A 118,214-nucleotide genomic window follows, 5' to 3' on the forward strand; every position below is an offset into this window, starting at 1 on the left:
TTGTACAATAGCATTCAGAGTAAAGGTTTCTTAGGGGTTTTCAGTGAGGCAGCATTTTACCTAGAACCTTTTAAAACATTATTTTATTTTTGATTTATTTTTCCTCCTCCATGGTAACTGGTTGGTGTGGCTTCATGACTGGACCCCACTTCTCTGAGTTCCCCAATATATACAATACATTCAGCAGATACCCAATGAAGGTCAGTTGACCGAAACTCTTATGCACCTGTCCTACTAAGTAAGTATATGCAAAAGGACTTCCTTATACAAACACAGTGAGTTTAAAATAATGACAGCTCGATTACAAGAACAGTCCACCTCAAAGACATACAGACAGGACATGCTTAAACATAAATAATGATGAGTCTATGTTGTTGAGGATGATAGGTAAGCATAAGGTGCTAGCACAGATATATTATATTCAGTATCTACAATACCAGTCACAGGTCCAGAGGTCGATTCTGGTTCCCCACAGAGATAGCTAATTCTTTGTCCTACGACTGCGTCGCTACAATTAAAAATTCAGATTTTCAACTGAAAACGTTTTCAACTGTACATTTTATTACTGCGCACAATTTTTTATTTAATTTTAAATTAAGTAAAGTTAGGCCTATATATTATTTTATATTATGTATTGGATCTTATTTCAATGTTTGTTCATTGTTTGTCTTTGTTTTATTGTAGTACTCCCTGCAACCCCCCCATGTACATTCATGCATGCTCAAAAATTTAGGCTTACGGCTATCCTCCTCTGATGCTAATATACTCTCACACTATAGTATACAAGCTACACTGCCACTATACACTTGGATTTACAGTAAGTAACAGTAGCCCATAACATTAGCTACATAAATTATAGATGAGTAACAGATGTGTTGACCACCTCAGCTTAAATGGCCCACTAATACTAGAAAGAAAAGACTTAACTAAGGAAAAAGTGTTCCAGCAGCAACAGACATGTGCTATATGTACAGGCATACCTACATATTACAGAAAATATAATCAAATATAGAATCCATTTATATAACGACAGATTTCCTTTTTAATTATTATTAGCTGTTCTTTGCAAGTGCTTTTAAATCCGTCTTTATGAGCTAAAGTAAGCTTGATCATTAGTTCCTCACTTCCTGACTAACAAATTGTGGATGTGGCTTAACTGGCTTCAAATCCATAGTATCAAACATCTAATATGCTTTATCGTCTTTGAGTTCAGCCTAGCCTCTTCCTTTCTTACCTCGAACATCTTACCTTACTTAAGTTTGGACATCAATCATCTTCTGTCAGGACTCTAAGAAGCTGGCCGCTTACATTTCCCAATCTCTAGCCTCCCCTAGCTGCCCTTATGTGTGCCTACTTCCTTAGTAATGGTTCCCTGTCTCCCTCTTGATTGCTACTACTTTGCACTTACCTGGTTATGCTGCCAAGTGTATCAACTTTAGAAAAAACTGACTTTGGAATCTGACAGATTTCAGGAAGTGTTGCTGTGACTAAGACATAGTTATAATATCGGTCTAAGCACAGTGCGACCGTATGTGGAGTTAACATCTACAGTATATTTATATAATATTAAATGAAATACATATAGATTCCTATTCTACTATTCCTTAAGTTTCTACCTCTCTACTTTAGTCATCGTCCCAGTTATCAAAGAAGCGGGTTTTGTTCAACCAGGAACCTGTTTACTGTAGTGTTATGTTGTACTTCTTAGCAATGATTTGAAAGCATATGCTTTTATTCATTACATGCAGCAACACATGTATTTACAGAAACATACTGATGTTTTATACAATAGCCAAATATTGTTCTTACAACAGAAGTTATAATGATGGTGGCCTGTGTATCTCAGATACGTGAAACCTGCAGATAGATTGTGATTATAATCAAACATGTTTTGATAATAATAATAATAACGCATGATATTTATATAGTGCTTTTCAAGATACCCAAAGTTGCTTTACAAAACAAAATAAACTAAAACAACTTAATTAAGACAAGAAATAAAAGAAAAGGTTAAAGCTAAGCAAAAATAAACATCTAGTCAAAAAAGATTAACAAAGGGGAATTGAATTACAGTAAGTGGTGAAGGCAAGGCTAAAGAGGTTCCATCAGATTTTGAATTAGTAAAATATAACTACAGAGGTGAAATAAAAAAGGTTCTCATCTCAATCATTCCTATTGGTTATGAATGCTATTCAGGCCTATTATTATGAAAAGCTTATCACCAAAACCCTCAGGGAGCCCTCTTTTCTAAACAGGCTTTTCTGAGGGGAAAGAAAAAACCTGCACGATGATCTACATCCGATAGGTTACCATTTATTACTATTACCATACTATTTTGTGAATTTATATTCTTGAATACAGGACCCTTTGTCCCATGTCTCACCTGTTCTGCATCCTTGTCAACCATGATCTCTATTAAGAGAAATTATGTACAGTATGCTTTGGTGACAACGTTTCATGCAATGCTGTTTGAAAATGAATTAGGCTTAAGTAGACACTGTTTAGTAACACCGTATAATTATGGTCTTGAAATAACATAGATACCTACAACTTCAAACCCAGGAAAAAACATGCTTCACATACCATAAATCAAATACTGAGATTAATTTAGATTTACGTCACAGCAACTGAAGCTATTGTTTGTCTACAGCACAGGTTACCAAACAGATGTGTCCTCATTCCTGACTTAAAGGCTTTATTGGTCTACCATGGCAATGCTTTGAATTGGAGCATGCTGTTTCTCTGATCTAAGCCACTAAAGGGAGGCCAGAAAGTGATAGAATCAGTCTGCTTTAGTTCATTCTACTCCAGATCTCTTGTGTCTGCCACTGCCCGGCCTGGTCTGGCTTAGCCTGGCCTGCGACCTCGCTTAATCAGATAGCCCTGTAAGGCCAGGTGCAGACCATTTCCCTGGGTCTCCACTTTGACTGCTCAGCCAGCTACACTGATTGGTTTTATTCAAAGATAAGAGACAGGCAAGCGAGTACTACAGTACCTACTAGCCTTCAAAGAATGGAAGAGGGAGAGACTTTGTTTCACTCATAAGTTAATATAATAATAATATTTTTGGGGATATATACATTCATTTTCCAAGTTGTACTCCAATAAACCCAACATGACTAGTAATGCTATGAACTTATGATCAATAAGAATTTGAGGACCTTTTCTTCACTTGTTGCATCAATATGTTTTTGTTCTACAAAAAGTAATTCAGGTGCAGCGCAATTAATTGATTGTTCTCCTATATCATATGTAGAAAAAAAACTCCTCTTATGCAGCACATCAACCTATTCATAATTCCTTCAAATGATGTTTTGCTGTTGGCTCAGTTATTATTTGCTGGTCATACACAAGAATGGGCTACAAGCTACATGTTGAACCATTGAAATGTCTCAATCCACAGTGTCAGTAAATGCCCCCTTGTGGCTACTTAGTAACAGCAAATTATGTGTCAGATATGCTCCTAGTTGTGAGTGTTGCTTTGATTATTAGAAACTGAAGGTTTCAATGTACTTTAACTAAATGTTAACTGTCAAGAAGAATTAATTGATTTTCTTTTGGTATTCAGTCAGTTGAATTGACTGATAAATATGATTCAGGCTTCTACAACTTCACCTACCTTTGCTTGGTCAAAAATGTTTAAACCTGTCAAATCCACAGATTTTCATTTGTACAATCTAGCTACATCCACATTTAATACATTTTTGGTTTTAAAACACATAACTTTTGCTCTGTTTGCACCTAGCATCCGCACTGCTCCAGCATGTGATATGAATCATTATAAGCAATGAATAACCACTGGGCCTATAAAAGCAAAATGGCAATTTCATTCCTTGTGCAGTACTCTGACTCTGTATGTAGGCCTATGTCAATCCACTCACCAGCCATCTCTCTCTCTCTCTCTCTCTCTCTCTCTCTCTCTCTCTCTCTCTCTCTCTCTCTCTCTCTCTCTCTGTCTCTCTGTTCTCTCTGTGTAATCTTAGCCAGAGGACTTGTCTCCAAGCAACAGCTGAGGTTTTGATGTCTAAATGTTTGTGCACTAAATGTCTCTTTAATCCAATTCTGTAATGCAGTGTTTGAAGATATGGATCAATGCCCGCTGCCTTTGATGGCCATCCTGGTACTCAGAGGCATGTCACTGTATCAATCCTACACAACACAAGACAAAAAGAACCAGATCACTTGATAATCTTCTCACTGTACCATTGTAAAGACAATCTAATCATACTGATGTGGTACACAATCATTTGAAGGGACATGCCCATTTTCTTTCTGAAAGACCAGTGTTATTCTGTATTTGTCTACCTAGATGTTGTGTTTATGCAAATGTTCAGTCTATCGTCATAATCTGACAAAACACAACAACAGCAACAAAATTACGAGGAAAATATGAATGATCGGTTTATATTAACACATCGCGTGCCAGTCGCGTAGATCTACGCCAAACGATTTAAAGCCGCAGTGTGCCAGTCGCGTAGATCTACGCGACTCGCATTTCCCATGTTAAATCGAAAAAGTGCACATTCCGGAATTTTTTTCGGAAACGGAATAAAACTGGTTCCGGTTTTTTCGCTCGCATCCGTTTCCTGTCTGGGCGTCAGCTTAGAATGGATTTATCTCCCTTGTTGTTTTCCTCACCGCATAGTCCTGTCTAACGTTCTCGCCTGTAACTTCAAAATGGCGGCACGGAACGGCTCGGATTTTTTTGTATTTGTTTTTAACGGATCCCGTGTTTGTGTCGAACCAAATGAACGCGGATTTTAAACGGATTTAGCGGGGGCTATGACGACATGAAAAAAACAAAAAAACAACAAAAAGAGCTTGGCACTGGTAGGTACATTATGAGATTAACCTCTGGCGTCCAATGTTAATATTTAGGTTATGAGAGTAACCAACACAAGTTCCTGTGAGAAATGTTGGCAGCTTCTCTTTCAAAAATGCCACTACTTTGTTTTGACCAGGAACCTTCACCATGAAAATATGTTAAATATATTCTGGATAGAATAAGAATGGAAAGCACTTAATGTTTTCTGTAATAGACAATGGGCAGGTCTGGAAAATCTTAAATTTGGGTCTGCAATGGAGAGATTGGAATGTCTGTATCTGGATTTTCCTACAGATGAGAACTACCTTTTAGTAATTCAATAAAACTATTTTCAAACTAATGTTTAACTATTGTCTTGTTGTTAATTGTGACCAAGTGGAAATATGACTATTGTGTTCATTTCTGATTCCTGATGTCAATTTATTAACAGATTCCATTTGAAAAGAGCAGATCTGCACTGTCTTGCTTATATGGATTAGCCAAACATGCACGTCTGTTCCTGAATGGAGTATCTGCCCTTTCTAATGCTGCTGCTTTAGTCTTGATTTGATCTCCTGAGAAGCTCTTATACAAAAGGTACATTCACAGACTAATTTTACTTAAACTTTTCATGAATTTGCCCCTCGGAGATATATTACGTTTTGTTTTTGTTTGGTTTTCCAATTCAATTCAATTGGATAATACATCTGATGTCCAGAGCTCATCTCCATCCCTTGCCCTCGGACTAATGCTTAAATCATGCTCCGTCATACGACGGTGTCGTGCGACGAAAATAACTGATCTACAAGCTCACAACCCCACTCATGATTTCTGCCACGCAACACAATCATACGCCAAAGTATAAATCGGGCTTAACAGGTGGAGGTTCAATGCCCATGGTTGGAGCTGTGCTTGGCATGCTGAAAATTCTCAATGTTACTTTAAAGCCTCACTAGGCTATGTCACTTTATTTAAATGAATAAAATTTAATTTTGTCCCATATGTAGCGTATGTTAATATAATAGCCACCATATACAATTGGGATGGTTATATTTTGTCTCCCTCTTCTATTGAGGCATTTAGATTGTGTCAAAGGTCATCATGTTTCACCTAGACACTGAATTTTGACCTGATGGTCAAGATTTAATTTGCAGGCTGGCTCTATTAGCTCAATGGTAAAAATCTTGCGCAGGAAACCAGGTTCAAATCCAGGGTAGAAGAGAAAAGTTACATACTGCTGCTTTAACTCCAGAGTGTAAAAATGGACCGAAATAAGCAAATTTCAATATTTTTTTTACATCAAGCTATCCGTCATAATAACCATTCAGAAACAGGAAAATAAATAGCCTCTCCACTTTTATGAGTAAACCTTGTAAGCTGAAGGATGTGAAACTCAGTTCATGAGTCTGCACAATAGACCTACATTGTATGAGAATAGAATGTAAAAATATACACCAGAAGAAGATTGTTCTGTTGAATACTCTGAATGAGAGAGAAGATGATATATGTACAGTAGCCTACATGCTTGAGAATTGTGGAAGAAATGTGGTTGTCTTCACATACAATTAGGGGAAGAAGCGTTGCACATGCAAGCTCTGTGAGTTGAGTCTGTCAGTATTTCACTTGATGAAATAGAAGTCTCACAAAACTATGTTCAAATTCTGATTCAACGCTTCACTATGCTGGTGTAACAATACACCATAGTTTCACTTTCTGCAAGGAGTTTAGATTTTGGGGGCTTTTAGATGCCATTGCATACATTATAGCAGACTTAAACATTTGTATTATGTTGAAGTTTCCTACAAATCTCAACGTGCAGTATTTAATTTCGGTCTGCCAGCTCTATTATCTATTCAGCAAAAGGACTTGCCAATAGGACACAGCCATTAAAAACAGATTATAGCATAACCAATGTTTAAAATGTGATTATAACCAGATGTGGATGCAGATTGTATCTAAGGCAGAGGATTTTCCATATCACACTAAGCATGTTTGTAGAATAGAGCTTCATGTTGTGCCATGAGAAAAATAATCAGCACTCGATCATATCTCTCCCCTCTGGTAAATTTGTAAGACCTATCTAAAAAATATATATCAAAATGGATACTTCATTGACTGGAGTCCCCCAGTGGTCCATACTTGGTCTGCCTTGGTAGCATGTAGATCTGTTATTTTCACAAACGTTCACCCCATAGGCACACCACGGTTCATCTGGTTAAAGCTTGTTACCTCTGACACTATTTGGCCATACTTTTTATATACCGTTGAATACTACCCTAATTCATAGAATAAAAGCGAATTCATTAAAATCAAATTGCATAATAGAAAAACTGAAATTGAAATGATGGAAATAATACCTTTTACTCCACTACAATTATTTAAAAACTTTAGTTCTGCCAAGTACTTTGCAGATTTAAATTACAAGAGGTTTGGGCCACTACACGGCCCTCCCACCTACGTTGCACCGCCGATCCGACTGAGATGTCTGAGCCATAGTGACGGAGGCCTTGTCAGAGCACCCGTCTGCAGGCGTTCAGGTTGGGCAGTGGCTGCCCACCGCCAGTTTGGGGGTTTGAATACACTGTGGTGTATCCGGCTTTATCGAGCGCCGATCTATACGAACACAATTGGCCTGTGTTCGGGGGAGAGAAGCCGGGCGGCGAGGGTGATACTTGTCACCCTCCCCTAGGGGCTGGGGCAGTACCTGTCAGCAGGGAGTGTTGGGCAGGAGGAGTAGGACGGAGGCTCTAAGTCCTCTCGGTGGGGGAACAGAAATGTGTGGGGGGAGGAAATAATTATTGACATAACAAATAAATTGGGGATAAAAACGTAAAAAGCAACAAAAAGAAAGGGGTGGGGGTACCCGTTTGTCTGTGTCTCTTTTGTTCTCACATATGGAGATCGCTGTATCTGTCCGTCTACCTGTGTCCCTTTTATGCCCATATGGAGATCCCTGATGTCATTAGTATATGCCCATACACAGTATATGGGCATATCGGTTGGATCGGCGGTTCTGGACAACTGGATATCCATATATGCCTATGGACATATTGGTCGGTTCGGTGGTTCTGAACATGATTTGTTTTAGTTTGTTTGAGTCTGATGTCATGCTGTCACAGTCAGCATGACACACACCATATGTGTGGGTGTAGCTGCAGTGGGAACTCTATAAGGTTATATCTGAGTCATAGTGAACTCTATATATGGTTATTTCTGAGTCATAGTGAACTCTATATATGGTTATTTCTGAGTCATAGTGAGTCACCTGCAGCCCACCCGCCCATTAGCCAATTTTAATATAGGATAGGATTATTACAAAACATACATTAACCACTTAAGCCCTATTATATATTTCGGCTAGTCGAAAATAGCAGATCTACAAGCTCACACTGCCTGTGATATGATGTGAGCTTGTATCTGCCATTTTGGAAAAAAAAACGTTGACACATTTTGAAAAAGAACTGTGAAATAGGCCATTCATAATGAGTACTGTACATATATTTTGATGTTAATACTTTTTACTCAAGGCATGTTTTGAGTAGTAATAATAAAATAATATACCTAGAGAGAGAGAGAGAGAGAGAGAGAGAGAGAGAGAGAGAGAGAGACAGACAGACATAAGAGGGCCATGCTTGTAGCACCTGTACAGGGAGGCTTATGTGATATGATGAATAGAGTGATAGAGTAAAAGAAATGAGGAGAGGGCGGTAATTACACTTAATGGCTGGAAATGCTCCTCTTCAAGACATCTTTGTGCCTCATGTCTGATTATGGGTGGTCATTTTCTGTTCTCTGATGAAAAACCAGAGCTCTTAGACGCTGGGTTTTAGTGATGATAGCGGGACAGGACAATAGGCTATTGAAAGGCATTGTCACATTCACAACTTAAATGTCAGAGGTTGAGGCTGTTGAAAAGTCCAAGTCTCAATTTAGGGCAATAACACCATGCTGCAAAGGCCCTGCAGCCACAGGCGCACCGTTTCTCCAATCTGCACCAAGGCACAAACACTGTTCAGGGGTCTGTCATGACAATAGTCACACCAGGGGCCCCCGGGGGCCACAGGCACCATTGCTCCAATCCGCACCAAACTTGACACAAGCACTGTTCAGGGGTCTGCCATGACAATAATCAAACCAGGAGCCACGTCAGGGTCCCCCGGGGCCACAGGCACACCATTGCTCCAATCCTCACCAAATCATGACACAAATACTGTTCAGGGATCTGCCATGACAATAGTCACAAGCACACACAAAAATGTGGACACAGATGGGAAGCTACAGCAGTGTTACAGCAGTGTCTAACATTTCAAATGGCCATAACTCATTGACCATGCTCTGATCAGAGCAATATAGGTATGGATTTGAAGGCTGCATAGCGGCCTGAAACTCTAGTCCTTAATAATCCCTGAGGACTGATAATGATGCATGTTTTAAAAATATTACTGAAAGGTAATATAAGGCACTGATGTTCAAAGTGGGAGACCCCATGGGCCAAATGAGGAGTAAAATCACTTGACTAGGCCTGCTATGAGAGGTGTCCAGTCCAGTGAAAATCAAGTAAACTGATGAATAAATCACAGGGTAGGGCTGATACTATGTAATGGAAATGGTACAATATACTGTTAAGCACTTTAGCAGTCGGACACTTCATGATTTTAAGTTACAGTAGCTGTTTTTATTGCTTTGTTTTAATTTACAGTTTTTATGTATTGCACTAAATTATGTTCTTGCTTTTTGTATAACATGTAAATCTATATATATATACATATACATATATATATATATCTTTGCATACAAAAAAATCTCTGACACACACACACACACACACACACACACACACACACACACACACACACACACACACACACACACACACACACACACACACACACACACACACACACACACACACCTACACACACTGAGAGATTACAGAATGGTGGCTGAATGACATTTCATTTTGATGAAAGATGATTGCTGTTTTCAAGTGTTGATTATTATGATGTGTTTTCTCACATCATCAAAATACTCTCCAAGGACAATTGTGATTACCTTTAAATGAAATCCAACAAGGCAGTTCATTCAACTTCCATGTTTGTTCCCTAGAATCTCAATTTGTTTCAACATACAAAGTCACATTGTCACAAAACATTTTCATTTTAATTGCAGATAAGTAATTATGTGTGAAGGAAAATGCCTCATAGAAACAAAGCTGCTTATTAGGATGTTTGCCACAGGCTATGGGATCTGTCAAATCTATACTGTATGGACTAGTAATGTAACTAGTAAAGTACTGACATTAGTTTGCAGTTGCACCCGATCTTTGGTAATGGTTGTATTTGAAGTAATATAAGAAAATAAACAAATATTACAATAAATACCAAAATGTACAAATACAAAATCGCTGCCAGCATGTTCCAGTGGATGTTGAAGATTTTAAAGATGCAAAAACAAAAACAAAAACAAAAAACAATGAGCCCACAAACATAAATAATAATACAGAGCCCACTAACAATCTCCATCAGGAATGAATGCAGAAAAAGGGGCACTCTGTGTGGAGTGCATACAGTATCTCCACCAGGCTGGGTGTGGGCTGCTGCCCTCAGGACCTGTTCAAGCATTTGTGGTGCCTCCTATGGGCAGAAATGAAAATGCTTTTGGAGGTGCGGGTCCTCAACGGGCCCTCAACATGTGATTCCAATTTGGGGCTGATTGTTGTGTTCATGATCTATGGTGTTTTTTGTTTATTGATGTTGTTGAAAGAAGTAGGCCTCTCCCACTAAATTTAGAAACCAACAGGCAAACAATTTTCCAATCAGGAGAGATGAGATAACTCATATGGATACAGGATAAACAAATGCATTTGGAAGTGATGACACAAAGAAATTAGCAGACAAAATTGGAATTGCAACACTATAAAATTTAAGCTGATAAATCGGTACTCTCTCCTGATTGGCTGAAATTGGCCACCCACCTGAAAATGTATTTTCTGTTTATTAAAGAGTTGGAGAGACGGTAACCTTGTTACAGAAAAAACACTCTATAGCAATGATTACTATCAGAATATAGAGCTTTAACCTTTTAACACTTTTTTTCTACTTTTGAGATTATTTAATTTCAATATATGACATATTTCCTTGTGACTATTTTCACTAGTTTGGGTCCCGGGAGACATCAAATGTATCTTTTGGGTCTGGGAACCACTGATCTAGAGCAGTGTTAGTGAATCAGGGCCTTGGTTCATGACAGAAGGAAAGACTTTATGCTCATCAACAGACCAACAGGGTGGCCATAGCGTTAGCTCATGGGTAGAGTGGCAGCTTGTCAGTCCGAAGGTCAATGGTTCCTTTCCTGTCCCTGGCCATGGGGTGTCCATGAGTGGGATTCTTATCCCCTAATTGCTCCCCTAACGTGCTACATATGACCACCTCAGCTGGGTAAAGCTGAAATCTAGTTTCCCCTGTTGGAATCATCTCTCAAGTCTTTATTATTATAAACAGCACCCTGACCTCCAATATTGACCCGTGAAAACAAAATGCTGGTGCTACGTAGCTTATTTCATATTTTAGGGTTAAAGGCAATGGGCATTTTTTCTCTCAAACATCTTACAGTGGTAGAAGGGCACCCCCGACATCCACTGTCGAAATATGAAGCCGACTAACCACATATTGTCGCTATGGTGATAAAACGCTATGAATAAGTCCAATTAGAATACTACAATCCATCTGCGTTGTCTAGATGAAGTACAAAAAATATTTTTTTGTTTGTTTTCAGAATACCTTAATTTTCATCATATTTTGAGAAGACATAAGTTAACATTTTACTATCATGGCTGTTTCTTACATTTTACAGTTTATATAGTCCTTGGTAAAGGCTATATTTCTATAGCGCCTTTCAACCAAAGTGCTTTACAAAGTGCATTACATTCACACATTCACGCACCGACAGCAGAGGCAATCATGCAAGACACCAACTTGCTCACCAGGAGCAGTTAGGGGTTCAGTGTCTTGCTGAAGGACACTTTGACACAATGCTATGAGGAGCCACTGCAACTGCTTTAGTCCTTGTAGTTGTATGTTAAATATGTTAGTAGGATGAGGATTCAAATTGAAACAGAAAACAATGATATGAAGTTATTAATTAGGTACAAATTGATTGACAAATTCATGAAAAATTGGAATGATAGAATAAATCACCTGTGAGATATGACAAAAAGCAGTCTGCAGTCTGCGGGCAACCCAGTCAGTATGGTTAACTGGAATTTCACAACATACCCCACTCTTTAAACTATTTTAAAGTCTACATTTTATACAAGATTGGTAGGATTTCAAGTGCGATGGAATTGCGATGGAATTCAATGGCACAAGTCAAGGTTGGAATTCAAACTTGTTTCTGCACTCTGGTTGATGCACAATGATTTATATAGGGTGCATCTTACAGCAAGCTGCCTTTGTGTTTGTCAAGGCTGGAACGCACAGCAGGGCGTGTGCACACACTGGGCTCCACTTAATGAATGAATGAATGTTTTTTTATTTCTGTATCAAGAATTAAAAAAATTAACACGTAACAATTTAAAATAAAAAATAAAACAGTACTTGTACAGAAAAGGTGTAGGCTGAAGCCGTAGCTTATAACTATCTTTCAACTTTCAACTCAAAAAGAATAATATCTACAAAAAAGACATAATAGTACAAAAGACTCACACACACACACACACACACACACACACACACACACACACACACACACACACACACACACACACACACACACACACACACACACACACACACACACACACACACACACACACACACACACACACACAGATGCACATCTTTTTTAAATATTTGTTCTTGCAGTCATTATTTCAAATACAGGTCCACCCCTCATCTCATACCGGTTTTCTTTTATCTGGAAGAATCTCTGAATGCTGCATAGAAGCGATTTCTGTTGTGCTTTGAAGGCTAACAAAACTGTTTTCTGAGCTACAATATCATGGAATTTTAAAGTATTATATTTAATAAAGATTTTATTTGTTGGCTCACGGTATTCAGATCTATCTATTATTCTTATACCTCTCTTCTGTAGTAGAAAAATAGGGTTTGTATTCGTTTCATAAGCATTCCCCCATACCTAATAGTAGTTAATGTATGGAACTATGAGTGCACAATATAGCAAATAGAGTGACTTCTGACAAAGTTTATATTTAGTTTTATATAATATTGCTATAGTTTTGGATATATTTAATTTTACATTATTTATATGTGATTTCCGGCATAGTTTGTCATCTATTGTTACCCCCAAGAACTTATTTTCGTGAACTCTTTCAATTTCCATACCACTTATTTTAATTGTTGCTTGTTGGTTTATTTCCTAGTGCCAAATATCATGAACTTTGTTTTTGTTAGATTCAATGATAATTTATTAATATCAAACCATGTTTTTTGAATTTTGAATTCCCCTTTCCACTGCATTCAGAAGCTCCTCCAAACGTTTACCAGAGCAATACAGGTTTGTGTCATAAAAAATATTTTAATAGTGTTGATACTTTACAAATGTCATTTATATATAATATGAATAGTTTAGGGCCTAGAACCTTGTGGGACGCCGTAGGTGACTTTTTCTAGTTCCAATTTTTGATTATTTAATTGAACATATTGGTATCTATCATTAAGGTAACTCTTGATCCATGAATTTGCTATTCCTCTAACACCATATCTCTCCAATTTATCAAATAATAAATGGTGGTCTATAGTGTCAAATGCTTTCTTCAAGTCAATGAACACGCCCACAGTATATTCCCCATCTTCTATTGCTGTTGAAATTTCATCCACTAGCTACATCACAGCCATCGAAGTGGACCTATTTCCTCTGAATCCATATTGTTGTTCACTCAGCATATTATGTTTTTCTATAAAATGATCAAGTGTCTTTACAAACAGTTTTTCGATTATTTTTTAGAGAATTGAGACTTTAGAGAGTAGTGAAATTGGTCTGTAATCTCCGTTTTTGAATATTGGAAATACTTTTGCGGTTTTCATTTTATTTGGAAAAATACCAGTTTGGAAGGATTGGTTACATATGTAGGTCAGTGGTTTTACTATATCTACTATTATATTTTTTAACTAAAGACATATCTATGTCTGTCCAGTCAGTAGACTTTTTTTTCTGAAACTTAAACCAAGGTCTGAATCCTTATCCATACTAAATAGCCAAAATAATAATGAATAAAGAGGCAGCAGTGGTCTAAAGGTTAATATTCTATGAAGGTAGAAGATTATTAGTTAAAATTATCAAATAGCATCAGCCATACACAATGCCAACCTTCATGATCTCACCAGTTTGCATTACATGTAGGCTACATAAACAGCAGAGAGAGAGAGAGAGAGAGAGAGAGAGAGAGAGAGAGAGAGAGAGAGAGAGAGAGAGAGAGCAACTCTTTACCTCTCCAAGAGCAGTGTGTTCTCCACTCATTACATCTAATGTACGCAGCACTTTTCCTTCAGATAATCTGTTCTTTAGGTCCGACAGCCAGTGTTGTGGCACTCAAATTGCAGCATCTAATTATGAGCAGTTACCTTCAAACATGCTTACGTTAAGCAGAGGAAAGAGAAGGGAGTTCCTTACATTAAGCTACTATAGCACAATGAGTTTGTATGTAGCGTGTATGGATTCACTCACTCACCTGTTTTTTCAGGTTGTTGTTTTTTCATGTAGGTTGACAGTAGGTCTTTGGTTTCTCTATAGCAGGGGTTCCCAAACTTTTTCAGCTCGAGACCCAAAATATACATTTGGCGTCTTCCCGGGACCCAAACTTAAAAGAAAAAGCTACATTATGAATTAAGCACTTATCCCTATTTCAAAAATATCATTATTAGAAAAAACTGAAAAAAGCAACACTGCTGGTTCTGTTGGATCTTTCTTTCAATTTGCCTATCTCTCCACTGGTGGCGGAGCAAGATATCTAAGCTATAGTATAATGGTGACTTGACTAAATCATGTCTTCTTAAAAAGTTATTTTCAAGTTCTCAGAGGAGTAGAGGCTCTTGTTGTGGAAATGTATCAAAAAAAAGAAATAATTTTGACTGACATCTTGTTGTAACATTTTAGATTATATTATTATTTGTAGGAAAGGTTAAAAAGACATTTACTCATGACCCATAAAAACAATAACACAAACTGGGTTGCAACCCGTTATATGTTTAGAAACACTGCACTATATAGAACCATGAACAATTCTTCAGGTATTATTTGTTATTTTAAGGAGGTTTTTGTTTTATTAAGATGCAGCTGCAGTGGATGGAAGGACAGCATAGAAATACTATGGTTTCTCTGATTTTGGATTTGATTGCCTGTGAGAAAGGTATCGCTGAGAAAATGTCCTGGTAATTTCATTCAATCAAATCAACACATCAATCACATCATACATTAATTAATGTTATTGTCAATGTTATTTTGTTTATGTATATTTATATTCTTTGAATCAGATATTAGACATATACTAACAGTCATGGTTGAGTTATTACATGGAGATCTACAGTAGGCCCTACATTATTAAGCAAGGATTGTGTAATTGTTGGTGATGGTGACATTGATTATTCCAATAGCGTCTATATTTCAATGATAATCAGGAGAATTTCTTGCAAATTCACTGTACTGTAACTACAGATTTTTATTTCCATTTGGAGCAGATAATATGCACCAACATCTAAATTATATTTTACTTAATCAACAGGATATTTTTCATTTTTTACCCCTTTTTCTCTTCAATTTAGTCGTTATGCCAATTAATGGGACATAGATAGAGCTTTCTTCCTCCTCCCGCCCAACACTCCCTGCTGACAGCCACAGCCCCATCCCGTAGGAGTGCAGTGACAATTATCACTGCACTTTATCATGGGGGCCTCCCCCCCAACACGGGCCAATTGTGTTTGTATAGATGCTCGACAAGGCCAGATGCACACGGTGGATTTGAGACCACAACCTCCATGGTGGTGGGCACTGGGCAGGCACTTTACCACTGCACCACAGCGCCCATTAAAAGGAATTCATAATAACATGCACACGCACACGCACACGCACACGCACACACACACACACACACACACACACACACACACACACACACACACACACACACACACACACACACACACACACACACAGGGAGGGTAAACGTATAGCAAATACTGTTTATTAAATAATCCCTAGCAAAAAGCAACTGAACGCAAGCACAGCTACCAGGCGGAAACCCCATTGGACTTAACCAGATTATAAGAAAACAAAAAGAAATCTACCTGACATACTGGAAAGAGACAACCCAAAACCTAAGCAAAATGGAATGCTATCTAGCCCTAAATAGAGAATATACATTGGCAGAATACCTGAGCACCTGAGCACAACCCAAAACAAAGCAAAGCCTTGACTAGGTACAGACTCAGTTAACAGCCTTGCAATAGAGAGTTTTTTTTGTATACTATTTCAATCGTTTTGAGGAAGATGCTGCTATTTTTCCCAAAGTGACAGCAAAATATTGCTGCTATTTGTTTAAAAAAGCTTTATGGCCTGTAGCCATGTTATATAATGACGCAATTTGACATAGCTCTGTTTAACACAATGCTGTACCCACTCCAACTGTATACTTCCCCCATTTTCTTAAACTGTTTTTATTATATTTTGACACTTGACACAAGAGAATGAAATAACAGAATATGATAAGGCTAAGGATCCAATCTGGTGTGGAGTCAGTAAATCAGTAGTTTGTGTAAATGCATGAGTGGAACATGGTGTAATGCAAGGTGTGTTGATGGAAAGTCAAAACCTAAAGTAATGCATGGAGAGCTGAATGGAGGCTGGTGGAAGACAGCAGTCTTTTCTGGATCTCTCTCAAGAGTGCCATGAACATGAACTAAACTTGTAGGCCCTCCATGAGCCCCAAATTATTTTGGGGGGGTCCCCAGATGATTAACTTAATGTCCAACATTGTTTTCTCACTCAATAGTAAACAAACCAACATACAGTATGTGTATACATGGTATCTGCACATTTCTAAATGTACACTTTCATGACTTTTAAGACCTTTGTAATGCCAAATTGGCCAAATTGTCAAATATTACTAAGAAAGAGGAAAACATTGTGAAAATAGCCGATCTACAAGCTCCCACTCCCTCCTCTTACTTTCCACGTGGACGACACAACACAACAGGCCTTTCCCATAGCCCTCTGTGTAAATCAGTGGATCTCAAACATTTTCACTTCAAGGACCCAAAATTCATATCTACAGTAGCCTCTTTGACTGTGGACCCCCACACAAGATTTGTGCTGTTAAAATGTTCAAAACGTTTCAAAGATTTTCAGGATATCTGGAAAATAGCTGATAAGCTCCCAACGCATCACATTGCAACACTTGTAGATCGGCTATTTAGTGTGGTTGCCCAACAGGGCAACCAGACTATAGTACTCTATACACTTTCTATCTTTATTTATTTATAGATAAACTTTATTTCGCTATTTCTCCCACAGTTCATCCCCCAATGTTGTGCCATATGTCAAAATGACCGTCTAAATCGGGAATCGTGTGCTTGTATTTTGCTAAGAGATTGGTTAAATAGTTTAATTGATATTGATTTATTAGTGCATTAAATTTCCCCATCCACTTTAATGTAAAAGTGAAAAAACTCAAATTCAAGTATTTTTTTCTCAGAAACCTTAAGAGCTAGAGTTATCAGATTTGGAGGGAAAATTCATAATTAAGTCCCAAATTATTTTAAAAAAATATCACACCATTCGGCCTCATGGTGGCGCTATAACAGCCCCCTTTACGTTTTGGCCCGTAACTCTTGAACCGTAGGTCCTAAAATCAAAATTTCTTTTCACCTGGATTCCTTGGGTCACGACGCATCTCCCCATATAGGCCACGCCCATTTGCGTCAGGATAGATTTTTTGATATTGATTTATTAGTGCATTAAATTTCCCCATCCACTTTAATGGGAATTGCAAAAACTCCCATTCAAGTACTTTTTTCTCGGAAACCGTAAAGGCTACAGTTACAAAACTTGGAGGGGAGGTTAATAGTTTTGGAAAAATTATTAAGAAAATAGTCACACCAGTCGGCCACATGGTGGCGCTATAACAGCCCCCTTTACCTTTTGGCCTATAACTCTTGAACCGTAGGTCGTAAAATCAAAATTTCTTTTTCCCTGGATTCCTTGGGTCACGACGCATCTTCCCATATAGGCCACGCCCATTTGCGTCAGGATAGATTTTCCGCCATTTTGAATTTTCTTCAAAACACACTTTTTGCTCCTTTTCCTTCAATTTTTTCCAAATCTCACACAAATCGGTACACGTGATCTATGGACCCATGCGATAAACCTATCCAAGCGGAATTTTGATAGTCCGTACCGTCCGTCCGTAAATGGCTTCCAAAGTTAGCGGGAGGGGCCCGTTTGACCAAAAATGCCATAAATCACGAACGAAACGTCCGGTCAATCCCAAATTTGAATCACATGTCGAGGGTGGTATACTAAACCAATCCCCAAAAGCATTTCCACTTTGATCCATAGGGGGCGCCACGAATGCTCGAAATGTAACCGTTTGATGCAAAAACATGATTTTTGGGGGATCAATCCTCTCAAAATGAAACGCAGGCGATCTCAGGAGTGTCGTGACGATGTAATTGGCGCAGTCTCCGACGGTATTCCTCCCGGCGTATTACTGGAGTCCCGACCGCGTCGGCGCAACCACACTTTGCAATTGCCAATTGCGACGCGTCTAGTTTCAAATTGCCGGTATAGGGTTAAAGTGGTTCAACTTGGTTTTGATGCTATACTGTATTAACTAATTTAGCTGGGGAGCCCCTGGAACCCCCTCCATGACCCCTTGGAGTCCCCGGACCCTACTTTGAGAAGCACACTGCTCTAGATCTTATTGTAGGAGACATTTCCCATGTTATTGCTGCCCAGTTGAGGGGGCTGCAACAGGTTCCAGGGGCAGACACAGACACGGAGGAGCCATTATGGCCTACAGCGTTGTCAGACTACAAGCCCCAGCTCTGTTTGAGCTCTTTAAGCAGCAGGCGCTTAATGTATTTCTCCATGGACTGATGTTCTGTTATTTTGCTATTATTCTGTTTATTATTTTGTTATTATCATGTTAAGATCAACTTTGAGTGGTCCTAATCTAAGACTATGGATGTTCCAGAATTGCATTGTCTTCCATTAGTCCCTGGCTTGAATCTATAGCTATAAAACAGAGTTTGCTTATCAGAGGATCAATTCTTTTGTAATGTTTTGTTATTTTGTGTCTATTTCCGCTGGTATTTTCGATGTGCTTCCTGAATGTCATGCAGAGTGACTCTCTTGAATCAATTCAATGCAGCTACCGTAATGCTTGTATTTCAATATGCTTGCAGAAGATAAACATGCATCTTTATAAAAGGCTACCCAAAAAGTTATTTTAATGCTGGAAAGATTGTGATGATTATGGTCAAATATAAATAAATACATAGATAACTATACCAGAAAATGTAGGCTGCTTATTCAAATGACATGTTTTAATTGTCTCTACTCTTTAGAGACATGGAATATATATACATATACATATATATATATATATATATATATATATATATATATATACATATATATATATACATATATATATATACATATATATATATATATATATATATATATATATATATATATATATATATATATATATATATATATATATATATATATATATATATATATATATATATATATAATGTTTTTACGGCACCACTTGGGAGATTTGTATTGTACTGCTACTGAGAATGTGTTTTGGTGTTAGCATGAAAATAATGAAATGTTGTGGTTTAATCTTCTTCCAGGCTTTTTATTTCCATTGCTCCTGTTGAGCTGTAATTTAAATGCAATTTTAACCTCAGATTGCTGTTTTCTTTAATGCTAATCGTTTGCACTGAATACCCTGTTTGCTAGTCCCATTTAAGAGGGTTATTTATAAATGAAATCAGAAAATGCTACAAGGGTCAGTAAGCCATCAGTCACGTTGCAGCCCATCAGGAGAACAAAGTTCAGTGTCCTCTGTAGTGGATTTCATTTGACATTAACAATAACACTCCAAATGTAACTTTCTAAGCCAAAGTGAACTCTGTGAAAGATACAGTAGTGAAGGACAGGACCATGGAAATAGACAAAGCAGCAATGTTTAATACTATCCAGGAATCAAATCTCGTAATAATTAGACATAACTAGGATGGCACCAGCCAATTTGGGGCCATGCATGTCGGGAACGATGCAAGTCGTGATGCGAAGCTCTGCCAATCAGTTAAGCCGACGGGATGAGTTAGCCAATCAGGGATTTATACTGGTTTAGCGACTTTATACTGGCTTAGCGACACAAACGTGACGTGATGCTCTACCAATCTGTGAAGCCGACGGTTTGGATTGGCCAATCAGAGAAGCCGATGCATGCAACCTCCCGAAAACACAGATAATTTGTCTGCCTTTACCTCAGACCCGCGGGCCGACAGATACAGATAGGCTATTCGTGATTTTTGAGTGGTGCCGAAGGCAACCACTCCTATACATGACTTTGTCCGTGTGTCCGTATGTATGTATGTATGTATGTATGTCTGTCCACAAACATTGATGACAACATCAATACGGGGGTCAATACGGGGCTCATCAAAGGCACCACTCACTTCACACAGGGTGTGATTTTTAAAATGGTGAATAGATAAAATGGTGGACATTTGCTAATGACTTGAGAGAAGCGTAACAGGTCTTTCACACATGGCCTTTTCACACAAGAAGTTACTGGCGTAGCTATTTTCAATGAGAGGCGAGCAAGCAGGGACAGTGTGCAGGGATTCTGCCAGGCGTAGCGACAAGCATTCACACTCCCGTAGTTGGACAACTATGCTGATATGCCCATATATGGAGATCTCTGTATCTGTCAGTCCATGTCCCTTTTATGCAGTATGCCCATACTGTATATGGGTATGCCCCCTTTTGTGCCCATATATGGAGCTGACTGATTTGTTTGCGCCTGATGCCATGACGGCACAGAGGTTAGACCTCCATATTTGAGCGTAGCTGCATTGGCAACTCCTTCTATGGTTATGGCTGAGTCATGGTGACCGGCTGGTCCTCCCTTAAGCCAATTTTAATATAGGATGGTACTGTTATAGCGCCACCATGACGACAATTTTTGCAAAACAAATTATTTGCTACTATCCGTACAGATTTTGTCCAAACATCAAGCAATTCGCTACACCTTATCTCTGTAGTCATGTGATCAAGACGTATCTGTCAGATTTCTCATATTCCATTCCAATTGTCTATGATTGCCTTGCAAAATTTGCAGGAGTGGCTCGTTTTGCACAAAATGCCACAAATCATGAACGCAGCTCCCGATTGCTGTGAAACACACACACACACTCACAGTAGGCCAAGAACGAACCTACACCCCATTTTTCACATTGGCCTCATTGTGGCACTACAACAGCACACTTAACGTTTTGGATAATAACTGTAGTTATATCTTGTAGCCTACCGTAGCTCGTAAAATATTTTTTTCCCCTCTCCATATATATAAGGCCCCCGCCCCTTTGCGTTTTCTTCAAAACACACTTTTTGCTATTACTCCTACAGTTGTCCAAAACTCAGACAAACCGGTACACATTATCTCTGCAGGGGTCATGTGATCAAGATGTATGAGTTAGAATAGATGTTTCAGATCCCATTCCAAGTGGCTATGACTGCCTTCCAAAGTTAGCAGGCTCTGGCTAGGCAGCCCGGCCTGGCAGAGACCTGTGCTCTGAGGAGCACACTTTAATTGATATTAACTAACTTAATTGATACATTAAGTGATGATAATGTGTCGTCAAACCCTATAGAATGGAAAACCTATGGCACATGTCCAGAGCTGTGCTACTCTGGATAATGTACTGTATGGTCCTGTCATGGTCAGACAGGAAGGGAGAAGCCAAGAGAGATATGCAGGCCAGGGTAGTGTGAGAGTTGATTGATACTGTATGGCTAGCCCCTCATTTCTGATAAAAATGTCTTTCCCAGGCATGAAACATAAGGCTCTTACATACACATAACTCAATGTAAAACAGATCAAATTTGTAGGTTGATTGGTTAAATGCTTTTAAATGGCATCTCTGCTCTTTTCAGTTGCGTAAGCAAGGGGTACACGCTGGGAGCTAAATGGCTTTGATTTTCTCATGGCCTACAATTGAGTTTAATATACCAAGAGAATTAGACAGATGACTGGTAGGTATGGTATCTGGCACCTCTGCCTGCAGCCTGTAGAACATTTCGAATACACGGCCAAAGTGGGCCATTGAGCCAGTTAAAGGATCACACATTTTCAACCATTCATAATTTCAATAAAGGAGAGATCAAGTTGTTGCAAATAAAACGTTTTATTGAATAAAAGATAAAACATTTTGGCGATTAGACTCTGTTAACATTTAAAGTAAGCTTTTAATAGGGAGAATCTCGAAAACTGTCTGGAATGCCATGGAATTAGCTGAGCACCTTCATGCTCCATTAAAGATTAACCCTACTAATTTGGTGACTCTGGAAAAAAATGTGAACATGCAGAAAATATAATTGACATAAAACTTGATGAGAGAATTCATGCTTCCCGGATGATGAAACCTTACCATTAGTGACCTTTCCTCTATCTCCACTCTCAGGCCACAGTGTCAACTTTGCACCCAAGATCTCAAAATGTAAATGGCAGATTGCCATGAAACTTTCATGCTCCCCAGAAGAAGAACTATTTTGATTTGGGTGACCTATGACCCCAATTCTCAAGCACCACCCTCAGGTCAAACTTTACATTTGTAGACCCCTGGTGGCAAGGCTCTAGAGATGGCGATGTTGATTGTTCAGTTGCCCTTGGGCCCGGAATACAACAGACCAAATGACCAATTACCATGAGTTGGTAATTGGTCAGTTGTAGGTCCTGGGGGTGGTGCTGTGCTCCCATTGGTGAACATCTACTTTCAAACTGTCCTCAGCAACACAACACAACACCAGTATTTAGTTTTAAAGCTACAGTATACAAAAGAAGTTCCTACTGTGCTCTATGTGAACCCGCATTATGAAGTCAAGGACTTTTTCTTTTTTGTTCTCAGCCTAAGGTTGGATATCAATGCTTAACTTGAAAGGCTATTTTGTACTGAGCAATTTGTAAAGAACAACTTTGAAGTCAATGGAGGTACTGGCAATGCTTTCCAAGCTCTAAGAGCATTCCTGGGCAATTTTCTACACAATATAGGAGTCCACTTTGCTCTAAAGTAGACCTCAAAGGAAATTTCAGCGATGTTTATTAACAAGGAGTGCTGTTCAGTAAATAAGCAGATAAGGCAGTGGATGATGCCGGCAACATCTGCATTCTCTATTATATATATACACACACACACACACACACACACACACACACACACACACACACACACACACACACAGATATTCTTTTTCAGGGGGTCTTTGTCAGCTAAATTAGTGTGAGAACCGTTACCATTTGAAATCAATTGCTGCACCATATAAAACCAATGGTATTACAGTGGATTCTTCGTCAGCTCTTTGATATCTCAAATGTTTTAATGATCAAAACATTGCTGTTGTCATGGTAAAAATGAAATGAAAATGACTGATTACTTGTAGGCTGCTGAAGATAAAATTGTTCCAATGTATTACCTATTTTATTCAAAAGTGTCTGTTCTGTTAAAACAGAATAGCAATGAATGAAATCACACTCAATATATGAAAAAAAACACACATCTCTGGGCCTCCATGCCTAGCCTGGTAAACCATTGCACATTATCATGTGTCTTCTGCAGACCGGTCTGGCCCCATCGCTTTGTGGGCATTTTGCAGAAACCAAAAAGTGGAAGAGCCAATCAGCGTCTGTCAATCACAGGGGACAGGCCGATCTGCAGAAGACACATAATGTGAATTCACGTGGCCCGGGGGGGGGGGGGGGGGGGGGGGGTTTACCAGGCTGCTCCATGCCAACCAAGATTGTTGCAAAAGTAAAAGGAATTCAGAAACACTACGTAAATATTTCTCGAGCATAGATATATCATATGTGGATGATTGATATTTGCCCGAGATGGTATGGCAGTCACTTCCACTGAAAAACAGTACAATGTGCTTATGATTTCTGTTGAAATAGTTTAAATATGCCATTATGTCTTCATAGTATGTGGAGTTCAGTGGAGTTAGGCTTTATTGGCTGAAGAAGAGTTGAATAATTAAAAAGATGTTGTAGTATAATGTAACTTAACAATGACAACAATCGCTCAAATGAGTGTTTATTGCTTTAGATTACACAAACCAAAACAGCAAGTCAATAGAATAACAGGAAACCCATGATGATACACTTAAAAACAAAGTAGGCTATGAACAACTTTATACAGTTATATTCAAATAATCCTCAATAGTATAGGGATAACAACTCTGTCTTTGTTTGGCCAAGAGATATGTGTCTTCTGGCAGCTTCTGACTAAAGAAGAGAGAACGGAAAATACAAAGAAACAAAGCTGGAAACTGATAGAGTGGACAAAGCAGTAAGCGAAGTGCTTAGAACAAATAATTCATTTTCAACCAAAGTGGATGTATGTCAGCGTATTAGGTGAGGTATAGTAACTGTGGGCCATATACAGTAAATATTTCAGTTAATTTAACTCTCAGAGTGCAAATGACCCACTGAGGATTTTACTGTGTACTGCACCACTGCAAGATGGCACCATCTGACAAGGAAAAGTCCTATGAACATGCTTCTGGGTTCCCTGAATGTGTCTGCATGGATGACTTGATTTCAACTAGATAAACTCAATGGCAAAACACATACACAATAGCTCGAGTTTGACTCTTAGTATGACGAAAGTAAGGCATTCAACATTTATTTAGACGTTTTAAGAATCAGATGAAAATGATTAAAAATGACCAAAGAAAGTTTAGGAAAATGAATGGGGCCTGAGCCTTAGGATGATTGATTCACTGCATGTAATTATTGGTTTCTGCTGATTAGAAAACTTCACTTCAATGTATAGTCAAATGTGCTGCAAGGAAACAGCTTTGTCTTTGTTTATTACACAGGTAATTGTGTGAAACCTCCCACCTCTTCAGGAAACACTACCCTTCCTCTTTGTCTGGCTTACTTGTAGTTAACTAGTTGTACGAACTCTTGTTTTATTGTTGTACTGTTTTATTGGATCTTGTTTAGTCGATACACTTTTTGTGTATTAGCTCGTGCTCATTTGATTTAGCTATTTTGTCTCATCTGTTTAAGAAAGTAGGTAGCTGATATATAGCACTTTTACCTTAGCGCTAGGTATACTTTTGGTTGCTTGTTTTTGCAGGAAATGCACTTAGGACTTCTGGTGATTAGTAGTTTCGTTCCCTACCTATGTTGAATGCACTTATTGTAAGTCGCTTTGGATAAAAGCATCTGCTAAATGACTGTAATGTAATGTAATGTAATGAAACAAAATCACATTCTCAAATATGAATACTTACATTCGCTATTCTTACATTCGGATTCTTCCCACTGTCACCATCTAGTGGCTTAATTCACTAAATTGGACAACTAAAATGTACTGATTAGCTGCCAGTCAATCTGTTAGCTGATACTCTGTACAGATTTGAAGATTCATATTTTACTTTCTATGGTGGATTTTCTGACCCATTCATTAATTACAGAGAACACAGACATGACAATGTTCCCATTTAGGATACCTGGAGCATAAATGCAAAGAATAGCAACCGTTTCTGGCTAGCCAATGCTGTTATTCTAATCGTAATCACTTAAACCCTACATGCTTAGTTGACTGGAGACCCCCAGGGGTCTACACGAAGCCCTCTCTTTTTCCCCCACTTCCATAAAAATCGTAGCCAAAAAAATAGCAGATCTACCAGCTCATGCAGTGAGCTTGTAGATCTATTTTCGCTGAATGTTCACCCCCAGAACAGGGACACTGGGGTACTCCATCGCACGAGAATGTCACTTGTCAAAAAGAACAGATCTCTAAGCGCCTCACATTAACTGGTAGATCTGTTCTTTTTGCAAAGTGACACCATTGTACAACGGCATATAAATTAGGCTTTAGAAACACCTGGCAGAGGATCAGTGCAACACATAAGTGTAATGCATGCTGATGGCAAGTGTCACTTCAAACACATAGTTTAAATTAATGCATTTAATTAACAGCAAAAACAAGTTTTTGCTCTCCGTTCTTGGCAAGTGTGTTGAGTCAAGTCCAATCATGTAGAGACTTCAGACGTATTTTAAAGTTTGTTATAGTTCTGTCAGTACTATATCAGTTATGGTGAGTAATTAATAATTGTCAGTAACAGTAGCCACACAACATTGTCCACATGAACCATGCCGGTGAGCACCTTCAATATGTCAATTCTCCTTCAATCCATCCAGGTGGTTCATCATCACAATCGTCATAAAAGGCTTCAGGTGAACGAGGGGAAAGAGTTGACAAAAAGAAACACACAACTATCAAGATAAAAGATCTTTAAAAAAAAAAACAGTATGGTTTGTGGTTATGCAATACATGTTAGGTCTCTTAGGTTTGCCATCAGTACTGTAAACAGGAAGACTCAAAAAACTAAAAAACAGCATATTGTAAAAAAAAACTTCCTGAAACACAGTATGATATAGCTTGCCCAAAATATCAATATCATAGTGGGGGGCAAAAAAAACCATCGCCTTAATTTGGGTGAGGAAAATGCTTAGGGTTAAAGATATTCCAACTCCAAAGTGCTCCAAAAATTATCCAATAACATGTACGTGTAAGGAATGACTGAACAAGAGATATGCAGTTGAGCTTTACATTTCAACGGCATGCTTTAAATTTGTGTCAGGGAAACATTCACATGTCACACACGTCAAAAAACATTCAGATGCAAACGCGTAGAGCATTTTATCCAGCACTTAACATAACTAAATCTTCTTATTTTTCTTAAATAAAAGCCTATTTCAGACAAAATCCTGATTAAACTAGAGATATTTCATTTGAGTGATTTTAGTTCACCAGTAATAGCCTTGCATAGTATTCGTTTCAGTATGTTGCCTTAACATGTTTGGCTGATTGTGAACAGTAGATGGCAGCAACATGTAACAAAACAGAACAGAAATCAAATGACCTGTGGGTTCCTACTGTTCTCATAGACAACACAACACTGTGTAGTAGTACACTTAAACATACTGTATAAAACAAAACAAGACTAAAGTGTAGTATTGTAATAATGTTGGGAGTAAACGTTAACTGGACAGAGTATGTCAAAACGATTTCAGACAAGTAAACGTCTTTAAAACAGATACTGAGGTCACATTCCTGACTCAAAGCTAATGCAGACAGTTCAGTCTCAGACTGGGATTAGGCCCTTATTTAATACAACACTTTGCCAACGCAATCATCAGAAATGGTCGCAGAATGTTCCCAAAGATAAAGTGCTTCAAGTTAGTGACATAGATCGCTTTTAACCACGAAAGAAATCAGTCCTAACCTGAGTTAAAACAGTTCAAAAGCAGACTCCATTTTCAAAGCCAGTCTCGAAAAACAGAAGATTCTACAGCAATGGAGATTTGCTAACCTCAGCAGTCTTGATACAGCCCAGATTGCATTGACAATTATAGCCCATCTGTCTTGTAAAATATATTGCTTTTGTTTTCACTAACGCCTGCACAGTAAAACCTCAATTTAATTAAAGTCTGAGAGTGTTATTTCTCTCTCAAGAGGCTTTCACTGTTCTTTTTATTGTATCTTATATTGTAGCCTTTTTCATTTAAATATGATAAAAAAAAACCTGAACACCATAAGTGACATCGTAAAGCCTTTTCAACAAATCCACGGGAATGTTTGGATGCAGCTACAATAGACCTATGTGAAGTATTTCTCTACAATAACCCTGAAAAGAGTTGCAAACAGTTGCAATGCCACATCAATGAAAACAACATACAGTGTTCTTTGGCTTTAGCAGAAGGACATCTAAAACATTTGAGAGCTACATACACATTCAATATCACCGTAATAATGATGTAAGTAAACATTAAAGAAGGTGCATGTGCACAAAGTCAAAAGAGTTGCCCGCCATTTTATGACAAGACACAAAAAACATGCCAGCTCGTTTACGCAGCTAAATCCAGAGTGTTAATTCTGACCAATAAGAGATAAACACTCAGGACTTTAACTGTGCATGCACACTCAGTTTCAGTTGAAACAACGTCAGGCGTTAGGGATTAGTAGACATGGAGCTAGTCATCCCTGTTGAGTGTCTAGATGAGCCTCTGGCCCACATGCTCCTCCAGCCACAACAGTAGAGGCTGTAAGGAGACAGGTCCAGCCTCTACGTACATCTGCAGCAGCACCTCTTGCAACATAAGCAGCAGGGGTACACCCAAGCTCAGCAACTCATACAGGAACGCATAGTCCTGGGCATTGTCCCTCAGGTGGAGGCTTAGCACATGAGCCGTGCCACGCACCCAGTGGGACAGCTGCCGGGGGGCATTACACACAGTGCGAGTCACACTCAGAGGCCAGCTCAAACCCTTCTTCAGGAACGAGCGTAGGGTACCTGCTGCTGACTGGCTCGGCTGGCCATCGGTGGCACTATGCCCAACCATGTCTCCGTTTGGATCCGGGCTGGCAGATTCATCCTGCAGCATGTTTCCACTGTGATTCTGAAGGAGGGAGGGAGAGGTTATAAATATTTGGTCTAATAAATCTAAAGCCCAGTCCATACCAATGATTCGCAACTGCTGCAACTGCAACCACTTGCAACAGAATCCCAAGAATGCACCGACCTGCAACGGGTCGGACCGCTGAAACTGGTTGCAAGTTGCAACAAGTTGCATTGCGAATCTTTGGTGTGGACTGGGCTTTAAGTAATAATGAACTAATAATCTGCCGGACAAGATGCTCCAGAGAACTTACTGAGCGCATGTTGAAATGATTCCGGCGTAGGTTCATTCCACTTTTACGTTGAGCAAAATGAGGTTTGCAATACAGTTTACCTGCAAGATGACAACAAATGATCACGTTTCCTGAAAGATTATCATCCTAGATCTTAAAGTGATACTGTATGTGTTCAGGGTGCAGTGAGCGAATTGATACATAAACAAAAAAACAGAACAGTAAACAAGCTGATATTTGATGACATACCCTGCTCAGAGTCAAAGGCATGTGCTCCTTGACGCAGGGCATTGCCGCATGTATGACACTGAAAACACTTCCTGTGGAAATAGAGTCCCTCGGCACAAATGCGCTCCACTACATACACACGCCTGTCACAGGAGTGACACTTATCACTTGACTGGGGGAAGTCCCTTCGCACAGCACCCTGGGAAAGATAAAGAAGAGACGAGTGCATGTTAGAAATGTAGTCAGAACAAGATATTATAATAATGATAGACTGGACCATCGTCAATGTCATACTTTAATTTTCAGGAAATGGAAATCATAATGTGTTCCAAATCCAGTGGATCCAATGTAGATATTATTTATTTCAGACACAAGCTATTGTTAATACTTTTCATTGGTATTTATTTATAAATGTAAAGACAGACTTCAACCTGCCATCCCTATTTTGGGTATGTCATAGCCTACGGCTCATGTCATGGCCTACGGTTCCCAAGGCTACTTACTAACTTACTTAATAGGTAGTATGTTTATATAGTATCAGTAATAGGTGTGGATATATATACACCTCGGTAATAAGTGTGTATATTTACCTCAGTAATACATGTGGCTATATAGACCTCAGTAATATACCGCTTGTGGATATATATACACCTCAGTAATACATGTGGGTATATAGACCTCATTAATACATATAGACCTCAGTAGTTTGTTTATTAAAGGATCCTCATTGGAGACACACGAATGAGCCTCTAGTCTTCCTGGGGTCCTAGTAGGAAACCCACCAGTGATCTTGCTTCGTCCAGATAATGACATTAATTTCAGGCTCATATCCTGAATATCACCTCGCTCAGACAGACTTGCTTACCGGAGATGATGTCGGTGATATTTGGGGTGATAAAGGAGGTGATGTTGGTGACATTAGGGGTGATAAAGGAGGTGATGTTGGGGGTGAACAGTGGGAGACTCTAGACCTGTGGTCATTTTCTGCTTTAGCTCCTACTGCCATAGACACCTTCCCAACTGTCCGCTAGCATTCAGCACAGAAGAAAAGACAGAACACAGACGGTGAAGACAGCAAGCAGGAAAAACAGGACAGAAAAAGGTGACAGGCATCCTTTTGAATACTATATATAGACACAAGATTAGGTAAGGAAACAGAGGTGTAACAGTAAAGGAAACAGATACTCAATTGTTAATGCCAAACTACATTGTCTCAAGAAGAACACAACAATTAGTGGGCCTTAATTATTTGGTCTGTAATTAGTCTAAATGGAAATTTTCCTACTTTGAGCGCTGATTATTTCCGTGTTGAGTAAAGGGAGAGAAGTTCCTGCCCATCACATTAAAAACATTCCAACTACAACATCTGGCCATTGAGATGGAGCAGATTGTCTGGAATGGGAGGGGCTGAGGAGGCTGCTAAGTGCAGAACCACAAAAATACCCACTTCTATTCTGATGAGGAGCCTTGGCAACTAAAATACAAGGTTATTCAATGGAGCCTAAAAACAAAGTTCACATTCTTAATATGCTACGTATTTTTGTCTATATTTGTATGCTGTCATTACAGTAACAGCCCACATGTGGATAATGTAGAGTTGGGCATACAGTAAGCCACTTGTAGCATACAGTATGCTAATTGTTTGAAACTACGTAAGTATTTATTTATCTGCAGAATTCTGTCTGTTGTTGAAATAGAAACACTATTGTGTCATGGTCACTTAATTTAAGCAATTATCTATAAACCAAAAATCTTTGATGTATCCTAGCTCTCTTTTTAGAAGCAGACTCTATTATGTATAGAAGCTGTGCCAAAATAATTAGCACAAATGTGGAAGTGCGGAAGAAGCCACTCACCACATGGCTATGACTCATAGAGTCGTCGAGTTCCTGTAGTCTACAAGTCTTTGATTGTCCAGGTGGACATAAAAGTAAGATGAAAGAGAGAAGAGAACATTGGGATAATTAAAAGTGGGCATGCCAGGCAGAGCTGGGAAATCAGTGTATTCTAATTTTATGTTTGTTGAGAACATTCAAATACAGGAACACATGCAGCATACATACATACATACATATACTAATGAAGAGACGTGAAAGCCAGAAGGGACTACAGGGAGTTTACCTGTAGCTGTAGAAAGAATGAGGGTATGGCTGATGAGAAGGTTTGAGGAGGTGAAATGGAGATGGAAGTGAAGCCAGGCTGAAGCTGGTGCACAGTGGTTATAGAAACAGGAGGAGGGAGAATGGGATCTGGTATGGCTGATGAGAAGGTTTGAGGAGGTGAAATGGAGATGGAAGTGAAGCCAGGCTGAAGCACAGTGGTTATAGAAACAGGAGGAGGGAGAATGGGATCTGAGAGAAGAGTCTTCCCAGAGAAGATCATTGAACCGTGAGTACACAGACATAATGAGGGTTGATGACTAGGGGAGATCAAGTACAATCAATCATGCCAAGGTCTGTTTTTTTTAAGTTATTTAAAAACTACTACAATTCAGCTATTGTAACTAACACAATACTGAACTTACAGTATCTGTACTGTATATCTCAAACCAAGAGAATTGTGTGTTTTTCATTAAAGCTACAATCCATACGTTTTATGTCCATTGTCTCTCTCAAAGAACAGAGAGAGTTAATTGCAACAATGTCCAAACTGCAATAAAGAAGGTGACATTGTCAACCGGTAAGTGTCCTGCCCAACACCAGGGTAGCATATGTGCTAGTTATATTGTATTACTATACCATAGAGATGGGGTTAGAATAGCATTTTATTCATTACATTTAGATCTGGATTGTTGCTTTAACATCAGTTTCTGGAAATGAACATGCCTGACTTTAACATTTCTAATAATAAAAATGCTTGGATTGATACATCCTAACTGCCACAATGTGGCTGGATGGACCACACACAGTGAAACTTAACTGTGTCAACATAATCTGTGAACGCTCTTTGAACATGACCCGTGATGGCATTAACTCTTTAACAGGCCTGAAGTTCTGTTATTGTATAATCACTCCACACTACAGTACACACAGTGATCCCAAAGGACCACTGCTGTTGATGACGATTTATTTTGTCGTACAATAGCGTTGAGAACCGGAAATAGCCAATCTATAAACTCACAAGCTTCTGAGCTTATAGATCTGCTATTTTGAGCCGTCATATGACAGAGCATAAATTATGCATTATGTCTCTCACATTAGTCTCTCAAGCCAGCCTATCTCTGCCACAACCTTCGAAAGCTCCAGAAACAGCCTGTAATTCCACTTGGTAAAAGTTGAGAAGAGGAAACTGTCATCGGATGACACAGCTTCCTTTTTAGAATTTTGCAAAGTTCAGAAAGAGTTCAATCAAAAACATCAGGACAAAACAACAGTCCAACAAAAACCCAACTAGACAACAGGCTGTTCCGTCGTAACTACCGTCGTTAATGTAGTGATGTGCAGAATGATTTTGTGTGTGTGTGTTCCTGTGTGTTCCTGTGTGTGTGTGTGTGTGTGTGTGCGCACGCGCGTGCGTGCGCGTGTGTGTGTGAGAGCAGCAAATCTCCAGTTTGCACACTTCCAGCAGGCCAAAGAAGAACCTCTGCTCCAAATTTTTCAAATCGGCCTCATGGTGGTGCTATAACAGGCCGCTTCACTTTTTGGTCTATAACTCTTGTCTCCTAAAAATGTTGTCCAAAACGCACACAAATCGGTGCACATTATCTCTGGAGTCATGTGATCAATATCGATATCAGTCAGATTGTTCAGTTTCCAATTGGCTTCCAATTTCCAAAGTTTGCGGATCCTGGGTAGGCCTGCGCTCAGAGTAACGCACTTATTCTAGTTTTACTACTCACTGTCAGAGCCTCTGAGTTACTGTACAGATAGGTAGGAGAAAGCATTTGCAAATGTTTGGAGGGAACGTGTCTCGTCTTGAGAGAGCATTTCCAACATAAAATAGACATGGAAGAAGGGGAAATTATTTTAATTTAATGATGTCAGCTAACAGACAGCCAGGGCAAAGGAATGAAAAAAAAATCATTCAAAATAGTTGTTCCTAAACCTGAAATCACCTATGTCATATTCAAGATGTGATCATGGGTACTGAATAAGAAGCCAGGGAAGGGAATATGAACATGCAATCAGCACACTCAATACTCAGAACTAAACCAGTGGTTCTCAAAGTGGGGTCCATGTACCTCCAGGGGTCCTTGAGGGGGTTCCAGGGGGTCCCCAGCTATGTCACTGAAACAAATGGACCCACGCAGGTCTCTAACTCAGAGAATTACCCCTTATGGGTCCATTTGGCTCCATTTGTACACTCTCATTGTTATGGGGGTCCATGGCCTAATGCATAGCAAACTGGGGGTCCTTGAAATTAAAACGTTTGAGAACCACTGAACTAAACACACAGTGAGTTGTTGGCAGGCAGTGCAAGCAAGGCAGGTCAGGTCAGAGGTCAAACGTCTGATAGTCACCTTGGATAGAGAGGTGTCGTCCCCTGAGACTAACCCACTAAGATGAAGCGCTTTCTCCTTTATACTCTTTTTCTGAAAATCTCTAGCGTGGTTTGTCTGAGCTTTCCTCTGCAGGACGACATGGAAAATGGACACAAAGAACAGGCATCAGATGTCAGGAGAGAGAGACTAACCATCAGTACAGTAATACATTCTCTCACCATTCCATGAACGTGCCATAGTGGAGACATAATTAGGTGGACTAATAACCACATAACAAGGAAAACAATACACACTGTTGAAAGCCCTTTCTGTTCGGCTTTCCCCTGACAAAGGTCAGCTTTGACAGTAAAGTGTGTGTTGTACGGTGGAGAACAATGGTGTTCCTGTGCAAGGTCGAGGCTGCTTTATTGCATTAATTTCACACCTCACTTGATATGACTTGCTCATACTAGGTTCAGTAGACTGAGACAACCACACAGACCTGGCACAGACAGTAGCAGTGGTGGAAGAAGTGCTCTGATTATTTTTGCTTAAAAAGTATAGCACCACAATGTATAAACACTCTGTTACAAGTAAGTAAGTCCTGAATTTGAAATGTTACTTAAGCGAAAGTACAACAAAGTACAGCACTTGAGTGAATGTACTTAGTTACTTTCCTTCACCACTGGATAGAAGAGACCGTAGCAGTCTTCTAGTGAAGTCCACTGGTTGGGTAATCCCAATAAAAAGTTGTTTACTTACAGACACATGGCTCTGTGTGAAGATTGAACATAAGGGAAACTACAGTATGCCTACAGTAAGCTGTTCTTAGACCAGCCATTAATCTGCCTGTATCTGCCTCAGCCTCTCTGCATGGTCTCTAGGCCTGCTCTTGCCATTGTGGTCAGGCAGGATAATTTGGGGCTGACTTCACCATCTGAGTACACATTACACAAGTTTAAATGTATAATCACGACAAAACTATATATAATCAACATTCACTTAACAACTTTAAAACTGCCGTCCCTATTTTGGGATGCACAAATTTTTCAACATTTGTAAAAAAAAAAAGAAAAGTCCAGAAATAGCGAAAATAGCAGATCTATAACCTCACAATGCAAAGTGACACGTTGGGAGTTTATAGATCAACTCTTTCCACTATTAATCATACGACAAAGTATATAGGGTTTAAGTTCATTAGGGTCTTTTTGGAAGTACAGAATACATAATGATCATGAGATTATAATGTGGGAGGATGACAGCCAGAGGAGGGGGAAAAAGATAGAAGCTGGAAGAGAAGAGATAGTGTTCACCTCTGAGATCTGTTCATCCACCTCCTTGAGGCGCTGCAGCATTCTTGTCATGGTCCGGACCGCTGAGTGGCACGAGGGAGACAAGCCCGGAGGATCTGTGCTCTCAGGCTGAGGCTGGGGCCTTGTCTGAGCATGTGTTTGATCAACATGTCTGCATTCCCTAAGAGAATGCCGGGGGCTGGGGGGAGTTCGGGGCTGGGTGTGGAGTTCAGGTTGGGGTTTGGGTGGCGGTCTGTGCTCCACTGCAGAACTGACACAGGCTGCAGACTGGAAGTGTAAACACACAGGGACCGTAACAGCTTCCCATCAAGCAGGAAATATTAATTAATCTGACTAGGGGAGCATAGAGCTGTGATGTTCTGTACTTGGATTTTTTTTTTTAAATCATTTTGTCTCTAAAATTCAACTTACACATAGCGTATTTTGAGTGTGTGTTTATGTCAGTATGTGTATGACATACATACAGTACATACTGTGTCGCTTTTGCTACTATCTGTGTTGTGCATGTACAGTACTGTATCTGTTATCCTGTGATGTCTATGGCTGCTCCAGTGTACCTGTGTCCTGGGGGGAGGTTTAGGTGAAACGGGTGGCCTGAGGTTGAACAGGGGCTCAGTCGTGTCAGCAGAGCGAAACCCAGAGGACATCTCAGAGTCAGACTGATTTTCCACAAAGTAAAGTTAATAGGAAGAAATGAAAGTAGGAAAAGAAGGAAAAACTGGCAAGCTAGTGGCTAAAAGACAAGTGCAGACATCCTGGCATTAAATAAAGGAACACCACAGCTGGTGATTGAAACTACAAACCAGCCTAGGAACGCTGTCTCACAGCAAAGTCTATTTTAATATCTGTGTCAGCAATGAAAAGAAATTAACCATCCTGGTGTGGTAAAACTCTGAGAAGGAGGTCGACTGTTTTGATCAAGTAAAATAAGAAAAGTAGGCCAATGTGAGCCCTTGGGTGGGGTTTGTACAGTACCTGTCTCCGTAAGGTGCAGGTGGAGTTGCTCTCAAACTTGGCCCGCAGCTGGGTTGCCATGGAGCGTACCCTGTTCACCTTGGGTTCCTGCTCCTCACACACAGAGGAGCCATTCTGAGTTGAGAAGTTGGTGGCCTATATGGTGAGATAGGAGAAAAGAGAAGGACTAATGTCACATAAAAAGCTCAACAGTTTAGGAGAAACATCTGTCACTCTTTGAAATGATCTGTCATTTCCATCACGCGTGTCGGTTGGGACCACACACATTACAAATAGTGTCATTTTGTGAGAATGGCAATACATGGTACAGTACAGTATGATGATTTTGAAGTTGAAAGCAATTTAACAAACCTCCTCCAAATAACGCCTCCTTTTGTAAATGGGGTCTGTGGCCTCGATCTTCTTCTCATCCTGCAGGCAAGGGAAGAAGAATTCATTAATTAATGATTCACAATTAATTAGTATAATTGAGTGCAGTTTCACGTGTTGTGTGGAATTAAACTTACACTTTAAGTGGCTATTTGCCAAGTAACTCAAAATTCTAAATTCACACTTCCCTAGTAAAAATGTGGGTTTTCTTGGTACATACAGTACATAACGTATAATTGAAATTGCTATTTAGAAAGAAACTGGTTTCATGACAGTTGTGATGGGATATTTTCATGTCAACAGTTTCCATCGCAAAAAATGTTCTGGAGAGACTGCATAATGGTAAGTCAACTTATTAAAAAATAATAAAGACAATGGGGAGAATACAAATCCTTCATGGCCTACTTTTAAACAACAAGAATGTTTTTTCAGACATATTTGATAACTATGTTTGCACATACAAGGAAATGTATTTGGCTGTTGCCCTCTAGTCAGCCTGGAATTACCTTTGGTATCCTTTTCCTTGGCAGTGTAAGACTGTGGCTCTTATTCATATTCCTAAAATATGACTTCGATGGATTGTTTTCATCTGCCCCTCTGGAACCTGAAACATAATTTGTGAATGCGTTAAATTTTCCACAGTAATTATGAATTAATAATAGGCCTATATGCCAAATAAAGTCAAGGTATACTTTTTTATATGTTATATAACTGCGAGCAGCACTTAACAGGGTACAAGCACAGAAGATGATGACTAAGAGAAGATGATAATACATGTTTATTCATAAAAAATAAAAACAAATTATAACATGTTATAATTTGTCATTTGTTGAGTAGTGAGAAACCTGATTTGGCAAAATGGCAGAGAATCTATCAGGTGCAATGGGTGTGGTTTATAGGAATAGATAAACCTGGACCCACAGAATCCAGGAAAAATGAAATTTTGTTTGTGAGACTTACAGTTCAAACGTTTCTGATACCCAGATACCTTTAGGGTGGAAAAATAATCCTAACCGTACAGTAGGGTTCTGGTTCGCTGGGCCACTAAAATAAATCCCTCCCTATCCGTATTATTGGGACGCTATACACAGTTAGCTAAGGCTAAAAAATAATACATTATATCATGTGTAACAATTTCACCACTTTCAACGTGGCTTTCCTAAATTATAGAGCATATCCTTTATGAAAATAAAAACTTCAATAGCGAAAATAGCTGATCTACAAGCTTGCGTCGTGGACGTGGTGTGAGATGTTGTGATCAACTATTTTTGGCATTGGGCTGAAGTGGTTAAGTGAGGATATGATCTGCTATCCCTGTGACCATGAGGTGACAACCTCTTCATACATGACCATTCCTCTGTAACATGGTGCTGTGAATTCCTCTCATGCCACAATACATGACAGACAGCTTCTGTGCCGCAGAGAAATCTATTGACAGGAAATCATATACATATGAGACCATTTCTTTCAGTGAATAAAAGGGTGTTTTACAGTACATACCTAAACACCATACCATAAATAAGGGTAGGCAACAACCCAGAAACAAAGCAGAAACCAAAAATATTCTAGGTGAAGGCTGATGTGCTTGTAACTATTGAAACCGTACACGCTGAGACTGAGCTCATAATGGAGGATAGTGCAGACATGGTAGAGGGGATGGCTGCGGGCCATGACAGTGATAGCTCGATCTCAGTTTACTCCTGGTATGAACATTTTGTCCGCTATAGGGGGAAATGCTGTTTGGAGAGAACAGGATACCTGAGGCAGGTAGAGGTGTGCCGCGGAACAGCTCGTAGAATTTGGATAGGTACGTGATCATCGTGATTTTATCGAGGTCCTGGCCAGCAGGCATTTCCTCTCCAGAAGTGAATGGCTTGATCCCAAACTCCCGCTCAGCGAGGTCAACGGCGAGCTGGAGATTAGCAACCCAGTCCTCCTCGTTAAGTGAATCAACATCTCTGATGGTGAAATGAGACAGTTGGGTGGCATAAGAAACACATCACAAAAAAGGATACAGACAAGGATGACTTGTTTGCATCATGCACAGTAAAATCCCCAGTCTTTAATTCTGAGAGAGTACAAATGTACCAAATGGCATTTGGTTATATATGTAGACTCTCAGAGTTACAAATAGTGGATACATTAACACTGTGGAGTTTACTGCGTACTGTACCGAGATAATGCTATCGGGGGGAAAACAACAAGTAGTTACTGGATTCATGGATTTCCTGGCACTGAAAATGTACATCTAAAATAAAGGGAGATTCTAATAACTTAACACAGCGCCAACTCATATCATTAAGGTACTATTTCTATTTTTCAAGATTGAAAAGGATCCTGCTCATAGTAAGCTACCAAAACATATCACAGCTTGATCACAGCTCAATTCTTAAGATGGAATAGGAGTCTTTTTTGTGAAAGGTAGTAATCCTCATTATAGACTTTTTTTCCAGCCCATGGGAAAGAAAGTTTCCTTAATAAAAACTGTGAAATGTAGTCGGTACACAGCACTGCACTAGCTTGCATAAAATGTCCTTCTGTACTCCAAAGTAGCTCAAAAATGGACTATGTGTTCTATGCACTGTCGCACCTATCAGTGAGATAGAGACTGCAAACACAGTATCAGCAAGAGCCTCTAGAAAGGGTCAAGTGTCACTCAAGCGGTGAGGAGGAGGCGATGGTTTACAGAGAATAAATCAGAAAGCATGCATATATCCCATGCCTGGCATACTTCAGTAACTTCACACACCCATAAAACATGTATCCCTTTAGTAGGAGTTGCACAGATTACAGGGAGGGTTTTGTGTTGCAACAAACTATGCCTTCATTTCAATTTCAGCCCCACATATTTAACGAGGCAGCTATAAGGGCCAGGACGCTTCATGTTGCTATGTACAATTCCGACCGTTATCTCAAAGTGGGCTGATAACAGTGTGAGACTTGACGTCATGAGCAATCTATTCTATAGAATGGGGTTGCATGGTGACACTGTATCTTTCAATGCAGGTTAGCAGAGATGTTATCTAAAGGGAGTTACGTACATGAGCTGGGGTTTGAACCTGTGGATGAGGGCACAGAGCGCCAAGCCACTTTGCCAGGAGGATGTTAGGTCGGTCACGCTCACGTTCCTATAGCCCTCCGTCTGTTTCTGACACCAGGTGAGCAGTCTCCCGGGTCTGATCTCTGACTCTAGACAAGAGACAAAGTGAGGCACACCAGAATAAAACCATTAAAAAAAAAGAACAGTCACTCAGGAATCCAGAAATTACAGGCCATGGCACAGAGGCTATGGCATCATCGATAGGAACCAGCCTGCTGACAGTAAATGAGGTTCAAACAGATACAGATACTGCTGTGAACTGAAATGGGTGCTGAGGAATGCAGACATCTCTGTCAGAACATGTTCCACCTCACTACCTGTGTAGAATAACTACAAGTCAATGTTGTCTGAAGGGTGATTTATTGAAGGTGATTCATATACAAGCTCACAACTCGTCACAGCACGACGTGTTGTGAGCTTGTAGATCAACTATTTTGGGTGTACGACACGGCGCGCAACCAAATATAAATCAACATGAGGCCTAGTTTAGCATGTAGGTGTGTCTTTATTGTATGTTCTAGTTAAATGAAGACCAAATATATCAAAGTACACATTGTCCCATTGTGACACAATTTAGATGTTATGTGATGGCAGAAACACAATGTAGGCTACTGTAACAATTGTCTATGTAGAGATCGGTGTTATTTTAATTAATAAAAGGTAGCTATATGTTTGTGAGGATATAAGAAAATAGTCAACGTAAACACAAAAATATAAAATGCAGCTGAATTTGGAGAAGGCGATGTATATGTGCTTTTCTAATCCATCAACACAAATGGGGCTGTAATGGAAGTAAATGATGGCCCTCTGTCAACCTGCCAGGAAGAGACCAGTCTGTCTTTAACCACATTAACCCTGGCGTTCTCTTTGGCAAATAAAAACAAATCTTCTGGATTAAAAACAAACTTTCAATTTCTTTCAAACTTTTCACATAAACAAAAAGAAGCAAAAGCACAGAATATATTGTGATGCAATGCGTTGTAAACTTGTAGATTGGCTATTTTCGCTATTCGACGTACAACAAATTATGTATGAGCTGCAGTGCTCCACTGCTTGAACAGTGTATAAAGTAAAACCATCAGATCCAAATCCTTCCAAGTGTTCCAACCACTTAGACTCTCTATTCTTAGTAAAACGGACCTGAGCTACAACTGTACATAGCATTGCTTTTTTCCGTATACACAAAATCTCTTCACTAAAGATAGTCGATCTACAAGCGATATGCAAGTTCACACGCGTTGTGAGCTTGTAGATCTGCTATTTTAGGCAAATGTTCCCCACCATACCAGAATAGGCAGGCTGGGGAACAAGTGGATAGCTGCACGCTCATTGAAATACCATCAAGCTCTCCATTTATTAGTCACGTACCATGTCTGGCCAGGTTGACAGGTCGCCGTATAGAACCATCACGCTCCAGAGAACAAGATTTCAACTCTCCAGTGATGTGCAAGTGACGCACCTTAGAGAGACAAAGAACTTAATGTAATGAAAAGGCAATGAGAGGTGAAAAATTATATGAGAGTGCATCCAGTTGTAACAACGAGGGCTCTGCGAGCTGCTTCAGAGTGGAGTCTTCTCACCTGATGTGGCCTGACACAGGAGGAGTTCAGGTTAGGGTATCGGGTCCCAGGGTCTATGGTGTATTGCTCAAAGTTTTTGGCTAGGTTTTCAGGCGTTGTCTGTGGAAGCAATCTATAAATACTCTCCCTATGGACACAAATGGTAAAGAAGAAAATCAATGAGGGTGTGATTCAGAGTTAGGCACAACCATAGAGGTATAATATAACTAGAGGGCGGATTGTCCCGCCCCCAGCTATTCATTTCAATGAAATTGTGGCATTTTGAAGCACCCGGAAGTCTGCCGGAAGTAGAAATATTGGGTCGTTTTTTAGTCGTTTCGAGCAGCCATAGAGTTATGAGCATGCGCACTACTGTCCTTTTTGCGTCCTACGTCACAAATTACCTCCATGAATGAGCCCGTGTGTCGAGCCATGAGCGCGAGATATTTATTAAATACACTCGAGATGCATATTTATGTAAATGCATATGTATTTATGTATAATATGTTTACATATTTATATTATATTACATATATTTATATATATAAATATCTCAGTATTTTTTGCTCGTTCATGTATTTCTCCCCGCCTGCAGTTCCAGCTGTGGCCACTGGGGTGGCGGCTTCAATGTTTCTCAGCAACTCTGGGGGCCTGGGCACAACACAGTGGTAGTTGATCAGGAAATGGAAAAGATAACCGTTGTTCCAATAGATCCAATGTAGATATTATTTGGTCACAAGCTCTTTTTAATACTATTCATTGGTTAAATGTTTATAAAACCCACAGACTTGACCATTTTCAACGTTGATCCATATTTTGGGCATGTCAAACAAAAATGTAACAATTTTTCAAAAGCTCATAGATCAGCTATTTTGCTACACTTTGTGCGACACTGTCACACAAAGTAAAAATAGGACTTTCATTTATGAAAAAAACCTGAAAAGATGAAATATGGAGATACAAAGTTTCAACCTGACAATAGTGATATGCAGGGTAGAGTCACAAGCTAGGTTAAGTGCTTTGACAATGAAAATGTACGCAAATGAATGCATTTTGAGCAAAGTAAATCAGTGAACCACAAGTGAGACAACTCAGACACACGCAAAATTGTTAGCGTGCATATTTTACATTACAGTCATTTAGCAGATGCTTTTATCCAAAGCGACTTACAATAAGTGCATTCAACATAGGTAGGCAAGATATTTGACAGAATAGGTGCAACTTAAATGTGCATACAGTATCTCAGTCTGCAAAATGGATGTATTCTGTAGCTTTACACAGTCTGAATCCCACCCTAATTAACTTCAATGTGACTCAAAACTACCATTAAACGTCACTCTACGGTAGCGCTGTGTGTGTGTGTGTGTGTGTGTGTGTGTGTGTGTGTGTGTGTGTGTGTGTGTGTGTGTGTGTGTGTGTGTGTGTGTGTGTGTGTGTGTGTGTGAGAGAGAGAGAGAGAGAGAGAGAGAGACACAGAGACAGAGAGAGTGATAAAGTACCTCTCAGCCAGCACCTCTAGAACTGGTCTACCCTGAGCCCAGTTCTTCACCATCCAGGCTGTGTCAGAGGCAGCCAGGAATCCTCGGGCACACCCCGTCCCCATGGGCCAGAAGGGCTGCAGATCAACACACACATAAGACACTTTACACCTGGCCTCCCCAAAAAACGTCAAAACTTTTACAAATATTGCAAAGAATAGCAGATCTCCAAGCTTATAGATGGGCTATTTTCACGCCGTCATATGATGAAGCATGAAATAGGGCTTAAAGGAGTAGTTCACCAAAAAATAACTTATTTTCTATCAATTACACACCCTACGAAGCCTTCAATTCATGGTCATTTTTTTTTTATTTGTCGCATTCCTGAGCCAATAATTTGATGACCGGCGGAGACTCAATTGACTTGAGTCTCTGCCGGTCATCAAATTATTGGCTTAGGAATGTGACAAAAACTAAAAAATAACTACTTTAAGTCGTTAATGGTACTGTAGAAACTATGCAGTGTGGACATCTTCTGCATTTTGTGCTCTGTTTCATTTGAAAGTTATGATTTGCTTGCAATACCATTGTTATATTTCACTTTTAATAAAAGTTACTCACACACTGCTATTCCCTTCTTACCTCTAGTAGACTGTCTCCAACAAGAGACACTAATAGCTGGTGTCCAAATCGCTCCCTAACCAGCGCAGCGTTGTCTGAGGCGTACATGTTGGTGAAGTCAAACATAGCCACATCTGGCTGCCCACAGTGGTTCTCAGCAAAATCCAGCGTGGGAAGCTCGTAGTTGGTGGCAAAGGCAGCAGCCTCGCGGGCGTAGCAGTGAAGAGCTTCCTGGTTGACGTTCTCACTGCTCAGCAGCTTCTCTGTGTCTATGTAATCCTGTTAAACAAAAGCCTTACAGTCAGAGGGAATTCAAGTAGAGGACATACAAGCTAAGTAGTTTGTTTTAATTCTGTCCCCTTTTTGTTCCTTTATTTTAAATAGAGCTTTTGTATCATCTACCCCAGTTTTCCCCAAATGGTGTGCCGAGGCAGAAGGAGACAAGGATTTTGTGACCACACATTATTGTAATACATTATATACAACTATACAAAAAGTACTTTGATTATTGAGTGCACACTCATTCCCCAATACAGAGGCCAATTCCACACCGTAATATTTTAAGCACAATTGTCGTCCCTATTTTGGTCATTTCATTACAGGTGATTTCTTTAAATGTTATTGTATTTTTTATTTTAATATCCCCTCTTGTGCCTTGGGCACAAAAAGTTGAAAACCACAGCTACGCTTTATCAGAAACATTATTTTCTTATGCGCTGCCCTTTTCACAATCGCTGCTGTACAATTTGACACACCTGCTGCTGGCGATATCAATTTAAAACGTGTCTGCTTACATGGATGACAACCCCTTTGTCTAGTAGGCTTTGTTTCTTGGCTGTCATGACAAAGTAGTGAGTGTTGTCCTTGTAGTACACAATGTTCTCCAGATCAACACCTACAAATTAACACACACACACACACACACACACACACACACACACACACACACACACACACACACACACACACACACACACACACACACACACACACACACACACACGATGAGACCTAGGATATGTCAACAACATCACAGTGAATGGATGTATTGGTTCTCTAACACTATATTACGCTATTAAGTAGTGGTCATTCTTATTAATGCAGACAGAACAAAAATAATTGTATTCCTTTCACAGGAACTGTCATTCGCTTCATTATATCGTCACTGTCAGGCAGAAACCTTGTACCTTCATATTTCATCTTTTTATGTTTTGTATTTTCATAAATGAATGCTATGCGATATCATCACTGGTATTGCCCACTCTCTCTGAGGTCCATATAAGCTCCTGTTTATGACAGGATCAATGATATGTGCATTGCTGCTTGTTTGCAATACGACTACTGTGTGCCCACCCGTCTCCGCCTTGAGGTCAAGGAAAAACTTCTGGTTGAAGATGAATGCCACTCCACTGATCTCCTCCACCTTGGCCTCTGCAGTGGTGTTCCTGTTGATGAAGTTCGCTGTGATGGCAATCGCCAATTTACCTCGGAACTCCTTCCTCCTGAAACCTGACACGCACGCACGCACGCACGCACACACACACACACACACACACACACACACACACACACACACACACACACACACACACACACACACACACACACACACACACACACACACACACACACACACACACACACACACACACACACACACACACACACACACACACACACACACACACAGAGAGAGGGAGGAGATACAGACATGGAAATAATATTATGTCTTCCTGAGCCAACAAGTCTGTTAATCCAAAGGAAATCTAGTCTTCAACCACAATCACAGGGCAGTTATTTAAAGATAAGAGCAACAAGGTACTGAAGGAAGCCTTTATATAAACCAACGAAACAAAAGACAAGGAGTACATGAGTGAGAGTTAGACCTTGACTTCTAATAGTAATTAACCTTGATAGATTTTCAAAGCTGTCAGAACAGCAGTAAAGGTTCCATTCCTATGTTTATAACATAAACATTCCTTAATCATTAGTCATTCTATTCTATAGTTTCAGATGTCAAGAGTTCGTTAAATATCTGCCATGTAATTTATCACACCTTAATAAATCTTGACAAATGTATTTATTTTAAATGTATTTATTTGAAATATAATTCAATCAATCTAATGATCTAATACACTTGGGAAAATATTACATTTTCCATATCCTATGAATTTGGGAAATTAAATTAGGTAAATGACGAACTTATTTCAGTACTTTCCGAGACTAAACTCACTGAACCGAGACATGGGCTCCAGCTTTTACCGCAAGACTGATTCAGTTACAGTAGGCTCCTCTTGCTGACACTATATTTTTTGTGAAATAAGCCGTTAAAATTTAAATCACACAGTGTGATACTTTTTAGCCACTTTCAACCTGGTGTCCCTATTTTGGGAATGTTACTGCGACGTGTTGTGAGCTTGTACATCGGCTATGTTCACTGTTCGTCTTATACAACAAAGTATATAAAGATGTTGTCTCTAACACTTCAGAGCTGGGACTGTAGGAAAGGAAATCCAATAGATTTCAGTCTCAGTAACATAAAATAAAGTATGAGGCAAGAGCTCCCTTTTACGATTGTCATTTCAAGGCACGGTTCCAAATGCTGCAATGATTAGCTGATCTTCAACTGTGCTTTTAGACAACAATAGCAGCTCAAAAGCAGTGTCACTGAAGGGAAAATTGTTTCCCAGAGGCTTCTTCATAATTGTTCAATGAGCTAAACTTCATAATGTCCCCAAATATCCTTATTAGGAATAAACATTGCATGTGAATTGTTGGGTGAGCATTTCAGAGAAAGAGAGAGGGGGCAGAAATGCATAGCAACCACAATAATAAAGGAGCCACTTTATCAATCTGTATCAATGTCTGCCTAAGACTGATAGTCACATCTTTGTCACCTAAAAATACTTGATTTAAATGAGAGAGAGAGAGACAGGAGAGACAAAGAGAGTTAGATAGCAGGGGGGGGGTGAGAGAGAGGAGAGGGAGAGTGAGAGTGAGGGAGGCTGAGACACAGAGGTGGAGAGAGATTGCATGTATGAGTTGTTGAACGGCCTCCAGATGCTGCACTGGACCCTAGCACCAGTCTGTTTACATGCAGTGTTTTGGTGGTTTCATGTGCAACCGGTCCCCAGGGAACACTGAGTGACCTCATTGGTATATAGCATTACAAAGACAACTTCAATTTTAAGCCTGCATAACCATCATAACCGTAACCTATTTTTTGACAGATACTAGTTATACAGTACTATGCAGATGCATGTTGTTACTTGTTCACATGTTATGTCATGTTATGTTTAGACAGATGTATTCTGTAGCTTGAACACAAAATGATGAGAATGTTTAGCATGTGGTTTAGTCAGATGCTAGGTTTTGTTTACCTGGTATCCTAGTTACTTTGCAGCACTTAATTGTTTTCTTCTTTGCACTCTATTTAAGTGACCATTTACCCTGTCGTTTGTTGACAGGGTTCATGACACTTACTCTGATCTTCTACAGTAAGTCTCTCTCTGGATAAGAGCGCCTGCTAAATGTCTACATTGTAAATTGTAATCTTGGATGAGATATCTGCTATGCATTTGAAATTAATCAAAAGAAGCATCCAAGAGCAATCTTGTGGTTCTCTTGATTATATTTGCCATACAGTAAAACAAAGGGTGTCCTGTGTTTCATCACACTTAAGCCGCTGCCTAAACATGGTTTTTGATAACTTCATATGACGCTTGTAGGCTTTCAGAATAAATAATGCAGATGAACTTTGATGCAGACCTTCACTTTGGGAGGGAGAAAGTGTTCAGCAAACACTCTGAGCAATCTGTGAGAACTAAGCATTTAACCAGCAAAAAAAAAAAAACATTCCCTTACATCAGCCTATTAAATGATGCATCTTTATGAATTATCTTTAAGCAATGTTTTGGATTTCTGGTTAATGCCATCTCAACAGTATGTTTCAGTTCCACACAGAAGCAAATGCCCTTTGGCCTGTCTCTCCATTCATCTCACCATCCAGAGTGTTTCTACGCCCATCCGCCCCCACCACCACGTCAAAGTCAAAGTTAGACACGGGGTGATCAGCTGGTCGGATCTCTGCCCTCCAGCCAATGTCTGTGAGAGAGAGAGACAAACTTATACAGCACTTGTCAGCACACAGCACAGGTAGAGTAAACAAATACAAGGTAAACAGATTGCATATCTTGCTTGTTTTGCAGTTATATTTGTTTGGAATTAACCATCAATCTAGTCTAGTTACACTAGAGTAAAAAGTGGCTTTTCATTCATTAGGAGAAAAAGAAGAAGAAAGAAACAACAACAAAATAAACATTTTGAACACCTAATAAATATCTGATGCAAAAGGAAGAAATGGCCGTTGATGACACCAAAACATCTGGATAAATTTAGTCACATTATGGTCAGCATATAGAAGACTAAAGCCTGATTTATGCATCATCAAATGACAAACTATAAATAAAGAATTGGCCTGCTATGATCAACCATGCATCAACACCACACTTCAAAATAAAACCCCAAAAGGCTAGTACGCAATATAGTAGTACAGTAGATATTTAATGTTGTGGTGGGATATGTGCCAATATCCTACAATAAACTATATTGCACTGTAGTCTGTTGTGTAATATGACCATGTGGAAAATGCATTCCGTCACATCACAGCCAGTCACAGCTAAGTCTGTCACAGCAACAAAAAAAGAACCAGCAAAGTCTGTTTCTAAATTTAGTAAAGGCTCTTGATGGTATCTGTGTATTGACACTGCAGTTTGAGAGACAACACTGGACGGCAGCATGTGAACTTTAGTGCAGGAGTTTAAAATCCTGTGGGTAGGAGGTCAAGTAGATAGTCGAGCAGTTCAGCTTGCCAACCAGAGTCCAGTTTACAGTAAATGCAAAACATTAACATCTCCATTCTGACAATAATTGTCAGAATGGAGTTAGGGTCTACTACAGCAAAACTGAAATGGCTCTAGATGGTTACTTAACTTAACTTAATGTTACCCTGAGTGCAGTAAAAGGTATTGCAACTAAAATGTGAATGTGCGATAAGCCTTGCTGTACTGTTACTGTACCTGGATCTTAATTGGGTCATAAAAAAGTATTAGAGCTGATACCATCAAGTGTCTTGACATAAATGTTCCCAAGCTATATAATGTTAACATCGGGATGGTAGATAAATATCGCAACTTTTTGAGGATGGTAAGTCACAGACAAATGCATATTTAACTTCTGAGCTAACATGTGACTCAAAAAGCTAGTTCCATGTTAGTGCAAAGGTGAAGTTTGATACTATTAGGGAAGTGAAATACTAGGCTACAATGTAGAAGAGGAACTGAGGAACTGAAATGTTTAAGTAACTGATAGGAACTATTTGTGAGGTTTCTAACTACCTTAAATGAATCTAAATTCCTGTATCATAAAACCGTCAGTTCTAGAGCATTATTATTTGCATGGGCTAATACCTTCATTTTCCTGGTCTTCTGGAGGTTCCAGCAGCTTGACAAACTCCACATTGATGTGAAACTCCACAGCAACAAGAAGGGCAACCTTTAGCAGCATCAACTGCAGCTGCTGAATACCTATCAAAGATTTATGATCACAGGTCATTTAAGATGAGCATACTGAGCAACCCTTTTTCAGCTATAACTAAGAAGTAACCTAAATAGTCATTTTAATCATTGCCATAAGTTAAGGAGAGATGATGTAAGCAGACACTTACTGATGTGGTTGATGGAACCAGCACAGAACTTGCCATAGAACTTTTTGGCCCCCAGGCCCCGTAGGTCCTGAATGGTGAAGGGCCACAAGTGCAGCACATTATTCCTAGCGAAAGAGTCTCTCTTCTCAATCACCACCACTTTTGCCCCCATTAGGGCCAACTCAATGGCTGTCCGCAAACCACATGGGCCGCCTCCAATGATCAGGCACTAAAAGAGAAGAACAGACAAAGTCATGTCATTTTGATTTATATAGCTCCAAACCATAACAGAAGTTATCCAATCACACGTTACATATAGAGCAGGTCAAGACCATACAGGAAAAACTCAATCCTCAAACAGAGCCTAGCACTAGGTAGTTGAGTTGATAGAAAGAGAAAGAGAGAGAGACAGAGAGATGCACAGCAAGCACAATACTAATAAAGGAGCCTCTTTATCAATGACTGCCAAATAACGATATATCTCTCTCAATTGATAGTCACATCTTTGTCACCTAAATACTGTAGGTGATTTAAAATAGATGATAAAATGAGAACTGCTTTTTAACCCAGTGATTTATTATTATTGCACTAGGGTGAATTATATTGCAACCATAATTCATTTAAATACTTTCCAGTTCCCACACAATGTGAAAACATTACCTGTCACAGAGACCAAAGCTACTACTTGGCTACTTTGTCAAGAAGATGAGAAGTGTAATGGGAGATTAAACAGTGATTAGTGGTGAAGATGTGTAGTCAAATCCTCTTCCCAGAAGTATGGTTGCCCATGCCTTAATTACAACTGTTATTATAGTCTTTCCATATCAAAAGTATTACTCATGCATCTGTCTACCTCAAATATGCATGAAGTCAGTTTTTGGGGGTTTACAGCATCTGTCTGAGAATGTGTGATTCAAACATGACTTCATTCTTTGGAAAGGAGAATAAAAGAATCAATTAACATACCCCCTTCTCCCTCTCTTTTCATATCCAAAGGTACTCATGAATCTAGTATAGCAGAATTTGGTAAGTAGACATTGTGAAACTTTTTATGGTTAAGACGTTTGGTGTTAGGATTAAGCATTTGTGGTTGGGGTTGAGCGAGCAGGTTAAGTAAAAATATCATTTTAACAACAATTTGTTTTGGACTGGACATACAGTAAGACAGGGCTGAGAGAGTGAGTGAGTGAGTGAGTGAGTGAGTGAGTGAGTGAGTGAGTGAGTGAGTGAGTGAGTGAGTGAGTGTGTGTGTGTGTGTGTGTGTGTGTGTAATCTTTCTAGGATTCACTCTTAACCAAATTCCTCCTGAGTCAGACAGTAGTGCATGCTGTGGTCAACAGGGTTTCTATTTCCATAACCTTCAGCTTTCCTTTTAACTTTCCAGGAGTGACTCCTGCATCGTGTGGCCTTCCCTGAAGAATTCATTAAACTCACTTAGTGAAACAGAATCAAGAGCTACCACTGGTGTGTGTGACAACTAAATCCACTAAATCCTAAATCCACCCCCCATGCAGAGAGTGGGCTGGCAACATATTAAAACAGTGGGACTCTCTTCCTGTCACCCTGTGCATCTGCCTGGAGGGGCCACAGGAACTCCATGGAAAGGCTATGCGTGTCAATATTGTGACAACTCATGTTTCAGTACCTGCCTTGGCCTCTGGGACCTCGTCATGCTTTTGCAGCTCTACGTGGTGTCCTGTGTGCACCTACAGCTTCTCTTTCATGCTCTTCTCTCCATTGCTTACCCTCCGTTGGGGCTCTATGTGAGTCACAGCTCCAAGCGGAGAGCTTTCTTCCAGGGTTTAGAGAGCACTGTGTGCCAGTTGACAGCAATCCCAGATCACTCCCTACATGGTCTGCTGCACCCAGCAATAAAAATAAATTGGGCTTAAGTCATTCTATTTTCTTACTTTGTGAGCATGATTAAACCCTAGCGTGTTATCAGAGGATGGCGTCAGTGATGGAGAAGAACATTTCGAACAATTCGAGCTGCAGCGTATAAAGATTAGGTATATATCATCTTTCTGGCAGGTGTGAGCCAAACACAGGTGCTGGCAGTGCTACCTGGACAGGGCCGTTTGCTGTCCAAGTACAGTTCGGTTTTTCAACTGAAGGGTGATTATTCGTGCACGACAATCTGGTGTGTGAAGACAACGAGATAAAAACAATTCAGATGTTCCCAAACCACAGATCTCACAATGTGGGGATCTTATCAATGCTCATGTTTTGGTTTGTTTAATCGGTGACCATGGTACGACCAGAAATTAGTCGTTGGTTTTAGAGCGGTTCCACGCTCTGATGTGTTATTCCAGATATGAGGGCTTCCTGAGGGCTCGCTCCGCATCTGCTGAGTCAGAACACACACATCCTATCAGCTTGCCACCTGTGGCCTTTATGACGGCACTGCTCTGCCTGCCCCAGGGTCACCTTTCACCTCATCTCCGTTTAATTACAGAACCCTATATCTGTCAGTCAAAATCAAAGCACAGACAGGGGACCAACTAAACTTTTTTCAAAAAGTGGCCAACGTGTATCCTGACTTAAACTGACATGTTGCTGCCGTTTTAGTTGTTGTTGATAATAATGATGAAGATGATGATATGCCTTCCTTTGTCTACCTACAAGAAAGCAGCCATGCCTTAAGGCACCGGTAGATAGTCAATCAGCGGTAGCACACCACCTGGGGAGCCATAACATGAACTGGCAAGAGGCAACTAGCCAGCCACAAAGACAGGCATCTAGATGTCATGGGGATTACACCAAGAGAAATGGTCTGTACAGTAAAATGGACAGTGTTAATTTAACACTGTAAGAAGGGAACCAAATGGACCCATAAAGTAAAGGTTCATTATTGACATGTATACACGCTGTGTTAAATTAACAATGAGGATTTTACTGTGTGGTCATGAAGTCCCAGATCTAGACTTTAACCTGAACTTCTGCCCATATTGTGCTGTACAGGCTGCGTGAGGGAGATTTTAACCATCCAGCGAAGCTTATAGATACATTTTTTAAGATCTTAGAGTTGTCCAGAATGTACTATACTATACTATTTTGTTGACACACATTGTTTCAATTACTGGGTGAACACACCAGATTGAGATTTATTACCATGGAAAGAGCCATCGAGCTATTGAGGAAAGCTCAACTAGAGGTTACATGAACAAGAAAATCCAAGCTCAGAGAAATCTACAGTGTAAGACTTTATTCATAAAGTATTTTTTGGAAAGTATTAGACACGGTATTAATAGCCTATGCAAAAGAATGTTGGAGACTCAAAACTACAATTTCAAACTATGCACACATGTGAGACAGATGACAAACATCATTGATGTTTTGCTGAAATTAACTGGCTCCATTGCAAGTCGCTTCCAGGACCGAGTGGGTTCAAATAGTTTCCTTGCACTGTCTGACACTGTCCAGCATCCCCGCCCTGGAAAAGTTCTCTCTCTCTCTCGCTCTCTCTGACCTCAAAGCAGCGGAGCACATTATTACAAAAGCATACACTGTTACTGAGTATTGGAAACAAATGGTGGGTCATCAGAGCATCCCTCAGCTCTATTATATCTTAAGTGTATATACAATGAGTTAATATGTTATATCCCTATGGATAAAAATAAATCGCATGATGCAGAAAACAAACTATCGGGTGCGTCAGCGGCATTAAAGCCAGCTGTATCAGGTCATAAAGCAGGGATGACATCACATCCTATACAGATTGCTGTTCCAGCAGGAATTTGGAGGTTGTGTGGCGAGTGATATCACATCTTTCACAGTGAGAAGAAAGCACAGCTCCAATAAAAACATGAGCCATCATTTACGTCACCCTCTCCTTGGTTTGTCAAGACATAAATCTTTTATCAAGTTGTGGCTCGTGGCCTGTACAAAAAATTAGAACAGGCAGCAGAGTGCTCATATATACTGATGAAACACAGAAATGAGTAATTTCTAAAGCTAAGAAGACCCATTAACGAAATATGTAACACACAATTACAGTAAATCTGAGAATTTTACACATAATACACTAGTGCCTATCCAGCAAACAGGTTTGCTACAATGGTACATTGTTTCTTTGAATTAACTTTGCAGTACAGTATGACTGAAAGCTTTTGGCACAGGCGATGGTACCATCACGCAGTTTCTACTGAAAGATTAATTACAACTTTGTTGTGGCTTGAATCAAACTAGACTTGTAAAAACGCAGCTCTATCTGAGGCACTGAAAATGCATGTTAATAACAATCTGGGCCTGGCTCCAGCCTTTGAGGAGTAGCCCATAAAGAACACCAGCAGTACAACCTACAGGCAAATAATCACACTTGCTGAGTGATGCTGTCTGTTTCTCCGTGCAATAAAAACAAAGCTTGACTGACGGAGGGAACTGTATAGCTCTGCGACGCAGCACCTGCCTGTGAACTGCAGTGTCAGTGCAAAGCATTGTATAGCTCTTTAACCACTTAAACCCTATACACTTTGTTCTATACTAGGCCCCCTCCCTTTTCCCTCTACACCAAATCTCTTCGCTGACAACAGCCAATCTCCAAGCTCTGCGACATGTTGCGAGCTTTTAGATCAGCTAATTTCTAAGGAACATTCTCCCCAGAACAGCGACGCTAGGGTGCATGTTGTTAACAGGCCAGCTGTAGTGAGTGAGTGAGTGTATTGAAGCTGATCTGATGCATCTCGACAGGTAGAGGTTAAAGTGATGAAACCAACACCATCTGTCCAAGCTATAGACTTTAAGGCTATGTTCAGAGTGCCAGCCAGGCCAAATCAGATTTTGGGCCTACCCATATAGGCTACAATCAGTTTACTATGTGTTTTTTTGCTGTTCATTCTGATTCCAATCAGATTTGAACCACATTCCTATAGGTGGTTTCAAATGGGAATCTGTGTAAAGATGCATCTCTGTATCGACATTCAGACACTAAAGCCTGATTTCTTTTTTGTCGTAGGGCTCGCTGAAAATAGTGAGCTTGTAGGAGCCCTTAAAACTGAGTATTGTTTAATGTTTACTGTGTATAATTTCCACCATGAGATCATTTTGCTCACCTTGGTTCCCACACAAGCATGGCTTTTCTTGTACTCTTTGTGACTCATCCTCTTGTCTAGCTTGCTCCATAGTGCCTTGGCCTTCCAGGAGGTGACCTTAGTCCTCAGAGTGCTGTAAAAGGTGCTGTGGTCCAGAGGGTCCAGTTCCAGCTGGCTACACAGGAGGTTGAAGGCTTGCATCGTACCCTTACAGGTGGAGGCCTGGACGAAGTTCTCAAACAGCTTCCCTCCATGATTCCTGTCCTCCTCTATCTCCCCCATCTTTCCCAAGAAGGCCTCAGCCAGTGGTGGAGAGGATTTTAGGATGCTGAGATTCGTGAGACTTGGGTCGGCAGTCTCCACCAGCTGTCCCTGTAGCTACTCCCTCTGCTTAGCCCCTCCAGTCATGCCCAGCCTGCGGGGGTAAGAAAATAAAAGGGTCTGATGTCATCTTACAGCAAGGAATCCTTCACATATGGCTTTTGGCAACTGATGTTTGCTTCAGTCTATTATTAGCATGAAAGGACCATTCCAGATCCATTGGATTATTTAACTTGTTGAAGGGTGTAGCCAATTCATTGGATCATTCAGCATGCAGACATTTGATACTGCAAGTGAAGTATGCATATTTTATCTGCAAAATGCAGCATAGCTGTGCTTTATCTCTTGATGAATGGCTGCATCATGTAATAACATATTGCAAACGACAGATTTGACTGGTGTAATTTAAGGAATTTACAGTTATGAAGATGGCACTCTATACAAGTCCTGACTGATCTTTAACGTCTCAATGTGTAAACATACATTGCAAAAACACACCAAACTCACACCCACTGTACGTAAATGAACATCTGAAAATGTCAAGACTATAACATAATACTGGTGAGATATGGTGTATATTTTGCAAGCAGGGACAAACGGCAGCAAGAAATATGATAAAGCTTGATGTGGTCAAACCGTTCCCATGCATGTTTAATAGCAGCTTAAATGGCAGGCTGTTTTTAGACTAAATGAGGCTTTATGGAGCAACTGCTATTAGAACTACTTGAACTTGTAAAGAGACATTTGCTGTTCTATATAGCATGTATTGTGTCTAACTTCGTCAAATTGTTAAGTCTCCAAAACAATTATATAAATAGTAGTTGAAGTTTTTCATTTAACCATGTGAACCCTAGAGTCCCTATTCTGGGCATAATAGGGAAACATTCTGCCAAAATAGGCAACCTTTCATCAAAAAATGCAGAAGATCACAACACGCGAGTTTGTAGATTGGCTATTTTTGCTATTGACGAACAACAAAGTATATAGGATTTAGGTGTTTAAGAAAGAATAAACAACAATTCGAATGGTTCGCTGTAATTCCATGTGACAATAGTTCTCAAACCTTAGAGAAGCACCATACAGTAAGCACCACCACTATGATTACTACAAGCCAGAGAACCACTATGTGTAACAGATGAGCAGCTTTCTTTCCCAGCGTGTATCTCTGGCTATGGATAAGCAGGCAGAGCAAGTATTTATCTTGCTCTCCTGTTGTAGACAGACAAAGGGATTTTATTTCAGTCGTCATCTCTCTAAAATTAGTTGGAATGCAACGGTTCATTACTCTTGGTAATTAGGACTAGGAGTGCCTGCTTATTTACTCCACCCTAACATTATGTTCATATTGTATCTTACGTACAGCATAGGCATGCATGCAAATACCATTGCCAACCAAATGCTGTTCACCAGCCTTATCAAAAATCACTACTCACTTCATTACTCATATCAGTCACCAACTATTTTGAAAACCAAGCTAGAAAGATCTGTGGCAGCAGAGAACTACAGCCAAATATGGTGATATTCTAACTTAAATATATGTGTGTTCCTTTGGGTGGAGACCATGGTTTCCGTTAGGTTTGAGAACGGTCTGCGTTTGATATTCCAGTGTCCTGTGGAGAGGAATGGGCTGGGCCAGGGGAAGGTCAGGCTGGGGCCTGCTCTAGTGCAGTGTTTTCCAAACAATGGGTCGGGACCCGTTTTTGGGGCCATGGACCCATTTTTATGGGTCGTGAGTAAATATTCCTTTCTTGTAATTTCCTACAATTCTTTTCCCCCCAATTTCTTTTTTTGTTTTACATTAAATCAAAAATGTTCAAATAAATAAATAAAATTGACGCATTGTGAGCTTGTAGATCAGCTATTGTCACTATTAAATAGTGAATAATAAGAAAATACGTTTTTAAATAGCTTTATATTCTGATAGTAATCATTTTTATAGAGCGTGCCAAAAATCCTGAAGGGGGCGTCAACAAGTGTCCTTTGGTAGCAGCGGACATCTTTGAGGGGTATAAACCAGGTTGACTTAACATTGCCCAAAACAAACATGTCTGCGCTACTATGCCGCACCCCCCGTGGTGACGACGCGTTGGCACGCTCTATAGAACAGAGTGTTTATTCAGTAACAGGAGTCTTCCCATCTCTCCAGCTCTTTAGGAAACAGAAAATGCATTTTCAGGTTGGGATACCAAATTGATCCAATCAGGAGAGAGAATTCTCACAGCAACAGCATACAGGATAAACAAGTGAAATTGGAGGTGATGATACAAAGCAATGAGTAGACAAAATTGGAACTCGAACACTATAAAATTGAGGCTGATAAATGGGTGCACTCTCCTGATTGGATGAAATTGGCAACCCACCTGAAAATATATTTCCGTTTATTGAACAAACACAACAGCGAGAGAGATTTTTTTGTTCCCGTTTTTTACCTGTTGATATGTTGAAATACTAAAAGAACTCCACCTTACTGCAACAAACATCTTTAGTGTTAGATGACACCCAAATATAAAATACATTTATTTACTTAGATGCTAGATTTAAATCTCTAATGACTGAAGCTCAATGTTTGGCCTCGTTTTATTAGTACACTGTGGGTGATTTGGAACAGTTGATCCTAAGCAGAAGAATCGCTATGCTAAAATTAACAAGCAACATTATTGTATTGTACAAGATCCTGTTGAGGAGAATGTTTTGCATCCTGTTTTGCTGTTGCTCTTGTAATGCTTTACAAACATCAACTCTGCCAGAAGAGCAGAGAGACACCAACAAGCCCATACAAAGGCCAGAATAGGCCAGAGATTGAGATAAATTAAAATGCTTCAATGCTTTTCAGGGCAAGGGCCCCCTAGCTGAGAGAGAGATGAAGCAGGGACCCCCACTACATATTGTATTCATGTTAAATGTGTGTTTTCACAAACTCTCTAAACTCTAAACTTGACCGTTGGTTCTGTACTTGGTCTGCTTTTTTCCCCCTCTTCAACCAAACCTCTTTGCTGAAAATAGCAGATCTACAAGCTCACAACGACTCGCAGTGCTTGTATGCTTGCTTATAGATCTGCTATTTTTGGCTAATCCTCAGAAGAGGGATGCTAGGGTTTAAGTGGTTAGTGTAAAAAGTCCCTATCACACAAAGATTTGGCGGCCCACTGTAGTAACTCTGCCATACCCCTGCCATAAACGATGAGAGTTAACTCTGTAAATGACATTCTTTGGATTTACCACCAAACAGCCTCACACAGCACCAGGGAACTCATCGAGTAGTGAAACGCCAGGATGGCTTCCAACCAGTTACATTTACCTTGGAGGCAGCAAAGCAGCTTGTCCTGCAGAGCTCAAGACACTGATGCTAGACAGGAGGGTGTGAAGGGCAGGGAGTTGGTGTTGGCTAGTTCACATTCTCACATCGCAGTTAAAACCTGGAGGCCTTTGACTGAAGACAGGCAGTCCTAGGGCTGGGCGATATTTCAAACTTTTGCCTCGATTACGATTACTGAACGATAATCGTTTTTAAAGTGAAATAGCAGATCTACAAGCTCACAGCGAGGCACAACAAGCCGTAACACGTTGTGAGCAATAGATCAGCAATTTAAAAAACAATTGTAAGCCATAATTGTGCAACGAAGTATATTACAGGGTTAATTGGTTAATCCCACTAATGAATTTAGTCGATTATAAAAAAGCTATTCGTTTTGTTGATATAAAAAATAAACAGGAAAAAAATGACAAGTCATATTATACCAGGTGCTGTGAGCGTGTGCATGTGTGTGTGTGTGTGTGTGTGTGTGTGTGCGTGCGTGCGTGCGTGCGTGCGTGTCGGCCGGGCGGTAATACACGTTCGTCAATCGCAACACAATGAATTAAAGAGGGGGAGAGAAGAGAGACAGGGGGAGGGCGATGATCCCATCCCATCTCCCCATTGGCTTAAAGGACAGGCAAAACGGGGAAGTGTCCCCATTGGCTTAAAGGAGTGAAGGACAGCCAGGACAGCCAATGATTGAAAACATGATGCGAATCTGTCGAGGATGACTAGTAGGTCAGTCTCTTCATAGACCCGGCGCTCTTCAAGCACCTGGTAAAAACTAATATAGTTTTTTATTACACGGCTTGGTTGAATGCTCGATTCTGATTGGTCAGTCATCGGTCATTATTTCTGGATAATGACCGATGATAATGACCGGTGAGACCGACGAGGAAACTGTGTAATCAGAGACTCAGAACACCTGCTCATATCAACCTGCGCTGCTTGATTTTATGCTTTATCCAACATTGACAGCCATGTAAACAAACAACCAATGTCATTTACAACTAAACGTTGCTCTCAAGAATGTTTTTGAAAACATTTGAAGTGAGAAATAGACGATGCAATAACCGAAAAGTCATTCTATTTGATCCACTGCACTTCCTTGTTTATCGTGGCACAACAACGGGGGAATACCAAAACGCTCGCCCCAAAACATAGTCGCCCTGGGGCAAATCCGGCGGTATTACAGGCAAATCGGCAGTAAATAGAATGGGGGGCGAGTGTGTTTTGGGGCGAGTTTTTTTCCATTTCGTCATTTGTTTTTGCGAGGCGAACTTGTCCGCCCAGCCCAATACTTATGGAATACTTTCATTGCCGTAAGCAAGGAAATACTTCGTTTTGTTGTTACTTTTGGGTAAATGTATTTATGTATGTATTAAGTAGCCGTGTAATAAGCGGGATAATGCATGGGGAGGTAGTCATTATTGAAATTTAAAGCCCTTCAGGGCGATTAACCACCTCGGCTTCGCCTCGGTGGTTAATCTCCCTGTCGGGCTTTAAATTTCAATAATGACTACCTCCCCATGCATTATCCCTTGCTTAAATGCTTCTCGATCAATCTGAGCAAGATTAAATCGGTTATTGGTTCTAAATATCGGTTTCTATATGTTTTCGGTTAATTCCCTAGCCCTAATCAGTCCCACACTCAATGGGTCTGCATACCATTGCCACGTGGCTAGTATAGCTCTGAACTGCTCCATCAGCATGTAACCACAGGCAACACCCATTTAGAATGCATGCACTCGTTCAACCACAATGATGGCTGATGGCATTCCTTTGCCACAGCGCCCACTCCATAGGATTTTGTTTTGCATTATTATTTTTTATGCAGATTGTTTTAATGGTGAGAAGTGGCTTGGATGGGCAAGGCATGTTGAGCGGGTGCTGCAATTATTTATGCAGAAGACGAGACTGTGAGGTCATTGTTACCCATAGTATGTATGAGTCTGTTATTCTGTTGTGAGGATTTTTTGTTTTTACCTGGAAGGTGCGGCACCTAAATACGTGAGGCTTACGTCATAATTGCAATAGCTTCTTTTGCCAGTTGTGACTAATGTGAAACAGATGTTAGGCCGGACCTTGTCTATTCAATAATTGTATAGGACAGTCAGTGGTGACTCACTGTGAACTTCCATTTTGGGAAACCACTAAGAAGTGTTCATGCTACAAACGCAATACTTTTCAAACGTTATCTTTGGAGTGGACAACTGTGAATAGCTATAAGTGATCTGGTGGAATGTTCAAATGTAGACATGCTGACTAGATTAATGCAATTGCATTTAAAGTGAATGGTAAAAAGGCAGCACTATTGGAACCATCTGGTATAGAGGTCTCTGTGGGTTAATGAAAAGGTACCACATACTGTCATAGCCAGCTTCACGCTCAATGCTCCAACTATATTGTCCCAGACAGAATCCTATGACTTCACCATCTTAGTCTGACAGAATGGAAAGTCAGCTGTGGGCAGACGGAACCAACCCACAAAACGGCTGTAAAAATACATCATACATCACACGCACGCACGCACGCACATGCACACACACACACACACACACACACACACAGTATAATTTTTAAGCATGAGCAGACTTTAACATCCCTATCTGTTTAGAAAATCATCATTTATTGACTGTGACTGAATGAGAAGTACAGTATCTGAGACAGTCTGAGGCAATGATTAGTTTATTTTTAAACATCGGCTATGAGTTATGAAGAAATCAGTGGGCTGTTATTAATCTTTAACCATTTAAACAAATAATCACCACCAACTCTGCACTGCACCCACTGTCAACTGTGTTTAACAGTACTAATGATAGTTTGCTTTTTTACAGTACGGGTTCATTTTTACACCATCAAATTTAAATAAGAGATTTTACTGTGTGAAAACACTTTTCAAAAGAACTATAGTAAGCCTATGCAATGCATCATCTGTGTTATGCAGCAGTAGCCCCATTCCATACAGGATACAGGTCGGCTGCATATCTGAAAGTAATAGCATGCTATCAGATTCCAGTAAGACAGAGGAATTTCAGGGATGTGAAATATGTAGTTGTTACACCTGGTGTCCTGGAGAATCAAATCAAAACATACACACAAAACGCACAAGCATGCACGCACTCACTTCACACACATCAGCTCATATAATCTATTGAAAATAACACCAAAGTCAACTTTGAGGATGGCATTTGTCAAATGACGTCTTAGCCTGATCAAAATTGAACAAGACCGCACTTAAAGGATCGCACTGAAGGTCTGGCATGTTCAGCCCATTGTGAAGTTGACATTGCTGCTGACTATTTTCCAAAGCAACTGTACCCCAGTTTGTTTGATTTTCAATATACTGTAAGTCTGAAGCTGTAAATAGACACATATTGACATGTATTGACACTGGTATGGTTTAACCATTGATTAATCTCCAACCAGTGACATGACTTCTGCAGTTGGCGCAGCAGTGCTTACGGCCTGAGGCTATCAGAAAACAATAGGAAGCTGACGACATAAGGAAAACAGTGGGAGTGCTGGGAAGGGAATCACACAAAGTGTAGCCAGCAAGCCACAGTAATTACAGACTGGACTGAAGGAAACCAGGAAGGAACCCTCTGCCCCTGATAAGCAGGCAGCAGGCCTCAGAAAACAGTCTAGTCCAGTGGACATCCAGCCCTTCACCAGGCCCCTGAACACCATAGTTATTATCTCACATCTCTGAAATCTGGCTGCTTTTTCAAGCATCAGAGCCAAAAACAAAAAGGAGGTATACAAGCAGTGCTATCTGGCTGGACCCAATAAATGTCAGTCATCACAAAATGTATAAATAAATAAAGATTGCAGATTGAAGATTGTATAATCCACATAAACAGAAGTAGGCTTCTGAAGATGACAGCAAGTCATCAGCAGGTCCATTTGACCCCACAGGCCGCGTGCTCGCCACATGTCTCTTTGGACCAAGGTTTGTCTGGACACACTTCAGAGACTTTGAACACACCGAATTATGACTCCCTGGTTATTCAGAGTCAGACATAAATAATCCACTTAACCAAATATTTTGATCCCGCGCAGTCACACATTCTTTGCCTCATTTGTTACAGTGCGGAAGTAGTCAACCAAACTGCTTATCGTCACAGTGTGTGGCGAACAGATAAAACTAAGAATGCTCTGTCTTGGTTATCACACAATAGACTTCTGGCTGAATGAAATATGTGCAGCTGTCACCGTAAAGCGCACATGCAACTTTAAATGTAGCATTGCAAATAAGTGATGGAAAAAAATGGAAAATATTGGCAAAATCTCAAACAGTTGTTTCTCAAACTAGTTTTTTTGCACTGGGACCCGTTAACCCCTTCAATCCGGGAACGCATCCGTCATTTTAGATGTCTTTGGCTAATCAAAAAATAGCAGATATACAAGCTCATAGTGCGGCACCGAGTGCTGCGCTATGAGCTTGTAGATCTGCTATTTTTGAAACATTGTGAAATCTTTTGCAAAATCTTTTAATATATATTTTTTAAAGCGAACATTTGTAAGATATTTTGTTCCAGGGACCCCCAGAAGCAAACATTTGAGTAACAAATGTTCGCTCGTTTGCTCTTGTATATCTGCTATTTTTGAATAGCCAAAGAAATCTACAGAATCGACAGAGATGCGTTCCCGAATTGAATGGGTTAAGTGTTATTTTGCACTGACCATGGAGTGAGTGACAGTGGCTCAGGAGGCAGAGCTGCCATCTGGGAGCCAGAAGGTTCCCGGTTCGGTCTGTGACTCCTCCTGTCTTCATGTCTAAAAGCGTCCTTGAGCAAGACACTGAACCTCTAATTGCTCTCAGCCTTGCATGGTTGCCTGCACCATCGGTTTGTGAATGGGTGAATGTAAATGCACATTTTAAAGCATTTTGGATCAAATGCGCTACGGAAAATTATTGGGATCCAGTATATTAAAGTGTCAACACATTCTGTCTGTCTCTAGTGTATGACCCTGTCAGCACATCCTGTGACCCATCATATGGTTCCAAGAAATACTGTTTGTGCCACTGTGCAAGGCATAAATAGTGGAGCCCATGAGCCCTGCAGGGAAGCCATTCTCAGAATAGACAAAGTATCATGTTCCAGAGGAAAACAGCACATGACACTGAGGGCTATGATAGGAACCTTTAAACAAGACTAACATCAAACATAGTTTTCAGCTCTATGACTTCTGGTCCATCTTCGTTACTGGAGGGGTACATTTAACCAACACAAACCATAGTTTTACTCATCAAACTAATGGTTACAAATTGTGGTAATACAGTACGTGTATGGCCATAAGCTTTGGTTGACAGTCATGTCTCTATAATCCTTGGCAGCAATCCTAAAACAGACATATTATTCCCCAAACTACATTTCATATATCTGTGGCTCAGCTCAGTTTTGCAAAGCTCCCATCAGCTGCATGACATGTACAGTACAATGTCCCTGTCGAATGTGTCTAGTTTCCTGTCCAGATCAAAGCCATGAGGAGGGCTGCCATTGTAAAAAATCCCCCCTCTCTCTATCGGAAGGACCTTGTTAATGTTGTCTTGAGGAGGATGTATTGCCTTTAAAATAGGTGGCGTACTTCGCACTTTATTCTGTACTGCCATCTTTTTTGCTGACCTGGTGGCATAAGATAAGGGGTACAATATCTTCCAGTAGGTACATTTGTGTGCATTGTCCTTTGCATGACCCAAACAAAAAAATATTATTATTGTAATTTATAACATGTAGACAAAGGGAATTTGATCCCTGCAAGCGTACATAAAGTGCACATGGAAAATTCATAAGAAGCAGCCATTGAAAATCTATTATAATTAAATCAACACATGCTCACAGAAGTAAACAAAATAAAATGCGTCATAATTGGTAAATTATACTGTATGTCTTATTTCTATGATAATTTCATGGCAAGCTATTTGAATTGACTGTTAGTAAGACACAGTATGACGACCAGTAAGGATCAGTGAATGCATTGTTCTAACCCGATCGCAGGGTTCCAAACTAATGCCATCAAACGCTACGCAAAACAATTTGTGTAGGCCAACTTTTACATTTTCTGTCAACAGACAAAATGTTTTGATTCGCTGTCTACTACCTACTAAAGGGAAGTTATAATTTACTGCTTCTTTACACGGCTGCAGATCTGCTGTATGGCTGATTTCTAGAAGCATGTGTCCATTTTTACAGTAGGAAGGAAATATGCCGCAGAACGGAAGAAGAAAGTTTACAACCTCTCTCTGGGAATATCGAGTACTAACCTTCACAACCATAACATTCAGTACAATACACTTTCCTTTGTCTTTGTCCAGAGCTTTTTCCACAAAGCCATAATAAAGAGATGCTACTCTCAATGAATATTGCTGTTAGTGATCTCATAGTTCCATAAATTTCATCCATATGGAAGGAAAATGACAAAGTAACGTAAAACACAGCAGGAGGGTATATAGAAATATCTCATAGAACGACAGGTGTTGGATAATAATATTAAAAAACATAGTAATGGTTGTAAAATACAGCCTAACATGTCTATATTCTTTCAGTGTACTGTCAGCTTCAGTTCAGCTCACAACTTCTAAGAGACTGAAATATTTTGTTGATCTCAGCTTATTTGGTGTATTTCCTTCACTGTACTAGGCCTACGCTAAGTTATGTACAGGGGACAGTAAATACGATGTCAATCCAAGGTCAAGTTCATGATGTAGGCCTACATCTGGTTACATAATTAGAGGGACCTGTGCCACATTCTAGAATACTGTTGCTAATCTATCTATACCCACTATTCTAAAATTAAGCTCTAGCCCAACCACTAACTGCAAACTAAAAATAAGAGGCTGGCAGAAACATTTGCAGTTGTGTAAGTTACTGCAGCGATTAGCTACAGCTATCAGCATCAAATAAACCATTTTAGACATTTTGGGGTTACATTTAGGCCTGCTTCCATTGTCCTAAAAGCTAAATGAATGTTTATGATTATCGTAATACCCGTGTTTCAGGTATTCAGGCCTTTAACATTACACTTCTGCATTTTAAGCATCTCTTAGAGCCACATGAAAACAAATTCATAGACTTGAAATCATACTGTAGTACCTACATGTACCTACTATTCTAAGACGGAGGGTGGGGATTAGGACTAGGATGATAAAAGTTAAATCACAGGTAAACATGAAATATGTTCTGAAAATAAGTCTCAATATTTGACAACAACAACAAAACACACCAGAAACTCGTATTAAATTAATGGTTAATGGGTCAAAAGAGAATAAAGTTAGGTTGTTGAGCAATATTGTTCACTGTGCCTTTTCATGAACTGCACATGAATGACTCACAAAATTGCACATTCCAAAGGAAACTCCGGCAAGACATGAGAAGAATGTGGTTGCAGTTGAATGTTTAGGCATACTCTATTGGAATCTACAAACATTTGAAATCTTTCTTGGACGGTCTGTGACTGAGAGCGTTCCGGAGTGTTTAGATGTTAGCACATAGGTCTACTGTAGGTGTAGGAGGTAACACTGTACTGGCTAACACGCAAGTAGTGAATCACACTGTATATAATATAGTCCAACTCAGGACATGCCACCCATTCAAGTCACAGAATGGACAGGAAATTACTCATTCACAGGGGTGGAGGAAAGTTGCCTTTGTACCCCCCCTCACCCCAAACAAATCAAGGATCTTCTATCTTGTATTTTTAACATGTAGATTTGATCCTCATGTTGTTGTTTTTCAACCATGGAAGATGTTCTGATCTATTGTCTGACACTGCTTTATCCCAATGGAAGCATGATGCAGGGATTTGTCAACCTAAAGTTTATTACATGTGTTCATGTGTGTGATTGGAGCAAACCATCAGTGCACAGTGGTCATTATTTTACAAATTTCAGTGACCTGACAAACTAATCCCACAGTAAAGGCAGCAGTAGGCATTAAAGCATACTGTCAAACCGGTTTAGAAAGTTAAATCATTGAACTCTATGAATTGATTAAATAGTACAACAAGTATTCCTTAATTAAAGTAATCCTTCAATTGTAGGCTACTATTAATTCCATTCAAAAACTGGAATGGTTTATTGGAATGGAATATTGGAATGGCTGCTTCCAATATTTTACGTTTGACTTGAGAATTGACACAAAATCTGGGCAGTGGTGTAAAGTAACTTTTTACTCAAGTAGCTAGGCTACAGTACTTAAGTACAGTTTTGAGGTATTTTTTTTACTTTACTGGAGTATTTCCAATTTCTGTACTTTTACTACCTGAGAGACAAATATTGTACTTTTACTAGTACTAGTTACTTTGTAGATTTTGATTATTATTACAAAACATACAGTAACCACTCCAGCCCTAAATACATTTTGGCCATTTGAAAATAGCAGATCTACAAGCTCACAATGTGTGGAGATGCAACGCATTGTGAGCTTGTAGATCTGCTATTTTCAAAATAATTTTTGGGGAAAACTAGTGGAATGGGAATTCTGCATAAATGAGTACTTTTACTTTTGGTACTTTAAGCACATTTTGATGCCAATACTTTTGTACTTTTACTCAAGTACATTTTGAATTCCGGACTTCTAACAAGAGTATTTTTACAGTGCAGTATTGATACTTTTATTTTAAGTAAAAAAAAACTACTTTTCACACCACTGTATCTAGGTATTCAAAACATACAGTAGCCTAACGTGACAACTCAGACAGCATTGATTCACTGTAATTAGGCTTAAATTGTAAAAATGTCTGAGACACGAAACTTAGACGTGAAAGAAAGATGAACAATTTCATGTGACAATAACATTACAAATCAAATATGCCCCTAAGTATCCCCAGTGTAGTGGTCACTTTTGTCAGGTGTCTTAATTTCAGACCAGCTGATATATCCACGGATTCAAACAAACAAACAAACAAACAAACAAACAATAGTAACAAAGCAAGGTATGGAAACTATAACCTACTTACAGTACGTCATTTGTTCAGCAAGAATGAAAGAAAAATAGAAAATTATATACAGCAATCCAATTTCTTTGCTCGAAGCGTGTCTTTGAAAGCACGTTGTGTTGTGTCAGTGCTTATTCGAATACTCATGCAGTGTGATGCAGTACGGACCTGCCTACTGAGGGCGGCGCTCAACATATCACATCCAATCATAGGAACCAGTAGCCATGGATCCAAGACGGTCATCTGTCATGACCGTCATGGATGAACTTCAACTTGGTGTTTGCACTTTCTCCCTTTTTGTCCCTTACATATACATATACGTTCAAATTTCAAATATAAAGGAATGACATCATGGTCACGGATGTTACAATTATGTAAGGGCTCTTAAAAGTACCCGTATCTTCCGTATTGTTTAATAAATAGCATTTTAACCCAATTGGTGGCCATTTTCTTATAGAGTTATAATGTATCAGAGTGCAATACACCTCCCAACCAATAGGGTCATGTGGTTAAAAGCATCCGGGAAAAATACGGAGAAAATGACCACTGATCGGATTTAAATGCTTTTTTATTAAACAATACAGAAAATACGGGTGCTTTTGAGGACCCGGACATCATTTTAACATTTGTGGCCATAGGTTTGGCACTTTATATTTGAAATTTGAACGTTTATGTAGATGTAAAGGCCAAAAAGGGAGAAGCTGCAAACACCAGGTTGAAGTTCATCCATGACGGTCATGATATGACATCATGTATCAGGGCTAAGAAACCAGAGACACTGATGGCTCTGATAGAAACTTTTACATTCAAAATGAAACATTTTTATTCAACATCAGAGATGTGTGCACGATCTCTCGAAAAACAATGTATGCTACAAATAAATATTGAATATAAATAGGAATAATATAAAAGTGTAAACAGAGCTGTGTTACATTGCAACTTTGAGGGAAGTTAGGGACTATCTTAAACTATAAAAAGTGTGCATTTTCTGTCAGAAATAGTTATACATCCATATAGGAGAGGTTAGCTTAATTGGTATAACAAACATGGAATCACACTGTATAATATAGTCCAACTCTTACAGCTGTCTTTTGAAACTTGACTGCAGTATTTCGATGTTTTGCATTCACTTGGTATAAAACCTTTGCGACAAGTAGCAGCAATATATTCAAATGTAATTGAATCTCTCTCTCTGTGGGAGTCTGTTCTCCAGTCTCCACTGCATTGTACATGGTAGCCTAAACACTGATGCTCTGTGTTAGCTTTCATCATTATAGTATCTATGTGCAAACTTGGGCAGTTTGATCTGGATAGAGACATACAGTAATAGATCCTTCCTAGAGAGAGCATCCTACTTTTTGACATTGTATAATTATGTCAGGGGGAAAATTCAATTGCATCATGTTCTTTATTAATGTACATATGTGTTCATATGCCCATGTCTATATGGACCAATGCTATGCTCTTCTAATCCAATGCTCTTTTTTGCACTCAATAATTATGAAGTCATGCTGTGTTATGTATTGTGTATGTCTTCGATGTCTCTGTGTTGTATTGTTACATGTGAGCTGATGCCACATGACACAGTTTCCTCAATCAATCAATCAATCAATCAACCAATCAATCAATCAATCAATCAATCAATCAATCAATCAATCAATCAATCACTCATATCACAATGAATAATGTTTAATTTGGACAAAAGGAACCCAATTCAATACCCCAGACCCCCAGGAAAAACCTGGCCTGAAGTGTGTTGAACAAGGCACTGTTCAACACAACTGAGCTGTTCAGTGACCAGCAGCTGTAGGGTGGGTAGCTCCCAGGTGTGAATGTGTGAAAGCTGAAAAATGTCCCTCTTGAAAAAGAGATGGAAATGTTTGTGTGACTGACCCTGGTTATATAAAGATTTTTTTTTTCAAAAGCAAAGTGAGTCTTATCTCACTGAACTTCCAGCTTATTCCCCTCTCCCCTGCTCTTTCACTGACCTGCCAGAAACTAATCCCAGCACATAAAGGCAGCATTAGCATTAGTCTCAAAGCACATACTGTCAACACCACACCTATGTATTGCTGCTTCAATCCCCATACCCCACTCATATTTTTAGATATTTACAACTGTGGAAGCTGCCAAGCCAGTGGGGCCTGTCTGAGAAAGATTGATTAGCCTCCAGGCATGAAGCAAACATGTGGTGGATTAGAAAGCTCAAACTGAAAGAGTTGATTAAATAGTAGCCTACAGGTGCAGGCACATAAGCAGTAGAGTTGCAACAAAAATGCTGCTTGCACAACCCGGTAGCTTCCAGACCTCATCTGGACAGAATATCCAGATGTAAGACAACTCAGACAGTGTTCATTCTCTGTATTTAGCCTATTGTAAATATGATTAATGAATAAGAAACAAAACATATCAGACATGAAAGAAAGATGATCAATAGCCTTATAAATTAAATTAAATGCAAGCTCCCCAGTGTCACAGAAGCTGTAACTTTTGCCAGTTGTCCTAATTTCAGACCACAGATATTCATGGATAAAAAACTAAACAAAAACAAAGTTATGGAATCTACTTACTTCATATGTTCAGAAGAAAATAGTTCTATTTCTTTGCTTTCTATGCTGTGCTTTTCTTGTGTCAGTGTGTCTCCGTCACTCATTCAGTCTGATTCAGTAGGTGGAAGGTGCAGTACAGTGGACATGCCTCTACTATTTGGGGCGGTGCTCAACATGTCAGTCCTGTCACCAGTGGTGGAAAAAGTACTCTAATGTTTTACTTAAGTAAAAGTATCAATACTGCAATGTAGAAATACTCTGTTACAAGTAAAAGTCCAGAATTCAAAATGTACTTGAGTAAAAGTATAAAAGTATTGGCACCAAAATGTACTTAAAGTACCAAAAGTAAAAGTCCTCATTATGCAGAATGTTCTATTTCAAGTTTTCAAATGTATAAAAATCTTTTGAAAATAGCAGAACTACAAGCTTACAATGCAATTGTAAGCAGCCCTAGAAATGTATCTAGGGCTGAAGTGGTTAATGTATGTTTTTTGTTAATACTCAAAATCTACAAAGTAACTAGTAACTAGTAACTAGAAAGTTTTCAAATAATTGTAGTGGAGTAAAAGTACAATATTTGCCTCTGAGTAGTGAAGTAGAAGTAAAATTGGAAATTGGAAATACTCAAGTAGCCTAAAGTACAAATACCTCAAAATTGTACTTAAGTACAGTACTTGAGTACATGTACTCAGCCCCAGGGTTAGTGACAGGTAGTCTACTGGGGGAGAAGTTGCAGGTGGAGTTAACCACCTATTGTTCCAGCTCATTACCTGCCTATGTCAGAGGAGTGAAAAACAACAGCAATTCAAGTGATATTTTCTCTGCTTCTAGAGTTGCAAACTTTAAAAACTGAAATGTGTGCCCTACTTCAGGACATAAACATTAGCTGCTGTCACATATGACATCCAATTAACCTCATATCCTGGTTTCTATTCACTGTTCAGTACACAGATCTTGTCTAGAACTTGCCTACTACTCCAAAACTGTATCCAGTCATTTGAATTCAGTTCATGCCACAGTGACAGTGTTATTGTTTATTTGTTCAAATAGTCCTTGTAGAGAGGATTATAGAGAGGGCTTAAATGTAAAGTGTGGGAATGCACAAGGACACTCAACCTGTGTGTGTGTGTGTGTGTGTGTGTGTGTGTGTGTGTGTGTGTGTGTGTGTGTGTGTGTGTGTGTGCGTGCGTGCGTGCGTGCGTGCGTGCGCATGAATGCAAACATTTTGGTTTGTTTCTTGTACCTGTGAAGATTTTAGATTATGTGTTTGTTTTTATCACTAAGTGTAAAAGTGTACAAAGTGTGCAAAGTGTTATGGAAATATGTTTAATGTGAAAACAAGGCCATCTTGTGGTCAAAGAACTGGAATGCACCCTCGAAAGAGAAATTATGTTCAATAAGTGAATGTATCATCATTCTATGATAATAATAATGATATTATTATTGGCTGTTCCCACAGCCATACAAGATTTAGATAAGTAACCTCATCTCAAGTTACAAAAAATCCAGTCTGTGGTGTGTGGAGTGTCCATCCATGACTTTGACTCTCTGGTGTGAAAATATGAATGAAGTGGTAAATGAATTTTATTCGTTTTTCGTTAATGTTGGGCCAAGTCTGGCTAACTCTATTCCACAACACGATGGGAAAAAGATGGTGAATGGGAAGGGGGAAGTAAAATAATGCAGTCCACGTATCTAGGAGAAGTGAGTAAAAATGAAATGAAATCCATTGTACCAAAATCAAAGAACAAGAACAATCGTTTTGTAATAATAATAAAAATCTACAAAGTAACTACAGTTTTGATATAGTAGTCAAGTAAAAGTACAATATTTTCCTCTGAGATGTAGAAGTAAAAGTATTCAAAATTGTAAGTACTGAAGAAAGTGAAAATACCTCAAATGTATTTTTACATGTAGGCCTACTTAGTTACTTTACACCACTGTTGTATACTTAGTGGAAAAGGTTGCAAGGTGTCTGAACACCATCAGAAACAATGGACAATGAATCACATAAGTGAGGGTATCCTGTGCGGCAGAGAGACAGAGGGGGCGATTAGCCTGCCCTACATGATCACATCTCCTTTCTAAAATGCTGATTAGTTTACCTTGACCTTGAGGGATTTGCTGCCACCTGTTGGTGAAGGACATGACATGCCAAATAATGAGGTCTAATAAAAGACAGTAGCTAAACCAATAAAAGCATTAAAAGGTAGATTTATATGAATCCAGAATTAAAATTCCACTATAATCCCCAGACTTGAATGTGTCTTCTGTGAAACGATTAGGCCTGTCAATAATATTTGGGGTTTACCAAATATATTTTTTAATTTAACCTGCATCATGTCTCTGCCAAGTTTAATCAGTGGTGTAAAGTACCTAAATACATTTACTCAAGTACTGTACTTAAGTACAATTTTGAGGTACTTTTACTTTACTGGAGTATTTCCAATTGTCTATACTTTTACTTCTACTCCACTAGTCTACATCTCAAATGCAAATAGTGTACTTTTACTACACTACAATTATTTGAAAACTGTAATTAGTAGTTACTTTGCAGATATATATTATTACATTATAAAACATACATTAACCACTTTAGAACTATTTTATACCTAGGCGTTTTCCCATTGTAGCCGAACCGGGAGCAGTACTGGCACCGGACGTAGGGGGGGTTTCCGGGTTGAATGGGAAACATGGCCACAGGCTGACTAAATAAGCGATTTAAATGGGTAGTTTCGTCCCCGACCTAAAATATTTTGTGCCGGACCAAACCTTAAACATCTGTACGCTTTAGACTCTACCATTCGTTCTTGGATACGATGTGGCGAAAAGGGTAAACAGCGGACCCTTTGCGGCCGTTCAACCGATTCTGGGAGACCTCGGCGTAGGACCTCATCTCGGAGCTGTATAGCGGAGTGAGAGGTTCTTAATGGAGCTATAGGCTATATTTCTTTTAAATGTAGTAAGACACGGAAAAAACTAAAAAATGAGATATTTAGCCAACTCGCGACCCATAAAAATTGGTCCGCGACCCAAAGATGGGTCCCGAGTCCCAACCCACTGCTTGGGAAACAGTGACCCACCTACCTACTACATATTCATGTCGGCAAGCGACACCGTTTGGTCTGACGGTGCATTTGGCATCAGCTGTGTTGATGATGCCGATGTTTCTCCTCCAGGCATCATCATCATCATCCATCACCACCACCACCACACCCACCCTGGTCCTGGTGCACAGCAGCAACAGCGGCATAGCAGCAGACACGATGTTGACCCTCCTGATCGCCTCAGTTCTTCTGGGCTTCACGACAACACCCGTCAATGCGATTCTCCCTGAAATAATGCATGCAGACATCACCGTGACTCTGGGGGACCATTCAGCATCAAACAACGTGTTTGTGGAAGTGGAGGATAGTCAGAAGAAACGCGATGAGGAGGATACGGTGGTCTTTCAAGTAAGCCAGCGTCCTATACCTATACTGTGTTATCATAATTTATACGTGTGTGTTTTGTTGCAAATAAGCCCCAAGTAAGTTACTGATTGCTGTTATTTTAAATCTTAAATAACTTTGATTGATTTCATCCCACATTCTAAAAATAGAAAGAAGCTGGGTCACGCAGCTGTTGTCCCCCAAGTGTCTGACCTATCAGAGAACAACATGTGCATAGGTTATATAGCCTAGTGGTTCTCAAACTTTTGTCAAGGACCCCCAAATTGATATATATATATGGTCGAGGACCCCCATCTGAAAATGTTTTGTGCCAGATACCCCCAGAAGATAAGATTTATGTAAAAAAAGAAAAAAAAGAAAAAACGTTTTCATTTTTTTTTATCTTCAAAAAATAGCAGATGTACAAGCTTTGTGACGCGCTGTGAGCTTGTAGATCTTCTATTTTTTAATAGCCAACATATTAATGGATATAAAGTGGTTAAAATGATTGTGATGTTACGTTAACAGCTTTTGCTGGGGACCCCCTGTAACCCCCTCAAGGACCCCTGGGGGTCCCCGGACCCCACTTTGAGAACCACTGGCCTACAGTACAGTCCCAAGTGTTAATTCAACTCATTCAGGATCATTTTGCAGTGAATGACTGCATTATGCAGAATTATGTTGATTGATTTTCCACATGTTAACATGAATCAATATGTCAATAATTTCTAGATGGACAATGAAAGTGTTCAATCAACACTGCAGCCCAGTGACCCTCCATCAACTCATATTGACAATGTCTCTGAAAAAGTGACTGACAATCAAACTGTCCTCTCCTCAGAGACCATGGATAAGGTAGGATCATGCATCTACAAAAGCAGCATGGTTCTCAAACTTTTTTCATGTCAAGGACCCTCAAATTTATATGTATTTTTCCATGGAACCCCATCAGAAAGTATTTTGTCTTTTGTGGCTGGTACCGCTTACAATATTTCCAAAATATTATTTATTTATTTATTCAAAAGATATTTTTTGAAGATAGCAAATCTACAAGCTCACAACTCATCACAATGCGTTTTGAGCTTGTAGATGTATAGAGTTAAAGTGATTAAACTGATTTTGATGCTATTAACAAAGTATGCTGGTGACCCCCTGGAACGCCCCAAATGACCCCTGGTGTTCCCCAGACCCCACTTTGAGAACCACAGCACAGAAGGACAAACCAAAGTGCAAAACAGTTCTTTATTTTCCTGTGATACTAAATTGTTCCCCTTCATTCAGGAGACGGACAACATTACTGGACAAACAGAACTCCACCTTACAACTAACAGCATCGAACCCGTTTGGAAGGAAGATAATATAAATCATGTAAGTGAACTGTTAGACTGGCATTTGTCCTCCTGAATTCCTGGATATAATAATATATTAATGCATATTATCCATTAAGGTGAAAAGTCACCCCATACCATACCATAAGTCTGAATGAATGAACATGAAAACGTCATGGCCAAAGTTTGAACAAAATACTCATTAAAAATCTTTGAGCAAACAAAATCATCTCAATAAATAGCCTGTCCTTACTGACTTTAACAGAATAATTGAAATAATTCCATACCACATTGCATTTTTGAGATCCACAACACATTTTATTTTAAATATTGTGTAATGATTATTATTAGATGGATTTAATGATGTAATAGTGTGTTAATTATGTCACTGTTGTATTCTCTGGTTTCCTGTTTGTTGTTTGTGTGTAAAATTTGTTATGTTTTCTTTTGGTCAAAATGACTACAGAACCTCAGGGACTTGATAGTAGCGAGGTATGTCCTCTTTAAGTCTGCATCCTGGCCATTAATAATGCATAGCAATGTTAGCATATCTGCTGATTGGGCAGGATGTCTGTAAAGGAATCAACTGATCTATCAAACTTGATTAGCTGTCTGTGAGGCTGTGGACCATAATACATATATGTGTATACAATCAATAGGTTTCATACATACTGTATGGATAAGAAATTATATTTTTCAATTTTTTTCCTCAAAATGTAGAGTAGCCAATTATTAATTTTATCCCAATTAATTGTTATGCCAATTACTCCTCCCCACACATTTCTGTCTTGTCACTGCTATTGTGCTCTATTGGCCCACCTAGTGACAAGCCTCCACCGTCAGGACGTACAGTAGCACCTCCGTCAGACTCCTCCTGCTCGGTACTCCCAGTACCCGCTGATAGATAGGCTCCGCCCCCAGCCCGCAGGAGCTGCTTGCTCAGCAAGCAAAAAGATCACCCTGGCTTCCCTCCTCCAAACACGGCCAATTGTGTTCATAATAGACACTTGGCCGAGTCAGATGCATCGCGGTGGATTCAAAACCCTAGACTCTGCAGTAGTCAAGTACTTTTCCCCTGTGCCACCCGAGTGCCCTGGAAAATATTGTATGCATACTAAAATAGTGATTAAAGAACTGCAGGGCTAATGAAGCACATGGCCAAAGGTTCAACTTTTTAAATTGGTATACATAATGTAGGCTAAGGTACTTTCAGACAGTACTTAAAGTCAAGAGGAAAACGTATTTTCTATGAATACATTAAACAGAAAATAAAAAAATAAATTAAGCCACTGTGTGACTTGCAGTTACAATACAGTATGCTCTGCTCCTGGTTTAACTGCTTTTATATGCTGGAATAGTTGTACATAAATTCTCCAGAGACAGGGCAAAATGCTTTGCGTGGCGTTATTTCAAATATGTAGTTGGAGAACAATAGAGCAGTAAATAGATTTTTGCAAATGTCTGTCCTACTTGCAGCTGAAAGGTAACTAACACCAAGGCAAAAATAATACTAAAGGGTAAGGGTTAAGATGGTAAATAATTGTAGCATGTAGGGGAACCAATCCCCAACTCATTACCTGCCCCCACTCATTAATGTGTACATTTCACACCCATCTACAGTAGTTACTGTAGGCTATGTGCCACATTCCCAATGCTCCTAAACATGAATGTTTATAATACCTTACAATTATGCTAATTGTAATGTAAAGTCTCATAGCAGCCCTGGGTATTTCTGTGTCTGCAACATTGTGGTCTCTGAATGCTTTTGTCCTTCTTTCTGCCTCTCTAGTTGTGCATCATTGATGAGGACTGTGAGAAGGGGAGATACTGCCTCTTTAACACACACGGCTCTAAGTGTCTACGTTGCAAGGCTGTAGATGTGGTAGGTGAAATGAACAATTTCAACCATAGCATCCCTATTCTGGGGGGAATATTCGCAGAAAATTGTTGCATTGTGAGCTTAAAGATCGGCTATTTTCTGAGAGATTTAGAGTATAGATTATACATTCACAAAAATAACCTAGTTTGAACTACTGTAAAGGCCTTTGCAGTCAAAGCTTGGTACGTTTTTTTTCGTGTGGAAACACAGACTCTGTCTGCAAAGGCCTTAAGTATATAGGGTTTAAGTTCATATACAGGGTCTTGGTCTTCAATATTCCACTTACCATCCAGACAAGTATAGTGAGTCTCATACAGACGCACGCACGCACGCACGCACGCACGCACGCACGCACGCACGCACGCACGCACGCACGCACACACACACACACACACACACACACACACACACACACACACACACACACACACACACACACACACACACACACACACACACACACACACACACACACACAGTCTGTTTTCTGTTGTAATTATTCTTTATTTTAATATCTATTTGTATATTATATTTATCTGTTCTAGGTTTATATACTGTTATATATCTATATTTGTATAAGATGTTGTGACAAACATTATTATTAGAATTGATTTAGATTGTACTTGATAGTTCATTATTGATCGTTGAGTACACTGTGCTGTGACTGCATTGCAGCAGGTCTACAAGTGTAATTGGAGTGTCCGTGTGTTATCAATTTTGAAAGCTACAGCAGCTGCTCTGGGTTTCATTTTAAAGGACAATGTGTGTCAAGGTTAAATATGAGCTCTTTGTCCCTCTGCTCTCAGTGAATACAATGACAGGCAATAACAATCACATGTAGAGAGACACTCTCTTGTCTTATTAAACATTAAGCCACTGTAGAGTCATGCTAACTAGGAAGTACCTGCTTTGGAGGAGGCAGTGTTGGTGATAGAGTATACAAATGTGTACAGGGATATATATATATATATATATATATATATATATATATATATATATATATATATATATATATATATATATATATATATATATATATATATATATATTATTAGGTATGTGATATATATTTGTTAAACTAAGTGTTAAATAGCGCTATATTCGATTAGTAATCATTGCTATAGAGTGTTTGTTCAGTGTTCCCTGTCTTTACCCTTTACAGCTCTTTAGTAAACAGAAAATGCATTTTCAGGTAACAATTGTATGGGTTTTTTTAGGTGAGAGAACTCATGCAGGATAAGAAATAGTGAAAGTGAGACTAAGACTAAAATAAATTAGCTGACAAAACTGGAACTGGAACACTATAAAATTTAAGCTGAGGAAAGTCTGTTTTTAAGTATTGACAAAAACCATGATGGCAGTGCTTACTAGGGCTGCATATTGGCAAGAATCTGGCAATACGACACGTATCACGATACAGCGGTCACGATTCAATTATGATATGTTGCGAATGCGATATTGTAAGCAAGGTGATATATTGTGAATTCATTTGTATCTAATTTTAGTAAAACAGTAGTATAAACCACTGGTTCTCAAAGTGGGGTCTGGGGACCCTCAGATGTAGATTGGCTATTCCCAAAATACATATGCGGCCAAATACATATTAATTTGGGAGTGCTTGGGAGTGCTTGACATTGAGAATCACTTTTCACTTTCTTTCTTTTTTCTTATCAGCCCTGTACCAAGGATGAGGAGTGCTGTGCTGGACAGCTGTGTGTGTGGGGTCAATGCACTCAGAATGCCACAAAGGGTGAGGCTGGCAGTATTTGCCAGTACCAGACTGAATGCGGTACAGACCTCTGTTGTGCTTTACATAAAGGTATATGCTAATGCTTCCCACAACAATAGCATCACACATCTACTAAGCCTTAGTAACTAAGGCACAGGTTTTCAAAGTGTTAGCCGCAGCCAGGGGGTGCCAAGTTGGCCACCTGGAAAGGAAAATGAATAAATAAATAAAAAATAAATAATAAATAATAAATGTGTCCGCCCCTGCGCGCGCGCGTTTTTTTCCGCGGATTTCGGCGGATTCGGGTAGAAAGTTTTTAATGTTGAAATTGTTCATTACACTTGCATAATATCTGCTTGAAAAACATATTTGTGTGTGTTTTTTTTTACTGTATCAGCTTTGTGACACGTGTGTGTGTGTGTGTGTGTGTGTGTGTGTGTGTGTGTGTGTGTGTGTGTGTGTGTGTGTGTGTGTGTGTGTTCAGCGCTCCTCTTTCCAGTATGCTCAGCTAAGCCCATTGAACGTGAGCGATGCTATGGTTCTCCTAACCACCTGATGGCGCTGCTGTCCTGGGACATGCAAGGTGAGTATTGAATCAGAATAGAATCTTAATTATCTGTATCCGTAAAAACAGATCTGTACTCGTAGAGGCAATTCGTAACAAACAGTCTGTAAGTGTGAATCAGATTTGTACTTTTAAAGTGCAATTCGTAACTCTTATTGTCAGATTTGTAACTCAAATATCAACATTTGTAACTCGTGTATCAACAGTTGTGTGTCAACTTATACATTTTAGAAGGAGATTTATTTGTGACTTTCCACCGACCGATAAAAAATAAAATCACCTATGCATGCAGAGTCATTTGTATTTGTGTCTCTAAATTTACAACTCGTACAACAACATTTGTGTGTTAACTTAGACATTATAAACGCAAATGTAGCTGTTAATGTGCACAGATGTGTGTGAGTAATTTTGAGACTGAGAGAACAGTCTCCTAATTATCTCTATCCGTAAAAACAGATTTGTACTTGTAGTGCAATTCGTAACTCTTATTGTCAGATTTGTAACTCAAATGTCAACATTTGTAACTCAAATATCAACATTTGTAACTCGTGTATCAACATTTGTGTGTCAACTTAGAAATTATGAACGCAAATGTAGCTGTTAATGTGCACGGGTGTGCACGGATAATTTTGAGACTTTGTGATAATTTTCAGACAATTTGTAATTCGTATTGGAAGCAGTACCGAGTGCCTCCAATAGATGGCGAACATGCAACATTGGAGGTAGGAGGAGTTTGAATAGACTACAGAAGTCCTGTTGTCACTCGCTCATCCCTTGGGTCGCAGAAGTTTTTCTCTGTGGAGAATAACATTGGGTCATCTTAAAATCGTCTCATATAAGCATGTGGTCCAAAAATAGACAAACTTCCTCATATTGCCAGGGAGGTGGCTCTGTATAGTGCAGTGCCACGGTTCTCAAAGTGGGTTCTTTGAGACCCCTGGGGGTCCGCGGCGCATAGCCAGGGGGTCCACGAAATAATTCACAGAATTTATTTTTATATTTATTTAGTTTTAATTTATGGGGGGGGGGCTAGTGAAAATTACAGGAAATGTGAGCTTACCATAATCACAGTAATACTTAATCATATTCCATCATATTCAAGGCTTGGGAAAAAAATAAAAATAATAATCTGTGAATTATTTCGCGGACCCCCTGGCGGACCCCACTTTGAGAACCGTGGCACTACACTATACAGAGCCACCTCCCTGACAATATGCGGAAGTTTGTTTATTTTTGGACCACAATGCTTATGAGACGATTTTAAGATGACCCAATGTTATTCTCCACAGAGCGTGTGAAATCAGGACTTCTGTAGTCTATTCAAACTCCTCCTACCTCCAATATTGCACGTTCGCCATCTACTGGAGGCACTCGGTACTGCCTCCAGTACGAATTACAAATTGTCTGAACCACACCGGCGTGGAACAACAGTCTCAAAATTATCTGTGCACACCCGTGCACATTAACAGCTACATTTGCATTTATAATTTCTAAGTTGACACACAAATGTTGATACACAAGTTACAAATGTTGATATTTGGGTTATAAATGTTGACATTTCAGTTACAAATCTGACAATAAGACAATTACGAATTGCACTTTACGAGTACAAATCTGTTTTTACGGATACAGATAATTATGAGACTGTTCTCTCAGTCTCAAAATTACTCACACACATCCGTGCACATTAACAGCTACATTTGCGTTTATAATGTCTAAGTTAACACACACAAATGTTGATATACGAGTTGTAAATTTAGAGACACAAATACAAATGACTCTGCATGCATAGGTGATTTTATTTTGTACAAGTTACGAATCATATGACTAACAGCGAGGTAAAAGAGTCTCATAATTACTCACACAAATCGGTGGAAAGTCACAAATAGATATCCTTCTAAAATGTATACGTTGACACACAAATGTTGATATTTGAGTTACAAATGTTGATATTTGAGTAACAAATTTTGATAATTTTAGTTACAAATCTGACAATAAGAGCTACGAATTGCACTTTACAAGTACAAATCTGATTCACACTTACAGACTGTTTGTTACGATTGCCTCTACGAGTACAAATCTGTTTTTACGGATACAGATAATTAAGAGTCTATTCTGATTCCATAGGTGAGGGGCCTCGGGAACACTGCCCCTGTGCAGGCAACCTGGAGTGCCAACCACTGGGGTGAGTACAGTGGCCTTTAAGTACATTGCACCCTGCTTCATAGGCCATTCAGTCAAACAATGGCATTGCCCTTGCTTACCCTCTGTAGTTAAAAGGCACTGGGACTGTATTGAATACTGCACCTGCACTTGAATATGGTAATACTGTATATAATGTAATGTATTTGTAACCTTTCGTCCATATGCCACAGCAGCCACACAACAAGCTTTGCCACTCACACAGTAATACTAAAAAGTGCATTATCCCCTCTTGACAGGCGAGGCTCCATGTGTCTTAAAGAGCAGAATTCAAGTGAAGAGGAGATGACTGATACACTGTATTCAGAGATAGACTACATAGTCTAGAAATGGGTAAATTCAGATTGCCTTAAAACTACCAGACAGCAGGGTCTCCATTCAATCCAGGTTTGAAGAAGTACTGTACATCCCATGTTCATGACACACCTTCAATATTTGCTCTATTGCCCATTGCTTAAGCCTTAGCCAGTACTTTGTTGCAAAGAGTGTTTCCAATTTGTTAACTTGATCCAAAGTGGTGGAACTTTACACCACGGAAAATGACTGAACCTGAATTATTGAAGAAATGTGTGTTGAGAAGTGTATGTGCTCTTTGCTGAAATATTGAAATCCCATGTGAGATGTAATAGATGTTGACAAACATGTAACGTGAACGTGCAGGACACTAGTTCAATCTTGGAGCAACCATGAAGCAGACAAATGCCCATGTGTGAGCAATACTATATTTTCAGCTAGATTGTATGCTCAGTGTCAGGAAGTAATTCTAAAATAGTCCTATTATTACAACAATAAATCTCAGGCGTCACTTCAGAAAGTGCAAACTACTTAAAAATGTCAGGTATTCCCTATTAAATATGGATATCTTTTTGAAAGATTCATCTATTTATACTACCAAGTTACCTTTTTTCGTCCATGTCAACTGTTTGTGAGCAAGTCTAACATGCAACACTCATATGACAATCATTTACACATTTGTCTATCAGCAAATTGTCTTCATTTATTTCATATACTATTATAAAGAATATAGCATGTGGTATACTGTAAAAAGCTGTCCCATGACAACTGTAATGCCATGGAGAGGGACAGATATTATTGCAATAATCTTATCCTTAATATTACTAACCTCTCCCATTACATTTTTAAACACTGTGCTTGGCTTACTCATATTAAAGTTAAGGTCCCGGTAATCCAAAGTATAATTATTAGTAAATTGTAACTAAATGACTTTGTGCAAATTATATTGAAACAAGGGTTTTTAATTTCATATCCTAGAATTCTGATGGTGCCTCTAGATTCGAGTCACATGTTGAGACTGTTTGGTCCGGAGTAATAAGACAGGACTTCTGAGCAATAGTGTCCACACTTACAAAGAATTGCTTTTACACTTCACAGTGGTATTCATTTAACCTCAATGTTAATTTGAACTACTGTTCTGACCCATAATTTTGTGTGCGCAGCAGTTTTTCATCATAGTATCTCTGTCCCAATCAGAAGTGAAAGATACAAGAGCAATGCAATAATATTGTTTGCATCTACACTGGTGCTGGATGATAGAATTTGCATGCAACTATCATAATGTAACCTGGGTTCTTTCATCCTATGAGGGCCTGCAGCTTTACACATGTAGCTTGTACTACTTCTGCTTTGGAGGAAAATAAAATATTTTAAAAGTTTTACCAGGGTCAGTGGTTCTTTAAGGTCTTACACATAAATTCAACATTAGTATATAGAGAGAATTCCTGAAGTTGTCATTTACATTGACAGGAAACTGCAGTTAAGAAAAAAAGCATTTTATTTGTTTCTAAAATCATCTTAAACTATGTTCACACAGGATTTCAATTTCAAAGAAATAAACATAAACAACCACAAAAGAAAACAAGTTTTTCTTCAGATATTGGCATTTCTACAGTGAAAAGCTGGTGGCAGCATCAGAAGCCCAGAGGGGACTGGAAGGCTGGTGTCCAGTGTGCAGAGCAGATGCCCTAACGTCTAGCACGTCCAAGGGCCTCTCTACACCCTCTGGTGTCAGTCTATCAAGCAGCAGTAGGTAGAAGCGCCAAAACAACCACACTCTTTGCCAAAAAACACTGAGGGCTCCTACCCCTCAATCCAACACCACTCAGGCTTATTTTCTTTGTTGTATGGCCGTGTCCCTCAAGAAGAATTGCACATTTTCCAGTTGAAAATATGCTATTTTTGTCAAAGGACACGATAATGTGATGAATAAAACATCAAGAAATAACCTTTCTAAATGAAAACAAATGGTTAGACAGACAAACGTGTGCCAGTATTCTCATAAGACCTAACATATAATTAAGTCTGGAGCAAAATAATAATTTACAATAAACAAAAACAAAACATTTTCTTAACATAATCAACTTGGTTTTGTTTTATTGTCCTTGATAGCAAAGAACCAATGGCCTATGTACCAAAAGATCCTGTGTAAGTGATTTCAGAGAAGCAAGGCTCCTAAAGCATGATGAAAGCAGCAGAAAAGACAGTCCACAATGACACTGTGGCTTTCTGGTAGAAAAGCAGAAACAGCCCCTGCGTCAGCCATTCAAAAGTTGCTTTTTTGAATCATGATCTAATTTTGAGTGTGAATAACTTTCTAATCTAATAAACCCGTTGACTCACCAGAAGGGTGACCCACAGGGGATTGAGGATTGGAAAAGGCTCTTTGCTGCAGATACTGTCAATTGCATTGTCCAAAAATGATGGACAATGTTGGATAAGGTCATTGGATTTTATAATTTGGACGATGAAACAGACAGATGCTTAACAGTGCCCAAAACAGTAAGAGAGACACCCAGTGACAGAGGTGGGGAAGTGCCATTATACATGAGGGGAGACAGATGACAGAAAGAGACACTGACGGATGTCTTCCACTCCAGGTTCACAGTTCTAACATCCATCCCTGCAACACTACATCCAACTGATTTGTCTATACAGTATGTGATTAGTCTCTTATTCAATAGCTTTTGTACTTCCCTTTCAACTTTACAGTACAAGACACTATAGTGCACAATATCTGTGCCAATCTCTATCCCCATTAGAGCTCAGAGTGGAGGGCAAGAGAGCGCCAGGCGCACAGCACTGCTTTGACCTTCAAGTCAATATGGAGCCCCACAGGGTTCCCAAGGTCAGCCATGCTACATTGCAGCAGGCAGGTGATCCAAAGTAACCGGGACCAGTGTGCTGTGCCTCAGTCCTGACCCGGGTCCTTGGCAGGGCCTCCGTCCAGGTAGATCTTGAGGGCTTTCTCCTTGCGAGGAGAGTAGCTGACGCGGTGTCCAGTCTTAAGCAGGCGGCTGCTCTCTTTCTTCATCAGCTCATTGCGCTCATCTTCAGACAAGTCCATAGGCTCTTCAGTGTTATCCCTGTAAAGACGTATGGCATAGTAATATACAGTATAACTGAGATTGTTTTGTGGAACATAAGTGCTATTTAGTATTGGTGGAGCCAATTAAATGCCTCGCAATACTAAAAAGCATCAATACTACAAAGGAAAACCCACATCTGGAAATAATCTCCAACTTGTTGAAATGTATTTTGTAGGGTTGTCAAACGATTAACATTTCTAATCAGATTAATAACAGATGAATAATTAATTAAAACAGACCCTTCTGTAATTAGACATCAACTGACAGTGTAACATGTGTCAAGCTCTTTTACCTGTAGAAGACCACAGCTCCATCATCACAGATGTAAAGAGGCCACACGTTAAGTGTTGACACCTTAGGGTTCCAGTCCAACTCCTGATGGATCTCCAACACAGAGATATCACAGGGAAAGGTTCCTCTCCCCTGCAGTCAGAAAAATGCGTAGTCAAAACTTTAATTTGTTTAGCAGGTAAAGAGTTAAGAAATATATAGTTAGATACACGTACTGTGTAACAGAAGGTAGCTTACATACCTTTGCAAACTCCAGGTTTTCAAGAGGAATACGACTTATTTCACTGAGCTGCAGAAGAGTGTCAATAATTAATCGTTATTACCCTCATTGCTGCCATCATGACAATTAGTCTAAAGAATCAGTTCCCAAACCTTTTCAGCGGAGACCCAAAATATACATTTTGTGTCTGTCTCCTCAGTACCCAATAATACAAGTATATCAATTAAGCACTTAAGCCCTATTTAAAAGTGACAATAGCTGTGTTGAGAGATTGTAGATCTGCAATTTTCACTATTTGTTTAAGTTTATTTTATTTATTCTTTACATTTATAGATCTTTTCCACATTTATACAATTTTCAAAAGTTCTTTTGAAAATTGTACTTTTTTTGCCTTTTTTTCTCCACTGGTCTAACGAGTGGAATCAAAGTGTCGACTGTATTCTCATAGTGATGCATAAAACAGCAATGTTGCCGTGTGATACTCAGTGAGGAAACATGATACCAATGCAAATACCATTGGCTGTCCATGGGTGAGAATGTTGACAAGAGAGGAAAACAACGGCAGGTCAGGACAAGGAGTGCGTCAGTAGTTATGTGAGAAGCAAGGTCGAACACATCACTGAATGTACGTTTAAACACTGGTATAAGTTGGACCAAGGTTATTATAGTTAAAGCTGCCAAATTTCTACTGTTAACTATGAGGCAATACCCGCTTATCTAGGGGAAAAGAAAAAAAAACTAAAATCATAGAGAATGCCCTTAGTTTTAGTCTGTTGCTTGATCCTAACTAATACAATCGCGTAGTGGCTGGACTTCCGGGTCATTTGGGTAGGACTCTTTGCTGGGTAGGACTCTTTATTTCTGCTATGTTCTAGCAGATCACGTGTCCAATTTCCTACACATTTCGCCTAAAAAAGTAGCGAACCACTCTGACATCACGCATATTGTCTCCCCGGAAGGGAAAACATCCCGCCCTTACTGTGGAAGGGGGGAGGGGAGCGGGGGCCTGAATGTACCGTGTTTGCAGTTTGTACTCCTTCTAAACATCCCAAATGATACTCAGCGGTGAGTTAAACATACTATATGGTTTATTGTCAATGCTTTGGTCGGTTGGTTGTGTTAAAATGTTTTGAAATGCATCAGCAATATATATCTTTACGTTAACCTGCAATCTGCCTCTGTCTATCATTCATTGGTTTTTCATACACACATTGAGCTCCCAGCCTAACCTGCCAATTTCTGGTTTTGAGCAGTCAATTTATCAGTCCAACTATACAAATCTTTAAAAGCTGTTATCCTTACGTACTTGCTGCGCACACACACACACAACTTCAGCGTGGACATAAAGGCATTCGATCTGCCTTGTCAGAGAGATTGTATAGATAGCGATACAGCGAGTGTGTGTGTCGCTTCGGACTGTATCGACTTACTGCCGTGTGTCTGTGTAATAATAGTATATGGCCTATATTGTAGTCTACTAGGTGTGAGGGCTAGGCCACTAGATGTGAGGGCCACGTTGCGGCCCAAACCTCTAGTTTCATACATAAGCCTAGTATTTTGGGTAGATATTAAGAAATATATCTTCCAATTTTAATGGCTGTGCCAGTTTTTGGCCAACCCCCCCACGCACACCTGGTTTAAGAACAGATTAAAACAAAATTGAAAACAAAGTCAAAATGAAATAAAACAAAAAAAAAATAGGGAAAACTGCAAACTATAATAACCGTAATGGACAGATGCAAAAATGCACACAAAGACGAGCAGATACACACCTTTTCCTTGAGTTCATCTACACTGCTACTCTCCAGAACCACCTCCTGGAAGGGCTCCAGCTTCATTTTAGCCGGGCTCCAGCGTCTGGTCAGAACAGCCAGCTGGGACATGGACTTCATCTTCTCTGGTTCTGAAGACAACAAACATTACATAAATTCTCTAACACAGTGGTTCTTAAACATTTAAATTTCAAGGACCCCCATAAAGTTACAGACCTATAATGGCCCATTTGGAACCCCACCAAGGAACCCTGAGGGTCCCTGCACCCCACTTTGAGAACCACTTCTCTAACACCATGTGGCTCTCAAACGCATTGCTTCCTTGACGTTCACTTCCTACAAGCACACAATTTCACCATTTGCAAGACGACACCGATTTGTCTACACTGTGACCAAGCAGCAACACCGTAAAAGAAAAGTAGGGTAATTTTTAAAACATCTCGTTGCCTAGTGACAGCTTGGATGTTACACAAACTGTCCAGCAAAACATCAGTTCTAGGGTTATTTGTCAATCTGCACATCATAGTTTTTGAAAAAGGTTAGACATTTATTTAAAGATAGTGAAAAATTATGAACATTTAGAAGATTTCGCCTATAATGACACATTGAAATAGGTCCGTCTGGGATATGAGATCTCAACTCCCTCAACTTCTGTGAATGTATAACATCACTTTACAATAACGTGAACAATGGAGAAAAAAAAGGTTATAATTTTAACCACTATCTACAAGTTCACAGTGTGTCACATTGCAATGTGTTGTGAATCTGTAGATTGACAAAAACAAATAGTGCCAACAAAAACAGATTTCTTATCGCTTTTCTTCTTCAAAAAAATCTATTAACTCAGGAAGGAATTAATCAATGGAGAGTGGGTACAGGGACACCGTTTTCATCCAGGTTGCAATTTCCACAGCTGTTATGCAATTTGATGTTTTTTTTATTGCTTTTGTTCTTTGCTTTTTTGACAACAAATAGAGACACAAGTAGCTGGTATGGTTATTTAGCATGGGATGATCAATCCATGGAGAATGTCAATAAAATATTACCACACATTCTGGATGGCAATTACCTTTGGTGGAAATCATTTAGTGGCATCAAACTGAAATGTTTCAGATCTAATGCTCCAGTGAAAAATAAACTAGATGTTCATATACAGAATGTGAATTTATTGCCAGAATTAAGAATTATTATTGCCAGCTAATTTTACAAGGAAATGGTAGTGCTGCAGTTTACTGCTGCAAATCCCGCAAAATGATTTTATTATTCGCCTTTGCGCTTACAGTACCAGGTGAAAAAGAACAAATTGCCATTTCCATGTAGAAAGTGGGCACAGATATACAGTAGCAGCAGCATGAAATGCACCACTGAAATGGCTATTTAAGAAAGATTGCCCCTTGAACCAGTGGTGGCTTATCCAACGGGCTTGAGGTGCTGCACACAGGACGCCGTTTGGTGCACAGGGCACCAAACGGCGTAAAAAAAAAGCAGAAAAACGCCAAAATTTAGCACATTAGGAGCATAAAGCAGCAGAAACAGACACATTTCCCAGAAACATTGGAATGTTGTTTTACCATCGAGAACCTCCAGGAAGACTTCCCAGTTGGAGGAGATGTTGATGTCTTCTTCATAGACATGGTAGTCCAAGAACACTGTACCTGGGTTCTTCCATGTCTTCTTCCTGAGGCGGAACCTGACCAACCCCACACACAGTTTTACAATAAGAATATAGCTATGGGGCCAGTCCACCAACAGCTTCAATAAATGGCTTGAATGTATGTTGATAGATGTGAATGGCAAATAGTTTTTGCATTGCTCAACTCTATACTTAATCATACAAATGGCAAAAAATAGATTAAAAAATGATCATAATTAGCTAGTTTTGAAAAATATTATTTCTTTTGAATATTTTCATCTATAATGACATGCCCAAAATAGGTATGCCAGGTTTAAATGTAGTTAATGACTGATGTGTTGTGTCTAATTCAATATTAACTTTGTCACACAAAGTGGAACATTTACAATGTCTCACCTGTCAATGCTTAGGTCCAGCTTGCACTGTTCTTTTAACTGAGGGAGCAGCTCCTCTTTAGACTGTCTGACAGTCATGCCCTTGGCAAACACAGTGTCCAAGAGAAACTTACAGGGCTGGCAAACACAAGACAATACATGATGTCAGTCACACAAACTCTCATAAGAACAACAATGTCTTCATAGCCACAACTAGGCCTCCATGATTTTTGACATAATTCTAAGTATTTCTTTTCATGATCACATTGATTATTTAAGCAATAACAGGGATAACCCCTAAAAATAAGATTATATCATACAGTAAAACAAAATACAATTAACTTTGTAAGGAATACACACTATCAAATCATGCAATCCCATTTATAATAAGCACCGCTGAATATGCAATATGAAGCTGCGCGCAGGAGAAAGAAGTTGCCTATTCATTTATTTTTATTTGGCATTGATTTGCTTTATTTAGATCATTATTTAAATTATAAATATATATATTATTTATAGCAGAGAGACAGGAAACTGAGGATAGAGAAAGGGGAGAAATGCGAGACATGACAGGAGTCGGATTCAATCTTAGGTCCTCGAACATCAATAAGGAACTGATTAGCCACCAGGCACCTCAGAAGTTGCCTATTGCTTCCACTTAAGACAGATACAATTAAATGATTAACTGTGTTTAATAGGTAAAAACCTGTAATAAAAAAACCCCAATGAACCTAAAATAAAAAAAAACCTTAATACGACTGTTAACTCATTGAGTGCCAGAATTTTTTATTTTATTTAAACGTTTGGCAATTCTGGCACTCAATTTTACTACCTATGAGTATGTAAAAGAACAGAAACGAATAAACAAAAAATATTTAAAAATGATGTTGTCCCAGTGCCAGAGTTTTTTTCACAGAAAACAAAAAGTGCTTAGGAAGCGAGATACAGCCTTTTTCAGTTCTAAGTTAAACAAGGAGTGGATGGAGCTGCACACCTTCAGATGATGATATCTTGGGTTCTGAACATGTTTTTCAAAAAAAAAAAAAAAAAAAAAAAATTGTTTACTTATGCTAATTTTTCAAAAACACGTGAAACACGTTAATGGCACGTTGAGCCATAGCGCTAAAAACACGTGAAACACGTTAATGGCACTCAGTGAGTTAAAAGGTTAATGACCACATACCAGCTAAGTACATTGTTTGTACAGGCTAAGCCTGTACAAACAATGTACAAGCAGCGCTTGTTGCTCCTTCTCAAAGTAATACAATTAATTTAAGTTAACTTCTGTTTTGGACAGGGTTCAATTTGCTGGAGAAACGCCTCTCCCTCTCTCTATCGAGGTGATGTTTATCCCTGCACCTGGTCAGATGTGTTAGTTAAATTATGATATCAAACGGTGTAAGGTAGTGTGTTGAAGTCCAAACTCCCCCAGCATGTAAATCTCCATTTAATCTCTGCAACTGTAGAGCCTGTACGGCTATATGGCTCTGAATGAATGTGGCATGAAGAAAAAAAGAAAAGAGAAAAAGAAAAAAATAAGGCAATAATAGTCTTACCTCTTGTTCGTTCACTAGTAGTTGGTACACCTTCACCCTGTATTCCCCCTTTTTCAGTGCTCTTCCTAGTCGAATTGTTATCTATGAAAAGTGAAGGGGATTGGCCATTACAAACAATAGACTGCATTTGGACACACTGAATCCAAAACACTAAACAAATACAATTAAAACTAAAGCCAACTGCAAATGTGTCATGGCAGACCTTGTTATCATCTGAGAAGGATGATAGTGTTTCATTGAGCCGTACACTCTCAAACTCCTGGTTGTTGGCGTAGACCCGGAAGACCTTGAACTGGGTGGAGGGGACTCCTACGAAGGGCTCCATGTTCTGTTTGAATGCTGCCAATGTTATTCTCTTGTCCACGTGGACCAGTAAACCTGTTGCACAGGGCAAGAAACAAAGAATTAAGTCATTCATTTCCTTCCGTTTCAGTTGTGTTGGGTCATTGCTAAATGTTACGTGTCGCCACCTTCTTAAAATAATGTCCTGTGTCATATTTTCAGGTGTATTTCAAAAAACTGTATAAATCTAAATTCCATCCATCCATCTTCAACCGCTTATCTAGAATCGAGTCGCGGGGGTAACATTTCTAACAGAGAACTCCAGACTTCCCTTTCCAGAGCAACATAAGCAACTTCCTCCTAGGGGATCCCGAGACGATCCAAGGCCAGTGTGGAGATATAATGCCCCCATCTGGTCCTTGGTCTGCCAGGGGGTCCCCTCCCAGTGGGATGTGCAGCGAAGACCTCCCTAGGGAGACGCTCGGGAGGCATCAGTACTATATGCTCGAACCATCCAAGCTGGCTCCTTTCCAAGTGAAGGAGCAGTGGTTCTACTCCGAGTCTCTCGCGGATGAGTGAACTTTTCACCCCATCTCTAAGGGAGAGGCCGGCCACCCGTCTTGAGAAAACGTATTTCGGCCGCTTGTATCCGCAATCTTATTCTTGCAGTCATGACCCACACTTCATGACCATGCGTGAGTAGGAACTAAGAACAGTGCGGTACAGCGACTGCAATACGACTACATCCATTATTTTAAGGTGACAATGTTAAATATTCTTAACAACCCCCAATATTCACTATCCCTCCTCCCAACAGTTACAACCTGGGTGTTATGGTCTATGAGCAGTCAGTGAGTAATGCTAGTCAAGCATTAGTGGTGGTGAGACTGAATTGCTTTCCTTTGCATTGAATTTACGCTGCTGTTTGTCAACTAGGGTTCATCATGCCATTTACTCGCACTTGCACTTTGTTCAATTGCTCTGCGTAGGAGTGGCTAAATGCCTACATTTTTTGTCACTAACAAATAGTTTCGCAATCTGTTAGCTGATACTATTATTCAGTTAACGGTCATAAAACATAATACAAAATATTATTTGATTAACGGTGTAGCCCAAGTCTGAAATACAGTTATGATGACCCACACACTCAACACGAAATGTAAAATGCACGCACACAGAATGAATGTTTATCAGAATAGTAGACATTAAATTACTCCTTTACAAGTAATCCTGTCGTAATCTTGCACAGTTCAAATTCTGTAGTTAACCTACACAGCTAGACCCAACCCAGGCTACTGGCTGTTAGTAGGTTACATATTTGTATTAAGGAAGATTAACCTATCAACATGTTTTGGTATCAATCCATTGTGCACTGTCTGTTGAGCGTAACGTTCACTGCCGAAAACACCCGCTCTAATAGCATGGCTACGGAAATCCCCCACTATTCAGATAGCATATGGCTAAGGTAGCCACCAGCCAGGCTGGGGAAACGGACAATGAGATCACGGAGGCTTTTAATGTTTCACTATGCTAATGTATTCATTTCCAGCGGTGGGAAAACCTCTCTGTAGCAGCTCTCCACTTTATTTACTTCCCCATTTTCCTCAGAAATAACATAGTTATTATGTCTGAGGAGCAGTTGCATTGCATTCTTTTTTGGGTTCTCATCCGTGCATAATAGATAGCTTCGACACACAGCTGCTTGCATTTTAAGTGATTAGCATGTTGCTCATGCTGCCGTTATATTTGAGCAAAGTTTACATGGATCTTTGTCATTGTTCTCTGTATCTGTCAGTCCTTGTCCTTTTTATGCCCATATATGGAGATCCCTGATGTCATCAGTATATGCCCCTATATGGGCAAGCCCCCCTTTCTGCCCATATGGAGCTGACTGATTTGTCAAGATATAAGGGATCTCCTTATATGGCCCTCCGGCCGTTTCTCTCTTAAGGGGACTACACCATGAATTTTAACTTTTCCTTCTTTTTTGTGTGTTTTTGGTCTCCCCTACCTCTCTTCCATCCCATAAAACACCCCAGTTTGAACACTCAGGCTTTCACAGCATATCTGGCTTTTTCTGTAAATTGGTCTCAAAACGGACCAAACTGATTTTCACCCGAACGTGACGTTACGTTCGGTACAATCCCTCCCGTTTTTTTCAGTTTTTTTTTTTTTTTTACTTTTTCCACAGAACCAGGAGATAACATGCATACAAACTGGCTCAATAGCGCCCCGTGCCAAACAGGACAGTGCTTTATAAGCCAGAGAGAAGTTAGTTGGAATGAGTATATCTGAGGCTTGATTTAGGCTCAAACCTTTTGAAAAACGTTTGAGGGACAAAAACAATATAATATTAAATATTTTTTTTAAATTCATGGTGTAGATCCTTTAAGCCAATTTTAATATGATTCAAATGAACCAATAAGCATATTCTGATATTTTTTTATAAACAGCTAACCGAATAACCGTTTACATCCCTAGAAGACCTAACATCTAAAAAGAAAAAACACCTCTGCTAAAATTGCTAGCATTGGGTACATTGTGTTCTGTGGCAATTGCGTCATAAAAGGAACCATACATTTTTGTGCATCCACAGACGAGGTGTCCAGTGGACAAGGCTCTGCTCTGAAGTAAAGGTAGTGAGCTTCTGCCTTGCTCTTCCCGTTTTCGTCGTATTCGCTGTCCGTTCCGGAGTCTTCCTCTGCGGTGTCCCAGGTCTCTTTCTTGCCCTCGTGTGCCTTGGAGCGACGACTGCTGGTGATGCTGTGCGAGTCCAGGCCGTTGGCCAATTGGATGGGCCCGCTGTCTGCGTTGCACAGCGTATCACTACTGTGGCTGGAGCTCAGTATATCACTGTCCACTGAGCTGGTGCTACGGTCGTTATTCACCTCAGAGTCTGAGCGCTCCTCACAGACAAACTGGCTTTCAGGGTCGGAGGCCCCACCACTGCCTGCACCTGCGTTGGCCCTGATCCGGTTCTCCAACTCTCGGTTGTCTGCGGCCACACAGGCAGAGGAGGCGGAGGCGGGTTCCTGAGAAGGCGACTCAATATGTTCAAAGTCACTGGTATCGGAGCTCTTCTGGCTGTCACTTGTGCTGGAGCTCTGCTGTTGCTGCTGGAGAGACAGGTTCTTTAGTTTCTCTGTGCTTTCTTCTAGGATAGCTTCAACAGACTTCCTGTTACCCTTTGAGGACTCTATTGACACAGAGTCACCAGCAGATTTTTGGCAGACAGTTCTGTTGGTCAGGGTACCAGGAGACTGTTCAGGCAGCAAAACCAAGAGTCTGATTGTGTTCCCGTGTCGATCAAGCAGTTTCCACAAGAGAGAGTCAGTGAAAGTGAGCTGATGATCTGTTGAGTCTGAGCTCTCTACAAAAACCTGCAAAAAAATAAAAGATGAAAATCCAACTCATTTGCTTTTCTAATGAATATATACAAACAACACATACACAACAGCATCAAACAAAGGTCATTCTTATTTGTTTGAAAATATTAATATCCCTTTATCAGACAAAACAATAAAAATCTCACAACCTTGTTGCTCCTGAAGAAACCCTCAGCTTTCAGTGTCTTGTTTGGGACACAGAGGAGCCGAAGGTCATTGTAGCAGCGCTCCAGGACCACACGCATGTTGTCTGCAGACAGCTCGGTAGCCTGGGGACAAACAGTACACATACTGTTGATTTGTGCTTGGTTGTATGCACACCGAAAATAACCGACCTACAAGCTCACAACGAGTCATATCATAACACATTGTGAGCTTGTAGATCTGCTATTTTCAGTGTGCGACACAGACATGCAATAAAAAAACACCACAGAATTGGATCTCACTGAAATTACAGGTCATGTAGCATCCGTTTAGTCTATTTCATAGACTCGTAGTGGTGCTAGAAATCTTCAAATAAAACCATCTTGACAGAAGGTACAAACTAATCCATTTAGAATGGACATTTCGAAGAAAATGCAAGTATTTACAACAAGTTATGCAAGTTAACTTGTTATAAAGTTATTTCCAGTTTGTGTAGGCTGCCCTAGCCTTCCTGCTTTCGTGCCTAGAGGGGCGGGTTTTACATCTCCGGAGAGAGAATGTGTGTGATCCCATTGGTTCACCGATCTGTCCGTCAGCCCCCGCCCTGTCGACAACATTACGAGCGACGCCCACTGCACTCTGGTTGGTTGGGGAAATGAAACACTGCCTATACCCGGAACACCGACTCGTTGATCCAGGCTTTTATTTTTTAGCAAAAATAAAAAATAAAAGCTTGGAGATCGAGGCTACAGTTTGTGTGAAAACAGGTAACAGAATAAGCAAGGGTAATCTTTTATAAAGGGCTGTTATATTTTAGGGTTATATTTTAGAATATAGTGTATTATGTGTTTGTTTCCTGGATTTGAATACTTACATGATACTATAGGAAAGGGAAAGATTGTGTCAACATGTGGTGTTCTGAAGAAGTCTACCTGTGCAATAAGCTGTTTGAATTCAGTGATCGTCTGGTTCAGGTAAGCCCTGACACTGACTGGAGTAGCGATGGTCTCACTCTTCAGATCCACTACGTGAACCTTAACCATCACCTCTGCAAAAGAACAGGTGCACAACCCATTAAATATGGCAAGCAATGAGTCAACAGTAACCACCAAGATGCATTAATTTCAGCAGTTACTACATCATTGATTAAATATCTTTTGTACTTGCAGAAGGCTTCTAATGAGTTATTTTCTAAAAGAGCATAATTTGCATATAATGACATGCCCAAAATAGGGAAGCTACGGTGAAAGTGTTCAATCTGTGTAAAACAGATCGATTACTCACAATGCACTTCGATGCACACTTCAGACTAGAGCTGAAACTATTGATTATCTTCTTAGCGATTATTCTATCAATTACTTTTTCGATTATTTGAATAATAGATACGCACGTTTTGTTTGGAGATTTTACTTGAACTTTCCTATTATTTGAAAATGGAATATTTTACAGATTACTTTTTTATAATGGATTAGTCTGATTAACTGTTGCACCCCTACATCAAATAGTTCATAATAGTGTAATGCTGACCGCCAGGTTTGTAGGGCTGGAACACTTGTTCAGGCTTGCGTGTCTCCAGCAGAAGGTCAAACATGTAGGAGGACTTGACTCCTCCCAGCAGCAGGCCCATTGGCGTGTCGTCCTCGCCCTCATAGGAGCGCTCCAGGTACTCATGGAACTCATCATATTTCACCAGGCGACAGCATTCCAAAGGGACCACGCCCTCTAACTCCATCAGCTGAGTGAAAGAGCACACAGATACAGAACCAAATCAAACACAGACAAATATATCTTTGTGCGACGAAGACATAATTAGTAATACCAATGTAACCACAACAACTCAGGCTTTAACGCCATACTAAAAGAACAGCTGAAATGTGATTTACAAATAGGAACTTTGTTTTTTTATCCTAGTGATACTCAATATTTCTTTACTGGACTGGAAATTATTTTTTACATTACAAAATTACTCTCAAAACGGTTACAACAACAAATAAATTATAATAAAAAATATTTTGAATACTGTAACTGTCTGAAAAGGTGTCATATAATCCCATGAGGGATGGGCCACGAGGTGGCATGACACTTAAATAAAATAATTCATTCATAACAGAAATTCCCAAAGTGGGTGCACGCAACCATTCCCACATCCATTAAACCACCAATGTAATGATGGTTTAATGCTGCTCTAAGACACTGAAAGTTAAGTATGTTTTTTCTTGTCAGGAAAACAATTCTGGTCAACTTTATTTTGGGACATTGAAGAGGCACAGACCTTGCTCTGCTCTAAGCTTTATATTTGTGGCTGCACCTGCGCACTCAATTTAGGGGATATTGACAATATTCTCTTGCTACATTGTTGTAGTTTTTACACTGCTGTTTTTATTCCATGTGATTTTATTTGAAGCGTCTTTGAGTATTGTGAAAAGCACTGTACAAATAAAATGCATTATTATTCTGTATTAATGCAACAGTTGTAATACATTTACTCTTATGTTTTCCAGTTTTCACAGGTACCATACCTTGTAGGCCATCTCTGTTGCTTCTCGTAGTGTTTTGTCCTTGTGCACTTCCAGTTTGTTCTCCATCATCATCAACATCTTTACAGGATGCATACAGAACAGCTTGATCTGAATGTAAACAAAAGGCAGTGAAGATGGTCAGACAAAAGGCTACATTCGGACTGGCATCCAACTTTTGGCCTCTAGATTGCAATCACATTGGTTTTAGCTAGTCTGAATAGCAAAAAATAAAAACGACATGGGAACAGATTTTTGCTAATCAGATTGAACCACATTCCTAGGTGTTGGTGATGCGGTTCAAGATTTCTAAACATGTGTCTCAGTCTGGACACCAAAGACTGATTTACTTTAGTGTTGCTCACCGAAAATAGCAGATCGCCCATTTTCGGCAAGCAACACTGTCGTACGAAGGTATAAGTTAAGCATTACTCACGCCGATGTCGTTACTACAGCAACCAATGTACTAGATAGGTTGATGATGTTTGAATACACAAATCCGATTTAATCCCTTGCTAGTAACAGTGTTACTGTCAGTCCAAAGATTGTTATTTGTGAATAAAATCTGATTCGCCTGCAGTCTGTCTGGAAGCAATTGATCCTTGTACAAAGGATCATGAACCAGAAGTCACCTTGCAGGTATTGCGTTCAATCTCCCGCTGTCTCTTCTCATGCTCCTCAGACTCCTTCTCCTTCTGGACCAGACGTTTGATGTGCTCTGGGAAGTCCTCCGCATCCAAGTACTCTGCAGATAATGACAGACAGACCAGCCATCAGAGAGACAGTGTAGGTCAAATCCAGTTAAATGATCAGGTCAGATTAATATATAATGATCAATATAAAAAACTATGGTCAAACTACAGAAAACAGCAACATGAGCCCAACGGCAGCGGGAAGGGTTGTAATAGTTCTATATTAGTGTGGCCGTTGTTTTATTGTAACTCACTAATCTGTATGAAAGGGTGTAGTAAAGCTAATAGAAAAGATGTTTCAATCCCTATTAGGGGCGGGAATTGGTAGGTACCTGACGATTCAATTCGATTCCGGGGGCTACGATTCAATTAAATTGCGATTATTGCGATTAATTTACTTCCATTATATTTTATTGATAATAAAAACTAATGGAAGAGATGTGTCACTGTCAGCTGGAAGGTTATATTTGCCAACATCAACAATTGCAGAAAACTGACTGACTGGTGGTGATATAAACATACCTGACACAAGTTTTAATATCTAGATTTGACAGCAACACAAACTAAGTGCATGACCTGGTGAGACCGCGGGACATGCATCCCAGCGTTGTCAAGCTTGCAATGCACATCGGGGATTTGCATTAACTAGAGTTGTGTTTTATTTTCGTTTTTACGGCCATTCCGAGGTCGCGGGATTAGTCCCGGGGCGAGTGTGTTTTTGGGCGACTGGCCGGGGATTGCATATACTTCTCCACACAACGGTGTCTAACCGAGAGAGTTGTACTTCTCCACACAACGGTGTCTAACCGAGAGAGCTCATGCAGATCACAGCTGACAAAACAAATATTATATATTATCGGAGCTATAATTAATGTTTATCGGGATGACGTCATAATTATCGGGCCCATAATTATCGGGCCGATATTTATCGTGCACCACTAAAACCAACAAGAAAAGAAACAAGTCCTTTTTTGTAAAATAATACTGACTTATAACAAAGGCTTCTCAATATTCTGATAACCAACCAAAATATGGCTGCTGCTCTGTGCAATTAACGATAATGAAAAAAAAACAAAAAAACGAGTGGAGTGGTGAAAAGGGAGGGTAGGTCCTTCAATGGGGTCATTATGTGGGCACCCTGCTTCATCAACGTTCCACTGATTAGCCCAAAACGTCTCCAGAGGGCTCAAAGGTGTACCTGGCGCCCCAGATATACCCTGGTTCCATACCCTCCATATCTCCTACTGGACTCATGTAAATTAATATCAAGATTAAGATAACCGTTCTTCTGTCCATGATGGGAGCTGGGAGTGGTATATTAAAACTACTGCACCCACATGGATCACATAATGTGGTCTGAGAAGATTGTCGTACACTGACCTCAACCACATACAGTCTTCCTTAATAACCAGCATTCATCCCAGCTGAGCATTCTAAAACTACTGAACTGCTACCATTGAAAATGTATCAACAACCACCAAATGATTCAAGTCATTGTACTGCAGCAAAACTACAACAGAGGTAAATGAGTAACTTCACAAACAAGAGTCACCACCAAAAAACATTATATTGATGTTTCCTTCATTTTGACCATAGCATTGCGGATTTAACAGGACAAATCCCTTACTTGCATTCCTTGTGGGATCTTTCAACCTATATATCAGCATGTACGCATTTGTAGAGCTGTTGAGAGAAAATAGCATGTTAAGCAATAGATGATAAATGGACAGAAAGAAAACGATGTATGATCCATGCCATCTAATGCTGTTTGCTTATGTCCTCAATATCTACATGTTTGAACAAACTGACATCCAAGTCAGTTAAGAGAGCAATTTTGACAGTTGTTCCATCTAAAACTCATACAAAAATGTTCACAAATGATTTGCTCACAAATGACTCAGAAGCCTCTTACAGAAGACTTGTTTATGTAGAAATATATAAATAAGTATACCGTGACATAATCTGCATGACCCTGTTGAAGGCCATAAGCCAAAACACGGCCAGGCTATCCCAGAAATTATTTTCCTTCAATTAACCTGCATGTAACCAAAACATTAATAACAGTACTCAGTAGAGCACATACGTCCCCTTTTGACCAATAGAACTTCATGATGCATGTGACCAGTTAATCAGTTCTTCATAGGCCCATGGCCATGGTTTAAAAATATTCTGATAACTTGCACACATACTGTAAGCCCTATTTTCCAAAATAGATGTTCTACAAGCTCACACTTGTGATGTGTTGTGAGCTTGTAGATCTGCTATTTTCCCTATTTATGAATATTTTTGATATTTTTTTGTCACAATGCGACACGTTGTGACTTTGTAGATCTGCTAATTCTGCAATTTTTCAACATTTTAGAAAAATGGTAGAAATGTTTGCCTACAATGACATGCCCAAAATAGGGACGCCATGTTGGAAGCGGTTAACATATGTACACAGAGGAAGCATTTAGTTGTAAATGTTCCCACTGTCAGCCTGCTGTGATCAACACAGTGGGTGACCTGCACAACACAACTGACCTGGCAAAGGCACTGGAATAATACCCTCTGCTCCCTGAGGACCCTCCATATGTCTTCCTGATATCCTCCTGCGTGATCTACACGACAAAAATAAACCAAAAGGACAACTGTCATTTACTATGTAAAACCAAGTAGTCATCATGCGCTAAAGCAACAATACCAAGAGAGGTAATTGTAGTTTTAAAAAGGACATGGATAAAAGAATAATTCATTGTCTTGGTTTATTTAAAAAGTGGAACATAGCATTCATGTAGCATGGTGAGTTAGTGGGTCGGTAGATGTGCAGAAATATCCAATTGAGAGCTGAGGCTAACCTTGCTAACATGCTGATCATTGAAGCTGTACCACTGGCCATCAGTAAAGGATTTGATGCAGGCATAATAATGGCCACCTGCTGCGCTTCCAGAATGGACCATGACGGAGAACAGCTCAAAGGTCAACACACTCTAAAGAGAAGAGAGGGGAAACAGTTACAGTGTGTTAAGACGATAACAATCAAAACAACTAGTGCACCATGTCCAATCATTATCTTTGAGCTCAACACCCAAGCCAAGTTCATCAATATGAACAATGATTGCCAATTCAATGGTGAAGAGGGCGATTTATACATAGTTCTTCGCTGGTGTCGTGCACTGAAAATAGCAAAAGCTCACAACATGTCGCAGCGCGATACGTTGTGAGCTTGTAGATCGGCTATTTTCAGTACGCGACATCGGCATGCAACCAAGTAGGGGCGGAAATTGGTAGATACCTGACGATTCAATTCGATTCCAAGGGCTAAGATTCAATTAAATTGCGATCAGCAATTCATTTACTTCCATTATATTTTATTGATAATAAAAACTAATGGAAGAGATGTGTCACCGTCAGCTGGAAGGTTATATTTGCCAACATCAACAATTGCAGAAAACCAACAAGGAAATAAACAAGACCTTTTTTGTAAAATAATACTGACTTATAACAAAGGCTTCTCAATATTCTGATAACCAACCAAAATATGGCTGCTGCTCTGTGCAATTAACGATATGATAAATATTTTTTTAATAATGGATTTTTGACATTTGTGAATCGATTCATAATCGTCCATGTCCGGATCGCGATCAATTGCTGAATCGATTATATTTTCGACCCCAACAACGAAGTATAAATCAGAGGTTAGCTTGCGGAAATGGACTAATGGGCTGCCAACATCTATATGCTGCCAGGTATTTAGTAGCATCAATACAAAATCCTGTTGAACACTACAAACCCATCGGCAATGCAACTGAATGCCATTAACCATCAAGAACAAAGACCACATCCACATTAAATAGCATTTACGATGATGTTCCGTTTTCGCTGTTCGTCGTTCGATATGTGTTTGACAATATTGGGGCTGGCTGGCTCACCTTTGGCTTCAACACTCTCTCAGTGGTGCTGGTGCTGTCCAGACAGATTCCCTCGTCCAAGCAGTCATCAGTGGAGAAATCATTGCTCATCTGGTCACTGTGGCAACTACCCTCGTTCTCTGCCCCACTGTCTGTGCAGCTCTCTGTCTGAGGTGATTTCTACAAGGGGTTCGCAACAATGAACGGTAACGGTCAATGTACAACGGGGTGGGACAACAAGGTCAACCATAACTCAAGAAAGAATTATTAATGACTTTGTGGTGACTAATAGGAAAACCAGAGGTGAGTTCATGCGAAACATTTTGCACTATGCTTGAACGTGGTGTAACTCAGAAAAAGGTTACAGCAGGCCCTACCGTGATACCGGGTCTCACCTCGTCCTCCACATCAATGAAGGGACTCATGTCCAGCTCCTCGGGAAAGGTCATGCGGTCATTCAGCTTGATCCGATGCATAGTGGTGTAGTCAAAGTCAAAGCGCTTCAGCTGCAATGTCAGCAGGTAGGGAAAGTGCAGAAACCTCAGCCCCTGTGTAAATAGTGCATCAGTCAGGGCAGAGGTAAGGTTAATGGTTACGCACCATCTTCACTCAACGTGCCTTCACCACCTTCTTTTTCTCCGTTTCTCACCTTACGGGCATCACATTTTTTTTTGCAGCGCTCACAAAAGTACTGGTTGGGGCCGTCAAGAGTTTCTGGTTGAACGAACGACTGCAAAGCTTCTTCCTGTTGTAGCAGAATGACACCATTACCACATAATAAAAAAATACTATTTTTTTTACTATTACCATTACGATAACTGCTATTGCAATTACATGTAGAAATAATTACCAATTAGTTACGTTTTTGATATATATGAGATATTCATCATAAAATACAATAAATGTAATCCCACAAAGTAAAGTCAATGTCAGCGTGGGTGTGAAACTTGAAGTATCAGTAAAAGAAAAGCTAATGCATGTTGCCATGTTTTTTTCTGTCAGTGTGTAAAGTGGTTAGATTCAGAGGGAAACGCACCACACTGCCAAAAGCCTGGCTGGCTCCGAAGGGTCTGATGACAAGAGGGATGTCCAAGTATGTATCGATCCTCCAACTTTCATTGCCACACTCCAAACAGCGCACATAGTCCTTCAGCTTACCCTGGTACAGGTGGTTGATCAAGTCAGCCTGCGGGCAAGGCAAAACCAAGAGTAAGTGTTTCCCATGTGGTACTAACGTTACCTACCAGGTGTCCTAGAATTGTTTTTGGCCAAGGTCCTGGAAGGTCCTGAGACAACATGCATGCATGCACACACGCACAAACAGTACTATTCAAAGTATCATACTTGATAAGGGTTCAATATTAGGTCATTCTGTGCACAGAAGGCCATATTTACTCAAGGTATCATAGGATGCTAACATAATCTTTTAACCCCTCAACTGTACATTTCAATCAAATAGGCATTTGTTTTTCACAAGTAACGTTAGCCCAGAGCTCACATACACAGACCTGAGTGCACACAAATAGGGAATTTAGTGTTTAGGGCAAACTCCTGAGATCAGAAATAGCAAACCCTGGGGCTTATTGACCCCATTCCCCTGTTCTCACAGTAGGCCTTTTGTTCCGACAGTGGGATAGCATTCAGACAGGCTGCTGGGATTATTGTTGTAAGAAGAGCAGTGGACAAGTTTCTCTTACCTGCTCAGTTTGCTTCCACTTTTGCTCCAGGGCATCAAACATGACCCTGCACAGCTCCTGGACGTCATGTTGCTGCCAGGCTGAAACCATACATACATAAACAATATAAATGAATGTGCTGACACAGGGACATTTGGTCACTGTCCGATCTGATCTGGGTTAGAGATGAGTGCTCACCCTCACTGCTGTCCCAGCCAAAGCTCCGAGTCACATCAGTGGTCTCAATGGCCCGTTTCTTACTTGTCTGCAGCAGAACAAACAGCCTCTGCAGCTGGAAGGGGATGCTGGTTACTGGGTCCTCCTCAGACTCCACAAACTCCCAGCTGGAGAAAAAAGTGGATGCAGAAAACAAGAGTTAGAATGCTGTCTTGTGATGGAATGCAGGCTGCAAAAAGAAAGGCTCCGTGGTCACAATCACTTACTTGTACAGTGCATTTCTGAACTCCGGTGTCATGTACAGTGTTTGGAGAAGGCTATTCAAATAGCAGGTCATAGCTTGATTAACCAAACCCACGTATCCTAAACAATAAGAGAGAAGGAATGAGAGGGCTTGTGGGAACGTCAGGAGATGCTTTCTTGCATACGGAAGGACAGGAACTACCTGTGTCAGATTTATTGAGGATAGAAGAGTAGGAGTAAGAGGGACTGCTATAGTCGCTACCACATCCCGCAGTGCTGTCTCTCGGCAGGGGTCCAATAAAACGCTCTTGGGAGCTGTCATCAAGTCCACTGCTGTCTGCTGTTCCCGACTCATCCTAATGTAACACACACACACACTTCATGCTTTTGCTGCTACGACACCTGAATTTCCCCACAGGGATCAATAGGGCTGTGAATCTTCAGCTATCTCACGACTCGATTCCGATTCTTGGGGTCACGATTCCGATTTTTTCAAAACAAACGATTCTGGATTCAAAAACGTTTTTTTTTTCGATTAAAAAACGTTTTCTTCCGATTCAAAACGATTCTCCATTCAAAACATAGGATTTTAGGATCTACTCCAGTCTGCTGGCATGAGAGCAGAGTACATTTACGTAGCTTTTATAATTGTAAAGGTTTTATCAACTAAACACACAAAGGTAAATCCAAGAAATCGGAATCGTCCAACAGTAGAATCGCGATTCGTATAGATTTTTTCAGACACCCCTAGGGATCAATAAAGGTCTATTTATCAATCCATGTATCTATCTACAATTTATTACACACAATTTAACCTTTTCAAAACTGCTGCAACAGTAATAAATCCCAGTACAGTATTCTAAACCTAAACAAATATACACATGAAGTCTAGGAAATCAAGAGCTTCTACCACTCACCGATGCAATCTGTGGCTGTTCTCCATCTTTGTCTGTAAGCTGAAGGAAATTCTTCTTCCCAGCATCAAACCCAGATTCAGACAGGGGCATTTCACTGCGGTGGTCCAGTGGTGCCTAAATTGTGAGAAGTAGTTTTGATTGATTGAATACTTTATTAGACAGAAAATGTAACCAGCATGGAGGTACAGTAAAACATTTAGGCTAGAAGGATAACACAAAAAGGTCCTGGCTGGCCATTGTGGTCTTATGTATTCAATTCATCAACAGAGCATAGAATATCAAACACATTAATAGATGTCATCAACAAATAGCTATATTTACAGAAAAAAAACACCACCACAAAAACAAATGGTTTTCTTAAACCACTCCATATTTAAGAATGAAGTCAGTGAAGGGTTTTCCAAATCACCAACCCAAAGAGAATCAGCTTACAAACAAACTCAGGTTCCCAATGAATCCATTTTGAATATCTTCTCCTTATGGAAAGTACCTTGCAGCCAACGAGTGCATGACCCTAGTATATGCAACAGAGGACTGGCTGAGGCGGAGGCACATGCAAAAGACTGCAGTGGAAAGAGTGCCTAATCCAGTGACCTACTCAGTGAGATAACTGCAGCCATGGCACCTGGGCTCTAGCCTGGGTCAGCAGCAGGATTAGCCAAGGCTCAGTACAGAAAAGGGAGTAGAATGCATGCATACATAATAAGCACATGCACAACTAGAAAAAGTGCTCCTTGGAGCACAGATATCCGCCAGGTCAAGTAGATTAGTGTGGGCCAGCAATATTCGGAATTCGCCAATCAGGCTGGAATGTGAAAAATCAGACGGATCGGAGGGATCCGTCTTGATCATTTGACTAAAGAGATCATGCGTACTGATGTGCGTGATGTTTGGACAACATTAGTGCGAGTAATATAAAAAAAATAGTTTTCCAAAGACCGGCCTCCTGGTGGCGCTATAATAGGGCAATGTTCAAAGGGTGGCATTTGTTCCTCAACATAGTACAAATGTGCGTGCAAAGTTTCAATCGGACGCTGTGTTCATGATTCACAACATTTTGTTCAAAACGGGCCACTCCTGCAAACTTTAGATGTCAATCTTAGCCAATCAAGATGGAATATGAAAAGTCTAACAGATCCGTCTTGATCACATGACTAGAGATCATGTCTACCGATTTGCGTGATATTTGGATAAAATCTTATGGAGTAATATAAAACAAGTGTTTTTATATAAGTTGGCCTCCTGGTGGTGCTATAAAAGTCAGATTTGAAAAATGCAGGTCAAAGATTTGTCCTTGGCCTCTAGGGAGTGCACATACAAAGTTTTACACAGATCGGTGCAGTTATAGGTAAAAACACGAATCGGCCTGTTATAGCGCCACCATGAGGCTGAATTGAAAATGTTCAGATGGCATTTCTTCCTTGGCCTAGTGAGAACGTGCGTGCAACATTTCACGGAAATTACCCGCTGTGTTCATGATTTGAGGCATTTTGTTCAAAACAGAGCACTCCTGCAAACTTTGGAAGGTATTCTAATTTCTTAGCCAATCAGGATGGAATATGAAAAATCTGAAATACCCGTTTGGTTTAATGACTATAGAGATACTGTGTACCGATTTGTGTGATGTTTGGGAGTACTGCCAAAAAATGTGTTTTGCAAAAAGCGGCCTCCTGGTGGCGCTATAACAGGCCCATTAAAGAATTTGAGGCAGAAGTTCGGAATTGGCATCCAGGGAGTGTGTGCACAGTTTCGCTGTGATCAAGCCAACGGTGCCGGAGATTAGCTGATCACAGACGGACGGACACAGACACGGACGGATGGACAGACAGACAGGGTGCAAAACGTACAATAACTAACACATGGTATAAACTCCTAGCCAGGGTGGAACAAGTGAGCTCTTGCTCTCACTTAAATGTTTTATTGGACTTGATCACTGTTTCTCAACGTAGGATCCAGGGAGGGACCATAGATATATATAAAGGCTAGATGGCTCAAGGGGGCGTCGCAAACATAGCTCAACCGCGGCCATCTTGCAACAGTCATTCATAACATTATGTCTATGGCCATGTATTATTGAAATAACCATAGCGTGCTCAATTTTCATCCGATTTTCAAACGGTTTGGTTTGTTGTAAACACCAAATATGTAGTTATGATACTGCATGCTTATAATTATAATCATGGATTTTATATGAAAATAACACAGGGGAACTGCATCAAATGGGGATATGTGGCCTAATGCATACTGTACTCTATTGCCTGCTTGTTTTCATGTTTTTTGTGGGGACTGCGGATGTACATTAGCATATTTTCTAAATCCAGGGAGTATGTGACTATGTGTGCACAGTTTCGGAGCGAGCCGGACCAACAGTGCCGGCCGGAGATTAGCTGCTCGCAGACAGATGGACACGGACGGACGGACAGGGGGTAAAACATACTCTCACTATGCCTTTCGGCCTGGCGGCTGGCGGAGACAATAATTCATAGCTTTTTGTAAATTGCAATAATGTGTGGTTGTCTCAATATCCCAAGCACAGCCTGGACTTCTCACGGCACACAGTAGAGAACACTGGTCTAGTTAAATGAGTTGTGTAGCTCTGCATGGAAGAGGTAGTGCATGCAGGATGCGGGAAAAAATTATGGATATATTTAATTTCTAACCATGTTAGCTGCATTGCCCCAAATGAGGTCAAAGGTGCCATTCACGTAGCCTGCTTTGTGGCCAACATCTTCAAAAAGTTTGGAGAGCGAGGTGGAAGCAGGCAGGTTGTGGGTCAGTCTCTCATTTACAGTCTTTGCATTGGTGGTGTCCTGAATAATACACAGCACTCTGGGCTCTTCAGCTGCATTTTCTATCTGCAAATCACAGGGGAGGTACATGGTAAACATGAAAAACTTGACTTTTAAAAAACATGCCATCAGAGCAATAAACAGCGTGAAATTCATGCTCTCACACCCAGAGATCCCCGGTTACGGTTGTTAGAACATTCCCGAGGCTATGGCAGAACTTCATCATTACAAAGTACAAACACACTAAAATAATACCCCAGCTGTGCTATGCAGTTCTTATATGATGCATGGTGAACTAGTAGCCGTTAGGTTTGTTAAGGGCATCGCCAAAACCAGAGGTCAGTATAACCCATGGTACCAAAATAAAACTTACGGTTAGGAGACTTTAGGTTAACAGAAGAATGTATCAGTGGCGGTATTGCATACCATCAACTCTCCAACCAACTAGCAAAGCTTACATCTTTCACATTGGCTTCTGTACCACCCTAATTTGTGTGGTAGTAGTACTTTCTAAGGTTTGGCGGTATGACTTCAAATAAATATCACAATTATTTTAAACTTTTGCCTTGATTACGATTAATGAACGATGATTAAAAAAACAATTTCTAGAGAGAAAGAGATATATAGCGAAAATAACCGATCTACATCACATTGTGTCGCGATGCCATATACTGATCCTTTCATAAATCATTAAATAAGTCTTCAATTTCTGCTTACTATCATGCACAGCAAGAACATTTCAGAATTCACTTTCAGGATACACAGTTGACAACCACAGTTGATTTTGAGCCAATACAGTAATTCCTCTGCACCAAGCATTTCCTGCATACTGGGTTAGATATTTGTTTTACTTACATCACCCTCAAATAAACATTAAATAGAAAACATAACACTATTAGCAGGGGTTACAGGCCAACACTATGAAGTTCTTCATGCAACACAGTGCACACCGCAACTCTTCTACAGCCATACACTCTCCTTCACACACAGGCAAAATATGGTTGGGCTACCTGAGAAAACCTTTTCTTCATTTCATCAAAAATATTCTGTCTGCAACTCCAAAACATACCCTAATATATGGAGTAGGTTGGGAAAATGACAATATCGTGAATTAAAACTGGAAACACCTGAAATATAAGTTGTGCAACATCAACAGCATTTAAAACTGTAGTGTAAACACCTAAAACAGAGGGAAATAAAAAGGTTGTGCAACATGCTGGTCTAGGCATCTACCAAAACACTTCATTCAAGCAGACCATCCCTTGCTAAAAATATCTAGACTGGATTAAAGGTCAACTTTCATGGATGATAACAAGGTACTGCCACAAATGCAACACAATGTATGGATGTAATGTAAGGATGTTGTTCCTTAAATACATTCTGAATGGCAGAAATATATGAATATCAATGTTACAGTGAGTCAAGGGGTGGGATGATGATTTTTTTTCCTATGCGATGCACAGGGAAAGAGAAGTTGAATGATCTGAACTTGAAATAAACTAATAACACACAGTGTGTTCATTTCCTGAGATATGACCAATTATGTAAATCTGACCTTTATTATGACCTTGAACTTTTCAACCCCAAATCTCTTTGGGGACTACTGAACATTCCCACCAAGTTTAAATCCAAAGATCCCAAGCAAAGTAGTTAAGTGTTAGCACACAGTTCAATGTAATCGTTTATATATACCAATGACATGCAATATCAGCCAGTGAAATCGTAGATGTATCCTGGGCAACCGATAGCCGAAATATGCGCAATAATGGCAAAAATAATCGGACTACAATCTAAACAGCACTTGCTAATTCTAGCAAATTCACTCTGCACTTCTACATAATGTATGTTACATTACATCTAGACAATATTGTCTCCTAAATTGTTTGCTTTTTAGATTTCTTTATGAGTTTACATTTGCGCCATATTAATTCAAATGTTACAGAATTCCAGGGTGTCTGGTGCGACTCCTGTTTTGTCTTGAATGTGTCTCTTCTCTTTGCCCTTGGTTTCCTGTCTCTCTACACTGTCTGAAATAAAGCATAAACCTTAAATGTTACTTTTCCCTTTGGCTTTGTTGTGATCGGTTGTTGTGACTGATACTTGGAGGGCAGAATCAAAGAATAGTGGAGGCCAACGATTGGCTGAAAGTTACAACTCAAAATTTGTGAGAATTTGCTAACAAGAAACTGAGTAGTCACCCTGTGTGCCATTGATTGCAGTCAAACTTGGAAACTACAAACAGAAAGTGCACTTTCTTGAGCTTGCTGTAGCCTACACTACACCTATAAACTGAGTGCCTCTTGAACTTGAGATTTCAACCTGGGCCACTTACATCAACCTAGCTCACCCAGGAGTAGAGCCACGCATGACCCCCCCCCATTGACGACAGTACTTTTCATCATGCACAAATGTTACATTTAAATGTTTGAATGACCCCAAATAATGATTTATATTAAATTTACAAACACATAAAACAATCCCCCACCCATGACATTTTGTTGGTCCTCGTGGGATCCGCATGAACCGAATCCCATTGCAGTCCTCTCCCAGGGAGTTGAAAAGTGGACCCAGAAACTGCTTGTAGTAGGGAAAGTGTTTCGCTGTGTGATTTGCCTGAATGATTAACTATCACTGCTGGTCATTTGATTATTTCATTCTACGCCTATGCTGCATGGTCATTGCTGTTTGTTTTGTTTGGCTTGTAGTGTCTATCATTACATGGATGTGTCTATCATGTATGTCCTATGTCTTGTTTGAATGTCTCTTCAGAATGCCTACCTCGTGAATTGCCGGCAGGGATAAATTACGGTGTTTTGTTGTTGTAGTTTGTAATGTTAGCCTCCCAGAGTAATACAGTAATTCAATAGTGAAAGTAAAAGACAGTGTACTTTTCATATGCCTACTAGCCACTTTCAAGTCTGTTTTTGCACACCTTTTCAACACGAATGACAGTGAATAGCGTTTAGTATGGAGCAAATCTAAAGATAAGGGATCTGAAAGAGAAGAATTATAATTAAGGGAAATTAAAATATGTAAAATATGTGACCAAAACGTATGTTGTAAAAGGACACTCATCGGAATAAATGTCAGCAAGACCACTAATAAATGCATCGTCACTTATATGCTCGAAAAACAAATGACACATTTCCCAGTACGTGTTGACGGTTTAACTACGTCATCCACGATGTAACTATGTCATTTCACAGGCAAGTTCGTCGAGGATAACCAAAAAAAAAACATGAAAAGGGAACTTTTCCGGGCCCACCCACAGGGCCCTCCCAAAACTACCCTAGATAACAACACACTTATCATCTTTGTCAGATATGGCATGTCTTGTTCAGATAAGTTAATTCATGTGTAACCCTGGGCTAACGACAACAAGCTGCGTTAAAAAAAGGGAATGTTTAGCAAGAACAAAGCTAACAGTCATTCGCTAATAACTAAACAACTATTAAGTTAAAGAGTTTTCTAAACACCTTATGTGTTTAGCAAACTCTTTAACTTTATAGTTGTTTAGTATCTTTGGCTGTCTTTAATCTTTGTACTCCATGGTACGACGGTGTCGCCTGCCCAAAAAGAGCAGTTCTATATAAGCCAACAACGCGTCGCGAAAGCTACGCGTTGTTGGCTTGTAGATCTGCTGTTTTTGGACAGGCAACGTTAGCTGTAGCAGCCAGCTGCTAGCATTAACCTGCTGCTATAGCTAGCTATGACATATTAAAAAGGTAACGGTTGTCATAACGTTATTATTAGCTGCTATCTGGTCTATAGGTGACGAGACAGCCAACCCATGATGTTCATTTTAAAAGGGTATTTATTTTTAAAATGTTAATATCTGAGCTAAAAAGTTTGTGAGAGCTAACAGTCAAACTAGCCGCTAGCTGTTACTAGCCTTGTCACGGAAAGGCCAGTGCTGCCATATTTTGTGAGAGAAATAAGCAACCAGGTCTAGGAAAACAAGCCCAAAAGAAGCAACTATAGGCCCCATGACCACTTTAAACCTATACGTGACGCAACGCGTTGTGAGCTTGTAGATCTGCTATTTTCAAAAACTCTTGCAATATAATGTAGAATATTTGGAATATTTTTGAAACATTCCCTGGCACAAACATTTATGAAAATATTTGAGAACCACTGGTTTAAATATTAAAATCAAGTACGCTTTAGAAACAAGCCCAAAAAAACGCAACCACCAATATTTTACAAGCTACTTTACAGAAAAAGAAGCCCAAAGTCGCTTATATATAAGCCAACACGGCAACACTGACGGAAAGGCCGTTCTGATCGTGTCTATCCTGTTTGCTCATTATTTGGCCTGAAAATGTTTAATCGCGACCGCGTTTCTATAATAATGCTAATTGCGCAGTGTGTTCCCTGTCAGGAATGAGTGCTAAATGTCCAGTTGTCAGTTCCACGATCCGTCCCGTATAGTAGCAATAATAATAATAACAATAATAATGTCTCACCTCTCTGGGTACGAGCTGGGTCTCTTCGTTGGGCACCATTTCCATTTGGGCGACACTTTTCTTTACACACACATCTATCCAGCTTAACGATCGTCAACGGGACAATAACACGGCGGCGCAGAGCACCGACATTGTGGTGCGTTCTAGTTGGGTTTTAGGTTTAGGCCCGTAAAACTTGGTGAAACAACTTGCGGTGGTGGGATCATCAAAGTGACATACTTTCTCTCACTCAGCTTCCCAAACAAGCACAAAAGTAAACCCTGCGCTACTGCTGCTGCTATCAATGGAGAAAGATGGCCGATGCTCAACTCCGCGAGACTTCAGTCACGGTGTCAGGCAGCGTCACATCCCACCCAGACAACAAGAGCCTGTGTGTGTGTGTGTGTGTGTGTGTGTGTGTGTGTGTGTGTGTGTGTGTGTGTGTGTGTGTGTGTGTGTGTTGGGGGGGGGGGCTGGGGTAGCAGGCTAGCAGCCACGCGCATGTTTACAATTTACTATACCTTTGCCTTACCAGTGCCTGTGCAAGTTGTAATAACACTTGCAATCTGGGAACCCATCGTCAAATAAAAAGGAAAAACAGCGCCCTCTGCTGTTTCTTGAGAGATTATAACACTTGTAACTAGGAAAAGGTGCTCCTCGGAGGCGGAGCACAGGTCTCCGCCAGGTCAGGTAGGTTATTGTGTGCCAGCAATGTTCCGAATTCACCAATCAGAATGGAATATGAAAAATCAGACGGATCTGTCTTGATCACTTGACTATAGAGATCATGTGTACTGGTGATGTGCGTGAATGTTTGAACAACATTTGAAGGAGTAAAATAACAAAAAATGTTTTGCAAAAACAAGGGTGGCATTTGTTCCTCAATGTAGTGCGAATGTGCGTGCAAAGTTTCACACAATCGGACACTGCGTTCGTGATTTGTAGCATTTTGTTCAAAACGGGCCACTCCTGCAAACTTTAGATGCCGATCAGAATGGAATATGGAAAATAAAATAGATCCGTCTTGTCTTGATCACATGACTAGAGATCATGTGTATTGATATGCATGATTTGGATACAATCGGAATGAGTAATATAAAAACAAATGTTTTACATAAGTCGGCCTCCTGGTGGCGCTATAAAAGGCAGATGTGAAAAATGCAGGGCTGAGGTTTTTCCTTGGCCTTTAGGGGGTGCGCATACAAAGTTTTACACAGCCTTAGCCAATCAGGATGGAATATGAAAAATCGGAAAGACTCTTTTTGTTTAATGACTATAGAGATACTGTGTACCGAATTAGGCTACGTGATGTTTGGAATCTGTAGGAGCACTGTCAAAAAATGTGTTTAGCAAAAATCGGCCTCCTGGTGGCGCTATAACAGGCCCATGTGAAAAATGTGTTGCATAGGTTCAGCTCTGGCATCCAGGGAGTGTGTGTGCAGTTTCGCTGCGATCAAGCCAACGGTGCCGGAGATTAACAGACGGACGGACGGACGGACGGACAGGGTGCAAAACATAGTCTTGGCCATGCCTTTCGGCCTGGCAGACAAGTTATTACAAGGCTGTGCACTTGTAAAACTACACACTTGTAACAAGTGCACAGGCTCAGTCACAGTTGTTTTCCCAAGGGTTTAAAATTGGAGAAAGTTTATTTTTCCCCCAAGTGTGTACATTTTACTTAGCCTCGCAATGAAAAGGGGCAATTAAAGTGACAATCTTCATCACAGCATAAACCATTTCATTGAGGATCATAATGAATCTGCTAAGATATAGTATATATTTTATACTTGTTGTTTTTGTATTCTGTATCCACACTTTAACAATCCAGGCAACTGACTTGACCCTAGTAATACCATCTGATTCAGCTGATGCAGCTATTTTGCCTCTTCTGTTATGTCTTCCATACCCAGAAACCAACTAGCCACAATATTACATGTGAGTCAAATAAGCAGGAAAGAATGCTGTCAGCTACACAATGGCATTTGGGGGAAGATTTTTGTTTTCATTTTCTGTGTAATTTAGACACAAGATTTAAAAGAGACTGCAAAAACAGCCTTCTATTCAAACAGATCCAAATTACATACAGTATGACATCACACATTTAAACCTTTGTGCTCCGATTACTAGCTGTAGGCTAGAGTTGTTCATGCTCTGAAATATAGACACAGATTGTCCATAACAGCACATTGTATCAGCAGAAGGCACACCCAGTGTCAATTATTTACTGCATTTACAATAGGAACCTAAACATGTGCTTTTCAGCATGAATACATATTTTCTTCTTTTTCATTCATCTCATTTTCATTTTTCAATCCATCTATATTTTTCCTTTATCCTCTTTCAAATAATTGAACAGTTATGTGGAAGATGATATTTACAAACTGATTGATGATATGAAATATGAACTTGTGTATTGTGGAATCCAAACAGCCATAGTAATATTATACTGCTATAGATTTCAGTTTAGAAACCCTATCCATCAATCAAACGGTCTGTATAGCACCTTCCTGTGGACCTACCGATGCACTGCTACCTTTTTTGCACCATATGTACATACCTGCTACTTTTTGCTGTTGTTGCCATACTGCAGTGGTGGAAAAAGTACTCAAATGTTTTACTTGTGTAAAAGTATCAATACTGCAATGTAGAAGTACTTTGTTACAAGCAAAAGTAGCCTATGTATAAAACAGGGCTAAAGTGCATGTATGTTTTATAATGTAATAATTTATATCTACAAAGTAACTAGTAACTAAACTTTTCAAATAATTGTAGTGGAGTAAAAGTACAACATTTGCCTGAGATGAAGTAGAGTAGAAGTAAAAGTATAGACAATTGGAAATACTCCAGTAAAGTAAAAGTACCTCAAAATTGTACTTAAGTATAGTACTTGAGTAAATGTACTTAGTTACTTTACACCACTGCCATACTGTATGTATAAATGTAAATATATTTTCCCCTTGACCTGTTTCTTTATGTTCTTCTCCTTGCTCTCCCTCTCTTTACCCCCACCCCCTTTCTTTTTCATAAAGAAATATGTATGATGGAGCTTGCACAAAAAAAGAAATTTCACCCACTTCTTTCTGATTCTGAATTATGAGCACAACTTGTATATGTGTTTACTCATTCACCCTACAGGGTACACTACATAGCAAGTAACTTGGGGCTAAAGCAGATACCCATCACCAGTCATCCTGGTTACCGCAAGCTCAGTGCAATTCAGGATCAGGTGGTGTTTAATGTGTTCTACAACAGGAACTTTTATGTGATCAGGGAGTTAGTTTAGGGTGCTTAATGCATTTCTGGGCTATTACGTAACATGGTGCATCATCGGAAAACTGGAAGAGAGAGAGAAATAATTACTTTCAGCAAAGGTTGTGAGTCACACTTGCTTTTGTTTTGTTATTCCAGTTTTATTGGAAATACAAACGATGTTCACTGGCCACTTGTACGTTATTGTTGTTGTTGTTATTATTATTCCCTTGCCGTTGAGCATGTATCCTCAGCATGTCTCATGGAAATGGAATATACACTGTTTATCTGACACAGAAGAGTTTCTGAGGTATTGCATGAATAAACACAAATTATTTTATACTTAATGATCACTAACTCTTTATATTTTTTGAATGAATGCAGCAAATCCATGACAACTCAGCAACCTTTAAAAAAAACATTCAAACAATACTTGTGCTGCATGCATGGTTTTAATTAATGACCAGCATAAATGACCATCAGGTTGTCAACAACCATTTGGTCTCATTAAGCCTGATTTACAGAGTATAAATCACACCTTAGTGGTATCCCAGTTAGGGAATGAGGTATTCACAAATGTACTTTTTCTGGCTTCGACAAACCTCATCGTACCACTTTCCATGTGCAGCCACTGAAAGAACAACACAGCTCTCCCTCTTGGTTCCTGTGGGCTGCTTCTTGGAGCGGTCCCAGTTGAAGAAGCTGATGGGCATGCTGTTGACATCGATGTATTGGCCTTCCTTCACTATGTCTGCCACGCCAATCCAAAAGTCCTTGGTGCCTGGAGCGCTCCTCTTAGCATAGTCCCTCAGGTCATTGTTTTCATTGATGTCTCGTGGGGTGGCCAGGGTGCCCCCTTGTGCAATGCAGTCTTCATTTGCTTCATGGTAGTGTTTGGGTTCCTCAATTGTAAGGTAGCACTTCCTGTGAGCTTTTATTCCACGAAGACAAACTGAAAATAGAAAATGTTTTTCTATCTGTGAGTTATGGCAGTGGTGGAAAAAGTACTCATATGTATAAAATGTATTACAATCTTTTGAAAATAGCAGAAAGTTTAAAGCCAAAGTTTAAATAAGGCTGTTAGGGTTAATGTATGTTTTGTAATAATAATCAAAATCTGCAAAGTATAGTATACTAAAGTTTTCAAATAATTGTAGTGGAGTAAAAGTACAATATTTGCCTCTAAGATATAGTGGAGTAGAAGTAAAAGTAATGGAAATTGGAAATACTCCAGTAAAGTAAAAATACCTCACAATTGTACTTGAGTAAATGTACTTTCCACCACTGTGTATTGGAATGCACAGTGGTGCTATCTGATATTGAAAATGGTTTAATGAAAACAAAAAAGCATATTTTGGCTCCCCATTATATCATACAGTATATGTTTTAATGAATGCTCTGACATTATCTACTGTATCAGTACAGCATGTTTTTCTTGACATTTTTTGCACCTATGCAAACATACCATCCACAAATATTTCCTCAGGATCTAACTTTGATTGATATTCTTGCCCCCTTCTGGTGACTTAGCATGACAGCATGATCCACGTTAGAAACATTCAGGTCCTTGCTATAGTATTCTATGTCAGTCTATAAGATCATTACAATTTCTACAATATCCCCACTGTGGGAGAAATTGTTTATCATTTTCACAAAAAAACTGAAACTCTTCTGAATCTATGTGTGTGGGTCCTCTCAGAAACACTGACCCTTTCATCTTTTAGATGTGAGATTCATACTATACCTGTCTGCAAAGCCTGAATCTCTTTCAGAGAGTTCACCTCCTGCCACAGTTTATCAAGCTGGGACTTCACATCATCTCCATCTGCAGCTGTATATCCATAAATAAAAGAAAAAAGAAAAACAGCATTGATGTGCAATGTTAGTAAGCACGTACGACAGTAGATCTTATGCTGGGTACAGTTACCTGTCTGTGGAGCTGGCACCGCCTTCCTGGTTCGAGATGGTCGGCTGTAGCAATGATGGAGCAAGGAGAGGCAAAGCAGCAGAAAGATGGGGAGGAACAGACGTGCCATGTCTCAGATCAGTGGATCCAACGAGACACTGTCAGAGGAACTGAAAGCCCTGCGGGCTGCTCAATATATACAGGCCCTCTGTATGCCCCTCTAGATACGTCCCCTCCATTGGCTCATGCTATGTTTATTTTTTTCCAAACTTCTGGAGGAGGGGGAGAAATACGGGAGGAGTGGCAGACAATGATTTCCCTGTCTTTGGCCATTCATAAATATTTACTTGGGACAAGGTGCAGTTCAGTAAGCAGTTTTTTCCCTTTCATTTCACAAACAAGCTTTAAATTCATTGACTGCTACAGAGTGTTCTGTATGAGAAAATGTTACCATCTCTATACTGTAGTAGATTCCATTCCATCCGTTCCCTTCCATCGTGGCTATTTCAGACCTGCTAAATGAATACTGTACAAGTGATAAACGATGCTACTGCCGGGTGTCTACACTGGGGGGGGGAGATTGTCAATATCACCATGGCTGTCAACAGGGATTCTTCAGATTTGAAGAAAAAAAGTATGTAACAGAATCACATTTTTGTGCAAAAATGGATTAATTCAAAGCTAACACATAACAGTAAAATATTGTCTTCAATGTGTGATGAAAATACTAACTTACATATGTATACTTTTGGAAAATAAAGAGGCTATTAGATGAGAGGAGGAAGTCCAGCTCCCAGCTCTGGTGCAGGCAAGGCTATTTTTAGAGTGTGATGTTGTAGACAGAAGGGAGAGGGGATCTACGTAAGAAAAACTCTGCTGTCTAGAGGAGCTGAGGTACTCGTGTTGATGTGTTCGACACGTGGGCTCAACATAGAAACAACTCTCAAAATATCTAAAAATATCTAAATGTAAACAGTTTTTAGTTACCCTATTTCCTTTAAGTAATCACATTTTCTTCCCAGCAAACAAATAGGGTACAAGACCTAAACAAGACTTCGTCAAACATAGACTGTATCATCAATATATTCTGCTGTCATTTGGACACAAGACTTATACATTGAGATTTTTTTTTAGAAGTTTGGTGACTTATGTTGGTTAGTGGTCAGGTCAGTGATATGTGGGAGGAATTGTTTTACTGTGTTACAAATGATGAAGGCCTATATTTTATTTGGGGTGAGTGCCATGGTTTGGCACATGGGAGTTTTACTCATTGTTAAACCCTCAGTCATGCCTTGTGTGTTTTTTGTGCGTTATGTACAAGCCTTAAGTTGATTAGCTCCATTGTTAACTTAAAGTCCTCCATAAAGAGCTGGCTGTATACAGTAGCAACTGGATCTAACCACCAATAAGTTGAGTTGTAACAGGTTACTTTTACAGTAGCCTACCCTTGTTGTTCTTTGCTATTTTACTTGTGTAGTATGTTAAAATTGTATGAATTATGCTTATTATGGATTCTTTATTTCTGTATGTCTCTGCTTCTCCCACCAACCAAACACATGGCACACACTTTACACACACATATTTGCACTCAAAGGACCAGAACGGAAATAAGCTCTCAAGTTTTATCCTTTGACAGATATACAAATTGTGGTAATGCGCGTTTTGTCAATAAATATTTAAATGTAATTGTATTTTTTTTTTTTTTTTAAATACTTCCCATATGTCCAACAATGTTGTGGGTTAGTCTAAATCGAGCTTAAAGATGAGCTAAATTACTGCAAGATGCTAATAAATAAATGGACGATGGGATTACTTGGAAAAATGAATGCTTGATGTTTCTTCTAGCTAGCCAAGAACACACATTGCCATAGAATGCTTTGCAGATACATTTATTCAAGTTAACAACACTAGATTTCTGTATACGTAGTATAACCAAACATATAGAAAGTAATAAAAATAGTATCACAGATAAACAATATAATCTATTTAATTACATAATTAGATTCCAGTACTAAGCACTTGTATATGTTTTATATTTTTCATATTTTTACTTGGATAAAGGCACAGACAGGGTATTCACACGCATAAACTGCGAGCGCACGCACACGCACACACACACACACACACACACACACACACACACACACACACACACACACACACACACACACACACACACACAGACCAAATAGACATTAAAAATAAGATGCATTTTATCACGCAGTTTATGAATCCCCAAGTCCATGGTAGCAAATTACTCTACACTAACCCTTCCAGACGCCATACGTTAATTCATCCAAAGTAACTTGTACAGTAGTTTTATGACACTTTTATTGTGAGGCACCACCAGGCGATCATAATACACCCATGGAATGTACTGTAGCAGAACAAGATGTTTGTGAATAGTTTACAGTCACAGTGGTAAAATGTTTGTCCCCTCTTAGACAATACAGAATTTATTTCACCACATAAAGTTCAGGTATATCCATAAGTTCTTGGACATTCTTGAAATGGACCTTTTCGTAAGATTCTCAATGTAGTATAATTCTAAATAGCACGAATGTTACTCCAGTATTAACAAACATCATCACAAATGTAAACAACTTTTTCACAGCCTCAAAATCAATGAAAATGCTGATTTAGGCTGTCATACAGTATAATAGAGAAAGAAAATCTTATCATTATGTAAACAAGGCCATATTACAATCCTGTAGTTACATGTTGGGCTTACTTTGTCAAAACAAAAGTAATTCAGTTGCAGCAATATTTCATGATCCACAGATGAGTAAGCTTTGTCGGAGGAGCATATTCCAAATATAGAAAAGCTATATGGTTTCTATCTCAAAGGCACTGGTGATCATACATCTACAAAC

The 118,214-nt window shown here is 39.7% G+C and overlaps 4 protein-coding genes across 16 annotated transcripts; 1 reads left to right on the forward strand and 3 right to left on the reverse strand.

The window, feature by feature from the left end:
* Window positions 1–24,140: 24,140 nt before the first annotated feature.
* On the reverse strand, window positions 24,141–68,784 carry mical2a (microtubule associated monooxygenase, calponin and LIM domain containing 2a). Of its 12 annotated transcripts, XM_084066536.1 has the most exons (26): window positions 68,688–68,784; window positions 53,583–53,976; window positions 48,553–48,760; window positions 48,296–48,412; window positions 46,830–46,931; window positions 44,181–44,336; window positions 43,622–43,722; window positions 42,849–43,106; window positions 42,228–42,343; window positions 40,750–40,876; window positions 40,538–40,628; window positions 39,111–39,258; window positions 37,828–38,027; window positions 36,576–36,673; window positions 36,052–36,111; window positions 35,701–35,835; window positions 35,283–35,384; window positions 34,726–34,992; window positions 33,452–33,559; window positions 30,849–30,896; window positions 29,858–30,019; window positions 29,014–29,191; window positions 28,786–28,865; window positions 28,427–28,532; window positions 26,237–26,300; window positions 24,141–24,341 (listed from the first exon to the last, which is right to left on the reverse strand). In XM_084066536.1, the coding sequence occupies exons 2-25, from the start codon at window positions 53,841–53,843 to the stop codon at window positions 26,239–26,241; spliced, it is 3,291 nt and encodes a 1,096-aa protein (XP_083922662.1). In that variant the 5' UTR covers window positions 53,844–53,976; window positions 68,688–68,784; the 3' UTR covers window positions 24,141–24,341; window positions 26,237–26,238. The 12 variants fall into 12 exon arrangements, with proteins under 12 accessions (XP_083922662.1, XP_083922663.1, XP_083922652.1 ...); XM_084066537.1 differs by having other exon boundaries at window positions 24,141–26,300; XM_084066526.1 differs by lacking the exons at window positions 24,141–24,341; window positions 26,237–26,300 and having other exon boundaries at window positions 26,345–28,532.
* A 3,142-nt stretch (window positions 68,785–71,926) lies between these two features.
* Window positions 71,927–81,456, forward strand: dkk3a (dickkopf WNT signaling pathway inhibitor 3a). The gene is made up of 8 exons (XM_084052378.1): window positions 71,927–72,121; window positions 72,830–72,952; window positions 73,379–73,465; window positions 75,215–75,307; window positions 76,979–77,123; window positions 77,518–77,616; window positions 79,726–79,783; window positions 80,040–81,456. The coding sequence occupies exons 1-8, from the start codon at window positions 71,933–71,935 to the stop codon at window positions 80,125–80,127; spliced, it is 882 nt and encodes a 293-aa protein (XP_083908504.1). The 5' UTR covers window positions 71,927–71,932; the 3' UTR covers window positions 80,128–81,456.
* A 118-nt stretch (window positions 81,457–81,574) lies between these two features.
* On the reverse strand, window positions 81,575–110,515 carry usp47 (ubiquitin specific peptidase 47). 2 transcript variants are annotated; one of them, XM_084052361.1, is made up of 29 exons: window positions 110,208–110,515; window positions 106,752–106,811; window positions 105,613–105,807; window positions 102,953–103,066; window positions 102,238–102,391; window positions 102,059–102,155; window positions 101,814–101,959; window positions 101,637–101,716; window positions 100,976–101,125; window positions 100,589–100,684; window positions 100,335–100,487; window positions 99,961–100,119; window positions 98,887–99,018; window positions 98,573–98,649; window positions 97,677–97,732; window positions 95,990–96,102; window positions 95,361–95,468; window positions 94,369–94,576; window positions 93,774–93,889; window positions 92,847–92,966; window positions 91,890–92,691; window positions 89,232–89,407; window positions 89,030–89,110; window positions 87,496–87,611; window positions 87,038–87,156; window positions 85,467–85,597; window positions 83,716–83,763; window positions 83,476–83,606; window positions 81,575–83,180 (listed from the first exon to the last, which is right to left on the reverse strand). In XM_084052361.1, the coding sequence occupies exons 1-29, from the start codon at window positions 110,250–110,252 to the stop codon at window positions 83,006–83,008; spliced, it is 4,158 nt and encodes a 1,385-aa protein (XP_083908487.1). In that variant the 5' UTR covers window positions 110,253–110,515; the 3' UTR covers window positions 81,575–83,005. The 2 variants fall into 2 exon arrangements, with proteins under 2 accessions (XP_083908487.1, XP_083908488.1); XM_084052362.1 differs by lacking the exon at window positions 106,752–106,811 and having other exon boundaries at window positions 110,208–110,514.
* Window positions 110,516–113,807: 3,292 nt separating this feature from the next.
* clec3a (C-type lectin domain family 3, member A) lies at window positions 113,808–115,496 on the reverse strand. Its single transcript, XM_084064368.1, has 3 exons — window positions 115,363–115,496; window positions 115,180–115,266; window positions 113,808–114,387 (listed from the first exon to the last, which is right to left on the reverse strand). Exons 1-3 carry the CDS (start codon window positions 115,469–115,471, stop codon window positions 113,990–113,992), a joined length of 594 nt encoding a protein of 197 aa, XP_083920494.1. The 5' UTR covers window positions 115,472–115,496; the 3' UTR covers window positions 113,808–113,989.
* Between the last annotated feature and the right edge of the window lie 2,718 nt (window positions 115,497–118,214).

This window comes from Gymnoscopelus microlampas (assembly GCF_963454915.1).
Source record: "Gymnoscopelus microlampas genome assembly, chromosome: 1".
Taxonomy (NCBI): domain Eukaryota; kingdom Metazoa; phylum Chordata; class Actinopteri; order Myctophiformes; family Myctophidae; genus Gymnoscopelus; species Gymnoscopelus microlampas.

Bases quoted from the DNA above. Each gene is read 5' to 3' on its own strand.
- mical2a (XM_084066526.1), bottom strand. From the start codon at position 53,843: ATGGGGGAGATAGAGGAGGACAGGAATCATGGAGGGAAGCTGTTTGAG. The intron at 46,932-48,295 runs GTATTAGCCCAT...TCTCTCTCACAG, and splicing joins AGAAGACCAGGAAAATGAAG to ACATTGGCTGGAGGGCAGAG. The intron at 35,836-36,051 runs GTTTGTTAAATT...CTCACCATATAG, and splicing joins GGAGGCGTTATTTGGAGGAG to GCCACCAACTTCTCAACTCA.
- dkk3a (XM_084052378.1), top strand. From the start codon at position 71,933: ATGTTGACCCTCCTGATCGCCTCAGTTCTTCTGGGCTTCACGACAACA. The intron at 72,122-72,829 runs GTAAGCCAGCGT...AATAATTTCTAG, and splicing joins AGGATACGGTGGTCTTTCAA to ATGGACAATGAAAGTGTTCA. The intron at 75,308-76,978 runs GTAGGTGAAATG...TTTTCTTATCAG, and splicing joins GTTGCAAGGCTGTAGATGTG to CCCTGTACCAAGGATGAGGA.
- usp47 (XM_084052361.1), bottom strand. From the start codon at position 110,252: ATGGAAATGGTGCCCAACGAAGAGACCCAGCTCGTACCCAGAGAG. The intron at 101,126-101,636 runs GTAAGAGAAACT...CCTTGCCCGCAG, and splicing joins AGTGGAAGCAAACTGAGCAG to GCTGACTTGATCAACCACCT. The intron at 89,111-89,231 runs GTCTGCCATGAC...CACTTTTCATAG, and splicing joins CCTTCTCAGATGATAACAAG to ATAACAATTCGACTAGGAAG.
- clec3a (XM_084064368.1), bottom strand. From the start codon at position 115,471: ATGGCACGTCTGTTCCTCCCCATCTTTCTGCTGCTTTGCCTCTCCTTG. The intron at 115,267-115,362 runs GTAACTGTACCC...ATGGATATACAG, and splicing joins GGTGCCAGCTCCACAGACAG to CTGCAGATGGAGATGATGTG. The intron at 114,388-115,179 runs GTATAGTATGAA...TTCTATTTTCAG, and splicing joins GATTCAGGCTTTGCAGACAG to TTTGTCTTCGTGGAATAAAA.